Below are 143549 nucleotides of genomic sequence, written 5' to 3'. Positions count from 1 at the left end.
ACTTCCCTTCCCTGTCTCTCTTTATTCCTTCTCTTGGTGAAAATGCAATCTGATGCCAGGCTCCAGCTTCCTGTAACCTCAGGTTAAAGTCATGTTTCCTTCTCGTAATCAAATCTGTCAGGCGTAAACACTCGGTTCACACAGGCTCTTTGACTCCTTCATGAGTCCCCTGGGGGTTTCATTCACATAGGGGAGGGTTCCCCATGTTCTCTCTTTGTGGTTTCCTTGTCAAGTCACGTTAACATCGTCTCTCCTGCCAGGGACCCTGTCCTGCCAATGGCAGCCAGCTGCCACTGCCCCCTGTGGCCCCTGCCACTGCCACCACCTTGGCCCCTCTCAGTCCTCACCATGCTGTTACCTCCACCTGCTGTGCCCCTGCTGCTCCAGCTCAGGACAGCATTGCGTATTGCCCAGGACAACTAAGATTAGGCTGGAATTTCTTTCTATACCTGTGGTTTCTCCTGCCACCTGCTTTTCATTTTATTAATTTATTCAGACTGTTTCTTACAATAGTTTTAGGTTCATAGTAAAATTGAGCAGAAACTAGAGTTCCCATAGACCCCCTTACCCTCCCCCTCACAGCATCCCCTCCCCCAGTTACCAACATCCACCACCAGGGTGGTCCATGTGTTACAGTCAATGGTCCTACAATGACACACCACCGTCACCATCATCATCACCTGTGTTATATACTCTGCGGGTTTGATAAAGGTACAGATATGTATCCATCATTATCACAGAGAATAGTTTCACTGCCCTAAAAATCCTCCATGCTATGCCTCTATTTATCCCTCCCTCCTCTCAACACCTGACAACCAGTGATCTTTTTACTGTCTCCACAGTTTTGCCTTTTTCAAAATGTCATTAGAGCTGAAATTATACAGTATGTAGCCTTCTACGATTGGCTTCTTTCACTAAGTCATTTTCCTTTCAGCCTCCTCCAGGCCTTTCCATGTTTTGATAGCTCATTTCTCTTTAATACTGAATAACACTCCATTGTCTGGATGTACCAACAGTTTATTCATCCACTCACCTACTGAGGGACATTTTGGTTGCTTCCAGGTTTTAGTAATTATGAATAAAGCTGCTATAAACATCTTTGTGCAGGTTTTGGTGCAGACATAAGTTTTCAACTTGTTTGAATAAACACCGAGGAGCATGACTGCTGAATCATAGTATGCAGGTGTATTTAGTTTTGTAGAGTTCCAGTCGCTCCACATCCTCAGCAGGTTTGGTGTTGTCCGTGTTTTGGATTGAGCACCAATGCAAAACACATAACTACTTTTAAAAGGCCTTTCCTCTCCTTGAACCCTTACAGAACGCACACATAGAGAGTACAAAAATCTTTCTGTTCATTGGGTGTGGAGGTATAGGTTATTCCAAGGCTGTGGGACTGCAGCGGATAGTGGCACACTTCCTAAGGATCGACCGTGATGCAGAAAGAAAACTCTGCAAGGAGTTTTACGCATCCAAAGCCCCCAAGTAGAAGACAAAGGCAATGATTTAGTGCTTCCCAACCCCAAGTGGCTGAGCCTACGGCTGCTTGCTAAGAGAGCTGATGGAGTGACCTCGGGGCAGCCGTCAGCTGAGGGCCTGGGCTGTTTCACCAAACCTCCTGCAGACCCACAAGTTCACTCTCGAGCACCTGGGTGGTTCGTCACCATCTATAGTAAGGTATCAGAGGGAAAGATAAGCTTTCCTCTTGCTTCTGGCTTCTGTCTTTATGAGTCAAGCTCCTGGATGTTGGCCACATCTAACGTGAGACACTAGTTCGCCTTTCTGTCACTGCCTATTCTTAAAGGGACTCAAAATTAAGATACAGAGTATATTCACTGAGGCCACCCGTCATAGGATTTTGATGAACTGAGTCACGTTGCACAAAGCGTCTTCTGTTTCCTTTAAGCCTAGTTTTGAATCACCCCGCCCCCACCTGCCCTGAGTTTTCCTGCCATTTCAGATCCCACCCCACCCCCGCCCCCCTCGCCCCCAGAGGCTGCCTGGCCTCCTGTCTGTTAGCGCTTCCACCCAGTTGGGCACAGCTCGGCCAGGCTGGTCCAGGCAGCAGAGGAAGGCGGCGTGGTGGGGGCGTGGCCTGGGTGGGAGGCGGGGAGTGGGGCGTGGCCAGGGCTGGGAGGGGGCTCAACCAAGGTGGCAGCTGTGGGAGTGGGGGCGTGGTCATCCTGCTCCTACGGGTCCTCTCACACAGCACGGCTGGATGGGCACCATCCCCCTATTTCAGGTCCTATAAGGGGACACACACACACACACACACACACACACACACACACACACACACACACACACACACACACACACACACACACACGAGTGTTGGTGTGCTTCAGCCGCCATCACAAAGTACCACAGCCGGGGGCGGGGGGGGGACTTAAATAGAACACATTTATTTCCTTACAATTCTGGGGGCCAGAGTCCAAGATCAAGGTGGGGGCAGGGGTGGCTTTTCCCGAGGTCTTTGTTCTTGACTTGTAGGTGGTCTTTTCATTCTGTCTCCACGTGCTCCTCCCTCTGTACACATCCGTGTTCCGATCTCTTCTTATAAGGACCCCAGTCATACTGGACCACCCACCCTAACGATCTCATTTTTTTAAAACATTTTTTATTGATTTATAATCATTTTACAATGTTGTGTCAAATTCCAGTGTTCAGCACAATTTTTCAGTCATACATGGACATATACACACTCATTGTCACATTTTTTTCTCTGTAAGCTACCATAACGTTTTGTGTATATTTCCCTGTGCTATACAGTATAATCTTGTTTATCTATTCTACAGTTTTGAAATCCCAGTCTATCCCTTCCCACTCTCCACCCCCCTGGCAACCACAAGTCTGTATTCTCTGTCTATGAGTCTATTTCTGTCCTGTATTTATGCTTTGTGTTTGTTTGTTTGTTTGTTTGTTTGTTTGTTTTTTAGATTCCACATATGAGTGATCTCATATGGTATTTTTCTTTCTCTTTCTGGCTTACTTCGCTTAGAATGACATTCTCCAGGAGCATCCATGTTGCTGCAAATGGCATTATGTTGTCGGTTTTTATGGCTGAGTAGTATTCCATTGTATAAATATACCACATCTTCTTTATCCAGTCACCTGTTGATGGACATTTAGGCTGTTTCCATGTTTTGGCTGTTGTAAATAGTGCTAACGATCTCATTTTAACTTTACTACCTCTTTAAGGACCCTGTTTCCAAATACAGTCACATTCTGAGACACCAGGGGATAAGACTTCAGCATATGAATTCATTGGGGGACATAATTCAGTCCATACCACACTCGTGGACACATAGACACACACACACACACACACACACACACACACGTTTCTTTCCTCAAGGATTTTGGTATTGCTGACTCCATGAGGGGAGAGCTAATTTTTGAACTCTTATCGGTCTGTGCCACCTCTTCAGATGCTATACCCTGGGGGTCACAAAAGTGTTCCTGGCCTCAGGCACCCAGCTCTGGGTTTTAAGGGACTTTTTTTTTTTTTTTTTCTGCAGTTGTGATTCTAAGAGTGTGAGGAACAGGGGAGGGTGGCTATGTAGCTGTGTTGACTGGATCTGGGAAAGTATTTCTCAAAATGAGGTCAGGGACTGCCTGCTTTGGGATCACCAAGGATGCTTGCTAAAAATGCACTCTTTTTCCGGCCATAAAAGTGCACAAAATCTTGCCACACTTAACAATGGATGAATCTCACCAGCATAACATTAAGGAAAGAAACCAGTCACATAAGAATACATTCTGGTATGATTCCACTTTTAATTTATAATTTTAAACAAGGCAAAATTAATCTATGATATTAAGGATATGGGTGGGGCTGCAGGGAGGTCAAGGGGCTCCCTGGGGGGTATTTGGGTGATGGTTACACAAACATTTCTCGAGATGTATACTTCTGATTTTGGCACTTTACTGTATGCGTATCATTCTTGAGTTTTTAAAAGTTTATATAAGAAAATATCAGAATAGTCATCATTAAAAAGTCCACAGATGATAAATGCTGGAGAGGAGTGGAGAAAAGGGAACCCTCCTACACTGTTGGTGGGAACATAATTTGATGCAGCCATTATGGAAAACAATACAGAGATTCTTTTAAAAACTAAAAATAGATGTACTATTGATCCAGCAATCCCACTCCTGGGCATATATCTGGAGGGGACTCTAATTCTAAAAGATACATACACCCTAGTGCTCATAGCAGCACTATTTACAATGGCCAAGATATGGAAGCAACCTAAGTGTCCATCAGCAGTTGACTGGATAAAGACGTTGGGGTATATTTATACAATGGAATACTACTCAGCCATAAAAAGAATGAAATAGTGCCATTTGCAGCAATACGGATGGACCTAGAGATTACCATACTAAGTAAAGTAAGTCAGAGAAAGAGAAATATATGATATCACCTATATGTGGAATCTAAAAAAATGATATAAATGAACTTATGTACAAAACAAATACACTCATAGACACAGAAAACAAACTTATGGTTACCAAAGGGAAAAAGGGTGTGAGGGAGGGTTAAATCAGGAGTTTGGGATTAACAGATACACATTACTATATATAAAATACATAAACAACAAGGACTTGCTGTACAGCACAGGGTACTATATTCAATAACTTGGAATAACCTATAATGAAAAAGAATATGAAAAAGAATATATATATATGTGTGTGTGTATACATGTATAACTGAATCACTATGCTGTGCACCAGAAATTAACATGATACTGTAAATCAACTATACTTCAATTAAATAAATAAATAAAATTTCCAACATTTTCCCTTTGACTTTTCAAGCCACTGTTTCTCTTACTTTGAATCCAATTATCACCAAGCCATGGGGCAATCACTTCTCTTTTCCTTTAGTGAGTTGAAACCTGAAATTTCAGAAAGAACTTTACCAAGGACTCTGATGCACCAAACAAATGTCAGCCCCCCAAAAATTTTTTTTAAGGAAATAACAGGCTTATTTAGAACGATACTGTTTTTAGCACAGTTTGAGGGTCTCCTTCCCCATTCATGTCTGTGGGGAGGTACCGAAGGCGTCGGGGAAAGGATGAGACTCACTTTGGCTTCCATAGTGTGAAACCAGAGCTTCCTACTGAGGGACCCACAGTGAGGGATTCCCTCTGAGACAAGGGGCTTTGGATGCTGGGCACCTAAAAAAAATGACAACTCTCTTCATCGTGTGGTCAAATCTCTATCTTCATATATATGGCATTTTCCCCTAAACTTTGGCAACATACTATTTTTTTTTTCTTTTTGAGGGAAGGATTTATTCCTTGCAGCAAGGAAGGGGAACACCAGGGACCTTTCCTAAAACAGTGTCTTTTTTTTAATGGAAGTACCGGGGATGGAACCCAGGACCTCATGCATGCTAAGCATACGCTCTACCACTGAGCTGTACCCTCCCCTCAGTGACATACTTAGCTGTTCCTCATCTTAAATTTTCTGTAATTCACCTAAATGAGTTGTTATATAATTTTTACAAAGCACTGCTCTCCCAGGTTTGTTTTTATTAAATGATGGAAAAAGCAGTTATCTTTACTCATCCCCTGACAATCCCTTCCCCCTGGCCCCGCAAGCATTGTCAGATGAGATGAGGCTGGAAGTGGGGTAAGCATCAAGGTTGTCTGTTGCAATTATTAGTAAAAAACTTTAATGCATTCCACATGGATCTCTGAGCCTTAGTTTCTGCCTGTTAAAAAAAAGAGAGAGAGACAGATTTGGATGACGTAATGTTTAAGGTGCTTTGAGCTTTAAAATTCCATGAATTATATTCAGATTCTAGTTTTTAAAAATGTAAAAATTGTTGCGGACACACAACTTTAATTCACATACACACTATATATGCCTTAGAATGAGTTGGAAATCTTACTAACAACAACAACAAAAATGTGTTTCTATTGTGCTGGGGCCATTTAGTCAAAGTGGTTGCATGAAAATATGCCCATCCTGCTTCTAAACAGCTGTTCCAAGCAAAGGACGGCCAGCCAGGCTGGATGCTGCCTAGAGGGTGCCCGGGCCCTGCCCCTCGGAGCAGGTACAGTGGCTGGGCTGTGGCTTCATGCTGGAAACACTCTGTCATCTCCTCTCTGCCAACTTTCTCCAGGATTTCTCCTTATCCTCCCCCCCGCAAAAACTCTACACTCCCAGTGTACTAATATTTTCTTTCATTTTCTCTTTCCTGATGCGTTGGGACCTTGCTGACTCTGAGGAGACTGTCCCTCCCAGGGTTCACCAGTTCCTAGAGACAGTAAATGACTGGCCTGTGAACACGCCTTACATGTGCAAACCAACCCACCCAGAGCCCACACCCCACCGCCTCCTATATTGAGCTCTCCCTCTGGCCACTGTCCCGCTGCCCTCATCACCCAGGGCCAGGTATCAGACAGCTAGGGACAGCCCTACACCCCAGAGCCCTGAAATGACTCAGACCAGCCAGTCCTGAGCCTGCTGACACTGCCTTGCCTGTTTCTTCCCCCAGAAATCACAGTAATGGCTCTCCCCTCGTTTACCCATCCCTCTGCCTCCTGGCCACCTTGGAGCTTCCCTGTGTAGCCCTTCCCCCATGTCAGTGGGAACCTGGAGCAACAAATGATCGTTTCCACGGCGATCATCTCCTTCCTCTGTTGGCCTTACTCTACCTAAATAATAATAAAACTTATATTAAAACACCCATGGTGCATTTATTCCCAGAACACTCCCCCCAACTCTGGCCTCAGCCCTTCAGACCAGGCACAGCATTGTCAATTATCTTTGCACTCCGCTTCCTTCCTGTTCCCTGACTTGCTTACACGAGATTGATGTCAAAGGCTTGCTCTGTCCCTCCATCCCTAAAGAGCCTCTGACACTGACTTCTACACTTATCATCCCGCTGGCGGGGTCTGCTACAGCAGTGAACTCAGATTGGCTACAACTTTGCAACCACCATGTTTACTGGCAGTCATCATCCAACACCTCATGTCAGTCTCGTCCTGGAACTGGATTCTGTCATTTCTGCTTCCGCAGGGAAGCCAAAGCCCCTTTTCAAGCCTTGGGTGGAATTTTGCCTCCCTATTGTCTTTTAATTGGAGTGATGAAAAGGCCCCCTCATAAGGCACTGAATGCTCTTCCAGTTGGGACCATCTCAACCTCAGAAGTTTTTAAGCATTTTCAGAAAAGTTGCTATCTCAGACCAATCCCTCTGCACTTGGCCTCTTACGTTTGCAGGTCTGAACCCTCCATTTCAGCAGCAAATCCCTCCCCAGCCCCTCTGCTGGGCCCACATTGTACTTCCTCAAAGGTCTTGCCATCTGCTCCAGGGCCCGGCACCCAGCACCCAGCATGGTAAAGTAGGGACACCCTGCAGGTGGGATGAGCTCCTGCACACATCTCAAGGCCTTTGAGTTGCCAGCAGGACGGAGGACTCAACTTGTTAGGCCATCAGTGTGTCCATGTCCCTCGTAGAAACTGAAAGCACCAAGCACAGATCCTAGAGATGCGGATTTCTTAGCACCTAAGAATCAGAGGACTTGGTCTCCATTTCTACGGCCAAAAGAATTCACACTCACCTTGAGTCTTAAGTCAGCCCCTGCCCAGACTTGGGTAATGCCACACGCAGCTGAAGAGGCTGTCTCCCCAACATCTGGGTATCAATATACTCCTGAGCCTCTAAAATTCCACTTAATGCGTACAGCCCTTTAGATTCTGCAGACTTCTCCCATATACTGTCTCATTTCATGGATGGGAAACAACTGCATAGCAACACAAAGCAGTGATAGGTGACACTACTACCAAAGGTAAGCATTCTGGATGAGCTGGGCCAAAAAATGAGAAAAGGGTTGCAATTAGTCTTGTAAAAATTAATAAAGTAGAGTTAATTCATAATATGAAGGTGATTTTCTTCCTATGCACCCTAGGTTTTTTTTTTTTTCTGCAAAATCAAAAAGAGTAGTAAGTTCTTTACACAGGAATTATTATCTATGTTTGTGTAATGATTTATAGTTTACAAAGTAGTTCCAAGTATATTTTCTTATTGACTTCTCACCACAAAACTAATGCAAGATTGGTGCTTTAGCCTCTTTTTGTGAATAAGGAAACTGCTACCAAGACTTTTACCCCCAGGATCATACCCCTGCTCCTCCTTTATTAGGTTTCAGGAGGAAGCTGCAAAGAGAAAAAAACCAAGAACTGGTTAGAACCAATTAGGCCCAAGATGGCAGAGGATTTGACTCGCAGTAGACCTTGAGCCTCGCCACCTGTTCACTGTGATGCATTAGCTGCTAAATGACACACCCACAGACACGATCACAGTTGACAATCGCCATGACAGCAACTGGAAAAGCCCATTCAAGGACTGAAAAACAGAGCTGGCATTAGTTCTGGGTCCAAACCACACTCCTGTTCTTGGATAACTCATGAATATTCCTCTCACTCTTTCCAATTCCCTCCCTTTTCCCTCGACCCTCCTGTATACCTGATGTTTCCACCTGAATTGGGTTGAGAAGTTGACTTGCAAATTAGGTTCCCGCTTCTCCATTCTTTGGCCATTGAGTAAAGCCTACGCTTTTCCAGCCTCAGCATTGGTTTTGTTATTGGCCACACGAGTCCAATTGGAGAAAGATCCTCCCTGGCTGGGACAAGATGTCTTGGCTGGGCTCGGGCCAAACAAATTTGGTGTAAAACTGAGGCTCAGAGAATTAAAGTAGTTAGCGTTCTCAGTGGAGCATTCATTATCAGATTAATTAAAGTAGCCATTCCATTATAAATTGCTGAAACAAGAAACAAGCTCATTTATGGCTTCATTGCAAAGTTCCACCCTGGCTTTCTTTGTTTCATTACTCCCCTGACTCTGGTAAGTTCTGTCCCTAGACCCTGTAAACACACGGTGTTGCAGCCATCAAGTCACTACAGCCGCCCTGACAGTGAGCCCTGAGGGAACTCCGGGTGGGAAGCACGGGACACTGGCCCTGGACAGCAAAGATGCACATCAAAGGAATGATTTCAATGAGCCCAGACTCTTGCATCTTCCCATACAGAGTAAAGTGCTAAATTTCCTAACTTGAGATGTCTGGTTTTCTTAATTAATAGCAATCTTTTCATGTTCCAACTACTTGGTCTTTGTTGCAAAATTCCTATATATCCTGACTCCTCCCTTACCTCTTCAGAGCAGTCCCTCAGAGTCCTCTTCAGAGAGAGGCTTCCTCCTGGGCTTGAAGTCCTCAGAAAGTCCACCAAATAAAACATAATTCTTAACTTTTAGGTTGTGCGTTTTTTTCAGTTGACACTCCCTCCCCCACCTCAGTGAACCATGCACAAACTTAGACATAGCTCTAGATGGGAAGGGAGAACAGGGGGACAGAGAAATACCTCTTGGGAGCCAGGGGATGGGGGTGTGGCTCAGGCAGCATGGGTATCATTTAGAGTGTCCACCCCTAACACATGAAACTTAGCAGAAAACAATACGGTAATACACGAAACAAGATCAAGCTTAGCAATGAAGTTGGGTGAGAACATGAGTCTAGTCTTATCCCATGCGCCATCCTTTGGGGCCAGACTGTCAGCCTGGATCAGGGCTGTGTACAGAGGGACTCCATCATGTGTTCAATCATCCGTTCATCCACTTGAGACAGGAAGGAAGAGGGCAGGACACAACCATTAAAATAATGACACAGCAATTAGCACCAAGATGGCAGAAGATTCTACTTCCAGTAGACCTTGAGGCCCAAGATGGCAAGAGATTTGGCCTCCCCTAGACCATGAGCTGCTTTATACCCTCACTGTAATATGTTAGCATGGTAAATGACACACCCACAGGCGCCATGATTGTTCCGAGCTTAATAACCATGAAGAGTCAAAAAGTGTGTGATGGCCCAGTTCCTGGGAATTCCAGCCCCTTCTCCAAAGTAGTTGGAATAATCTTCCCACTTAACTTATGAAGTTGCTGAGCCCATAAAAACTAACCACCCCGACACTTTGTGGCCTCTCTCACTTTCCCAGACAACCCCATGCTCTGAGGCTTGAGGCTGCCACCCCTCCTCTCTCAAGGCCTGTACTCAATCTCCTAAAGTCGCTGGGTTGCTCTCTCTTGCCTTCTGAGTCAGCCACACTCACACTCTCTCTGAATAAATCTACCTGCACTCTACTGTGGCTCTCTCTTGAATTCTTTCCTGTGTGAAGCCAAGACTCCTCACTTGGTGGGGCGCATCCCAAGGCCTTGCCTGAGACCGGGGACACAGCCATCCTCTTGTGCCCCATTTTTCCTGCCCGACACTGACCACTGCTGCCAGCATGATGATGAGGATGCACACGGACACCCCACAGCCCTGCCCCGCCAGGTCATAGTGAGTGGGGGAGGGTAAACACGCACAGTGACCCCCCGGGAGGAAATGCACCAGCAGGCAGACCTTGTCTCCTGACCCCTGCAGGGAAGAGGCCACCAGGATGGGAGCCAAGGGGAAGGGTCAGCGCTACAGTCGTTTCCCACAGGCCCACTTTCCCTCCACAGAATCACTCCGATGTTATTTTTGGAAAGATTTTGTGTTTTGGCTTATTTTAGTGAACAGTTCCATTTTACGTTGAGATAATTTTGATAGGTAGGTGGGCTTTAAGACATGTTGGCATCAATCCTGTGCTCTCCCCATCATCGGAGCCAAGTCCATCCCCCTCTGCACCTGTGACCACTCAGGCACCTGGGTGCTTAGAGGAACTAAGGCCAGACTGAAGAGAAGGAAAACAAAATCAATGTAAAACTCACATCCCCCCTGGGAGGAGGGGACCTATAACTAGGGGTGTTTTAACAAGGCTGATCTGATGCATCACACACAGCCTGAAGCCAGGGGGAAGGTGACTGGAAGAGGGAGAAAATGCTGCAGTTTGGGCTGGGTGCATTTCCTCCCCATCCCTCCCTCCTCTCCCCGTCCTCCTCCTTCTCCCCCTCCCCCTCCCCTCCCCTCTCCCCTCTCCTTCCCTCCCCCTCCCTTCGCATTCCACTCCTCCCTCCGCACTCCCTCTCCTCCCTCTCCCCTTCCCCTCTCCTCTCCCCTTGCGCTCCCTCTCCCACCTCCCCCTTCCTCTCCCTCCCCCTCCCTTCCCCTCCCCCTTCCCCCTCCTCCCTCCCCCCTCCCCGCCAGCTCGGGGAGAGCAGCTGAGCCTTTGGAAGCAGCAACACCCTAAATAGAGAGAAAATTTCACACATATGCTCTGCAGATTTTCGAAAGAAGAAATAATACAGCCCTTGTGATAGCAAGTAGCCTTCCCGGTATTATTTTTCAAAGCCCGCTAGATTTAACCCCCGTGGCTTCCAGGATGCTCGAATGGACTAATAAACAATAATGTGATTCTAAAGCCTGAAGAGGCATCGACCATCCTTCGCAGTGAGGTCGCGAAAAATGCTCTTCACCGAAGCTGAGGGCTTTGGCGATTCCTGGTTCAATTTGAATTTCAACAATGAAAACCACTCTACCATATTAGCTGTACTGACTTACGAGGGCTGCCCTAGCAGCTGCAACTCTCACATTTTATCGTCTCACCGTTCTGAAGGTTGGAAGATCAAGATCGTGGTGTTAGTTCCTTCCGAGGCCTCTGGAGATGGTCATCTCCCTCTGTCCTCACATGGTCTCTCTCTGTGTCTCTTCTTAATAAGGCATATTGGATAAGCATCCACCCTAAAGACGCCATTTAACTTCGTCACCTCTTTAAAAGACCTTGTCCCCAAATACAGTCACATTCTGAGCTACCGGAGGCTAGAACTTCAATATACGTATTTTGGGAGACACAAGTCAGCCCACATCACTGTTGCCAGTGACTGGGTTCTTGCCTCCTTGCAGAAAGAATTCAGAGACGGGATGCAGAGGTTGAGACAGTAAGGTGAGGATTTATTAAGGGGTGGATGGTACATTCTCAAGGGCAGAGAGGGTTCCCTTTTCTCTACCCGCTCTCCAGCATTTATCGTTTGTGGACTTTTTAATGCTAAATGCATTATTTTATTCCTTCCAAATATATACAGGATCCTACGCCATTCTGGGCCTCAGTTTTTCCAACCATAAAATGACAGGATTGGATTCTCTGGTCTTTTGGGACCAGCTCTCCTGGAAGCAAAGAGGGAGGGGACGCTGAGGCACATCCCTCGCCCCCCCCCACCCCACCCCGGGCAGGTGAGCTACCTGGTATCAGAATCTACGGTCCTTAGGACCTTGCCCCGTCCTGCCTGCTCCTCCTGGGTTTCCCTGGTAGAGCTGACCCCCAGACGACCCAGGAGAGTGGAAGCCTTTGATGTTTAAAGCACTGAGAAAAATACATTTTCCTTTATTACATAGGTGACATATAAAATGCATACTAGCATAGCATATTTCATTTTTGATTTGAACATTGTATTTTATCAGTTTGCGTCATACTGTCAAACACAAGATTCTGAAATGCCATTCTGGCTTGCTTTTTTTCTGAGAAAGAAATCCCAGAAAGTTGTCTGGGCATGTTTTCCCTCTGAAGTAACACCGCCTGCAGATGCTTACTGTCTACATCACTGAAATGACAAGGACAAAACTCCACCAGGAGTTGTCACATCCGGGCGGGTTCCTCCCAGAGCAGGTTGGGAGGAGGGAGGGGTCAAGCACTTTGACTTGTCCAGCTTCCCCTCCCCACCTCCCCCCACTCAGGGATGTTCAGCACCCTCCCACCCCACGTCAGATATTACTCATAAAAGGAGACAGACAAATACGTGTTGGATGACGCAGCAGCATCTCCCACCTCTGGTGGCCTGCCTTCCTGTTCCTCTGCTCCCCGTCTCCTTCTCCCCTGAGGCTTCTCCAGAACAGCCTCAGTCCGCTCTCCGGGGTCTCTGGATGCAAACGCAGGCAATCACTTCCAGGACCTGGACCAACCATGTGAAGCAGTGAGGACATGTGTTTATTCCCCCCACAGCATCCCTCACCCAATCTCACTGCTTCCTTCACTCGCTGGCCACTTCTGTTTGCACGAGATAACACGTTGAACATCCTTCTGGCTCCATCCCAACACAATCACCATAATTCCTCCGGCTCGCAATTTGGAGCAGCGTTGCTGGATTAAACACATCCATTTAAAGTAAAAGCCTCCTTAATATCCAGGGTTGTAAGCCCATTTCACTTGGCTAACTGCTTGCCTTATTATTTTATTTGATTTATTCCTCTGCCCAGCTCCCATCGTGAGGTCTCCACTCCGCTTAATTTAGCATCCAGACTGAACATGTCTGTCTCGTTGGACCCCTACAGTCTAGAAGAGCACCATGCCTGGAGGGACCCCCATCCTTCAAACTTTCCCCGCTTCCCTCCTGGGAGGAGGGTACCCAGGATATTTTAACCCTGGAAAGAGGAGGAAAGTAAAACGAAAGAACAAATTAAGGTTTGTTTTCTTCCTGGACCTTGAGGGAAATTGTCCGACATACTTTAAACTCAAATTCAATTCTCCTCTGAGTCGGGTCTTTTTCAAGGAACTTCACTGACATTCCAGGGGGATTGCTGGGACAATCTGACCTCCCCCTGGAGGTCAGGCGGTCTTAAACTTCTTTGCAGAACAGTCCTGCCCTGGGCACTACTCTGGGTATTTCCCATAACATCCTGGGTTTCAGTTTTCTGGATAAGAACACAGTAAAAAAAAAAAAAAAATTTTATTTAATAAAGTCACTCTCGTGCTGCCCCTCTGCTGATCCCCTGAGCTGCTGAAATTAGCTCTTTTGCCCCCTTTCCTGATTGCCCATGTCTGCCCCCCTCTAGCCTTAGAAGACCCTACTTTATAGGAATGAGGTAACTAAGCAATTGAAACTAACTCCTGACTTTTGCTTCCCTGAGTGCACACCCTGCCTTGTGTAAACTGTTGATTCTTTTCCTGGGTGACAAGAAGAATGAAGAATGAAACAGTCAAGGACCGATGGGCTTGCTACGCCCGACAGCCCCCTGAGCAATCCTGCAGGCAGGTCGCCAGGTGAGTTAACCTCTGAAGAGAGAGTCAGCAGGTCTGCACTCAATGGAAAATGATGCTGCAACCAACCTCCCACCTCGATGATTCACTGAGATCCTGCCCCCCACTTTTCCGTTTAAAAATTGTCAGAGCTGAGTAGAATCTTTGAAGTTGGTCTCTGGACAGGAGTCCACCTTCTCCTCAAATTACCAGCTTTTCCAATTAAAGCACCTTTCCTTTCTACTGACACTTGCCTCGTGGGTTATTGGCTTTTGAGCAGTGAGCAGCTGAACCTGAGTCCCATAACACTGACACTCTCAGAATTATGGGGTGGACAGGACAGAGGGCTGTCTCTAACTAAATGAAGTACCACACCCACCTTCCTGCTAGAAGGCTCTGGTTCTCCTTCCCGGGGCACCCCCCACCCCATCTCCTTAGGAAATGATTGCTAGGGGCCAGTGTTCCAGGGAGAACCGGCACATCCTTCAGAGTGGCGGGAATGTGGGAGGACTCTGTAGGTGGTGAGGGATGCATGGGGTAGGGGCTGGCCTTTGCCCTCACCTTTTGACTTGTGGGTGCCTTGGGGAAAATGTGTAGGCAGTCAAGGTCCACAGGTCTCGTTTCTTCTGATGCAGACATTGAGATGGGCACCCAAAATCACCTTTCTATAGGGAGGGGCAGGGCAAAAGACTAAACCTTTTTCTCCCTGCAAATCAATGTCTCGCAGGTCTAGATAAACGGGTGCCACTTCTCCATATCTTTGAACTGTGATAAAGCTTCCATGGCCTGGAACCCAGGACAGAGCCACAAACTAAGGTGGGTCAAAAGGATGGCAGGGATGACAAGTGGGTATCGGTGGGTGGTAGGAGCTGCTGGGGTTCAGTGACTTTCAGTTCCCAGTGAGGCCTATGGATGATTGAATGTTGCAGAAGGAATTAGAGTTGATTTCAGATTATTATGCAAGATAAATTCACACTCACTTCCTGGAGGATGTTGAGGGTGGGAGGGACAGGGTGGCGTGGCAGAGCGTCCCCCTGCGGCTCCCGCCCGGTGTCAGGTGACTGTCCTCCCCTGCAGTGCCCGGGACGGTGCTCTTCACTGTGCATCACTGCAGGGCACTTTTCCTCAATTTTCTTGCCATTCTGTCAAAATCTAAGGGCATTCGTTGAATCCGGTCAAGCGTGTGGACTTCATCCATCGTGTGTGACGTGGCAGGGAAAAAGGGGTGAGACTTGCTGGTCTGGATAATTCTGAAGGCTCCCTTCTGACCTGCAGCGGGGACGGCAGGGCTGGCCTGGGAGCAGGGCAGAGAGAGAGACGGCGGTTTGCCGCCCACTCCCACTTGCACAAACACGTTGAAAGCCAGAACAAAGGGAAACCTCCTTCATCTCGTCACCGGACGGCCCCTGGGAAACACTGACAAGCTGCCTAAAATTGCTTCCCAGCAATTGGGATTGAAATGGGTCAGGGATGCTAAGACATAGCCCTGCTCTGCCAGAAATGGTCCTGTGTACTTTCGGAGAAGAGGGTGGAGGAGGGATGTTCAACTGTGTCTTACTAGCACTTTGCAGGAGATTTAGGTCAATCTCCCGTGGTTCTAGGGAGATGGGGCAGTGATGGAGATCAGGGCAAGTGGGAGCCCCGGCTGCGCGGTCCCAGAGCTGGGGGCAATCCGCGGTTCTTCTCTTACTGCCTCCATGACATGCCTTTCATCTGACAGATACAAACTTTCAGTTCACTGAGCCCAAGAAACCATGTGAAACTTTAGCCTCATGCTGAGGAGGGTGCAGGATTTTGCCCAGTAGTAATCATGGGCTGGCAGGTTGCCTGTGCTCCTGTCAGAAGACCCTCAGCCCACAACTTCCCCACCCTGTGCCCTGGCACTACCAGTGTGCCCCATCTGTTCCAACACCTGCCTGCACTCCTGGCCCAGGCCTCCTGGACCGGCCTCCATCCCACAACCAGCAAGAGTCCTCCGTAAATGACCCAGCGCTGTCCAGCATTGCTGTTGCTATGGGGACAGTCACCCATGAGTGCATTAAGAGAAAAACAGCCATATTTTAGCCAGCCTACAGTCCTAGCATGACATACCGGGACTGGCTTACAAAGCTTTCTAGTTTCCCCAAGACTTTTCTTTCCCACCAGACTTTTAAAATTAGGAACCAATATAGAATTGCTAAGAACACCATTTCCCTAGCAACCAGAGAAATGCTATTGCCTCCCGCTGAGGGGTTAAAAATAACATTTCATGTGCCACTGCAACCAACTGAGATCTCCCATTTATCTTCTGTAACATCCGCCTGGTCATTGCAGATGCCTGACTCTATAAATCTCATTTATCATCAAGGTAACCTGTCTGAGGCACAAGTGGAATTCACCTGCATAGCATCATTCAGGCTTTCTCTGCCTACAGGGGAAAAATCACAGTCAGCTTGGTCCTTATGAGCAGGGACAGGACTCCCCTGACTGGACCACGTGCCTGCCTGCCTCCCTCGCTCCCTCCCTTCCTTCCTTATGATATTGTAATTAGCATACAATAGAAGAAAAAGATCTTCAGTGATCGGTTCAATAAACTTTAGCCCTCATGGAGCTGAGTTTGGAAGGGAGACCAACACCAATTTTAAAGATACAACTAAATATAAAATTGGAACTCTTTCTGAGCAAAAGTGCTCATGGTTCTATGAGAGTCCATAATGGTGAGATTTGAACTGATTAGAGATATCAGAAAAAGCTTCCTTGAGCAAGAGATCTTTGAAGAAAGGTGAGTCATAATTAACTAGATAAAAAGAAGAAAATTGTGCCAAATAGGAAATATAACACGTGCAAAGTCCCTGCGACAGATGAGAGCTTGGCAAATACAAGGGTCTGATAGAAGGTCTGGTTGCTGGGGCTAAAGGGTGAGGGCCCCCAGCTGGGTAGGGAAGCTGGAGAAGGCGGTGGGGCCAGACCAAGGTCACCAACCACATCAAGGAACTTGTCTTTATCTTCTGAGCAGTGGAAAGGCAATGAGGGGCTTTCAGAGGAGAGAGACAGACACAATCAGATACTCCTTTTTGGAAAGTCATTCAGGCATCAGTTTGCAGCCAATCAGTGGTGCCCAGAGTGGATGGTGAACCTAGTGAGAAGACAGGGCCACAGTACAGTTGAGAGATCCCTGGGCTGGCAGTGATGGGGTGGAGAGAAGCAGGGCGATAGTACATATCAGCTGAAATTATTACCAATTCTTAGACACTGATACAGGACATAGGGCAGATCCATTCAATATGGTTGATTCCTAGATGGCAAGAAAATCTATCTGGAATAATTTTTATGCTCATGGGAGGGGCTTATGGATCATAAGCTGCACAAGGCTTACAATGAGACAAAATCTCAGAACAAATTGAGGGCCAACTCCACTCCTCCCACCTCTTCGGATGCTGTCCCACCACTTGACAACAGGAAGGATTCAGGCTTATAAATGTCTAGGTCCAAATGTGTCCCTTTGACCTAGATGGTGATGGCCTTGTCCATGCTGATATGCAAACTCTTGATGTTCATCAATGAACTTTGGAGCCTGGACCTGCCAGTAGGCCCTGTGTCACCACCATGTCTTCCTGCCCATCACTGGGACATTCTTGACCAACCACAGGCTCCATACCTTCCTGCCAGGAGGAGGGAGAGCATGTGCTCTGCCATCTGTTTGTCCGTCACTCACAAGAGACCAGGCCAAGGAACACTCCAAGTCCACCGAGGTCCACACCTCCCACAGCCCCCCAGCCTTCCCTGGGCACCCTTATTCTGAGACAGGGCCATGGCTGACCTTCGGGGCGAAGCCCAGCTCCACGCTCTCTCAAAGATCAGCTTTGGTGCATCAGCCTGTGTTCTCAGTTTTCCGTCAAGGGTAGCTCACCCCCAATCCTCAAAATTGTACCCAGGGACAAAAGCTATCACTGTGAACCAAGCCAGTGCCTCTCACTTAGCAAACACCCTGTAAGTGTTAGTTCCTTCTTTTCCTACAGGGAGACCCTCACACCTTGTCACACGATGCCTGGGTACCATTTCTGGAAACAATCTTATGACCCCTTCAGACACTTGGAATCAAAACATATATCACATCTCATTCTCAAAAAGGTATTCCAATGAATGCTGGGAAAAAATTAAGTGTCAGTAATTGGGGGAGGGCTCATCTGTTTATGCAGATTTCCTTAGCTTTTACCTAATGTCCTTTGCTCTTCAAGGGGCCCTTCCAGGACACCGCATCACACTGAGCTGTTACCCTGTCTCCTTAGGCTCCTCTTGGCTGTAACAGTTTCTCGGACTTCTTGTTTCTGATGACCTGGACGGTTTTGAGGTCTGGTCAGGGACACTGCAGGATGTCCATTTGTGGGAATTTGTCTGATGTTTTTCTCCTTATTAGGCTGGGGGTTATAGGTTCTTGGGAGGAAGACCACAGAGGTGAAGTGGCATCATGTCATGTCAAGGATCCATGCTAGCAACATAGCATCACACTCAATGCTGGTTAGTCACCTGGTTTGCATAGCATTTGTCAAATTTTCCACCATGAAGTTACTTCTCTTTTCCCCACTTCTCTGCTGTCCTCTTTGGAAGGACATTGCTGTGCGCATTCCTCACTTACGTGCAGGGCAAGGGGAGGTTTTGCTATCCTTCCTTTCGCACAAAGTAGCTTCATGGTTTACTTGGCATTATTTTGTCTGGGAGATTTGTCCCTTCTCTCCCAAGTATTGATTTATTCATCCTTTACTGATAGTGTATTGTGGTTCTGAGCACTTTCTTACTTTCTAGCCCTACACAGAGCTCCAGGCTCATCTTATATATTTCCTTCCCCAGTCTTAGAATCAGCCATTTCTCAAAGGCATCCTTTTCTTTTTATAGGAACCCAAGAACTAGCTGCATTCATTGATACTGAGGTACCTAGGCTCTCGCAGCAGGCAAAGCAAAGAAAGAAAATACATGTGTGTGCACACACCCACATATACACACACCCACACGTATATAGACACACATAAGTCCAAAGCAGTGGGAGTGTGTACGTGTATTTATTCCTTGAATTATTTTGTTTTTCTGCAGCATTTGGCTCTCCTGACCTCTCCATTCTTACAGAAATCCTCTCCTCCTTCCCTCCTACCTTTCTGACTGTCCCTTCTTGGTTTCCTTCATAGCCTTCCTCTTTCTTCACCTGCCTCTTAATATATAGAATATATAGATTTCCATATGTGACCCTCTGTATATATACACAAAGGTAAACATGAGTTCTTACTCATGTTTCTAAATCTAATCCATTATCACGTGGCTCACTCTAGCTTCCACCCCCTGCTGGTCTGCAACTTTCCACTCTGACGATGAGAAACCTAGTCCCACCGACTGCCATCCGCTTACTTAATTGTTCAGTTCTAGCGCACATGGATGGTGGGATCGGAACTGTTACCCTGTGCCTGCATGGGAAACAATGTTTTCAACTAGGACAGTGTTTGTGTGCAGTTCTTTCTCCTGTAGTTTATAGCTTCCATTCATCTCCAGAGTGACTTTGGTCAGCATCCTTTATCCATCCCTCTTTAGTGCCCTTGTTTCATACAGTTAGAGTCTCTTGTCATGGCCTGCTTTCTTTCCTGAGATTCTCCCAACCTCCTAAGTGTTTTTTTTTTTTTAATTGCATGCAATAAAGTTCATGGTGCTATAAAGTTCTAAGAGTTTTGACAAATGTATGGCATGTTACGTATCCACCATTACAGAACTCTACAGAGTAGTTTCACTGCCCTAAAAAATCTCCTGTGTTCCACCTACGTATGCCTCCCTACCCTAAGCCCCTGATGACCACTGATCTTTTCACTGTCTCCACAGTTTTGCCTTTTCCAGAATGTCATCTAGTTGGAATCGCAGTATGTAGCCTTTTCAGTCTGGCTTCTCTCACTTTGTAATATGAATTTAAGTTTCCTCCATGTATCATCATGGCTTGATAGCTCATTTCTTTTTATCTTTGAATAATATTCCATTGTAGAATGTCACCCAGTTAGTTTGGACATTTGTCTTGAAAGACATCTTGGTTGCTTCCAGTTTTTAATAATTATGAATAAAGATACTATAAACACGCATGTACAGGTTTTTGTGTAACATGAATTTTTAATTCACTTGGGTAAATTGGGAGTGAGATTGCTGAATTTTATAATAAAATTATGTTTAGGTTTATAGGAAACTACCAAACTGTCTTCCAAAGTGGCTGCACCATTTTGCATTCCCACCAGCCACGAATGAGCGTTCCTGTCGCTCCACATTCACGACCGTGTCGTCAGTTCTCCGGATTTTCGGTCGTTCCAACAGGTATGACGTAGTATCTCGCTGTTTTATCACGCAGCGCCCTAATGACGAATGATGCGGAGTGTCGTGTCCCATGCTTGTTTGCCACCTGTATGTATTCTTTGATGAGGTGTCTGTTTTTCTTTCCTTTCACAGTCAAGATTTTATATTGGTTGTTTTGGGGGTCAGTACACAGACATTATGGACAATTTGGCTACAATCCTTAATGCACTCATCAAAAAACAAAAAACAAACAAACAAAACAAAACAAGAAGCCATGTAGATTTTAATTCCTTTCTAAACAGTCATTTTAGTGACTTTCCAGCTTAAGATTTGCAGACAAGTTTTCCTGATGAAGATATCAAATAACAATTACATTGAAGGACTGATAAAGCTGTTACTTTGTCTCAGTCATTCACATTTTAAGGTCATACATCCTGCATACTCAGATTTTCAACTTTTCACAGCACAATAACAACCAGATGAGGGAAACTGGACCACTGTGACAAAAGGTGTTAAAAAATGCACATGATCTGAGAGGCCAAGGGAGAGCCAAGACCAGGGAGCAGTTTTCTTGAAGAAACAATTCTACTAAAAATAACAGTGGAGTAGAAGTGATTTCAAAAGTTCAAAACTGAGGCAGCAGTCCAGACTGGGCCACCTCAGGCTTCCACCATGCCTTCTTCTCAAGAAAGGAAGCTGTGAATCACTTGCTCTGCAGCCCTGTTTCTACTGCTGCCGCTGCTGCCTGTAACTGAGCTCATCTTGTGTCTGTCTCCTGTTCAGAAGCCCTGAAACAGGCTGTGATTGGTTAGTTAGTCCCCATCATCCAAGGTGCATCGAGTTGTCCAAGATACCTGCCCTCATAGGTTACAGCCAGCCTATAAATCAGCTGGCTTTGGGAAAGGCAGTCACCACGGTCCACTTACCTGTGACCAGGCGCTGGAGTCACACGTATCAGACCATGGTGTAAGGGCTCCCCGGTGCTGAGAAGGGGGCACAGTGCTTAAACAGGTTCACTTGGGATTTCTAGGGCAAAGTTGGTCATCAGGTTTTCACCAGTGGCAACCGCTCCCCATCCCCGTCCCTGATAACAAATCCTCCCCACCAAACACCAGCATGTGAATAGAGGAACCCCTCAAGGAGAGGGCCATCTGCATCTGCATGAGCTTCCGGTTTGAGGAGCTGTTCCCTCCTTTAAAAGCCATCCCAGGATCCATTACTCCAACAGAGCAAAGACATTAAAGCTGTCACCCTCCCACTCATTGTCATGATAGTGCGCGGACATGGTAACTTGAAAAGGTGTTGTCAGCAGGATCCAGAGTAAAAGACGTACAACACAGGGCACTATATTCAATATCTTGCAGTGAATGAAAAGAATATGAAAAGGAATATATGTATGTAAATATATGACTAAAACATGATGCTGTGCACCAGAAACTGACACAACATTGTAAATTTATTTGACTTCAATTAAAAATTAATAAATAGGAGGTGAGGGTGTAGCTCAGTGGTAGAGTGCATGCCTAGCATGCCTGAAGTCCTGGGTTCAATTCCCAGTCCCTCCACTGAAAAAATGAATGACCTAATTACCTCCCCCCACAAAAAGATGAAAAATAATAAATAAAAAATAAATTTAAAAAACAAGCAAAAAAGTTGGACGAAACAATTTTTTAAAAAAGAGAATTGTTTAAAAAAATTAATAAATAAAATAAAAGAGACATGTCAAGTCTTCTCATAAAAAATAAAGTAAAAGTGGGAGAAGAGGAGAATTCTCTATGTTTATTCATTCTCGGCAAAGGATTCCTGCCACTCTGCATTCTGCCTGCCATTTCTTTTCTTTTTTTCTTTTCTCACTCTTTTTTTTTTTTTTTTTTTTTTTTGCATTGGGGAGGTAATTAGGTTTATTTATTTAGTTAGTTTTTTGATGGAAGTACTGGGGATTGAACCCAGGACCTCGTGCATGCTAAGCACACTCTCTACCACTGAGCTGCACCCTCCCCCCATTTCTAGAATTCACTTAGCCATGAATCTGTATACATATATGCTTTAGCTCAGTCAGCATTTGTATAGACTTTATTGTCACATGCATTCGGCCTCACAACCTCATGTGATGTAGGTACCATTATGCAGAGGAATGAAGTGGTGTGAGAAAAATTAGTCCAGGGTGTTAACAAAATTTAAACCACTATGCTCTGGAAGGTCTCAGGTGAAATGGGGCTGTCATGGCGTTTTCAAGGTATTTCTAACAGTTGGTGTGCTTTTTATTTTGCTTTTTGTTTTTGTTGGCGGTGGCGGTGGTGGCGGTGGTGGTGGTGGCTTTCTCGGATGTGCATGGATCAGAATTAATCTCCAACAAGCATGCAACACAAGCCTCCGTCTGTACGTGGCTGTACTGAGGCTGAGATGAGCTGCAGTCGCATCTTTGGTGTCTCACTTAAGTAGATCATGTTCCTGAAAAAGGAGATGTGGCCTTGTCACTAAAGCAAATGACATTTCCCATGAATTGAAGCTAGTTTTGTGCCTCTAAGTAGCCTTTAGAAATGTTCCACAGCTTCCTCTAGTCTCTTGAAGGAGACACTGTCCACGGAATAATTAACTGTCCCCCCCTCTCCAGTACCTGCATCCCATCATGGGGCCTGAAGCAAGATACTCATAAAGGGGAGGAGGAAACCTGATGTCAGCCAAGTTTGTTCTGGGCATGGCATGTTTCCCCCTTTCCTTTGTGTGTGTTTTAAAATTCACTTCAGTCTTAGGCCAAAATTTTTCATTGCTGTTTGTAGCCCACATCTTTCTAATCTCCATTTGCGGGCTTGTGCTTCACCATAAAAATCACAGGGGCGATGATAATTAAACTGCATTTCAGATGAGCTTCATTCATTTTGATTCTCCAAATATTGGAGGATGAATAAATCATGGTCTTCAAGACGTGAATGTCTGCAACACTGAGTCTCAGGAGAGATGGTAACTGTAAGATTCAAGATGCTCTGATAGAGGAGGGTGTAGCTCACGTGGTAGAGCGCATGCTTAGCGTGCATGAGGTCTTGGGTTCAATCCCCAGTACCTATAATTTTTTTAAAAAAATAAATGAATAAACCTAATTACCTTCCCCCCACCCGCCAGCAAAATGCTCTGAGCTATTCTTGGCAGCTAAGGTGTTGCTTTAAGGACTCATTATAAACCTGGAAATCATTCTCTTTGGAAAATCTGGAAATGGTCCTGAGACATTCATCTTCGAGCTGGAGGGGTTTTATTAGATTTCCTTAAGCGTCACATGAGAGCAAGCCACTCTTTCCTCAAAAAAAAAACACTTGGGAAAATGCATCCTTCATCTGTGACCAGCAACATGCCTCCGTTAGTAATTAATTATAAATTGGTAGTTCATTGTCCTGCCTTTCATCTAAGGGTGCTGTCATGAAGGGGCACTGGAGTGAGTAGTTTTCTATGGGCCCTTATAGGATTATTTGTGTTTAGTCTCCTAGTCACCAAAGAGTTTTTGCCGAACCCCTAAGCAAACTTCTGTTTCTGGCAGCCAGGCAGTTTGAGCACCTTGTCCAACCCTTCTGTTGGAAGTGACTATGCTGTTGAATAAATATTACATTTTTTCCTTTTAAATGCATTGATGGATGGCACTGAAGTAAGAAATCCACAGAGACTCAAAACAAAGCAAAATCACACACCTTAGGAAAAAAGGAAGTACAAAGCTAGCTTTCCTTTTGAAGGTTTCTGTTGAGAACTCAAGTACTTGGGCTCCTGCTTTGATGAACACATAGGTGTGATGCCCACCCTAGTGAGGACTCTGATGCAAAAGACCTGCCGAAGACTGGGACCCCAAAGGGCTGTGTCTGTAAGTGTTAAAGTGAACCGGAAATAAACCCTCGTGTGCAGAAGGTAACGCAAGGAGACTTACTTGTGCAGACTCAGGGATGGGAAAAGAAAGACACTCCCCTTGGGAATATGTAATTCTAAGTGAGATATTATACAAGGTTTTAGACTAAATTTAAATAAGCTCTGTAGGTCCCCTCAAACCACAAGTAGATAATTTTATTTAAGGGGGTCTCAGGTTGGTAGCACCTTCAGGCTACTGTGAAAACTAAATACAGGAGGGGAAGGTATAGCACAAGAGGTAGATCACACGCCTAGCATGCGCAGGGTCCTGGGTTCAATCCCCAATACCTCCTCTAAAAATAAGGAAATAAATAAATCTAGCTACCTCCGCCTCCACCCCAAATCTAATATTAAAAAAAAAAAACCAAAATGTAAATCCCTTTTGAATGAGTTTAACATCAGCCCAGAACTCAAAGAATTTTCAGAGACAGTGGTCGAAGGAAATAAGCTGCTCATAGCACAAACCACAAAATCTACAAGGAAATAAGGTAGCATGTTTGAGAACCAGTAGAATAAAAAGATAAAAGAAACAAATAAAGAGAACTTGAAAATATGAGCTAGGAACACACAAAATGACTATGAAGATTTTTTTTAGAGAAAGAATAATTAAAACTAAAAGGCAATAAGTGAAATGAAAATTCAGTGGATGGATTTACCAGAAGATTAGATGTGGCTAAAGAGAAATTTAGTGAACTTGAAGGCAGGGCAGATACTTTCCAGAATGCAGCTTAGAGTGGCAAAGGAAACAAAATATGAAAGAGGAGATGGGAAACAGAGAGGCTAAAATGATAAGATGTGACATGTCTTAACAGAGAATCAGCGTGAGATAGGGAGAATCGGGCCATATTTGAAAAGACTGTGGATAAAAATTTTCCTAGCATTGTGGAAGGACACCAGTTTTCAGATCCAAGGAACCTGGTGAATTCCAAATGGAATGGAAGCAGATGGAAGGCCTGTTATGCAAGAAAAAATGGTAAACAAAGAAAATGATGACTACTTAAGTAAGTTTAATGTACACTTATAATACAAAATACTATTAATAGTATTTGATATATAGGTCAAAAACAGAGCTGCATTAAAATTCTGAACAACATGAACTGTAAGCTGGAAGAGTGTTGGCTATTAAAGCTTTTGAAAGTCCTTGTATTATTCAAGAGGAGGTTAAAGGTGCCATTTAATTTTAGTCTCTATAACTACACACACGTGTTTGAAGATCTAGGGTCGTTATCATAAGACTAGAAATCACTCTAAAAAGTAGAAATGATAAAGGCTATTTATTACTGTGCTGTGTATAAAAGCAAAAGACTGGAAACAATCCACATGTTCATCAGCAGGTGACTGGTTGAATAAACTATGATACATCCATGTGGTGGAGTTCTATTAAAAAATACATAATTCCCAAACTAAGTAGACAGAAAAAATGGAATGAGGGGGTAGAAAACTCACCATGATTCCAAAAGAAGGCAAAAAAAGGGGAGGAAAACGTAAATAAGAAAAGCTGGACAAATAAAAGCACATAAAATATTACAGTAATGACTCTAAATTTAGTACATCAGTAACTGTAAGCAATGTAAAATGACTGATCTCTACTGTTAGAAGCAGAGGATATGAGACTGAGTTAAAAGAATTCTATGTGCATGCTGATTACAAGAGATATACCTAAAACACAAGGATCTTCAATGATTGGAAGTCAACGACTAAAGAAACATGTGCCCGGTGAATATTAACCCCACAAAAGCTGACAAACAGACTTTAAAAAAGTTAAATTTCGCTACAGATTTACTAGAGTTAAAGGCAATGACGAAAGTTTCAAAGCATAAGAATGAATTTGTAGGAAATTCATATTTCACTTCAAAATACAGAAATCAAAAGTTGAGTTATCTGAAAGAAGAAATATAAAAATTCATCTTAACTGTGGGAGAGTTTAACATATCTCTCTACAGAGAATTGTAGTTGACACACTGTAATTGATAAATCAAGCAACCCAAATATGAATACGTGCATAGATGATACATAACGTTGTATCTCAAAATTATAGAAAACATATCCTTTTCAAGCACACATGGGATGCCTGCAAAAATGGACCATTTTCTAGGTTATAAAGCTAACACCATCAATTTAGAAGAGTCGGCATGGTACATGACCACAGTGCAACTATGCTAGGGACCATTCACAATAATAAAAACCTTTAGAAAATGTTACATTTAGAGATTAAAAATGGAATAGATAAACAAGATTATACTGTATAGCACAGGGAAATATATACAAGATCTTGTAGTAGCTCACAGTGAAAAAAAATGTGACAATGAATATATGTATGTTCATGTATAACTGAAAAATTGTACTCTATACTGGAATTCGACACAACATTGTAAAATGACTATAACTCAATAAAAAAAATGTTTAAAAAAATGACTTCTAATGACTCATTGGTCCATGAAGAATTATACTGGAAATGAGAAAATATTTAGACAAAAAAAACTAATGAACATCAAGAGATGACTTGATAAAGGGGATATGGTATATACATACAATGGAATACTACTCAGTCATAAAAAAGAATGAAATAATGCCTTTTGCAGCAACATGGATGGACATGAAGATCATCATTTTAAGTGAAGTAAGCCAGGAAGAGAAAGAAAAATGCCATATGATATCATTTATATGTGGAATCTTAAAAAAGAGGACACAAATGAACTGCTTATTATTTATACCTTAGATGACTGATTTCTTGAATATGTGTGAGCACATCTGACTGTCCTTTATGATTGGATTACTGCATTCTGTTGATTCTTACTTGGTGGTTGGCTTTATTCTTTTGATAACTATGTAAGTTTAAGAAGCTGAAGCTCTAAACTGTTCTTAGAAAAAATGAACAGTGCGTATATGTAAACCAAAAAAATGTGCAGTATATTGTATGCATGTATTTACATGCCATATATTGTATATGTGCAGTCAAGTTGTAACAATTCTACCTAATAAAACTGAAAAATGAAAGAAAATGATGAAATATTCTATTTGTGGGACAGCCAAAATAGTACTCTATTAGCTTAGGTAGTAATAACAAGAAACAAAAAAAAGGGAAGTCTCTATAATAATGAGGTAAACATCCAATTTAACTTCAAGAACACAGGCGAATTCATCCAGAGAAAGGAGGAGGGGATAACAGAGTAGATGGTGATGATGATGAGTAAATACACACTTGCCTTAGAAAGGATCAACAAAAACAAAGTTTAGTTCTTTGAAAGGTTAAATGCGTAGAAAATCTTTGTTGAGATTAATTAAGAAAAAGAGAACAAAGGCCCCAGGGATTTGCATGGGAAAAGTAAAGGAGAACACGCAGCTGAAGTAAAATAGATAAGAAAAGATGATTAACACCTTTATGCCAACACATTTTAAAAATGAATGGATTGGAAAAATTCCTTTAAAATGCAGTTTATCAAGAAGAAATAGACCAGATGAACAGTCTTAACAAGATTAAGGTGATTGAATCAGTGGTTGAAGAATTTTCTCTCACAGAAAACACCAGCCTCACTTGACTTCACCACCAGTTTTACCAAACACTCAGGAAGAAATAATTACTAAGCTGCCAGATAGTATAAAAAGAGGAAAAAATCTACAATTCACTTTGTGAAGTTGGCATGACGTTAGTACCAAAAACCTGATTGAAAGCAATAAAAGAAAGTAAAATTATAGGTCAATCTCACTTGTGAATGTAAATGCAGAAAACCTCAGCAGAAGAAGTGAAACTCAGCAATGTATAAAAAGATGGATGCGTATCTTTGTAACTTCTATATAGTGTCATGATTGTTAGGTTGTCTTTTTGTCACGGACAAATAGATAAAAAGAAAGAAATTTCACATGCTGCAATTTATATATATATTATATATATATATATATATGTAATTTCGGAGTTAACTTTTAAATAATACATTAATAATGGTGCTGAAAAATGATGGGCCCACAGATTCTGGGGCCAGGATAGGAGATTCAGCCTGCACAACATTTTTGTCTTTTGTTTATTTCAAGCAAGGTTTGTTTTCATGAAAACTGTACTCCATACCTCGTATCATAAGTAGATTTCAGTAATCAACTGGGTAATGATTTGTTTAATATCAGCTGCTCAACCATAAGCTTCACAAGAGCTGATAGTACAGATGTATGTTTTCTTCTTTTGTATCCGCAGAGCCTAGCATGGTGAATGCACGTGATGACTGTTTGTTCAATGAATAAACAAGCGTTAATTAAAAAAAAATGAATGAATCATGACCAAGAAGGTCTAATCCTGGGAGTAAAAGGTTAGTTTTATATTAAGAAAGTGATTTATGAAATTCACAATGATAAATTAAAGGATTAAAAGTCATATGATTACCCCAATAGTGCAGAAAAACAGTCAATAAAAATTTCATTTCTAATCACGATAAAAAATCTCTTAGCAAAATATAATAAGGAAGGAACTTCCATAACCTAATGATGAACATTTAAAACTTGTATAATGAACATCATATCTAATGGTAAAATGTTGAAAGCATTTCATCTAAGATGAAAACAAAAGTGGTTAGCTTTCAACACTTCCATTCAGCATTTTACTGGATGTGCTAGAAGGAGCAATAAGGAAAGACAAAGAAAAGATATTAGTATGTAAAAGGAGAAGTAAAAATGACATTATTTGCTGATGATATAATTGCACAAATAGAAAATGTGAAAGAAGCCACCAATAAGTTATTGTAATTAATGAGAGAATTTAACAAGATTGCCAGAAAAAAATCAATATATAAAATCCCGCAATGAAGGGAAACAAAATTATGTATGCACTCACCCTTTGATAAAGCAATCTTGTTCCTATTAATATGCCTCAAAGACAGTAAAATGAAAAGAAGTATGCACAAGAGCATTCACTGCCACACTATTAGCCATACCAAACAAATGGAAATCATCCAGTTGTCCATCAACAGGAAACTGGCTAAATAAAGTAGCTGAGTTAAAAAAGGAATGAGGTGTGCCTTTATACTCTGCTGTGACATATGTCCCCACACCCTGCTAAGAGCAAGGTGAAGAAAACTGCATATATTATGCTACTATTGGGTAGATATGAATATATAAATATGTCAGTTGATATTAAAATAAAACATGAAAGGCTAAATTAAAAAATGAAAATAAAATGGTTATTTCTATGGGATAGAAAGAACAGGATGCCAAGAAAGAGATAAAAGCCAGACCTCTCTGAATACATCTTGTTCTGCAGACTCAATTTTGAAATTATGTAAATGTTTTACTTAATTATGAAACAAAATTACATATTAATCCCTAAAAATCTAAAGCAACACATGAAACAAATTTAACTGTATATTGAGTTGTTGGCATAAAAACATAGAGAAAGTTATTCTAATTGACTTTAAATCACAGTAATTTGATGATGCATTTCTAAAGAAAGAGATCGTAAGAACACTAAAGTATGTAATCACATTGTGAGTAATAATACTGCTTTCAGTATTCTGAATCTAAGATAGATGAGAGGTAGAGAATGCAAGCAAATACTTGTATCAATGTGATTGGGAGGTAAGATTTCAGTACCAAATGTAAAATCAAAGAAGTTCACAAATTCATAATGTACTTAACATTTTATATTTTTAAAATACACTTTTCTTGCTGGAGAGGGTGTGGAGAAAAGGGAACCCTCCTATACTGTGGTGGGAATGTAGTTTGGTTTAGCCATTATGGAAAACAGTATGGAGATTTCTCAAAAAACTAAAAATAGACTTACCCTATGATCCAGCAATCCCACTCCTGGGCATATATCCAGAGGGAACTCTAATTCGAAAAGATACATGCACCCCAATGTTCATAGCAGCACTATTTACAACAGCCGACACATGGAAACAACCAAAATGTCCACCAATGGATGACTGAATAAAGAAGTTGTGGTATATTTATACAATGGAATACTACTCAGCCATAAAAAAGAATAAAATAATGTCATTTGCTGCAACATGGATGGACCTAGAGATTGTCATACTAAGTGAAGTAAGCCAGAAAAAGAAAGAAAAATACCTAATGATATCAAAAGAACTTATTTAAAAAACAGAAACAGACGCCCAGACATAGTAAGCAATCTGATAGTTACGTGGATGGGGAGTGGGAAGGAGGTGGGAAGGGATAAACTGGGAGTTTGAGATGTGCAAATATTAACTACTATATATGAAATAGATAACCAACAAATTTCTTCTGTCTAGCACAGGAAACTATATTCAATATCTTGTAGTAACCTATAATGAAAAAGAATATGAAAAGGAATATATATATGCATATGCATTACTGGGACATGCTGTGCACCAGAGACTGACACATTGTAACTGACTATATACTTCAAAAAAAATGAAAATTAAATTACCAAATATTTGAAACCCCTGATGAATTATCAGTGGTTGCTAACATCACAGAAAGACAGAGAACTGAACCAAATGCAACATGTCTCACGGTGCGTACAGTATTATACCACTGTCTGTGAAGTTCCTTCTCCCACCCTCCCAAAGACTCAAACATATACCAGAGCGGGCCTTGAGAGCCATCAATTTACACGGAACAGGGAGAGAAGAACCTATATTGACAGCGTAGAGATGCTATTAGTAACATCCAAACTGTGGCAGATCATAAAGGCCAAATGACCCAGTTTCTTTAACAAATAAAACTGCAAGGAAAAAGGGGGAGGAGAGAAAGAGATGGGGAGGGAGCGGCAGCCCCGCGGTTTGATCAGCGCCACAGATTTCTTCCATCCGTTCCACTCCCCCCAGTGTGAGGCCTGCCTAGCCATGGTGCAGAGTTGGCATCAAAACCTCCAGATATTGTATCCACAACCAGGAAGGAAGAAGCGAAAAAGGGCCAAATTCTTGAAAGCCCTTCTTTGGCATGGAAAGGCAGCCCTGATCGGTGATGATCAACCAGGACTCAAGCAGAACTGGGTCTCCTGGAACCCAGGGAGATGACTGTTTAAAACTGCGTGCGTTACCGCGAGCACAACCGGGATTACGTGAGAGGAAGGAGGGGATGGTGGATCCTGAACAGGAGGCAGCCCCTTGTCTCTGGCGCAGGTGGCTTTGTACGCATTGTCCTAGAGACACTGCTGAAGCTGATGAGACAGAGATGGCTGGGGTCCAGGTCACAGCAGGCCCGCTTGCAGCAGAGGGACAGTTCTGACTTGTAAGGAAATCTGAGGCCGTGTCCCCATTAGCACAGTATTCCAGCCAGCCAGTGGACTACATGATAGTGAACCCAAACACGAACTGTATTTCTCTATTCCCCCAGTCCTGACTTTGTTGCCCTAATGCCACTGAATATGACATCATCTTTCAAACTGCACAAGTTTAATTGGCTGCTTTCGAGACATTGATATCCATTAAAGCCTGTATTTGGAAGTACTTTTTAATTTTTAGGTACATTATATTTTAAAAAAGGATGGAATTCTTTTTCTTTTGACTTACATATTTTCCCTCTACTTCTATAGAATACTGAGGATGATGTAAAATCATATTATTAACACCATGAGGTCTTAGAATTTATAGCCATTACTAGGCAAATATCAGGAAATTAACGTGGGAAAGTTATTTCTTTATGTGTCTACTTTTGTGTGTGTGTGTGAAGATGGTTGATTTACAATGTTGTAATAGTTTCAGGTGTACAGCAACACGAATCAGGTCTACATATTTTTTTCAGATTCTTTTTCCATTATAGGTTATTACAAGATACTGAATATAGTTCCCTGTGCTCTACAGTAAATCCTTGTTGTTTATCTATATAGTGAAGTGTATCTGTTAATCCCGCAACCCTAATGTATCCCTCCGCCCCACTTCCCCCTTTGGTAACCATAAGTTTATTTCCTATGTCTATGAGTCTGTTTCTATTTTGTAAATAAATTCATTTGTATTATTTTTAGATTCCACATTCCCTATCTTCCTTCTATCCATGGAAAGAAAGGATTTTTCTTAATTAACACACTTTATCTTTTAGAGCATGTTATGATTTGAATTGTGTCCCTTAAAAGATATGTGGAAGTCTCCAGTCCCTGTGAATGTGACCTTATTTGGAAATAGAATTTTTGTAGATAATCATGTTAAGATAAAGTCATTTTATATACATATATAATATATATATTTATTTATATAATGTATATATATCTGTATCACTATGTTGTATGCCAGAAATTAACACAACATTATAAACTGGCTATACTTAAATGAAAAGAATAAAAACAAATAAACTGGAAAACTAAATAAAGGTAGAGCAACTATTTAAAAAGAGAAAATTTTATGCATTTTGATAATACAAAAATAATAAGTAATATAATCAAGAGATTGAAGGAGAAGGTGGGAGGAATCTGAATGTACTATTTATTTAAATTTTCATATCTAGGAGCCAAGAGACACTGTCTAAAATTAATAAATCAATGAGCATTTAAAAAAAAAAAAGATGAGGGCATTAGGATGGGCCCTAATCCAATGTGACTGGTGGTGTTATAAAAGAGGGAGATTCAGAGCCAGGCACAGACATTCAAAGAGGGAAGATGATGGGGAAGTGGTCACGTGATGATGGAGCCTGAAACTGGATGGTACAGATGTAAGAGCACAAGGACAGCCAGGCATCACCAGACGCTGGAAGAGGCAAGAAAGGGTCCTACCCGGAGTCTCAGAGGGAGCACGGCCCTGCCAGCACCTTCACTTCAGACTTCCGGACGTCTGAACCACGATACTTGGTTACCACAGCCCTCTCAAACTAATACAGAGCAATGTTAAGTTTACAGGAAAATTGCTCAGAAAGCAGAGAGTTCCTGTATGTTCCCTCATCCCACCACACACAGGTTCCTCCACCATTAACATCTTGTGTAAATGTGGCACATCTACTACAACTGATGAACTGATATTGATACATTATTAATAACTAAAGTCCATAGGTTATATTTGGGTCAACTTCTTGTGTAGTACGTTCTATAGCTTTTGTGTGGACATGAATTTTCAGTTTAAGTGGGTAAATACCAAGGAGCAAAATTGCTGTATCATACGATAAGAGTATGTTTAGTTTTGTTAAGAAAGTGCCAAACTATCTTTGAAGGTGGCTGTACCATTTTGAATTCCTACCAGCAGGGAATGAGCGAATGTGCTGATCCAAATCCTCTCCAGGATTGTTTGTTTTCTTATTGTTGAGTTTGTATATTTCAGATACCATTCCTTTTCAGATACGCGTTTTGCAAATATTTTCTCCCACTTTGTAGCTTGTCTTTCATTTGCTTTAGAGTGTCTTTCACAGAGCAGGGGTTTTAATTTTAATGAAGTACAACTTTTTCTTTCACTGCGCTTTTTGATCTAAAAAGCCATTCCAAGGCCATGGTCAACTAGATTTTCTTGTATGTTATCTTCTGTGTGTTTTATAGTTTTGTGTTTTACATTTAGGTCTAGGATCCATTCTGAGTTAGTTTTTGTGAAAGATGTGAGATCTGTGTCTAAAGTCATTCATCAGCATGCACATGTCCAGTTGTTCCAGCACCACTGGTTGAAGAGACGATCATTTCTCTGTTGAATTGTCTTTGTTCCTTTGTCAAAGATCAGTTGACTATCCCAGTGTGGATCTATTTCTGTGCTCTCTATTCTGTTCCACTGATCTATTTGTCTATTCTCTTGCCAATACCACACTGTCTTGACTACTGTAGTTCACTATAAGTTTTGAGGTCAAATTGTGTCAGTCCTCCAACTTTGTTCTTCCCCTTCAATATGTTAGCTATTCTGGGTTTTTGCTTTTCTCTATAAACTTTAAACTTTGGAAGCAGTTTGTTGACATCCACAAAATAACTTGCTGGGATTCTGAGTGGGATTGCATTGAGTCTATAGGTGAATTTGGGAAGAACTGACAACTCGATACTATCATGTCTTCTGATCCATGTATATTTAGTTCTTCTTTGATTTCTTTTATCAGAGCTTTGTAGCTTTTCTCATATAGATCTTGTACATATTTTGTTAGATTTATACCTAATTTCTTTTTGGTGCTAAGGAAAGAGAATTCTTTAAAAAATATTTTCAAAAGAAAATAAAATTATGGAGGGGAGTGGTAAAGTGCATGCTTAGCATGCACAAGGTCCTGGGTTCAATCCCCAGTACCTCCACTGAATGAATGGATAAACAAACAGACAAACAAACAAACAAAACTAATTCCCTCCCTGCCCCCCAAAAAATTGAAACATTTTTTAAAGAGAAAAAAATAGTCTTTAAAAAAGAAAATAAAATTAGAAAGCTTGGCAATTACAGGGAAGTAAAAGGAGAACAACCAAGCTGAGTTTGAGGCATAATTCCAAACACAAAATACCAAAAGAACAGAATACAGTTTGCTAAAAGGTATTAAAAAAAAAAAACCCAAAGGTTTCCTTTGAAGCAAACATGCAGGGAAAGCAGTGAGATTTACAAGGAGAGTCCGAGAGCACAGTCCAGGGCTGAAGCAGCTTCCTGCAGAGCAGAGGGCGGAGCCGGCAGCACCCTTACCACCTGCCCTGGACCCTTCCGTCAGGATGGCCCCCGGCCAGGCAAGGAGGAGAGGGAGGGGAGAAGAGGCACCAGCGTGGCCCCACAAACCCCAAATTTCTCTTCCACTGGTCAGAAAGTCAAGTCGAGGACCTGAGACATCCCCTCTTCTGGAAAAGTACAGTCTCTCAGACAGACTAGGGGGAGACGCCAAGCTCTGTCCAAAATTAGACATCTCATCTCACACGTGAGGGTAACTAGCACGAAGGAGGGACCACGAGAGACCATGTTGTTTAACACGCACAACCACTGTGATGCTTTCTCTGGGACGAGAGAAAGTCAGTGTCGAAAAGCCACGTGGTGGCAGAGACTGGACCCTGAGAACAGGGATTTCAAGAGAACAAGAAAAGAAACGAGACAATGAAGCTTCTCTGGGGAGACATGAACAGGGATTTGGGGCTGGGGGGAATGCTAAGAGCAGAGGGGAGAAGAGAAATGAAGAGAAAACAACAGAGGATGACCAGCCACGTGGCATGTGTCAGGGGACTGGACTCTAGAGCGGAGTATCTGATTCCATGGGGTTTGGGGCCATTTCAAGGCTTTTAGGTGCTTTCCCATGAATTAACCCCTTTTTCATTTCCCATTCCATCAGTTATGTCTGCTGTACCTAATTGCTTTGTGTGAAATCAAGATTTGTTAGGGGTGGGGGTGGGAATCCAGAAAACAGGGCTGAATTCCACATCTGGGTCAGCACAGAGAAGAGAAAGAAAGATGCTGTGGGAGGTTACACAGGGTGATCTCAAAGGATCTTAAAGAAGCCGCTATTCAAAGCCAGATGTGACCATGAGAATATAAATTTCAGGGAAGATGCAGACATTTTGGAGGAAATGGAGGACCTCACGATCAAAGGCTCAATTGGTCACAGAAGAAAAAACAAACAAACAAAAAGAAGCCTCCTTTTTAAAATGATGACAACCAAAGTTAACTGAGTGATTATCATGCCTCAATCTTCGTGTCAAGCAGTTTACAAGCATTGTCTCCTTTGACCTTCTAATCCTATGAGGATAGGACTCTTACCATTATCTCTATTTGCAAACAGGAAAATTGAGACTTAGAGAAAGTAATGAGTTGCCCGAGGGTGTTCAGTAAGGGACAGTAAGGGAGCCCAGGCGGCCTGACTCTGGACCCTGAAGCTTATCTCGGATGGTTGATAACCCTTTTTTCTGCACCCACTGGCAGGAGTGACTCACAGCCAACTAAGAAGTCTTATGATGCACGGAAGCTCTTCTCATCGGGGTCGCTAAGCCATCTCCCTGCTGCAAAATCCGAAGAGCTGACTTCTCAGTCACAAAAGAAGCAGAACCCAGTTTCTTTAAAAAAAAAAATGCAACAGTTAATATTGTGTGCAAGCCAGACGCTTCCCCCTCACCTCCTCCCTGCCTGGGACTTCATTTTTCTCAACAGCGTTCATCACCATTTGATGTTTTATGCTTAAAATATTTATTGGTTTATTGTGTCTTCCCCACCTAGCTGTTCCTAACAGCAGAGATTTTTGTTCTCTTTTATTAGCCCTCAATAAAAATTTGTTGAATGAGCCTTAATATTGATCCAAGAATATAACAATTTGGAGATGTGTTGGTAGTTTTTTAAAAAGTTAAATAAGCTTCTACCCTATGACCCACCAATTCTACTCCTAGGAATTTGGTTAAAAGAAGTGAAAATATATGCCTCTCCGACCCCATTCCCACCCCCCCAAAAAAAGTCTTATACAAGACTATTAATATCAACCTATTCCTAACATTCAAAAACTGGAAAAAACCCAAATGTCCATCAACAGGAAAATGAATGAATAATTATGGTATATCCTTTAAATGGAATAGTATTTGACAATGAAAAAGAACAAACCACAAATACAAAAAGCAGTATGCATGAATGTCAGAGGCTCACATTGTGTGAAAGAAGCCAGACACAAAATGATAATGGAATCTATTATTTCATTTTACATGACTTTAAAGAACAGGCAAAGCTAGTGTCTGGAAATAAGTACCAGAGCAGGGCTTACCTGGGTGCACAGGAAGGGCTGGATGGAGATGTTTATTCTCAATCTGGTTTGGGGTAGTGGTTACAGGAATGGAAACAACTGTGAAAATTTATGAAAGGTACCACTTAAGATGCCGATGTGCATCTTATGGTATACAGATTACACTTCAGTATTTTTTAACATTTATTTTTAAAATATTAGCCAAAAAGAGCAGAAGAATTTTTTTTTTAAGAATCAACAGAATGTGGTAACCAAATCATAAAGGACAGTCAAATGAGCTTACACATATTCAATAAATCAAAATGATCATTAGTTCATTTCTGTCCTTATTATTATTATTGTTTAGATTCCACATATAAGTGATGTCACATGGCATTTTTCTTTCTTTTTCTGGCCCACTTCACTTAGAATGAAAATCTTCAGGTCCATCCATATTGCTGCAAATAGGATTATTTTATTCTTTTTCATGGCTGAATAGTGTTCCATTGTGTATATGTACCACATCTTCTTTATCCGGTCATCTGTTGATGGACATTTGGGTTGTTTCCATGTCTTGGCTATCGTAAACAGTGTTGCTATGAATATTGGGATGCATGTGTCTTTTGAATTTTATTTTTCTCTGTATATATGCCCAGGAGTGGGATTCCTGGATCACGTGGTAAGTCTATTGTCAGTTTTTTAAGGAACCTCCATACTGTCCTCTATAGTGGCTGCACCAGTCTACACTCCCACCATCAGTGTAAGAGGGTTCCCTCAAAAGAGTGGAAGAATTGTTCTTTTCCCTCCAGAAGCAATTGGACCCAGTGAAACCCAATCCCATTTACTAGCCGGGAGAAACCCCCCAGCCACTGTTTACTCACATGTCAAATGCAAGAATATCATGCCTGCCTGATAACATTTCTGTCAGGATTAAGTAAGAGAAGGTATATAATATTCTCAGCATCTTAGAATCTGGCAAAAAATAAGTGTTCCAAAATGTTAATTCTTTATCTTGCTATGAGAAATGAAAGATTCTTCATTCTGATTGCTTTGTTCCAACTAATTCAAGCTTTTAACTCTTTTTTAAGCCTGCTGGCAATTTTGCGAACTTGCCTCTGTTCTTTAGCGATGGAAAAATTCAGGCCCTAAGACCACAAGTGCTTTTGACCTTGACGCAAAGCAAAACTGGGTCAAACTGAATCGATTTCGATAATGGCAAGGTTAAAAGTCATTTCTGAAGTCTATGCCCTAAACTTCAGATCTTTCTTTTAAAAGAAAAAAAAGCAGCGAGTAAGAACAACTGCTCATTGACAAAAACTTTTAAAAGCTGTCATTTGGATTCTCAAAGCAAATGTGCGTCATTTTACTATTGTAGAAAATGAAAGTGATTTGTGGTTGATTTTGCATTATTTACCTGTATAATGATTTCTGTCACTCTGAAGTGGGAACTGAGTTTGCTGCAGGCATCCTGTGGGATTGCTATGTCTTTGATGTGGCTCCCTTCACTCATTTCCCCAGGCGGGATACAGCCAGGTTAGCAGGATGTCAGCTCTCTGTCAGGCTGTGAGAACAAGCTTCTCTCTCCTGCCGGACCACAGTGCCAGTCCTGGGGCTCGGGGAGGCTGTGGGTGGCAGGCAGAGCTGAGGACTCCAAGTCCACCTCCGAGAAACTGGAGATGATAAAGCTGGAAGTATCTGTGATGAATCAGAATCTGGTCCCCACCCCGGGCTGATCAGAGATGTCCTGATAACCCTGCTTCTGAGGGTGTGTGGTGACTGTGATGGACAGACACAGCTGCTCCCTCCAAAATCAGACCCTCCGTGCAGCCCTGCCCGGCGTCCTGAGGGTGACTTTCCACCTGGGGGTGTCCCATCCTCTGCTTTCTGTTCCGTCCGCAATTAGACTTGATCAGAGGGTGCCAGGTTGGAGACAGTCCATGCTTCTGGAACTAGCGAGAAGCAGCTGATGCTAAGCTCCACCCTTCCCCAGTTTGACAGCTGGTGTTCCTCCCACTGCATCCGCAGTACCAGGATACTCAGCCGACCAATCCCCAGACCTGCCTTCTGCCTTTGGGCTTTCCTAGTGGTCTGGCACCATGGGATCTTATTGGAACGACAGAACAGAGATGCTGGAGCCTAATTCCTCTCCATCCCATTGGTGTCACATGGGGTATGTATGAATTTAGGTGAATGTTATGAAGCCTCTGTGGCCTCGGAAAAGTTTTTCTTTCTAAGCCATCCGATGGGGATGATAACAGGTTGTCCTGAGGACTGAATGAAGACGTGAATGTAGCTCCTGACAGAGTAAGTGCCCAACAAATGGCACATGTTATTGTTGTGTGTCATCATTTCTACAGTAATTTTATACCAACTTGCCGTCTCCTACTGAGCAACCCGTTAGCTCGCCCGGCTTCACCATCATGTTGGATGTCTCCGCCAGGTTGTCCTTCCAGGGAGCTCTGCCCAGACGCTCCTGAGTGCACTATAGCAGGGAATCTCACCTTTTTTAGGGCTCATCTCCCTTCAAAAGTGATGGAAGCAGGGGTCCAGTAGGATAGGATGCTTGGGGAATTCTTCTGAAGTCCTGAAAACTCCTCGTTCCTCAGATGACTCAGTGTCCTCATATAAACGGTACACTCAGAACCCCTTATGACTATCAGGTGGGCAGAGATGCAGGAACCCGTAGGTCAACATAAGTAAAACCTTTGACGTCATCTGGCCAAAACATTCCAAGATGGTACCTGCAAGGTGCTTCATGGTTTTCTGTTGTTGCGTGTTGATTTCTTTCTTATTCCTTCAGCAGGAGGATAGACACAGAATGATGGCCTCAAGCCTGGGAGGGCCCACAGAGATCATCTGCTCCGTGGAGCTCTGACCAAGGGCCAAGGAAGGCCTTCAAGCAGGGGGTGGGACCCTCTGAAGCTGTACCTGGTGTTTGTGTGGGTGCACGTGTTTGGAGAGAGGGCCACAGCTTTCATAGGTTCTCAAGGATTTAGTGCCCCAACCCTCTGATTTTACACATGAAGCTGTGGCCTGGGGGAAACAAGTGGGGATTTTTCAAACTAATTTAACGTGGTTCTATTTAAAGGAGGCTTCCTGTTAAGAGGAGTTGGGGGACAACTGCCTAATTGTTTCCCATGTCTTTTCAGTCCATCTTTCAGGAAGGCTCTCTCAGCATCTAGCGAGTTTACCAAGAATCTCCGAAGCCTCCTGCTACCCATATGCTAGTCTCTGCTACAGAGAACAGGGTCGCCAGATTTAGCAAACAATAAACCCACCAGCAACCAAACAACAACAACAACAATAACAAAAGGAGGCCTAGTTAAATTTGAATTTTACATAAATAATGATTAAGAGTATAAGCGTGTCCCATTTCAGAAATCCACGTTTAAGCAGGCAACTCTCTATGCAGATACCAAAGCCAAACAGACCATAGCCCTGACCGGGAGAACATTTAGGAATGTTCTTGGGTAATTGCTAACTAAGAATAGGGTCATCTGGAAACAGAACCAGGGCCCCCAACCTGGCCTACAGCTCTTGGAGAACCCTAAGGGGAGTGCATAAATCCATGACCCACGGGTTAAGCAGTAATTTTCTAGGCTAAAGGGAGAGAGGGAAAGCTCTCTAAGCTGAGGAAAACTGAAATTAAGGGGTCAAAAATACAGTCCCCTCCTGGCCTAAAGGCGGTAAGAGAAGCAGTGGATCCCCCTCTCTCCTGCAAAGGTCACAATACCCAGAGCTGGCGGGGGTCACCCAGGACACAAGGCTGCTGTGAGCTCCATGACACCTCTTAGGAAGTTAGAAGTGGGCCTCTTTCATAGGTAAAATCCCACCATTCCTGAATTAGCTGTTTCTCAGTAATAATAACCACCGAAATAACACGTCAATACACATTTTGTAAATTCACTGAATGAGTATAAAATTATTGAAAATGGAAAATCTAATCACAGTTGGTAAGAAACTCAAGGTCACCAGACCATAAAACAATGACGTGCAACATCTTGCTTTCATGGTGACACTGATTTGTCCCAATACCTGGTTTCCTGGAGAAATTGTGGCTGGATTTGCCTGCTCATCTTGTAACGGTTTAGGCTTTGAGTCTTTTAAAATTAGCTTTGAGAAACTATACTGGCAAAGTTAAATATACCCTGAAAGGTACAGAAGTATGCAGAAAGACATCTGATAAGCTACTGCCACAAATACACAAAAATGCACTAACAGATGATGCACTAGATTTCAGAAAGTAACCTGAGGCTTTTGGCTCCTCTTTTGTTGATATTCATCAATATCACGTTGCTTGTATATGTCCAGTCTATTTCTTTTATAAATTACATAGAACAGTACTACATGGTCATTATAATTCTCAAATACAGGGCATCTAAATCACTGAGAAGGTCATGATACTCAGTATTATAAACCTGTCTTTGAAAGACGGTAGTAAGAAATATAGAAAAAAATTTTACTTTCAAATTAATTTTGGATTATAGTTGGGATGATCATGGGATTTGCAGATTAAATGGATTTTCACTATAGTTTTAAAAAATATTTCCTATACTGGGGACGTTGACCTCAGTGTAGGACATCTACAAATTGTTTAGCGTCACTAATAGATATTTCATAAATACTGCCTCTTTGTTTTTCATCAAAACATTTCTGAATCCCTGCAGTGCTTTCCAGGATCATTAGGTTCATGGAATTTTAGTCCCTATAACTCTTTGCTAATTACATTAATTTTTCTTAAAACACCACGGCAAATTAGTCCTGAGCAAATAAATTTCAAAGTAGAATTTTTAAAAGCACACTTTTGGCTGAAATTTAGAATTTATATTGTTATCAAACATTGAGAATTTCTAAAACAAAATTATGTATAGCCTCTTACTTTTCACGGCATGGAAGCATCAGTTAAACTTTCCCACCATGTACCCAGTAATATTTCAAATTTATGCTTGGTCAATGTGTTTTCAATACACTCCAATATTTCATTAAAATTGAAGATGGTTATATAGTTCTAGGGTGGTATAAAATATGCCAGAGGTACCAAAAGATTTTTTTTTCTGCATCGTTTCTAAGTTTTAAATAATGTGCAGAATGTAACATGAGATGTCCCAGCTCAAGCAGAATGAGGAATGTTTCTCTGTCAGGGCAGCCTGGCATGGGGCCTCTGACCTACACCAGGTGGGGTCAGGGCAGTAGCCCAGAGTACAGGGAAAAGAGGGTGTCCCCACAGGGGGAGGTCTGGCCACGTGTCAGAGTCTGGCAGGCTGAGGAGGGTGCCCACATGAGTAGGGGCGGTCCAGCCCAGAGAACCTAAGCCCGTGTGAGGTAAGGAGGACATCGGGCAGGGGAGATGCAAGATTGGTTACAAAAGGGGAACTGATTGAACTATGTTAATATATTAAGGATTATGGGACCCAGGTTTCTCACGTTTGGAGAATGTAGTTACAAATATGGAAAGGGGGAAAGAAAACTAGAACTAAACCTGTATATTGAGCTGGGATTAAAAAAACTGTATAAACTCAAGTTCAAAATATGTAGATATAGAAGTAAATATATGTCTGTATGCTTGCAAACACATGTATACACACACATTTGCATGCATATATATGTAGCACTGTTCACTAAATTGCTTGGAAACTATGACATCTCAGTAGCAATGAGCACAACTAGGACACAGATCTTGGCTTCTAAATTGCTTTCTCTACTCTAAGTCACCAAGAGAAGTTAACGATTCTAAGGCTGGAAAAGGAAAGTACAGACTTGGAACATCTTGTTGTGCTGAAGTGTTCAAAGAACGGTGGGAACCTGTCGAAAGGACTCAGAAGTCAGCTTGAAAGACTCCCCCACTGGTCAGATTGGGGGATAACATGACCATCAAAATAAATAATGGTGTGGATTACAATCCATTAAAAATAGAAAAATACACCCATACAAATATAAAAAAATAAGTAATAAAGTTTGATGAGGAATGGGATATTTACATAATGTTCAAATACCACCGCATAAAACACTTGTGAATTTCAAAAGGGAAAAACGTGACTTCACGTGAAGGCTGACGCACTCCACCTTAATCAATCAGCATCACCAGTAACAGGCAAATCAAAACCCTGAGCTGCCTCCTGGGATGCAGAGAGAAGAGCACAGCCATCACTTCTGTGTCATTCCTGCCAAAGACACATAAGCTGGATTCAGTTGGAAAGAAACATCAGACAAACCCAAGCTGATGAACGTTCTAGAACATGACTAGCCTGTAATCTTCAAAAGTGCCAGATCCTGAAAGTGAAGGAATGACTGAGGACTGTCCAGACTGAAGGAGACGGAGACTGACAGCTAGGGACATCCCAGCACGGGTTATGGGGACAACTGGTGGGCGGGCCTGGAACAGGGACTGGGGATGAGATGGTAATCATGCATCCATGCGAACGTCCTGATTTTGATGCTTGTGTGGTGGGCGTGTGGGAGAATGCTCTCCTTTGTGGGAAATGCACGAAGTATTCAGGAGTAATGAGGCACCCAGGTTATCAGTGAACCCGCAAATGATGTAAGAAGGACATTCCTCATTATCTGAGTTTTTGTACTGTTTCAAATAAAAATTGATAACGGACAGAAGAAGACATATGCAATGGCCCAGAACACGTTTAAAGTATCTTCCTTTAGTCAACTGTCTTCCATTCACATGTGCAGCATAGTTGTACTCCTGGCTCAAATTATTTTTTACTAGATTCAGTCTTTGTAAGTGTTTTGTAATATTTTACCTTAGAATTTGTAAAATTTTAAAGTGACATGTAATAAAAATTTAAAGTGAGAAGAAATACAGTTTAAAGTAATAGAATATGTAACAAGTAGGTAATTTATATACCCACAAAATTTTTCATATCATTGAAAGTAAATGCTATAATAAATTAGTGGGCCATTTTGTGGTAATTTCTAACATTTCCATGTGATACTTTGTGGCTTATTAATGATAAATGAATATTAGCCATTAAAAATTATTTGTGTCACAATGAAAATACTTATAGATTTAAACTGGGATCTCAAAATACCATGCTGTTTCTTGCCAACAAATCTCAGAAGACATGAACAACAAATCAACTTCAAAAGATCAGAGTTAACTGGTGTCTAATATCAATGATGTGTTATTTTAAATTTTAAGATACAGTCAGTACGGGAGTCAGAAAAGCAGCTCTTTGCCTAGAGCAGTTTATCTGAGAAATTTGGGGGGCAAAAAGGTCTTTCCTTTATCCAACTTGTTTTTATTTCATAATCAAAGCAGAATAACACACAAGCATCTCCCACTTGACAACAGTCAATCTATTCTTTAAACACAAATAAACAGCAAGAAAAAGAAAAACTAGTTTTTCCCCATTAGTTTCAATGGAGAAATTTAATACACAGTATATGTCGATAGAAAATCCCTAACCAACTTTCTAAGACACAACTACAATACAGTGAAACGCCTTCGTGTAAGTGACAAACACACAAAGGGATATAAAATGCTTAAAACACTGCTTCCTGATCACCCCACAATGAATATGTTGTTGACCAACGCTTGCCCTGTAGTCAACAGCATGCAGGGTTAGTGTGCAATTTTACATTGCTCATACAGCACAGCAAGTAACAAAAAGCAATAAATGGATCTCCTAGAGAAAACGCAGTCAGACACTTACAATAAATTAAGGCAATTTCCTGTAATGCAACTCACTAAGTGAGGTAGACGCTTGGAGCTGACAAAAGCTTGAGAAGTCGCTGCTGCAGATGCTCCTGGATCCTGAGAAATCTTCAGAGGGGGTGGGTGACACTATAGGGTGAAAAAATTGCCAACGGAGCTCTGCTTATACTCTCAGTGTTAATGGCCATAAATTTCTTTGTAGGGTGTTAAAGAGGAATGAGGCCATTTTTAAATCAGGGCTTTCCATCCTATGGTCTCATGTGAAGAACAAGGATAGTGCAGCTTATGTAATTTTTTAAACTGAAGTACAGTTGATTTATAATGTTAGTTTCATGTGCACAGTTATATTCAGTTATTATATACATATAATACATATAATTAAGTTAAACATATAATAGATGTATATATATTTACATGTATTTTCAGATTTTTGTCCACTATTGCTTATTACAAGATATTGAATACAGTTCCCTGTGCTATACAGTAGGACCTTGTTGTTTATCTATTTTATATATAGTAATGTGTCTTTTAATCCCCAAATCCTAATGTATCCCTCCCCACCCTTTACCCCTTGGCAACCACAGTTTGTTTTCCATGTCTGTGAATCTATTTTTGGTTTGTAAGTAAAATTGCTATCTTTTTTTGGATCCCACATATAGGTGATATCATATGATATTTGTCTTTCTCTGCCTGACTTACTTCACTTAGTATGATTATCTCTAGGTCTATCCGTATTGCAGCAAATGGCATTATTTTATTCTTTTTTATGGCTGAGTAATATTCCATTGTATAAATACACCACAACTTCTTTACCCAGTCATCTGTTGATGGACATTTAGGTTGTTTCCATGCCTTGACTATTGTAAATAGTGCTGCTGTGAATACTGGGGCACATGTGTCTTTTTGAATTAGAGTTCCCTCTGGATATATGTCCAGGAGTGGGATTGTTGGATCATAGAGTAAGTTTATTTTCAGTTTTTTGAAGAACCTGCACACTGTTTTCCACAGTGGCTGCACCAAAGTGCATTCCCACCAGCATGTAGGAGCGCTTCCCTTTCCCCACCCCCTCTCCAGCGTTACAGCTTGGTCAGTTTTGATCCCTACCTCTCTTTGGTGTTCTCTGTACAGTAAGCCCTCTGGGGGATGATCAGCTCTCTAAAATGGATCCCATTGTCATGTGCTATGATTCTGCTACCTCTTCCCAACAAAGTAATTTGTTTTCCCTGAAGGTTGGTTTATCAGTTTTGTTTCATTAACCCAGAAGGAGTCCACAAACATTTACTTTGATTTTGGGAGCACTAATTGCCAAAAGAATTTTGTGATGATACTGATTTTAAGTGAAATATGTTTTTAAAGTTTTCAGTTGGCAAGTCAGGGATGAGAAGTCTGGTCCTTATAGTTGCAGCTTCAAGTATCTGATTGATGCTGCATCAGGGATCAGAGGACCAAGAACTGACTGGCTTCCCTCTGTGCTGTCGTCATAGGGTATTTTTAAAAAAACCATCTCTGTTTCACTTTAAAATGACTCCTGGGATTTAATATTAAAGATCAAAGTGCCCTATCTCTCTTTTAAAAAGTGTTCTCCAAAGCGAGGTTTGAAAGTTAGTCTAGTAAGGAGCAGGAAGAAAACATTAGAAGTTTTATTTGTATTGAATTTTCATGTCGTCCTTTTATTCTTTATTTTTATTGCAGTATAGTCAGTTTACAATACTGTGTTAATTTCTGGTGTACAGCATAGTGGTTCAGTTATACATATATATATTCATTTTCATATTCTTTTTCATTATAGGCTATTACAAGGTATTGAATGTAGTTCTCTGTGCTCTACCATGTTTTGCTTTTAAATGTTTATCTCTTGTATATCATTTGTAATGCACATAGTAATTTACTGTGTGGTAATTTAAGTACTGGTAAGTCTGTTATTTATAAATAAATATGCGTACACAAATAAATATGCTTACATTGGTGGTATATTCTCAAAACTTTTTTTTTTTTTTATGAGAAAGGCGCACAAGCACAAATGTTTGGAGATCACTGCTCTATAGACCCGGGTGTTTCCCCCAGGCCCGGCTCCCTCTGTCCATCCTGTGAGTCGTTCGAGCTCCTTTACCGCCACAGCTGCTCCCTGAAATATGCCCTGAACGGCCCCCAGATCTCACCGCTAACTCAAGCAGTGGCTGCAAGGGTGCTGGCCCCACGGGCTTGCCGTCTCCCCTCTGCCCCCCATCAGCAGCCCCACGCACTGGACAGCTGGTGCAGCCCATGTTTGCAAACACAGACTCTGGAATCAAAGTGGGTGCAGATCCCAGCTGTCCGCTGGGTAGTGATGTAACTTTGGGAGAGTTGCGTGACTTCTCACAGAACCGCACGCTCATCTGTGATCTGGAAATGAGACAGTGCAACCCTCAGCCGGCTGCTGCAAGGAACGAGAGACAGAACCCCGCACACAGCAGCCCTCATTAACAAACTTGTTCTATTGACACTACAGTTATTATTACTCATGCTTGCAAAATGTAACTTGAGATGACTCTAAAGCAAAGTCTCTTTGCCCAGATAGCCACGATTAACCTGTTTGAGAATGAACTCTGCTCTCCTGTGAAGAACCATTCAGCCAGCTGTCAGTGGGTCTCTTCTGAATCCTTTCTGAACTTTTTAGGATCCTCCCTGGGAAAAAAGTTCTCAAGGAAGACAAAGTGGATAAATGCTCTCTCTTCAAAAGACGTAGGGGAATGGTTCATTCTGCCCATTGCTAGCGCCTTGGATATAGAAGATGCTCGATGAATCCTGCTGTAGACTGCATGTTTGTGTCTCCCTAGAACTCCTATGTTGAAATGCCCAAGGTGGTGTTAGGAGACGGGGCCTCTGGGAGGTGCTTGGGTCATGAGGGTGGAGCCCTGGTGCACAGGATTAGTGCCTTCATAAAAGGAACCCCAGAGAGAGCCCGCTCCTTCCACCACACAAAGTTACCACTACAAGATGACTCTATGAACCAGGAAGCAGGGCCTCAGACAGACATGGAATCTGCTGGTGCCTTGATCTTGGACTCCCCAGCCTCCAGAACTGCAAGAAATAGATGTGTGTTGTTTAACCCACCCAGTTTACAGTATATTTGTTACAGTAACCAGAGCTGACTAAGATAAAACTTGTCACTTGTATCTAAAAATAACACAAATAGTAACAATAGTTTGGTTTTTTTTAAGGAATATTGTAGCCAGTCACATATAATTAACATCATCCTTCCTCCATGAAGCCAAGAGCTTAATTAGGTTTGGACGACTGAATGGAGTATGATTAAAAACAAACACCAGCACGATGTCTAAGAGCTCAGCTCCTCTTCCTGTTGATTTTCTGTGAGAACAAAAGAAAAGCCCCAGGTTTCTGTTGCCATTGAACAGAAGCGGCTAAATCTCAAATTAGGAAACCTTGGGGTTGGTTTTGCTTGTGCATGCGTGGAATTATACAGATCTATTTGTTCATTCTAAAGGCTGTTTCACTGTAAGGTTGCCAATATAGCTCAGTCTATCAACTAAGAAGCGCAAAAAATATGACTTCCGTTCTTTTTTGTTGTTGTTGTTGTTGTTTTTAACATTTTTTATTGATTTATAATCATTTTACAATGTGTCAAATTCCAGTGTTCAGCACAATTTTTCAGTCATTCATGGACATATACACACTCATTGTCACATTTTTTTCTCTGTGAGTTATCATAACATTTTGTGTATATTTCCCTGTGCTATACGGTGTAATCTTGTTTATCTATTCTACAATTTTGAAACCCCAGTCTATCCCTTCCCACCCTCCAACCCCCTGGCAACCACAAGTCTGTATTCTCTGTCTATGAGTCTATTTCTGTCCTGTATTTATGCTTTGTTTTTGTTTGTTTGTTTGTTTTTGTTTTTGTTTTTGTTTTTTAGGTTCCACATATGAGCGATCTCATCCGTTCTTTTTAAATGTGTGTACACACCTGTTTTGAATCCAGTTTTGCTGGCTGTCACGGTCTCAGTTGTGCCTCCCAATTTCATATGTTGAAGTCCTAACTCCCAGGACCTCAGAACTTCACTGTATTTGGAGATAAGGCCTTTAAAGAGATAATTAACATAAAATGGAGTCATTCGGGTGGGTCCTAATCCAATATGGCTATTGTGCTCATAAGAAGAGGGGATAAGGACACAAGCCATACAGACCAAAGGAGAGCGAGGTGGAGACGTGGGGAGAGGACGGCCACGGGCCAGCTCGGGAGAGCACCTCAGAAGAAATCAGTCCTACTGACAACTTGACCTTGGACTTCCAGCCCCAGAACTGTGCGGAGCAAATGTCTAAGCACCCAGTCTGTGGTACTCTGTTGTGGCAGCTCGAGCAAATGGATATACCTGTGTTTCAGAAATGGTCTCCTTCAATTTGAGGATGCCCGCTTTTTACCCTAAAGTTCTGTTTCAGTTTGGGGGAGCTTGGGTGATGCTACTGTGCCAGGGCAGGGGGCTCATGATACCTACCCCACTGGGCCACGGAGACAGGGCGCAGCTGTTCCCAGGGCTGGCTTCGTAATTTGCAGGCCCAGGGTAACATGAAAATATCAGGCGGTTTGTTCAAAAGCATGAACAAAGCATTGTTAAAGCTACTAAAGTAGAACGCTCCTGTCCCCCATGGTCTCCCCTCAGCTTGTCGTGGATGGTGCTTCTTATGTGCTATTATTTAATGTCATTCCAAGTAAATAAAAATGTAGTTATTAGCATGAATTTGACTGTGCATCTTTATACTGTCTGATGCCAGTTTTAAATAATCTGGGATATGGGCTCACCAAAATCACGCAGGTCACATTTCACAGCCAGCAGTTGAGTATGTATTTTCTTCTTACCAGCAGTGGAAATCTGCACAAGATTAGCTCCACTGTTTTTATTCCAGTTGGCACACAGGTCTTCTGCCAGCCTGCCAACCTTCAGCTTACTGATGCACAAGGAACAGCTGAACAGAGGACCCCTGGGTTGCCTTTCTTTCTCTTTCCTTCTTTTTCCTTTTTCTAATTTTTTTTAGGGGGGTAGGTAATTAGGTTTATTTATTTATTTAACAGAGAGATACTGGGGATTGAACCCAGGACCTCGTGCACGCAAAGCGTGCACTCCACCAGTGAGCTATGCCCTCCCATTCTTCTGTTTCCTTGCCACGATTTTCAGCATCCTTGGTTGGTTAACAGGGAAGTAACATGAGTGAGAAAGGGGCTTGGTGGCTTGCAAAAGGCCATTGCCTCCTTTTTGTGTTTACAGCTCTGGTTGCAGGGAAAGAGCGCGCGGTCAGATACGGGACGCGCTGACCGGTCCTCACGTCGAGTGTCTCCGAGCACGGCACGTCCACGTCACCGCTGCGCTCGCAGGCTCGCGGGGAGGTGAGTCCCGGGGAGGTGCACGCGCGGCTAGCTCCTCTGCCACGCCCGTGCGCCTTGGTCCCGGCCACTTCTCTCACAAAACACAAGTTTAAAAATGAAATTACCAAGAATTTCAAGGCAGTGACAGCAGAACATTAAATTAACATGGGGTCCCTTCTGAGGTGGGGCCTTCAGAGGATGGGGCCTTCTGAGTGGGGGTCCATCTGAGTGAGGGGCCTTCTGAGGGGGGCCTTCTGAGGTGGGGGCATTCTGAGGGGGGAGCCTTCTGAGGGGGGAGCCTTCTGAGGGGGGGCCTTTCTGGGGTCTGCATTCTGGAAGCCAGGCGCTGTGCAACAGCAAAGGTTGCCCACCGTGAAGACCACCCTGTCTGTCTCTGCACTCCATCTCCCCAGAGGACGTTCAGGGTTTGGAGACTGAAGTCAGAACTAAGGAGGTAAGTCCAGCAGCTTTACTGCCACGGTGGGATGGCTTTTTTCATTACTAACTGACTCTCTTTACTCAGTGTTTTTTAACCCCCTTTCCCCTAGAAAGTGGCGCAAGGCTGGCCCTTCTATCAGGTGGGACTGTTGCGTGAGTCGCCGCGAAAACCCACCCTCCTCCATTGCTCAGGAGGGTAGCGGCCCGAGCTATACATAAACAAGTATTTTTTTATTAATTTACATATAGACACATTTCTATATTTACATATGGAAACATAAGATATAAGTATTATTTAAAATACCGATTTGCCCTCTATTTTGGTAAGATGGAACACATTGCGTTGAAGAGATTTTCCTCAACTCCATGATAACAACTCAGCATGGTCTTAATTAACCCTCGTACGTCCCCACCTTTCGGATGTTACAGTCAAGGTTCAGTGAAGTCCAGGCACTGCCTGCTGTTATGCACCTGGTATGTGGCGTCTTGCCTCAGTCTCGAAGCGCAAAAGGGTGGTTGGGCCAAGTCTCTTTGGCCGGGGAGACAAAGCCGGAAGATGTGGGGAGCGGAAGTCTTGACTGATCTTTCTTCTGGGGCCAAACCCAGGGCCCTCAGAAAGAGTCCTGTGGCCCAGAGAAGGAGGCGCCTTGTTGGTCCTGGCTGGGCAGGAGTCTGAGAGCGCAAGTCTCATCTGTGGAGGGTTCAGGCGCTCCCGGGAAGTGCTCCGTCAGCAGGGAGCACTGGCTCCTCCCTCCCCCCTGACACCGTCACCTGTCACGTGTCTGCCCACTTGTCACTGTCCCCCTTATAGCAGCATGTTCAGGACAGGGCCTGGGAAATACATTCAAACTGCCAAATCACAGCACGTGGGGTAACATGTTGCCCCATCCTGGGAGCTTTTGATTATTATGAGGGGCCAGATCATCTTAGGGCAAATTAATGTATTTCAAGAACCAACAAAATGACTCCAAGAATAGCATAAGGGCTGGTGATCATGATTGGTCCAGAAATATTTTTAGGAGTCCGTCTTCACATTCCCCCTGCCACCTCACCATCATTCCTCCTTGTCTCCAAATGAGTGCTATTTAGGTTTTCTGAAAGAAATACAGATGATGTGGTGCACTGTGTGTGACTCCTGCAGGTTAAACACCAACCTCTCACTGGACAATTAATACTGATGTTTTAAAGGATGGATACTTTCCTGGGCAGGTTTGGGGGGGGCGCTGAGCAGAATATATGAGGCAGCCCTTCTACCCTGGATGTAAATAAGGGAAGCCAGCAGTCACCCGCTATGCATGGCCACTGGAGTTTCAGTACTGCTGATTGTCCCTAAATGGAAGTGGGGTCAGGAGCAGGTGACAGTCAAAAAATACAGCTCAGCATGGAATTGGATGGCCAAAGTTCTAATTGTGACTCCATCATAGAATACTCATATGACCTTGGAAATTCCCCTCTCTAAGCATCAGTTTTGTCATCCAGAAAATGGGAATCATGAGAATACTGACCTCCCAGAGTTTGCCCTGAGGATTAAATTAGATACTCCAGGTAAACCACTTCACACAATTCCTGGCATACAGAAGGCATAGATGAGAACTGATGATCATTTTTACGTATCTCCATTGTTCAGTCTTCTATAAAGAACCAAATGGTTGCTCTGAAAAATGTCAGTTAATTGGGATGTTCCAGGAAAGTGGTATCTGTGTTGAATTCGAATGAGGTGGAAAATCCTTTTTGAGTTTAAACTTGTTGAAAATCTTCTAAATTCTGTTAGCCAGCCCTTCTGCGTTAGTAATTAGAACAAATGTTAGGGACCAAAGTTTTTCTGATAATTGAGTTGCTCATTGTAACCAGGGGCATTACTAATCCTGACATTGATGCTTACAAAAAATTACTGCAAGTGAAGATGGAGAAGTGGTGGGAGGTTGCGGTAGATCTGATGATAGCCCTGGCATGAGTGTTTCTTCTTGTGATTCTCTTGTCTTTCTACAATTAGAATAAAACTTCCATTCTACTTAGGTGATGGTTCAGGTCTGCTCTGTGGTTCTGTAGGTCCCCGGCCTTTTACAGACACCCTCGTAAGACCCTTTGGTCATTCTCACTGTAACAAGCCTGAGGGACAGAGGTGCTTTAGCACCAAGTGTATAACAACATATCAGTCCAATAATCCATTTGACCCTAAAATGCCAATTTATACTTTGAGTTGTCTCAGTGCCAGCTACGGGTTTGTGAATTTAGGAATGTTGAGAAGGTCCCCTTCTCTTTCAGGGAGCATGTCTCCCTGTTTCTTAGAAATCTGAGTCTTTACCACCAAGCAATCCATTATTTTGAGTTAAACACCAACCTCTCGCTGCAATTTCTCCTTTAAAGACAAATGGGTTTTAGGGACGGTGCTCATATCAGATCTCTTTCTTGGGTCAGAGAGCAAGTGGAATGAGGGCTGGGCATGCTTAAGGAGGGAAAATGCTGCCAAGGAAGAAGGGAAAGGATTCTAGACATAAACACAACATTGTGGGAAGGGCTTTGGACTCAGCCCTGACTTCGTTAACTATGCCATTTTCTAAGAACGTGAAAGCTAACTTCCAATATGTATTTTTATTTCACTCTAAATGCCTCACATGTTCACTTGTTGGAAAAAAGTTGATTTCAAACCCTAGGAATGAAAGGTAGGTTGAAACATTGATCAGAGTTGTTTTCTCTGTTTTGCAGGGGTCTAGCTGCCTTAAATTATCTCATGGAAATATTAATTATCTTAATTGCTCAGAAGTGAAAAAAATTCTTTTCATAAAAATCATTTAGGGGAAGGGTATAGCTCAAGTGGGAGGTCGCATGCTTAGCAAACACAAGGTCTTGGGTTCAATCCCCAGTACCTCCTCTAACAATAAATAAATAAGTAAATCTAACTTACCCCTCCCAATTTTTTTTAAAAGGTCTTTTACCCAATCCCTTTTTAGTGTTCCTTAATCTATCCCCCAAATTCTCACTTGCCTTCTTGGCATAGATTCCAGATCTGTCATTAAAATCGCTCTCTTGTACTGTCACCTTCCATCATACACTCCTGGCAAAATCTCTCCTTGGTTAAAACCCAACTGTCTGTCCAGCCGGGTCTATCCCTGGCAGCTGAACGTAGCTGGAGAGACGTACAACCATGCTGGCAGGTTTCACGTTAAATTCTTGACCACAAATTCAAGTGTGTTTCTCTAATCGACTGAGTCTCCACTCTAACAGAGAATTATTTCATACCTTCTTTCCACAAGCCCCTAACCCAGGGACCCTCAATTCTGGCCACAACTTTGAATCACCTGAGAGCCTTTAAAACATACCAGTGCCTGGGTCCCACCTCCAGAGAGTCTGTTTTAACTGTGTGGAACAGCACCTGGATAGGAGTGTGCTTTTAAAATTCTCCAGGTGACTCTAATGTACAGCCAGGATTGAGGGTTGAACACCTTCCTCAGGCACAGCTGGTGGCCCTTCCATGACGTCACTGAGAAAAGAGAATCAGTAAGGAAAGAACACTCTCAGGACCCCCACCAAATCTACCTGCGTGGGGCCGTTCCACCACTCCCTTCTGGGCGAAGACCAACCCCTTCGCTTGCGCCTTCCAGTCCATCACCAATCAGGCAACCGAGGGCCCTGTTTTAGTGCTTGTTCCCTCTCTCCAGCTCCTCTCTTGTATCCTTTCTGCAGAATCATGCCCAGAACCGTTTGAACATCTCTTGACGTTAAGAAATCTCTACTCCAATCCCAAACCCACCTCTGTCATCACCTGTTTCTTTCCTCCCTTTGCAACAAAATTCCTCAAAATTCATCTTTACTCAATACCCTCCTCTCTTCTCCCATTTCCTGAAATCCACTCCAATCATAGTTCCATCCTCACTACAAAACCCAGGGATTAATTCTCAGCCCTGTCTTACTAGATCTCTCAGCAGCATACTCCTTCCTTGAAGTACATTTAGCCTCTAAAACTTCACTTTGTCTCAGTTTTCTGAACTTCTTGGTCTCCTTTTGTGGTTTCTTCTCATTTCCATCATGTCTGAGTATGCGTGTGCTCCAGGACTCACGCTGTCTGCTCTCAGTCTGTGGGCCGCCCCATCTGCTGTGTACCATCTACTTGCTGCTGATCCTACCTCCAGCCCAGACCTAGTCCTTGACCTCCAGATTCCTCTCTTTAACTGCCTGCTTTCCAGATCCACTTAGATGTGTTAAATCTGACATGTTCAAAACCAAGTTCTTGTTCCTCCCCTCCAATCCTGCAGCTGTTACAGTAGCTCAAACAAAAAACTATGGAACCCTTCTTGAGACATGTTTTTTACTGCCCACGCTTAACTCTTCCATAAACACAGTGGGTTTGACCTTCAAAATATATTCTCAATCTGACCAGTTCTCCTAACCTCCATCACTACCAATCTGGTCCAAAACACCCTTTTCTATGCCTTGGACTATGGCAGTAGGATCCTAACTGGCAGTCTGGATTCCATCTTTGCTCTCTGCCCCTGTTTATTTTCCACTTGGCAGCTAGAGCAATCTATTTAAAATACAAGTCAGATCCTGTTACTTCTCTGCTGTAAGCTCTCTAGTGGCTCCCCATTTCACTCAAAATAAAATCCGGGCTTACAAGATTTAACACCCAACTTCCTCTCCGATTTTGTCTCGGACACCGCTCCCAGCTCTCTCTGCCTCAGCTGCCCCAGCATCCTTGGTGTTTACTGAGTACAGCTAGGATGCACCGGCCTCGGGGGCTTCGTACGTGTGTCCTCTTCCTGAATGCACTGAGCTTGCTCTCTTAACCCATTCGAGGATCTGCCCCAATGTCTTCGTCCCTCGACCACACACACACACATACGCCGCTACCACCACTGCCATCACCATCACCGTCATCTCCGTTCCTCTACTTTTTACCCCTTATCAACAACTGACATATTATATTCTTATTTGTCTATTTGTGTCTCTTCTCCTCCTCTACTTGAATGGAAGTGCTGTAAAAACTTGGTGTTTGGTTTTTGTTTTTGTTTTTGTTTTCTGATTTATTCTCAGTGCCTAGTAGAGGTCTTAGCACCTAGTAGGTACTCAATACATATTTGTTGAATTACTGAATGAATGAATGAATGGAAATGTTAGAGCATCTCAGTCCCAGAAAGAGAGACTTCTTTTTCCCAGTAATTCCCTGTAGTATTGCCCTATATCATTCTCTCCCTGCCTTTTTCTGTTGGTTCCTAGATAAATTCTTCATATAAAATCATTTTGAGCAAGGTTGGATCCCGAGGTCCCTATGTCAGATGTGACTCCATGTGTCACACCTTGCCTTGCACAGGTGCCTCCAACCTCCTCCCCTACAGGTTGGCCATGGTTCAGCAGCTGTGGCTCTCTTCTCCGCACCGCCCTCTCTATTTCAGGACCTTCTTTTTGGCTCTAACCCCCTCCTTTTGGGTGATGAAGGCAATGTTGGGAGAAGCAGCAGCTGCCCTGACTCCATCTCTGTCTTCTCTGTCCATAGTGACCCAGCACTGTGGATTTCACAAGCCTGACCTGTGGTCTTCAGGGGCTGGCCAGGCGGGTCTCTGGCACCTTAGGATCTTTGGGTTTGGGTTTTAAAAATTTTTTTAATTTTATTTACTTATTTTTTTAGGGGGGAGTAATTAGGTTAATTAGATGGTTAGTTAGTTGGTTTATTTACTTAAAGAAGAGGTACTGGGGATTGAACCCAGAACCTCATGTATGCTAAGCATGTGCTTTAGTGCCTGAGCTGTATCCTTCCCCACCAGATTTTTGTTTATTTCTATCCCTTGCAGCAGCTTGGCCATTCGCAAAAAGTAAAAAATTGTAAAAGTACCAACGGGAAGAAATATATCGTATTTCATTATCCTAAGATACCCACTTTTCTTCCTCTCACATTTTACACCTGCAGCATCAAGAATCGTCTTATAGTTGGTGCCGTGCAAGCGGAAGTTACTGTTACCTACGAAGTTACCGTTACCTACGAAGTTACTGCAGCCTGGGTTTTTGTCAGCCTGGTTACATTTCCAGGGCTTGCGTGGGTGTCTATTCCCCTCTGCACTTCAGGCTGCAGGCCTTTTGATGATCATTTAAAGGAGGAAACTAAAGCTGATTGTTGTATGAAAACCTTGGATAAGGTAAACGAACAAACACATACCAGTATCAACCGTGCAGAACAGAGGGCAACAGTTGATGACTTCAGGGCACTCCTATAAGAAATGTGGCATGACAGAGGCTCTGGGTGGCTCAGAGGAGCATACTGGGGGAAAATCTGGGCACTGAAAACAATCAGTTAGGAAGTAAATAAGACTAGTGAGATGAAGTTTTAGGAAAATGTTAACTAATTATTTTAACTTATATTTTTATGTATTCGTTAGAGTGATACATGATAAAAGTCTATATCTATTATCAAATCTAAATAATTGTCAAAGATTTTTAAAAATATGTTTAAATTCAAATTACTAGTGAAAAGAAAATATTGTATCCTATTTAAATGGTAGCATTTTTTTTTCTTAGTGATACATACAAAAAATTGTAGTATACCATGAAAGGAGGCCTAGACTCAACGTAATACGGCTATTAGCCCCAGGTACATAATAGCACGAACCCCTGGTTTAACAAAACCTAAGGCATTTACTACATAAACTGTCATGGGACAAGGCAGGCTGGGGTCACAGGCAGTAAAAGAATTTACCAAAGACAAAGGATGAAAATAGAAAAGGAATTTAACAGGTACTCTGTCATAGACAATAGCTGGCCACACAGACGAAAAGGTGCCTGTGCGCGCCCTGAGAATCAGTTACTGAGGCCTTTTATTGGGGGGGTTACGTCAGGTACCACCCAAGTTTTTGATTGGTGGTAGGTGAGGTAAGAAGTTTAAGGTCTGTGAAGGGGCGGTGGGATTTATGACTCTGTGAAGGTGGAGAGGTGGGCGGAAAGGAGCCAGCCTGAGCTACTGTGAGATCAGGCATGACCTAGGGTATTAGTTTCTTAGGACAAACACCCCCAGTAGAGAGTGTACTTTATTTGTTGAGCGATCACAGGCAGACATCTGAGAGCCCAGGAATGGGGTCTGTGGACTCTGAAGGATGCCAGTTGGCCCCACATAAAAGGTATTACTTTTGCTACCTGGGGCTCTATGAGAAGATTATATTAATCTAAAATGATTTAATTATATTACAAAGTTATATTATTTGGAATGTTTTCAAATTACTTAAAATTAAAAGATCTTAGTATAGTATTGGTTCTGTAAATATCCTCACAAATATGTTACTTATAAAAGTTAATGCTATAACATGAAAAAATGCTCAGCATTGCTAATTGTCAGAGAAATGCAGGTCAAAACTACAATGAGATATCACCTCACACCAGCCAGAATGACCATCATTGAAAAGTCTACAAATGATAGATGCTGGAGAGGGTGTGGAGAAAAGGGAACCCTCCTACACTGTTGGTGGGAGTGTAGATTGGGGCAGCCATTATAGAGGACAGTATGGAGGTTTCTTAAAAAAACTGAAAATTGAGTTAACATGTGATCCAGCAATCCCACTGCTGGGTGTATATCCAGAGAAAAATAAAACTCAAAAAGACACATGCACCCCAATGTTCATAGCACTATTTACAATAGCCAAGACATGGAAGCAACCCAAATGTCCATCAACAGATGACTGGATAAAGAAGATGTGGTACATATATACAATGGAACACTACTCAGCCATGAAAAAGAATAAAATAATGACATTTGCTGCAATATGGATGGACCTGAAGATCATCATTCTAAGTGAAGTGGGGGCAAAGAGAAAGAGAAAAAATAATATCACTTATATGGGGAATATAATAATAATAATAATGACACAAATGAACTGATTATTTACAACTTAGATGATTGATTTCTTGAATATGTGTAAGCACATTTGATTGTCCTTTATGATTGGATTACCTCATTCTGTTAATTCTTATTTCGTGCTTGGCTTTATTCCTTTGATAATTATGTAAGTTTAAAAAGCTAAAGCTCTAATCTGTTCTTAGAAACAATGATCAGTACATGTATGTAAACTAAAAAAAGTGCAGTATACCGTTTATATGTATTTACATACAATATAATATATATGTGCAAACTGTAATAATTCTATCTAATAAAACTGAAAAAGGAAAAAAAAAGTTAATGCTATAGAATCATAATGGCAGCATCAAGTAGGAAGTTGCCAGGCAGGTGGGAGAGTGTTTTTTGTTTTTTGTTTTCTAGTTTGTTTGTTTTGTTTTTTTTTCCTGTTTCTTCTCCTCACTCTGCAATGAGAAGTGACCACCTGTCTTTAAAGGTTGGACTATTTTTACTTTTCTTGGTTTTTACTCTTCTGGGTTAAACAAAGTAACATGCTAAATATTGATTCTGAACTGGAACAATCATCTAATTTTTATTTAACAAGTTTTGGGGTAACAATCTGATTTCCCTGTCTTTTGTGACAATGTAATCCTCTTCCCATTGTGCATGCCTCGTGAGCTACAAGCACTTTGAGCCTAGGAAGCACAAAGGCCTCACATTTCCTTGGGATTAGCACCATACAAATGCAAATTAAGGACAATAGAAGACTGTGTCCATCCTTGTATCTGTCATTGCTCTGTTCTGTGCTTCCTGTGGGTAGCAAAGCAATCCATTGTTTTTAAAACACAAACTTGACTTAGCTGCTGATTTTTTCATTGGCTACCCGAGGGAGAAAAAAAGGAATTTTTTTTCCCTAGAGAATCTACCTCCCTGGATCCCATTCAATTATTTTTATTAGAGAGCATGAAATCTTACAGGAGCTGTACACAACTTTCTAAGTGTAGAATTTGTACTTGAGCTATGCGGTTTTATGTTGCTCCTTGCTTCTTCAGTCAATGCTTCACGTGATCCTTTGTGGTAAGTCTGAAGACCTGTATATGCCCTCTTCAAGCTCTTTGGCTCTTTAGGCCAGTATATAGATATGCTGGAAATCAGTTCTTTCCTGTGGCATAATTCTTCCGAGGGAGTTGAAATGCTTTGCAAACATTTCTCATTTATCAGTCAATCCATCAGCAAGCAATGCTATGTGAATCCCTTCCTTCTTATGTATTGTCTTTTGGTGATTATCATGAATTATGCCTGTACAGTGGCTCTGGTTGGAGAGGAGAGGAAACATAGGGGCTGGGAAGAGGTGGTCAAGAGGGGAAGCTGCCTGCCTGAAGGACAGAATTGACCTCAGGTGGTGGCAGAATGTTTCCCACATCTTCATCGTTTATGCATGCTTAGAAATAGCAACATGCCTTTCCACTTTGTGTAATTATTATTTAGTTAATATTCAGTAGGATTTGTAAGCCCTTCACATCGCCATGGATTTATTTTATTTCAGAGTGATAGTGACTTTATGGCCCAATTACCATCAGTGTGACTTATGGCACTATTTATGGGAGGGAGTGGGGAGCAGGAAGACAAGACAGATTGATCATATGTATTACCATCAGCAGGATGACCGCCACACACTCCTGCCCAAGGAATAGGGGCAGATAGAATTTTTCCGTTCTGTTTCTCAGATCACTGAAGCCCGGTGATTGTGCTGTATTTTAATAGACAAACGTGTCAAATGTCTGAATGAAAGAGATAATGAAATAGTGGTGGTAGAGTAGTCAATATTTTGGAGGTAATGAATATTTTCAATTTAAAAGATGTCAAACCTCAAAGTCGCTGACGAATGGCTACCTAACTCCAGATGCTGCCACCCTCGAATTACAGGAGTGTTGAAGGGAGACTGAGTATCTGACCCCAGAAATGGACCTGAGAGGCCGGCTTCTGTTAGAGCCAGGTTCCTGGAAGCCAGACAACTCTTATATTTATAGGCGCATGCGGCGCAGCCAGCCGTGACCCACGGGAAGCAGCAGCGCAGCACAGCCAGGGGAACACTGACCCTCGGGCCCGCCGCCTACCTGGAGCGTTTCCGCAGCGCCTGGTTCAGAACCACCGGGGCGGACAGCTCCCCGGCGCCGGGCTCAGGGCGCGGACTGCGGAAGGGGACGTAAGCGCGGAGGGTCCGCGCACCGCCAGCGGGCTCCGGAGGCAGGAAGAGCACACTGCGTCCCCCTCACACCCGGTTGGTTCCTCCCTTTCCCCCGTGGGACAGCGAGGAGCCTGCGGTGGCTGTCGCTGGCGGCACGCCCTCCCCCGGCCCGCCGCACCGGGAGAACTCGCCTCGTCCCGCCCCGGTGGGGAGGGAGGGGGGCGTCGCCGGCGCAGGGCCCGCCCCGCCCGGGTCTGGCTCCCCATTGGCCGGCGGGCTGGAGGTGCGAGGAGGCGGGGCCCGCCTTTGGCGGCTCGCGCCCGGGAAGGTCGGCGGGGGAGCGCTGAGTGCCGCGGGGAGGGCGCGCGGGGACGCGGCGGGCGCCGAGAAGACGCAGCGGCGGCTGGAGCGGCGGCGCCTGGTCCCGGCCACAACCTCTGCCTCCCACCGCGGCCCTCAGCCCGCGGCGCCCGAGCTCCGAGGCGCTTCCCCGGGCGCTGGGCCCGAGGCGGCCAAGACGGCGGGCCGGCCGGGCGCGGGGCGGCGGGCGCTGTGCTGCGGGCTGCGCTGGTGGGGGACGCCGGGCCGCGGCGCGGGCCCGGGGCCCGGCGCGTGCGGCTGGGAGGCGCTGTGGGGGGCGGGCGCGCGGGCGGCGGCCGGGGCCATGGCCGAGGGCGGCGGGGGCGCGCGGAGGAGGGCGCCGGCGCTGCTCGAGGCGGCCCGCGCGCGCTACGAGAGCCTGCACATCTCGGACGACGTGTTTGGCGAGTCGGGCCCGGACAGCGGCGGGAACCCCTTCTACAGCACGTCGGCCGCCTCGCACTCCTCCTCGGCCGCCTCCTCGGACGACGAACCCGAGCGCCCGGGCCCTTCGCCGGGCCTCGCCGCCCCGCCGCCCGGCGCACAGGAGCCGGAGGAGGATGAGGCTGGCGCGGGCTGGAGCACCACGCTGCGGGACCGCCCGCCCCCGCGCTTCGAGGACACCGGCGGTAAGGCGCGGCCCGGGGGAGGTGCGGGTGCTGGGGCGCGAGAATTCCAGATGCTCCGTGGGCGGGCTTGCCTGTGGCAGCTGTGCGGTTCAGGAAACAAACGAGGCTGTGGGAGCGGGGATTTAAAGTGCGAAAATCAAAGTGACTGCATGGGGTGGCGGGTGCTTCTACTTCCTCGTGTGTGGAGGGGATGTGGCGGAGGCCACAGCAGCACTTTTCTACTGGCGAGGACGTGCCGGGGTGGGGGTGGGGGCTTCCTTCACTTGCTGGGGGTGTGCCCCTGCGTCCTACATCTGAAGTCAGTCACACCTGTGGTGTCGCATCTTTGCAGTGGATTAGAATTGGGCTTTCCTAGTTGAGAGGATTCAGAAAACCAGACGCGTCTTGGGGAGGGGGAGTGAATCATTTTGTATTGATGGCCCCAGAACAAGCCTTACCAGGTGCCAGGGGTGGGGCAGGTAGCGGTTTGGAGCGAGGCCCAGGGAGAGCTGAGGGAGAGCCTACCCATTGCGTCTTCACTGGGCTTTCAGTTGTCTCCAGTAATCCGAGAAACTTTACCTCTCCCTGCCATTTAGGATCTCTTGTTAAAAACCTGGCAAGAGTGAAAGGACCAATTACTTTCAGGTGTGTTCTGCTTCCCTCTGTGGTCATAGACGAGCCCCTGATGTCTGGAGAAGGTCGGAGGACGGCTGGCAGCTCTAGCGGCTCGAGGTCCTCCTTACTGCCTCCTTTTTGGGGGAATTTGTTTTAAAATATCTCCACTTAGCCTGCGGAGGCTCAGCAGCCTCTGCCCGCTCTGGGAAGTGGAGACCAGCCGTTTCCACCTGTCCCCTGATGCTTTTGTTCCTTGCTCCGCGGCCTTCTGTGGCAGCCCCTTGTTTCTGCACACCATTTCCATGGGTCGAATTGCGTGCAACCGGTGATGTTGACGACCAGGGAGTGGCCGCACCGGGCGTGATGCGGCCTTTCCCGGGGCTCTCCCTGGTAATAGTTGGGCCAGTCCGGAGCACAGCACATAGGCGCCCAGGCCCAAGGGACCCCCTGGCTGGTGTCTGGACTTGGATCAAGGCATCACGCTGCAGCCTGCTGGCCAGGCAGGCTGGACTCTCAGCAGGGAGTGGTCTGCGAACCTCTAGCAGGCAGGCTGCAGTGTGGATGTGCCGGGCCACAGCTGGGCTTCCGATGTGCAAGTTAGCTGTGCAGCGTTTGGGGCTGGGTAAATTCAAAAGTGCGTTCTCATTTGGGCTTTGGTTATGAGTTTGGGAATTTTTGGTCACATCACTCAGTATAATCCTTTTACACCCCCTACATTTTCCAAAATGTCACAAGGTCTAACAGCCCCAGACAGCTCTTTTTCATATTGGCTCTTAAGAATTGGACCTGCCGAGAGCCCTGGTTTGGCAGCTGAGTGTCTGTGATCATTTTTGATCTGAGAATACTTGGGATACATGTCTGCTGGGGAGACACGCAGACGTTTCCCTGTGTCTCAGGGGAAAGTAGGAAAATTGTGTTAGCTTAAGCCTGGTTATGAGTAAGATTCACGAGCGTGCTGGTGCGAGAAGGATGAACAGACTGAAATAACATTTAAAGCAATATTACTTTTCTTGGTAACCCACACGTGGAAGAAGTTCTGCAGTGGAGCAATTTAATCTCACCACTGCAGCACTTAAACGGTCATGAAGAGCGATATCGTGTGTCATTTGGTCTTAGATTCAAATTCTGCTTCCTTCAGATGTCCGCTGAGTTCACACCTGGACCTGAGAATCACGGTGAAGCATTTTCACCAACGACATTAGCAGTTCCTTGATGGTATTTATGCCCAGTTTTGTTTTCCAGTTTTGTGTAGAGGCTGGATTTGAAACTCCAGCCCTAATGAAGAATTTCCTTCCTCCTTGCAACACTTTCTCCCTAAGGGAAATTTGGGAGCTGGGGAGGCAGTGGAGGGATAAAGTTGATAGCTTATCGAGCAAGAATTCAGATTCCCTAAAACAATGGAGTATGATCCGTGGGCGCTGAAAACAGATGCAGAAATATGTCGCTGGTCAGAGGAAATCCTTGTGCCTGGTGGCGTGGAGAGGGATCGGTGTGTTGAGAGGCTCGGCTGCGCCACGGCCGCTCTGAGCGCAGAGAGGTCAGCTGCTAAGTTTACTGAAGTGCAGTAGCTAAGATAAGACACTCCAACAAGAGTGTGCGCCCCACTTTGAGGGAGTGCAACCTGGCTCTCCCTCCATCTTTGTTCCCCAGTTTATTTGGGTGTGATGGGATAGGGACCCAAGCAGAAGGGTGACATTTTGATCTGTAATCAGCCCTGAGCAAAGAAAACCTCTAATAGAAATTGCCTTTGCTGCTAGAATCAGATGAGGAAAACAGAGGATTCTAGACTCTTGGAACAGGCTTCCTGCCTGCCTTCTGCTGTAAAAAAAAAAACATGTGTACACGTATGGATGTAAATAGTCGTGTTATGTGTGTAACTGTCTTATGTGTAAATGATATTGCTTGTGCGGAGTGTGGTTTCTTTTATTAGAAAGAGATCATAACCTCTGTCTCGGAGCCCTCTGAGGACCTGGAACCCATTTCAGAGTTCCTGCCTTTGAGGGAGGTGTAGACACAGGGCACCGCCGTGCCTTTGATCTGCAGTCAGAGCCTGTGGGGAGAATGCACACAGTAGAGAGATACTTAGTGCCCAGCTGCGAGGAGGAAGGGAGGGAGGGAGAAGCATTTCTGGGGTTAAGATTGAGACTCCTAACTGCTTTCCAGGCTGTTCTAGGCTCCTCAGCCTCTTCCTTCTTCTTTTTTTTCTCCCCCCAGCGTATTTAACTTCCTGGATCAGGCTCTCCAGAAGTGCAACCAGCACTTGTGGATGGAGAGGTCCTCTCTCCCCCTCCCCTCAACCCCCCCTCCTCTCAATTCTGGGTTCTGGTCATGCCTTGAGGTGTGGGTCCCCTTGGGATGATGTAAATATATAGACTGTGTTTTGGGGGGCTGGTTGATAAACTCCTAACACTTGTGTGGATGGAAGGTCAGCCTGGGAGCTCAGGGACCCAGGACCCTCTCCTAACCAGACTGGCAGCATCAAAACCCCTGAAGTGGCCCCCATCAAGCTGCCAAACTCGGCTGCCCACCGTGCAGACAACCAGCGCAGCATGCAAGCTCCCTCTTTGGAAACAGCATGAAATTCAGCTGCTTTTTGGGCTCCTGCCCTTTTGGTTTCTTATTCTGAGCAGTCCTGTGATTCGTTCTCTCCGAGGAGGCAAAAGAACAGGCAGATGCACAGATGCTCGGGGGCTTCCCGTCTGTTCGGCTTTGTCGGTCCTTTGTCGCAGCAGGCTGCAATCTGAGCTGTTCGCTCTTTCTATGGGAGAATGGACTCCTTAGGAGTTTTCCTTCCATGTTGACCATGTCAGCCACCCTCTCATCATTTAGCCTGGAGCTATGACCTTGACAAGCTGGGAGGAACGTATGACATTGGAAATTAACATTGTGAAGTATTTTATCTTTAGAGTTTGGTGTTGGTTTCTTCGGTGTAGTCTTTTTGACTAACAAGGAAGAAGGGAAGCATCTTCCTCTTAAAAGCAGAGTTAAACCGAGGCCCTCTTCTGCCATGAGATTTGTGAGCTAAGATACCTGGACCCCTCTCTGCGGGGTCGGGTAAGGAGCTGCTCTGTAGGCGTCCTGCGGCTCCAGGAGGACCTCAAATCGCGGTGAGCTACGAGAGAAGTCGCGCGCACTGCTGAGTGAGAGTCATGCTGTGGGCGCACAGAATTCAGAGGGGGGAGCTTCCTGGGAGAGGCGTCTTGCTCTGTTTCTGGGAGTCACTTCCAGGGGCAGGGGAACTCGAGCTCACGAGAGGGCTAATAACCCACAGTTCACACGTGTTACTTGCTTTTTCACGCAGCATCACACTGAATCTTCACAGGTGCTCTGTGTGGGAGGAGTTCTCATCTCCAGTTTACAGAGAAAGACAGATGGGTCTTTTCTGCCAGAGTCTGGGTGGTGGGGGGTCGGGGGGAGTAATGAGATGACTTTGGATTAGGATATGAAACAGAAGATTTGGGATTTTATCTGGCTTCTAATTTAATCCCTGCTTCCCTGAGCCATTGTGATGGGAGGTTAGAGCTTGTCCTCAGGGAGCAGGGCTCTGAATACACCAGCACCCTGGGAGTTTATGTGTGGTTTAGAGCTCAGTTTTACAGATGAAAACTCACCTTTATTTTTAAGAGCTGTGGTTGTATGTTTTTTTTTCTTATTCGCAAGTAATATGTGTTCATTTTAGGAAAAAACAAAAAGAAACATGATACAGTTTAAAGAAACCCCATGATCTCCTGTTATCCAGAAATAACCCATTGAGTGTGCCCTTCACACAGCTCAGGTTACTCATTGTTGAGTGACCTGCTTTTTAATTCTAATTAATATATTGTAAACAGATTCCATTTAAATTTTAAGACGTCATTTTAATGAATCTATAATATTACACAGTTCCCTTTGGGTGGGCATTGGGTTCATTGCCCCCTCTGCCCTGGTATTTATAGATATTTATTTCTACTTATGATGCTATGATAAATATTCTTGAAGCTTAAGTTTGTGTGCACATCCTTAATATGTTCCTTAGCATAAAATGATCAAAACAGAGTTGAATTAGGGATTTTGTACATGTTAAGGGTTTTGATGTCTCTTGCGAAATAGCCTACTAGAAATGCACCTGCTTACACACCAGCCAGCAGTGTACCAGAGTCCTTTAGAAAATCTGGTTTCCAAGGCAGCAAACCCATGTGCAATTCCTGCTGGTAACACGGCCCTTAGGGAGTGTCCCATGGACTAAAGCTTATTGAGATGTGACACACACAGTGCATGAGCCACAGTGCACACCTTCCCAGGTCAAGAGAAGAGACTTTCCCAGCACCGCAGAGAGTCCCTCCGGCCCCTCCCCAGTCAGTGCCTCCCTGCCCCCAGGGGTAACCACTGTTCTGATTTCCATCATCATCGATTAATTTTGCCTGTTACTTTGACCTGGTTCTGTAGCTCATCGTTGCATCTGTGAGATGCATGTAGCAGTCTTCATTTTTATTTTGCTGCAGAGTATGCCATTGTATAAATACTCCAGTTTGTTGTCCATTATCCTATCAGTGGACTTTGAGATTGATTCCCAGTTTGGGGCTTTTATGAATAAAGCTGCTACAAACATTCTTGTGCTTGTTTTTATATGGACAGATACATAATTTCCCTGGGGCGTATATACCTCGGAGGAGGATTGCCGGGTTGTAGATTAAATGTGTGTTTCCGCCTCGGCACTGTGGACACCATGGGCTGGGAGTCCTTTGTTGCGGAGGCTGTCTTGTGCACTGAAGGATGCTCAGCGTTCCTGGCCTCTGCCCGCTGAACGCCAGTAGCATCCCTTCCTCTCGTTGTGGCAACCAGAAGTCTCTCCAGGCATTGCCAGATGTCCCGTGGGGACCAAAATCATCTGCAGTTGAGAACCACTGCTTTAGCAGATATAGCCAAATGGCTTTCCAGTTTACACCCACCAGCAGTGTATGAGATGTGCCCTGTGTTAATTCAGCAAGCATATTGAGCCCTGCTGGGATAAAATGATAAATAAGGCATGTCTCCTGGGGTCCAGTAGGAGAGACAAAGTGAAGAAAAAGAGATAAGAGTCCGTGATCAAGGTAAACATGGATTTAGGTGGGATTCTAGAGACGCATCACCTCATCCAGCTGGGTTGGGGAAGAGGAGGTGCTTCTGGCACAGGTGGCCCCTGAGCTGCATCTTGAAGAATAAAAATGAGTCTGGTAAAAAGGACAGGAAGGGGCATCTCCAGCAGGGGAGCAGAGTGGGCAAAGGCTGGGGTCGGGGAGAGAAGGCATGCCACCTTTGCCTTCGGGCAGCCCCCCTCTCCCTTGAGCTGAGTATCCATCCTTACTTGAGGCCTCAGTGCAAATGTGTTGAAATTTGATGTTTGTCATTGTTACCATGGCAAGTTGCTGTAGCTGGAATCTGAACTCCAGGTTCAGACATGGGTGTGGATTTACTTAGCAAATGCTGGATCCCATGGAGATGGGATTTGGCAGATTTGGTGAGAAATCAGTGCTTAGATTAAATCAGTGGTGGAATCCATGGAGCTGCACTGAGGTCTTTCCTTTAATGAAGGAAGAGGGAAGATGACAACCAAAGTTAATGTGGTAAAACCTTCACTGGCGAAGGGGAGTGTAGTACTAGCTCAGGGTCGGGACAGGAGGATGTCCTGGTGAAAGAATAAATGAATACCTCAGATATCCTATCATGTAAAGGGATGCTCTGCCCAGACTGGCACACGGTACAAAGAATTTTCTTCCCCTGGTTTGTGAATTCCAGGAAGAATTATTACAAAAGTGTGACTATCTGACCATATCTAGGTGTGTATTTAATAAATCACTTTATTAAAATGTTTAGAACTGCAAATCCTTCTGCTTCTTATATCATTGCCATTGCTACCAACTTTAACCAAGACACTCTCACTCATTGACTAGGATATTGGAGCCTTTGTCTGCTTGGATTCCCAGAGTCCAGTCTTGCTGGTGCCCACAGGCCCCTGCCTCTCTCTCTCTGTCAGTGATCTTTCCAAACATAAGCTCATCCACTCACTTCTCTGCTTAAAACCTTTCAACGGCTTCAACTTTGGGCCAAAGGGAATTCCAGAGTCCTTCGCAGGGCCTCCACATTAGCCTTCCTTTCCCGTGTCACCTTTGGGCCCTGTCCTACTTTCAACATTCTCTAGTCATATGGCCTGTCCATCTCAGAGCCTTTGGGCCCGCCAGGCCCTCATCTGGAATGTTCTTCCTCTTGATACCTGAATGGCAGCCCTGGCTCGTTGGTCTCTTCTTGGTTCAGATGTCACTGTCTCCAAGAATCTAAAATCCCCACCTTCCCTCTGGCCCCTTTTCACACCCATCTAAGTGAATTCAGTCCCATGTGGCCTGAGATCTTGGATGTCCTGGTCATGGTTCGCATGTGGTGGTTCCTCAAGTTTTGTTGGGTGAGTGAATGAACAAGAGAATAGATGGATGTGGAAGTCGGTTTTTTGAATGGGGGTGGGAATTGGCATCATGAGGAAATGTTTACAAGGACCTGAGCATTTTTAAGGACCCAGGTTGTGGAAGAGTGGTTGGGGTGGCTCACAGGGCATGAATTCCTTCCCGGGAGGGAAGACACTGAAGCAAGTCTGGGACATGTTTTACAGGGATTTCCATCCTGGATGGGAGACTGAATTCGCTGGCCTCTGGGAAACTCACCAACCCTTGGGCTTCTACAACCCGCCCACTTCCTAACAGCCAGAAACCTCCAAGACAGGACTCTGTTAGTGATTTGCAGGAGGGCCAGCTCCTCGTACCCTTGAAATTATTTCACAAATCCTTGTACATCACTGAGTACCAGGTAGTGTTCTAAGCACTTTCTAATCTACGTGATCATAACAGTCCTGTGAGGTCAGTACTGTTATTATTGTTATTTTTAACCTGAGGAAATCGAGTCCCAGAGAGGTTAAGTGACACAGGGTAGACATATCCTTTTGATTAGGGGACAGGGAAGCATCACACTGAAGCCTGAGTGTGGAACATACTGTCTGCTGGGCAGATCAGCTGATGCAGAAGTCCCTCGCAGGTGGCTCTGAATTGAAGACCATTGGCATTCTCCAAATCCATCTCACCTGTTGACTCTTATCCCAGGCGGTGGCTGCACCTAACTTCCCAGCCCCCTTGGCAGTGAGGGGGGCCGCTGCCTGGATTCTGGGCAATGGAAGAGGAGCCAAAGTGTGGACCCCACTCTCAGGCCTGGCCAAGAGGGAGGTTCCTCTGGGCCACACGTCAGAGATGCTGGGGCCACCACATGAAAGGACTTTGGGTCTGAATCACGGTTTGGAGCAAAGCCACCCGTGAATCAGACCTGTATGTTCTGGACTAAATTTATGTGGGCAAGAAATGAACTCTCCTCCTGTTGGCTTTGTCAACATTTGGTAGCAGTGGGGCAGGGTCAGAGTGGTCATCATAGTCCTGTATGCACAGACACTGAAGAACAGAGATGGCTGGGGACAGGCAAACTCACATCAGTAGGGCCACTTGCTAATCAGGGTGCAAGGATTCACGAAGGACAATGAGAAAAAATGAATAAAGAATAAAAATGAATCATTTGTATGCTCTCAGTGAAGTTCCCACTGTACCTTGGAAGTAGGCAGGTGAGAAGGTGCAGGTGAGCAATGTGCAGTGGATCCTCTAAACACAGTTATTAACTGCACATCGATGTTTTGAAGCAGTAGAGGGTGTGAAAGGTTCTTGGCAGTCAGTTTCTGGTGGGGAGTGAGCAGCCCAGGGTGAAGGGCCCAGAGTCTGCTGAGTGCCCACCCTGTGATCTCGGGCAGGTGGCCCAGTAGAACCCGGCATTGAGAGAATCACTGAAGACACTGTGAGGGGCCTCAGGACCTCACTCCCATCAGCTGGGACCCAGGTTGGATGGGGAGAGAGACCCCATGAGCAGGTGACAGACATCAATGACAGATGGTCACTGCCCTTGCCCCTGCTGGGCCTCATCCTCTCTGAGAGGATGTTGCAGAAAAAATGTGTAATAGCTCAGTGCTACAGCTCAGTTGTGACAGCAACCTGGATCTGGGCGAGAGACCAAGCAGCACTCAGAGAGTTGGAGAACTCAGGTTTATTACGCCAGCTGGCCCGGTGGACTTAACACTCCAAGCTCTGGAACCCCGTCTGTAGGTTTACACAGGGTTTTATAGGCTGCCAGTTTACACTTTGCAACATCAATGCAAATAAGGTATAACAAAAGTTGACTAAATAGTAACAAGCTTTGTAGAAATGGACCAATCAGGAGGGAGAGAAGTAACCAACCAGGAGTGAGGGAAATGGACCAATCAGGAGTGAGAGAAATAACCAATCAGGAGTGAGCGCCATGCAAATAAAGTACTACAAATGGACCAATCAGAAGTTACGGAAATGGACCAATCAGGAGTGAGAGAAATAACCAATCAGGAATGAGATCCATGCAAATGAAGTACTACAAATGGACTAATCAGAAGTTAGGAAAATGGACCAATCAGGAGTGAGAGAAATAACCAATCAGGAGTGAAGGAAATAACCAATCAGAAGTGAGCTCAGGGAACCAATAGAATTTTAGGGGTAAGTAAGCCGTTTCAGAGCCAAAAAGTGAGATAGAGACTCTGGGCCAGGGAACCTAAATGTGCTGGCAGGAGAGTGGTGGCCCTGCCTGGGGGTCCTGCTGGTCTTTTTATGGGGCTTCCCGCCTCAAGGGCAGAGAGGAAACCAGTGGGTGAATGCAATACTGACATTTCAGAATCTCCAAGAAGCTTCCATGGTGAAGGCAATTAAAAATTGAGTTACTTCAGAAGAACCAGAGTGGGAGGAGACCTGTTTTCTCAAGTTTGGGAAACAGAGTTACAAACAGAATATAAGGTATCAGGATAAAGATGATTTTCTGGGAAGAAAAAATGTAAACAAGTGGAATCATTTAGAGAGCGTTTAGGGAAAGCCTTGCTTATTTGAGCTCCTTCTACGTTGAGGGGAAAGTGGAGAATCAATAGCATCTTAAATAAGTTTCCCTGGGAGTCTGCAGCCGAGTTAGTGGGGTGTACCCCATAAAGATTTTGAATTTCTGTGAATGAGCAGACCTTCTCTCAGAATTCACATTTTTACCTAGTGTTTCAGCCAGATATCCAATCTGGTTTTCCTGTCTAGCTGGGAAACTGAGCCATAATTTAAAGCACCTACGGGGACATGCATTCAGAATTCCTGTAAAATCTGGAAAAGCATCTCACTGGAAATTGGAGATAACTGCACTAAGAAGGCTTTTCTTTACGGTTGAAAGAGGCGAATTTTAGGTAAATATCAGCAAGTGTAAATTCACACTGCGTATCATACATGTGTACACGCGTTGTCTAAGAGAAGTTTGGCAGAGAAGAAATAGATTTTGAAAAGATGTAGGTAAATTCTGGGAGGTGGCAAATTCCATCAAGGAAGCTGGAGTGGCTGACAGAGTAGAGCCCAGACTTCTGAGGATGGTGTGTGAGATACTTTGTTGGGAGGGAGTGAGGACCTGCAGCTGTCTTTGAGTCTGCCTCTCGGAAAGGCATTGTGATGCAGTGTGCAGGGTTTGGGAGACAGACACACACTGGATGCCTGTCCCAGCTCTGTCTCCAGAGCGCCACCTCCCACAGAACAGCACCAGGCACTGGATGAGATCATATCCAGTCTTAACACCGGAGGCACTGGGCAAAGTACCCTTCCCACTGTCTTGCTGGGCTCCTGAGAGCAATTCCCAATGTCCCTGCTGCCAAAGGACCAACCGAAGCCATGTGCCCCTTGGGTTCTGCCAACATTCTTTCATCCCAGCAGGTTATTGGCAGCAAGGTTGGAAAATGTTTTCATAAAACTGCCTGGGAAATGAAAGCTAAACAGCCCCAAAAAGAAAAGTTCTTGAATTTAGGCTTCATCTCTTCTTTTGAATATATTTCATTTATTTGGCAAATACTGATAGATTGCCTGTGATGGGCCAGGCACTGTGTTAGAACCTGGGGCTTGAGAAATGAATAAGAAAAGCATAGAGCCTGGTGGTGGAGACAGGAGGTGCTCAAATGCTTGTGACCCACAGAATAGATACTTTCATAAGAAAGACGTCCTAAGGCTGAGGGAACACCCGAGACCAGCATGTCTATAGGAAATGTGACCAAGGGGATGGCACCAAGGGAGACCAAAGGGTGGTTTGCTCAGATTCCTGCTCTTGAAAGCGTCTCCCCCAGAGATGGAATCAGGAGCTTGGCAAGCCAGAGTCGCTCTAGATGGAAGCGTGGCTGGCTCGGCCTAAACTTTGACCTGCGGCCGATGAGCACCCATTAAGGAGTATAATGCGAGGTGATACTGACATGCGTCTCTTACCCTCAGCGTGTTACTGGGAAAAGCCAGTGATGATTGCAGCGTTAAACACAAAAGGAGTGCTTTTTTTCTTGGTCTTTTTAAAACTATGCAGTCTTTTAAAAATTACACACAAAATACCATTTTATTTCTACGTGTTAGTATCATACCTGGTTTTTAACCGCAATCCTGTTTGACGCTTTTTTGTTAGAATTCCCCTCACTGCCTGCCTCCATGTAGTTCGTGTTGACAACTTGTAGCTCCTGCACAAACATATTTGTGCGTATACATGTAAAGATAGGAGTTTGGGGGGAGTCGTTGTTGAACAAAATACAGGCGCATTTTATATACCTCTCTGTTACGCTCTCCTCACTCAATATTTCATGAATAATCTCCTTCTATATCCATCCTACTTAATTTTTATAAGGAGTGGCTGCTAAACTTTTATCAAATGCCTTTATTTTGATCAAAATTCATTTATCACTATGGTCCTATTAATGAAGTAAATTTGATTGATTTGCTGGTTTTAAGATTCCCTTACATTTCTGGAATAGATCCAAGTTGGCCTCAGCGTGTATCTCTGATAGATGGCTGAATTCTGTTGTTACTAGTATTCGCTCAGAGTTTCTGTAACTAATTCATCATAAGCCCGACTTGTTCATTGTTCCCCCCTCATCTCCTCTCTCTCAGGTCTGGGTATTAAAATTATGCTCGGCTTCATAAAATAAACTGGCTTATTATTTTTTTAATTGCCTGCTGCCATTAAACAGTAGAATTATGAGCTGGGTACCACTCAGCTGCCAAAACCTGTCTGGTGTTGGTGCTTTTTAGAAATTTTCCACTTCCCGAATCATTTTGATGATTTATGTTTTCCTAGGAAATCATCCATTTCTTATAGGTTTGCAAATTTGTTAACGTAAAATTCCTCACAGTTTGGAAAAATGATTCTTTGGTTTGATTTTATAGTCTGCCCTTGCTTTCTTTTGTCTTTGTTCTCAACCTTCGTCTTCTGTCTTCGTGTATCTTCTTTCCCTGAACCCCTCCTCCCCTCCCCTTCCTTCCTTCACTCTTTTCCACCTTTCTTCTCCCCCCATCACCCACCTTCTCCCCCTTACCCTTCATTAGGCATGTAACGTGTTTTTCTATATGCTTTGTCTTTTCAGAGAATCAGCTTTGCATTTATTTGGCCCTCTTATATATTGTTTAATTTAAAATTTTATCTTTGTTATAGCTTCTTCCTTTTGATTTATTGAGCTGTCTTTTTCTAATTGGTTAAGCTGAGTACAAAATTTCTTTCTTAAAAAAATCTTTAAGGTTGAAGGCATTTGACACAAAAATCTCCTGAGAGTATAACTTCCTGTGTATTCTATAAGTTTTGATATAAAGTGTTGTCCTTTTCATTGTTTTCAAGATTTCTTTTTTTTTTTTTTTTGGTCTTCCTTTTCTTTTTTGGTTTAAAAGTATATTTCTTAATTTCTGGGTAGTTAAGGGTTTTTTTTTTTTTTAACCTGATTATTTAATTCTCCACTTGATTTTAGCCAAAAGGCCAAGAAGCAATTATTTAATTCTAATTTTATTGGATTGTGATCAAAGAACTGCCCTTTAAATCTTTCATTTGAAAGGCTTGTAAAGGTTTTCTTTGTTGCCAAGTATGGAGTTAATCTTTACAAATGTGGGATACATAGGTAAAAAAAAAAATGTATTTTTTTTTATTTGAGGGAAGTAAGGATATCTGTTTTTCTCTTTGTCTTCTGTGTCTCTCTTTCTGCTAATAGATATTCTCACCTGATGGGCTAAATTTTTACCACCTTCTTGCATTTTTAAGAGTCTTTAGTTGCCATATTGTTCAGTGCATATGTATTTAAACACCTTTTATATCTTCCCGCCAAACTGTGCCTTTTATAATGTTCCTCTTCATCTTGCTTATACCCTTAACTTTAAATCCAGCTTGTCTGCTGTTCATTTTGCTCTTCCTGTTTTCTGCTCCCCTGCATTTGCCTGGTATCTCCTTGTCTGGTGCACTGTTTGCATGTATTTTGTGAACAGCATGTAGATGGATATGTATTTTTGACACAACGTGATAGACTCTTTAGTTGGAAAAATCAGTATGTACCCACTTCAAATAATGACAGACATGATTTTATTCCTTCCATCTTATTTAGTTCACTTTTTTTCTCCTTTTCCCATTTTTGGTGTTCTGATCAAGTCATTTATTCTTTTTCTACGTAATAAGAATGGAAGTTCTTTCCATTTTGGGGGGCAAGAGATTTATTGAGATATATTTCACATGCCATACAATTTGCCCATTTTATGTGTACAATTTAGTGACTTTTAGTGTATTCACAGTTTGTGCAGCCATCAGCACAGCCAGTTTTAGAACACTTTCGTCATCCCAAAAGAAACCTTTAGCCATCACCCAAGGACAGCTCAGTAAATCAAAACAAAGAAGCTATAATAAAGATAAAATTTTAAATTAAAAATGTAAGAAAGACAAATAGACTCAAAGCTGATTCTTTGCAAAGCCCAACAATATAGTAAAACACCTCACGTGCCCAATTAAATTAATTAAAGTAAATTAGGGATCCACTTACTAATTTACTTCTTGTCTCTATTAGACTTGCCTATTCGAGGAATTTCATGTAAATGAAATCACAAAATATGTGGTCTTTGTGACTGGTTTCTTTCAACTACATAATGTTTCCAAGGTTTATCCATGTTTGTTGCATGTGTCAAAATTTCACTCCTTTAAAGGCTGAATAACATTCCACTGAGTTGATATATACATTTTATTTATTCATCAGTTGATGGATCTTTGGGTTGTTTTCACTTTTTTGCTGTTATAGATAAAGCCAAAACCTTCGTGCACAAATTTTAGTGTGGACATAGTTGTCACTTCTCTTGGGTGTGTACCTAGGAGTGGAATTTCTGGGTCATAATGTAGCTCTCTGAGGAACTGACAAAGTACTTTACAAAGCGGGTGTCCCATTTTATGTTCCCAACAGCAATGTAGAGAGTACTGATTTTTCCACATCTTCATTAACACCTGTGGTTTTCCAGGGCTTTTGATAGCAGCCTTGCTAATGAGTGGGAGGTGGTATCTCATTGTAGTTTTGATCTGCATTTTCCTAATGATTATGATATTGAGCATCTTCTCGTGTGCTTGTTGGACATTCATACATTTGTATGTTGGAGAAATATTCAGGTTTTTTGCCCATTTTGCGCAAGTGGCTAAATGTTTGCCTAAGGCAGGACTGAAGCCAATTGTAGAATGAACTTCTAGGGTAAAGATACAGTCTGACATAGAAACAAACTTATGATTCCTAGGGTAAAGGCCAGGTGGAAGGATAAATTGAAAGTTCAGAATTTGCAGATACTAATGACTATGTATAAAATAGGTAAACAGTAAGGTCGTGCTGTAGAGCACAGGGAACTGCATTCAATACCTTATAATGGCTTATAATGAAAAAAGAACATGAACTATGCTGTATACCAGAAACTAACAAAACATTGTAAATTGACTATACTTCAACTAAAAAAAAAGATAGCCAGAAGTTTTGCTTTCTTAAAAAAGCCTTTATATTGTATTAAAGAATATGAAAAGGAATATCTGTATGTATATGCATGACTGGGGCATTGTGCTGTGCACCAGAAATCAACACATTGTAACTAATGGTACTTCAATTAAAAAGAAAAGAAAAAGCATTAAGATAATAATAATAATAATAATAATAATAATAATAATAATGATGATGATGATGATGATGATGATGATGATGATGATGTATTGGAAAAAAAAGTTAGGTGTCACAATTCAAAAGGTTGACCATATGGTACAGAAATAATCATTTCTCATGCTGTCAGTGGCTTTAAGGTACGGTAATCACTCTACTGCACACTTGTGAAGTGAAGAGGTGTTCACTATCTGTTGGGGTGAGGGGAGGGGCAAGGGGTTTTGGGCCGTGTCTGCCAACACGAGGACTTGTGCCCAGTGATGGCTCCACCTTCCCCCCTAATCGTAGCTCCTAAAGGTGATGACTTAGCTTCTCTTGGTCTCCCAGACTTGAGGACTTGGCCAGTCTGAGAGGATGCGTTTGCGTTGACAGAATCCCGTGCACTAAACCTTGGTGTATCACTTCACGCTGTGCTTTGAGGTGTATTTTTTAGGCGCAGACTTCAGAAGTTGCCCTCACAGATTTGACTTCTAATATTTCTGACTGCAGTAGCTACTTCGTGCCGTCACTTAAGGAAGAACTAGGGGTGTGGCAGTGGGGTGGTATGTTTTTCTTTCAAGATAACAAAATCATGTGTTTTAAGAAGGGGGAGGGATTAGGTTTTTTTATGTCTTTATTTTAATGGAGGGACTGGGGACTGAACCCAGGACCTCGTGCATGCTAAGCGCGTGCTCCACCACTGAGCTGTACCCTCTTCCCAAAATCGTGTCTTAATTTCTGTGCGCACCTCAGATTTTGGTGGATGAGCATGGATTCTGGCATCTTCCCTGAGGAGATGATTCTTGTCACTTAAGGAACCCTTGTGCTCTCATGACACGTCAGTTTGGTTACCCGGAACCCTGCAGGCCAGCCAGGGAGGCAGAACTGTGGGTGACTCCTGAGAACTCCGGGCTGTCAGTGCTCAAAGGCCTGTGGGTGTGTTTGCAGCATCCAGATGTCTGCTGCACACGATGTCGAAGGAGCTCGTTAATTCAGGGGAAGAAAATCTTCAGTTTCAACGCTTCCCAGGAGGAACTGCGTAGCCAGGATTCGTAGTTTGGGTGACTCTTGGCAATTCTTCACCTTCTTACTCCTGAACATGCTAATCAGCCCACGGTAATCATTTCAACATGCACTTTGAGTTTAGCGTTAGTTTCCATAGACTTAAAACTACAACAGGGGAGGCTGTCGCTCAGTGGTAGAGCGCATGCTTAGCATGCACGAGGTCCTGGGTTCAATCCCCAGTACCTCCATGAAAAAAAAAAGAAAAAAGAAAGAAAAGAAACTGTAAGAAGTTGTCTTCTTAAAGGGCATTCCTGTGAGGACTGTTATTTTAAAACCTGACTAATGAAGGCAAAATTTTTCTGGAACTTTCCTTCATTCCCTGTGCGTTATTTTTAATGTCTGTATTGAAAGTGATTTGTTGTATCATCATATATGATTGTGGAATTTTTTTTTCTTCCATGTTTAAGCTGCTAGAGTTAACCTTCTGGATTTAATTCATCTTCACTGGGTGAAGAATTCACAAATAAGACTTTTTCTTGAAATACTCAGCCTGAATGAGATTGAACGATTCTAAAACTACATTCAGTTCTTAAGGGCTAGTTGGTTTGGTCTTGTTTCATCTTATGAAAGTTGATACCTGAAATAATTCTAGAGATTATAATTATGACATAATCTAAATTGTATCATTACTTTAATTTTATGACCATCAGTTCTAAAAGTATAAATATTTTTTCTAAAGTCATCTCGGCTACATACGCCAACTGTGTTAATTATCATTCTATTTCTGGATTTAAGTATTTGAAAGCTGTTAATCTTACTACTTTTTATAGTTTGTAGTCTTTTTGTTTATAAAATTGTCAGCTCTTCCAGTGTTTCATTGTTGCAACATTTTACTCTTATACTAATTATTATACATGTATCCTTTAACTTACAGAATTTCCCCATAGAAAGCGCATATGTTTATATTAGCCTGAGTTACAAGCAGAACGCTTAGTTGGATGGAGAAGTGAATTCTCAGATATTAATAGCAAAGCTGAATTGAATGTCTTGTGCATGTGGCTGAGAGAGTTCTACTGCTGAGGCATGATAGGAATCTACATGGTCACGTGACACTGATCACCTGTCACTTCAAGGGGGTCAGAAATGACCCTGAAGCAGGCATCAGTCAGCTGTTCAGCCTTGCCAAGGCCAAGACGGTTTGGCTCATTAGTCATCAGTTTTCTCTCCTTTTCGCTCCGCAGAGTCTTGGTCCCAGTCCGTTTGCTGTTAGCGCTCTTCCTTTCTTCTTTTGTCCCCACGGTGACGCACAGGGCTCTGTGGCGGTGTGGACTCTGAATTCTTGTCTTCAGAGATCCTCGTCTTGACGGCCGGAAGTTACTTCGTCGTCCAGGCTGCTCTGATGTTGTCCTCAGCTGGTCTGTGTCCCTTTCTATTTTCTGTTTCCTTTTTTAGGTACGAGTTCATTCTGCCCACAGGATTGTCTCCCCCCCCCCCCCATCCTTAGATTCAGAAGCTTCAGTAGCACACGGCTCTTGTCTTAGCCCTTATGTCCAGAGCTGGGTTTCTCTCTCCCTGTTTCTCTCTCCGTCTCAGGATGCAGCCTTAAGTCTCACAGCTTGTCCTTTGTGCTTTTCATTCTGGACTTGTGCTCTCTGCTTTGTTATTTCTTGGACCTGATCTTCTAAGCCAGTGGTTCGAGAGTCATATGCGACCACTTCACCTTCTCCTGTTCAGTGGGGAAATCATGTTTTCCCCCCAGTGTGTGTTGCAGGTGAATCTCTTGGTGTGCTGTTATTACTATTTTAATCAAAATTCAAGTTGTCATCTATATCTTCCAGTAGCTGTCTCTCCCTGGACGAGTGTTCTGTTTCTTCTGAGCCACCTTACTTCCTCTGAGACCCTTGGAAGAGGGGTAATCTTTCTTCGTAGGCTCATGGGACCTGGGACCCAAGGGGTGGGCCGGCCTGTGTGATGGAGAGAAGGCAGCCCCCGGCTGTGTCCACAGCCGACACCTGCAGGACCTTCCTGCAGTCCCACTGCTTGTTCTCAGGCTCAGGGGCAGGAAGCCCTGCCTCCTTCCCAGCTGTTTCGCTGCCTCTGGAGCCTGGGGATCTAGACGGAGCACACAAGCCCACGCTGACCTTTCTCCCAGGTCCGCAGGTGTGTTCACACCTCCTGGCACTGGGGCACCTCCTGGCACTCCCCTCCAGCAGGAGCCTGCGGTTCTCAGCGCTGGAGAGGCAGGCTGGGGGCGGGGGGAGGGTTTGGGGGTGACAAGGTGAGATTTGAGCAAAGGTGAGGGAGTTGGCCAAGCTGGATACTGGGAAGTGGGTATCCTTCCCATCCAGGCGGGAGAACCACCAGTGTCAGGCCCAAGGCGGGAGTGTGCCTGGAGCAGGGTGGCAGGAGGAGCAAGGAGGCCAAGTTGCTGAGAGCCAGTCTGGAGGAGGGGAGGAGGACGGAGGTCACACGGGGAGGGGGTGGAGGTGGATCTTGGAGGGTCCTCCTGGCCATCGCTGGGACACGGCTTTAACTCTGAGTGACATGGGGAGCCTTTGGAGTGTTTCTAGCAGAGGGTAACATGGCCCCACATAGCTTTTAAATAAGATGCTCTGGGGCCAACGTAGGATCCAGCCCTGCTGTAGTCTGACGAGGCGTGGCGGAAGAATGGAGGCCACGAGGTGCTCAGATTCTGGGCGTGTTCTGAAACTAGAAGCAGCCATGTGCCCTGATGGGTTGAATGATTCGACCTTGGGACCTGAGTGCGGGAGGCATCTCCAGCGATGCTGGCAGGAGGAACAGGCTTCATTTTGCCAGAGCTTGACGTCGTGCCGAGTGAGGATCTTCCTCCATCCTTCAGTCATCCTGCCCTCCGCCCACCACGTGTCAGTGTTAATGTTACAGCTGCTGGTGATGGTGGAGGCAGTACTGATGGCCACTGTCTGAGAACCAGACTACAAAGCCTGGTGTCTGTTGGCACCTGAGTTCCTAGGTGTCAAGGAGGTGGGCTTCACCAGTTTCCTCTATAAGACCAATGGGAGGGGCTCTGGAAGAGGGGCCGAGGTGAGGGGTGAGCTCTGCTGATGGACCCCTCCTGAGAGGACCAGCTTCCCCAGGCGGCCCCGGGCAGGTCCTCCTGCTCTCTGAGGAGTTGGCTCCTGAGAAAATGCCATGTGGGCATCGGCAAAGCTTAGGGGGCTGTTCTTTTGGAGGAGGGTTCCTGGAAAGAACGCGGGATGCCAGTTCAGTGTGAATTTCAGATAAACAACACATAATTTTTTTAGTGTATGTTTGCCCCCAATATTGCATGGAGCATACTCGTATGAAAAAATTACTGTTATTTATCTGAAACTCAAAGTGAACTAGGTGTTCTGTATGTTAATTTGCTAAATCTGGCTGCCCTCTCCTGGTGTGACCTCGCTGATTGATGAGCTGCATCTGACACTTGGCCTGCCACCTTCATAACCTGTCAGGGTTGCCAAGTCACGCACTCGACTTTGGGAGAGCCATTTAATTTCGTGGGGAAAGGGTTCTGATGCGTTTTTGGATCTTGGGTCTTTATTTTCCCCGGTCTTTCCCCATCGTCTGAGCAGAGAGGCCTCACCCTGAGCTCTGCACTCTGCATTCTGCCCTTCCTCTCCTGTTTCTCCCAGATGAGTTGCGCCAGGGAACTGAGTGCTGGCCCGTTGCTGGGTGTTAAGTCCTGCTGGAGGAGGCAGTGCTGAGGACAGAGGCTCAAGGTCGTCAGCCCTGGGACACCCAGGGCCTGGGGCCATGGGCGTTGATTCTGGTGCCAGGAGGACGGAGGCCTGGGGCTCGCTCTGTCCTCCAAGAGCTTACGGTCTGTTCTGCTGGGGAGACCTCTGCTTCCAGTCCTGTTCTGAGCACCTCCCCGCCAGGTACTACCTCCCATCTGTTGTGGGCTGATTCTGTCCCCTCTCAAAACTCCTGTGTTGAAATCCTAGTAGCTCAGAATATGGTCCATTCAGAGATGGAGTCTTTAAGGTGATTTAGTTAAAGTAAGGCCATTAGGGTGGCCCTAATCCAGCGTGACTCATGCTTATAAGAAGAGATCAGGACACAGACATGCACCAGAGGGGCGACTTTGTGAGGACACAGGGCAAAGACGGCCATCACCAGTCAAGGAGAGGGGCCTCGGGGGAAACCACCCCTGCAGGCCCCTTGATCTCGGATTCTAGCTCCTGAAACTAAGAGACAGTACGTTCCTGTTGCTGACGGCGCCCAGGCTGGGGAGCTTTGTTTCAGCAGTTCTAGCAGACAACGAGACCACCCACAAGGAGGTGTGGAGGCAGGCGAGGCTGGGCTCCAAGGGCTGAGGTGAGGCGTCTCCACTGAGTGTGCCACCCAGCCCTTTGCCAGCTGGGGCCATGCCCGGGGCCTGGGGGAGTCTCCGGGACCAGATGTGCCCTTTCAGGCGTGAAGGTGACCACGGGAGCTGAGGGACTCCCTCCCCTGTGCGGCCCCTGGCCTGGGGAGGGCTTTTGCGCAGCGATGGCTCCTGACCAGAGGAGCCCGCTGCCCGTGCCGGGGCTGCTGCCCCGGGAGCCAGCTGTGCCTTTTCACATGCTCACAGCTTTAGAGCTGGATTCTTCCCGGCAGCATCTTGTGGGGTTAGCTCTGCAGAAGGCAAGTCACGTAAGGAGAGGGTCGTCCAGCTCAGAAGCCGTGAAACTCGCTCTTCCTGGAGGCGGTTGCATTTATTCACGTGCTTCCGCTGTAACTTACTCTGCAACATATCACAGGAGGGGGCATGATCTTAAGTCGCAGCTCCGCGGAGTTCTGCACATGCACATACACGTGTGTTCTGGGGGAGGTTTTGAGAGAATATTATCCGAGAGCTATTTTTATGGCCGTGACATCTCTGGGCAATTAAGATTATTTTTATATCATCGTTCTTAGGAATGCATTTGATATTCTTTAATCCCCTCTGTTGCTTGGATTCGCTTGCCATTTAAAGGTTCGTCTTCTTTTATAAAAAATGTCACCTCTGATGTCAAAAACTAGGACTCTGAAGCCTGGGTTAATCTGAGGGAGGACGAGCAGAACCTGATTCTAGATTATTGATGTGGGGGTGCTTTAGAACTGTGTGTTTTACAGTTTTTTGCCTTTTCCTGTGTAAATGCAATTGGGGAGTTTTGGGCTTTTGATCCTGCCATTAGGGAAACAGTGTCCTGGACTTAAATGTGACAAGTTAGCTGGTGACATTAGCAAAGCACCTGGCAAATCAGTGCAGCTTGGAAGCTGGGCTTCCCCTCCCGTGCGGACCCCTGAGCTGGGGCGGTGGGAGGGGTTTCAGCTGCAGCGGCTGGGTGGGTGGAAGGTTCCGTGTGAGTGTACCGGTGTCTGTGGACCTCAGGAGAGTGTTGAGTCCCTGCTCCTGGAACTGGGCCACAGAGAGCTGAAGACGTGACGTAAACCAGACTGGAACTCCCGCTCCTGGGCACCCGTATGCCTCTCAGCTATCTTCTTAGAAAAGACCCCAAGGTGTGACTTCAGACCCCTAGGAGTGGCCCAGAGGTGCGTGAAGTTTCAAGGCACCCTTCTGATTTTAAAACTTGAGTGACCGTTTTATATAGTGCCTTATAAACAGGCTGCTTGCATGGAGCCTGTGGTCCTCCCGGGCAAGAGGGTGAAGGGGTGGAACTGACTCAAAGTGAGGTCTAAAGGCGGCTGCCAGAGGGTCAGTGCCCGTGGCCCTGCCCTCCAGGGCTTCTGTGAATGAGCAGATGCCAAAGCTCTGGGTGCTTCTTGGCTGACTTTGGAGGGTGAAGAGCTGTGTGCAATTAAATAACACTTGAAGCTTTAAGTTAGCACAGGCTCAGATCAGACGCCGTCAGAGCCTCCCACCTCGTCAGCCGGGCTGCTCCCACCTAGCGGGATGGGCCGTGGGGTCACCCTAGCCAGAGGCCCCACATAGGCAGAGGCGGCCACAGGCATCCTGACAGCCCGCTGGGCTTCCTCCTCGGGGCTGATCCCCAATGGCAGCTGGCGACCCACACCCCCTCAGTGCGGCCCGTGTGGAACAGGGGCCAGGAGGCGCTGAGGCCACCTGGAGCAGGTGGCCAAGGTCAAGTCCAAGGTTCCTCTTCTTTCCTGAGTCCGCCCCTCTTTACATCTTGCTGCAGTCAGCAGCCACCACAGGCGTGGACTTCTCTAGTGACGCCTTGTGCCCTCGATTGGAAGGTCCTGGTAGAAATATAAACGGCAACTGCCTTCTCGCTGCTCGAGCTTTCGGGCCCCAGGGTGTGGAGGGGAGGCAGGATGCAGATGTGGGTCCTCTGTGCCGGAAAGAGCCGTCCGGTGATCGACCCCCCTGGGGCCCCACCACGCACGCCCGGGGTGAGGAGCATGTGGGGTGCGCCCAACTTGGGTACGACCGAGGGGCAGAGGGGCTGTTCCTTGTGTGTAGGGCCTGGCATCAAGTGTTCAGCTTTCATTGGAGTAGAGAGAAGTGGAAATCCCTCATTTCACAGATCAGAGTGCGGAGGCTCAGAGAGGTTAAGCTTTGGGTGCGGAGCTGGGGCTGACTGTCCAGCCCCGTGCCAGGGCAGTGTGTGGGTGAGCCTGAACCGTCCAGAAGGCCACTCAGGGTTGCAGGAAGCAGGGTCTGCGGCTTACACTGGGGACCCCCAAGTGCCAGCTTATAGACCACTGCTGGTCTGCGGTGAAGTGAAAAGAAGATGAATGAGGACCCTGGGGTGATGGTTTCACAAAGATAATGTGTCCTCGATTGAGGTTCCATCCTTTCTGCTTTTTTTTTTTTAACATTAAAATGACTAAATCATGGTTGTGAGTTTTTTTATTTGGAGGGGGCAGGGGGCTTATGGCAAAATAAACTTTGGGACCGCATAAGTACCCTCCTGTTTTTCACATTGTTACTGACGTGTAAAACTGAAAAGCCCCCTCCCTCCCGCTGGTCAGAGTCAGGACAGATCCCGCTCACCTGCTCCAGGTGGCCTGGCTTCCTGCGCAGGGGCTGCCCGGACCCCTGGGGAGGGGAGGGCCAGCCACGGGTTAGGGCTCGGCGCAGTGGGAGCTCACCCAGGTGCTGAGGAAGAAAAAACTCAAAGCAGGTACGGTTTTCATTTGGGTTTGAGACCTGGGTGTGAAGCCTCACCGTCCTGGTGAGCATTAGTCCTGCCTCTTCCTGCAAAATGTTCACTTCATCTTCTGCTGCTTTGTCACTGTGTCATTAAGTGCCCTGCAGGACACCAGTGTCTGGCTCCCTGCGGCCCCCTTTCCTGGGCAGGCTCGGGCTGCCACGCACAGCTTCGCTCTTCTCCAACGGTGTAATGAAGGTCAGCGCCAGGCATTGGGGGCTGCTTACTAATTGTGAAGCCCTTTCTGTTTACTCGCTATTAGAAGTGGTGAAGATCAGGTTTATTTCTCCTGGAAATAGCACATTCTCTTAATTGCACCAAGAAATCCTGCAGAAGCTGTATTTTATGGATGGCCAGATACTGTCCTTTGTCCTCACGGCGTCGCCGGTTTGGTCCTGGACGTGGTTCAGGTGCAAGGAGAAAGCATGCCAGGGCTGGGCCCTTAGGTGTGGACGGAGAAGAGGAGTCGACGTCACACGCACAGAGCGCGTTGCGCTTTTCTCTGATGTCGGGCATACGTGAGTTACCCCGTAACATATCCCGCTTTATAATGGTGCCATCTGAGAAGTTCTCTATCTGTAAGGCCTCTTTGGCATCCCTGGAGGGAAGGAGACAGCAAACACATTTTTTCCCGGGGAAAAAATTACAGGGCAGAATCGGAAAATTGCTAAACTGTAGTACCAAGAGCAGCCTCTGAGTCCTTCCCAAATGTTTCGCTGGCTAAATAAAAGAGTGAGTCGGGGCCCCGTCATGGACCCTCATTATGAGCTGTGGTAATGAGCCCCCTTCTGCTTTGTACCAGATGTCTCCTGTCGGTGACTTTGACGGGCCAGCAGCACGCCCCCGCCACCACCAGTCACACGCACACGCAGGCAAACCCAGGCCTTGGCGGTGTGCTCCGTGCTCTCCTGACGGACTGAGCCCGTCCCTGGCCAGTCAGGATGAGATGGGGGTGCAGGAACGGGCACGGAGCCCTGCTCACTGGCGCCGGTGCCTGGGCCCCTTGCTGCCTCTGAGCTGCAGAAGCAAGCCTGGCTCAGCGGCAGGGGTGAGGGAGGCGTGGTGTTCAGCGTGGGGACACTCCAGCGATCCTGACGCTAAGCTCCTCTTAGGGTGGGGCACCCAGCCTTAGGCTAGATTTGCCCTCCCCTTGTCGAAGGCCACTGGGATACGGACAGCCAGGAACACAGCTCTCGTCAAGTAGACGTGGGTCGGTTTAGTTTGCTGCCATGAGAGAGAAGGCGTCCAGGTGAGAGGTAACAGGGCACCGGGAGGGCTGAGCACGGGGTCTGAGCTTCTGCCATGTGATTCGAGGGCAGATTTGAGGACACCGGGCGGTGGCCAGTTCTGGACTGGGAGACGTCCAGGCTCTGAGTGACAGAGCATCTCGGTCACCTTTTTGTAGAAGCTGGATTATGGTGGAGCAGGACTGGCAGCATAAAGCAGCAGTGGCCGCCCGTGGCGGTTGGAGTGAGGGACGTTCAGTTATTTTGTGGTGCAGACTGCCCCCTCTGCGGGTCCCACCCTGTCTGTTCTGGGGCCTCGTTCATGTTCATTTGGGAATATCCCATCCCGGTGGTCAGCTGCGAACTGCAGGGCTGTGCTGTTTTCAGCCCTTCCCCTCTCCTCTGGACCCCAGTGCCCCATCTTTATAAAAGGGGTGGAGTGACGCCTTCCTGCCCCTGGCACGCTCACTGTGGGACGGGGTGGCGTCAGGTCCCGTCCCACGTGACTGCAGACTTTTCCCATTCCCCGCATCGCGTGGCACCTGGGAATTCTAAGCAAAGTGTGAGTAGAGTTGCTGTTGACCAGTTGATATAAGGCCACAGTTCATATGTTTTCTACCATATATATAAATATATATATATATTTTTTAATGGAGGTACTGGGGGTTGAACCCAGGACCTTGAGCATGCTAAGCATGTGCTCTACCACTGAGCTATGCCCCACCTACTTTATATTTTTGACCAAACATTTATTAACTGGATTTTTCAGCCCTCCTGCATTACAGAGTCAGTAAAGCCTTTCCCAGGGCTTTTTCCCACCGCCCTTTGGAAGCTTTAGCTCCTGGACGCTGTCCTGCAGAGCTCCAGGAAGACAAAGGTCCTGGTCCCTGCCAGCAGAGGTGCCGAACACTGTGAGCTCACAGGGCCACAGACGGGGTTGGTGGGTCCTTGGAACACTTAGCATTTTATGGATGTACATATTTCTGAGGATAAATTTCATCACTTTCACAGACCGTCCGAGAGATGTGCACTGCGGCAGAAAGCTTGCCTGAAGCCCTGGGGAATGTGGAGCTCTCGGTACTGATGTGTGTGGGGAGGATGCCTGGCTGGAGGGTCAAGCCCCCCGGGCCTCCCTCCCCGCAGCCCTGGGGTTGGTGTCCTTCCGATGTCACCGGGGTGGCGGGGCCAAGCAGGAGCCCTGTTCTGAGGTTCCCCAGCTCCGTCTGTTCCAGTCTCTGGCCGGGGCCCCTCCTTTCCCTGCTGGGGACCTGATTCACCCAGGCGCAGGGTGGTGGCAGCTTCTCGGTGCCATTCCCTTGGTGGGGAGCGGAGGGCCGCCACTCAGGGTGGGGTTAAATCCAAGTCAGCAGGTCTGGGTATTCTAAGTGACTTCGATGTTCTCGGTTTTGGAGGACCTGTTCTCGACTGGGTGTCAGACTGCTAAGGCTCTGGCTGAGAGGTCCAGTGGGGACACTTTGTCATTTGACTTCCGCCTGTGGCCTTTCTTCTCCCATCTCACAGAGGTCCCCGGGAAGCATCTGCCACCCAGGAGAACACAGTGCAAACTGTGTCCCCTGAACTCGAGTAACAGCATCTCAGTCACCCGAATCCCCCAACTGGAGCCACTGTTTTGAATAAAATTGGGGAACACTTTTGGTCACTTGCCGTTGTCTTTAAGCTTCAGAACAGAAGTGACAGGAGGAATTGGGGGAAATAGGCCCTGTCCGTCTTAAATTTCTCTTGGCGCCACTTCGAGATAAGAGAGCATATAAACTAAATGGCCGTTCCGCTTCCAGCTGGTGGTGAGTAAAATTGTAACATTGTGAGATTTGTGCTGGGGGCCTGGGTCCCACATGACCTCAGCCTCTTACAGGAGTTGCTTTCCCCGCCTCCTTTCTCTCTCCCTATTAAAAGACATTTAAGGTGGGGGAGGGCACAGCTCCGTGGTAGAGCGTGTGCTTAGCATGCTCAAGGTCCTGGGTTCAATCCCTGGTCCGTCCAATAAATAGATGAATAAATAAATAAACAAACCTAATTACTTCCCCCTGCCCCCCCCTCAAAAAATACCCTAAAATAATTTAAAGAAAAAGACACTGAAGGAAGATCTGGCAGACTCTCTGTGCCTGGGTGTTCATGCTAAGGGTGTGTTTCTCTTCCTGAGCATTTTGAAGCGTTTTGATTTTTAACTGGACACAAGGGTCTTGACTCAAAGTCATGAGGTCCTCGTGATGGAATTTCAAGATTTTCCACAAGTGGGGAATCTCTCCTACTAACGATGTAAAGAGAAGAGCTGTTGAGTGCCAGGCCCAGAGTTTAGCTGTGGGAGCACTTGAACTGGACCGAGCAGGCCAGGCTGATGGTGGCCGGGGGAAGCCCTGGCTGTGTTCACCTAGGCACCCCTGATCTCACGGAGTTGGTTCGTTCATTTTCGGCCTTGAGGGTCGTCGGATGATCAGCCGCCCAGGTTTGCATGAGACTGACAGGTTTCCTGGCACGTAGGACTTTGAGCACTTAAACTAGGGCAAGTCTGGGCAAACCAAGACGGTCGGCCACCCGAGGAGATGAGTCTGTCGTGAAAGCACGTGCAAGGTGTCCGAGGCTCCTTACATAGCAGATGCTCTTTCTGCCTCACCGCGAGGATACTGTCCCCCTGTTTAAACTTTCTCCGACTGGAGTTTGGTGGGGAGCTGTCTCATTGTTGATTCTGTGCCACTGTCTCTTGAGAGACCTGTGTGCCTGAGTTTGAGGGCCATGCCGAGACAGTGTCCAGGACCGGTCGGCCCTCGAGGGGGCTGAGCTCTGTGTGTGTGAGAGTTCCACGGTGCGGAGCCTGGCAGCATGCACGCACCCGGCCACCAGCTGGCTTTACCTGCCTTTTGCATCCGTTTGTCCTTCCCAGGCAAAACACATCGCGGTGGGAGGCAGTGTGCGCGCTTGTGCCTCGGGGGCAAAAGACCCCGTGGGCTGGCAGGGTGAGGAGTGACGGGTGCGGAAACCCAGGCTCAGCGAGGTGACGGTGGCAGATCAGGCTCAGTCCCCGTGATCTCAGGAACAGGCAGTAGTGGTGACGGGCTTGGGGAAATGGCAGCCTCCTTGTCACACACCCCAGGCACAGCCTCCTTCAGGTCCAGTCAAGCCGCTGAAAAGCTACTTAACTTAAGACTAACCAGTTTGCAGTGTGGACAGGGAGATTTCTGATTTCTCTGAGTAATACTTTTTGGAGAGATGATGTGGGAAATGGAAATGACAGCTGGAGAAATCCTGGATCATGTATGTCCGCCACTGAGGTTCAGTTCGAGATGATTCTTGAATATCATGGTGATAGAAACAGGAGACCCAGGTGGTCAGAGGGAACGTAGGTCAGTACTTTTGATTCTGTCATTGGACAGTTTGGTGGGACGTAGGTTTCACAAATGGTGACGGAGAAGGGGACATGGAGGGGTTCTGGACGATGTATGTTTTGAGAACGAGGCCCCGTGCGGTGAGATGTTGTGTGGGGCCTCTGGGGAGAGGCCACCCAGGTTCAGGTCCCCCCTCTGGCTTACAGGGCTGGGGTCCTTGGGCAAAGTGTGAACCCTGCTCCGCGGGCTTCCCATCTGCTGAGCACCCGCCTCGCGCTGGGCACTCGACCAGAAAATTGCCGTATGTGCCCTCAATTCAGCTTCACCGGTGTGGGAGAGAGTTTTAGCATCCACATCTTACAGATAAAATGAAAACCGAGAGGCTAGGAGTGACTTGAGTGAGGTCACGCAGGACCCTGGGGCAGGCTCTCAGGCCCCTGGACCCTCCCAGGATGTCACGCTGCCGCTTCCACCTCAGTTTCCTCATCTGTCGAATGGGCCTTCTTGTGATTATAGGAAATAGTGTCTCACGTCCTTAACACAAGTCTCTGTGCCCAGAGGTGCTTGGTGGAGTATTAATTCCTTTCCCATCTTCCTTTCTTCTTTTAGTGTTTAACCGTTGCTCCAAAGGGCTGTTTCCAGACATCGCAGTGCTGGTCCCAAGCCTGCTGACTTCCTAGGGGTCGTGGCTTACACACTCTCCCGTGCGTGGACGAGGACTCTGGTTTAGGGACTATTGTTGAGTAAATATGTTTTTAGTCCCTGAGCTCACCTTTGCTCCTTGCAAAGGTGGCAGTTAAAATTCTGCCTTTTATTTTGCCTGTCAGCCTAGCTAGCATGCCACATGAAACGGACCTGCTTGCTTTCTTTTCTTTTTTTTTCTCATGTGATATGTTCACTCCTAGCTTTGGGTTTGAAATTTTGGTCTCTCGCGCATGGTCTTGTAGGATTTGGGTGCAGCTTCCCCCATAGTTCACTCCGTCTTCTTGTTTGCTGAATCACAGCGTCTTCTGGCCGAGGAGCCTTGACTTTGAATTGAGAGACAGATGTTTGGTAATTACAAGGTTTCCTTCCTACAGCAGGGGATTGGCAAGTAATCGCCTTGTTTTTTAAGGGAGACTTTCAGCAGTATTTTTAAAGTGCCAGACCCACAGCTTTTACATGGCAGAAAAAAATGTAATGAATCCTTGAAACACTTCCCCCACCCTTCCTGATGCAGAAAGGATTTTGGAAAAGAAAGGCTGACTGAGATTCCGTTGAGCTGATGGCAGGGTGAGAAAGGCTTGGGGAGGTGGTCCAGACTGTCTCTGATGGGGCTCCGTGTGTGCTGAGTCAGAGCTGGCTTCTGTCTCCATCCACCCTTTTAGACGGCAGAGGGGGAACTCATTTATTGTAGGGAAAGTTAGAAAATGCAAATGTGCAAAAAGAACAATGCCTGGCATTCCCACCACGCTGAGCCCAAACACTGTTTGCATTTCGGTAAATGGCTTTCCAGGTACCTGGATATGTGTGTGTGTGTGTGTGTGTGTGTGTGTGTGTGCGTGTGCGTGTGTGTGTGTGTATGTTTAATTTAAAGATGAGTTTTTAAATTTTTTATTTAAAATTTTTTAAAAATTTTTTATTGAAGTGTGGTTGATTTACAATGTTAGTTTCAGGTCTAGAGCAAAGTGATTCAGTTGTACATATACACACATACCTATTTTTTTTCTTTTCAGATTCTTTTCCTTTATATGTTATTACAAGAAATTGAGTGTAGTTCCCTGTGCTCTGCAGTAGGTCCCTGTTGTTTCTCTCTTTTATGTGTGATTGTGTGTCTCTGTTAATCCCCGAGTGTCTTGTGTGCGTATAACTTAAAGATGACCATATACTCTAGTTTTTACAGCCTGATCTTCCCCCTATTTAACGTCGTACGGGAAGTAAGTGTTTGTCGGTACATACTCATCTCCATCCTTTTACCACTGAAAGTGTGGTCCCTGGAACAGCAGCACCCACCTTGCCTGGAGGCTGGCTGGAGATGCAGGTTCTCACCAGCAGCAACATTTTCACAAGATCCTCCGTGATTTTTTTTATGCATTTAAATGAAGTTAAAGGAATATCTGACTTTAAATGGCTGGCTAATATTCCATTTCATTAATGTGTTATCATTTAAATTTAGATAATCTCTGAGTATCTGAACACGGAGATGTTTCCCTTTTATCATGAGTGCTGTGATGAGCTGTGATGAGCATCCATGTACCAAATGCTGATAACTCAGCTAGGATGCATTAGCAGAAGAGAAAACCCCTCTTAAGATCTTTGATGAAAAATGCCAAATTTCACTCCCCTCAGAAGTGCATTTTCCCAGGCTGATTCTGGCAGTTATTTAAGAAAGAAAATCTTTGATAGCTTTATAAAAATAAATGGTACCTGGTAATGGTGATTAATTTGTCCAGTGACTTGTGTGATTAAGCGTGAACTCATTTACTTATTAGCCTTTTGTTTTGATTGTGTGAATTGTTCAGTCCCTTGTGGCGTTTCCTTTGAGGTGGTTGTCATTTTTCCTCTGGACTTGGTAAGAACTCTTTATATATTTAGATATTATCTCTCTGAAATATGTTGCAAATAGTTGCATTTCACACCACGATGTTTTGTCTGTGCATTGGATTATGTTCCAAATTCAGGAAGGGATTTGGGAAAGGAAGCCTGAATTGGGAGAATATATTTAACATTAACTGTGGAACCTTCCCTTCTGAAACCGACATTAAAAACCATTGCTTTAGAAGAACTGATTTCAAGGTTATGACTGAACAACTGACTCTAAGCCAAGATGGTCTGTCCCTGCTGCCTTAGGGGCCCAGGAGAACCTCATCGAACTTTGGAAACATGTGTTTACCATTTTCTTCAATTATTTGATGCTGGATATTTTTTTTCAGAACATGGAGCTGGAAGAACTTTTAATTTTTAAATAAAACTGGTAGTCTAGCAGACAGGTATTGGCATGTATATGTGAGCATGTAGAATGGCCTTGATATAAAATTTTGAATTTTTTAAATAGAGAACAGATAGAGACATGGGCCCCAAATGGGCTTTTAAGACATTCATATTTTGAAATGACCTTGCTCGTAACCTCATTTCCAGGATTCATTATTTCTGAGCCAATAATAAATTAGACTTACTGAAAGTACCTTTCTCTCTTGACCCTGATTTGGTTACTTAGTAAGGAGCCGGGATGGTTTAGATTCAGAATTAGAATGAAGGCCAGAACAGGTGGAGTTCAGGATGGCCCAGGATGGCCCGTGGACCAGGGGAAGAACCCCACCCTCACGGAGCCTGCGGGGCCGTGTGCGGGGCCAGGTCAGGCTGCAGCGGGATGGCGGGAAGAGAGGGGCTCACCTTCCTCTCAGCAGAAAGGAGCCCCAGGCAGGGACTGCCTTCAGCCGTGTTCCCACCTGTTCAGGGGCACAGAGAGGCTGTGAACAGCAGGTGCTTCCAGCATGTTCTCAAACAACCGGAGATGATTCTGTGAGATGTACGGGACTGACTGAGCATTTCTGGTGACGCACTCAGGGTTCACAGGAAGCACTGGGTGGGACTGAAGCTGCCACTGTCAAAGTACACATAGTAGGCCACCGTGCAAAGCTGAAATGTGTACGAGAAAGATACAAAGGGCCTGAGAATCCAGAGGAAGGAGCGTTTTTTATTTTTAATGAATAAGAAAAATTTCCTGGAGATGCAACATTGTAAATTGACTGTAACTCAATAAAATAAGATTAAAAAAAGAAAAAAAGAAAGAAAAGTTTCCTGGAAAAGGTCACAGCTGAGCTAGATCTTGCAAGCTCGGTACAGAAGGGCAGTGAGGGATGGGGAAGGGCGGGAGAGGGCACAGCATGGGCAAGAGGGAGGAGGGGTGGCAGTTCCTCACTCTGGGGCCAGCAGGCATGAGAAGGGGGGGAGGTGAGACAGGTGAGGCGACCGGGGCGGCTGGCACTCTGTCTAGGGTGCCAGGCACTGTGGATGGGGAGGGCTCTGGGGTGCCCTGGGCTTGAAGGGTGCCTGGAGTTTGGGCTGGTACAGCCAGACATCACCCTGGGTACAGTCAGGATGCTGCTAGTGCAGAAGTGAGCAGTGGTTGAGGCCTTGTTGCGCTGTGCTAAGTGCTTTACTTACTGCAGGGTCCGTCCATCCATCCAGGCAGTGGGCTCGGGCAGGGGTGGGCAAGCCAGTGGCCAGAGGGTCCAGCCTCTGCTCGGGGCTGGGGGTGCACAGCCCCTCCACTGCTGCATGTGTCCCACACCCACCTCCCGGCAAAGGTGCTGAGACTGTGCATGCCTGCGTGGCCACGTGGGAAGGTGACTGTAACCTCCCAGTGCCGGAAGGCGGCAGGGGTTAGAGACACCACAGGATCCAGCCCGGAGCAGTGTGCACCCCTTCCCAAGGACACCCAGAGCCGAGTCTGGTGACATCTGCCTGGGGGCCCAGTGTGCTGGCCCTGATGTGTGCTGTGAGCACGTGTGAGTGGCAGCGTTCCGCTGTGGCTGAGTTCACAACCGAGCTGGGACAGATTAGGAGGATGGAAGCCCTCCTGGCTTGGGGATGGAAAGTTTGGGTTTAGTTCTGGCTCTGACTTCATAATTCAGGCAAATCACTCAACCTCATTCAGCCTCCAGTTTCCTTATCTATAATGTGGGCGAAGTAGGTATCTCAGAAGTTCACTGGAGACAGCTTGTGTGACAGCTATTTATAAACTGTAAAGCACTGTGCACACCGAAGACGTCTCCTCCTTGGGACTCGTCTCTCCGAGAACACCACGGGGCAGTTCTGGCCACAGATGCCCGGCCTCTCCTGAGCCGGCCGCCCGAAGCTCTGCCCCACCAGGAGGGGGGCCGCGTTTTCTGCCTGTTCCCTCGTAAGCTCCCTCTTCCCCTGCCAGCCCAGCCTTTGCACAGCGGCGGTTGTGCCCTGGCTCTTGGGTGCTGACCTGCATGGCCTCCCTCACTGCTGGGCGTCAGTTGCTTATGGGATGGTCTTTAGGACCCTAAAGCCATCACCTGTGCTCGGCGTGGACCACCCCGTCACCTCTGTCTCCTTTCTGCTGATGCGCAGGCTCCTGGCAGTACCAGCGAGAGGCCCGTGCCTGTGTTGACCTGAAAGCGGGGAGAGGAAGGGACCTGGGCGGAGTTCTGTCCAAGGAGGTGGGTGGTGGGCGTCGCTTTCCTCCACGATGGCCAGCCTCAGGGCAGGCCCCTGGAGGGCATGATGGGGTGCAGACCCAGCCTAGGTGTGCCCTGCCCTCAGCCGCAGCCCTGAGCCACAGATGATGATGCTGATTTGGTGTCTGAATTAGGAGCCCGCAGTGGGTGGGTTTCTCCATGGAACCCAGTGCGGAGAGGTGTGTGAAGGGATTGCTTGTCTCTGCTACGCAGCATCCCTGCCTGGGGCTTTGCTTCCCGTACTGAGGTTACAGGGGAGGGTCATTTGGTTTAATTCACTCGGGAGGCATCGAGGACACCCACCCCCCGGTGCTGGCCTCCTGTCTGCCCTGCGACAGATGCTCCTTGAGCGACGCTGGCTGGGCTCCGTCTGCAGCACGGTGGTCCTGCCCTGCAGGACTGCCCAGCCCAACCCACCAGCCGAACGTGTAATGGATAATTACAGTCAGTGGAAGCAAGGTGGTGACTGAGGACTGAGGTGCGGGTGCCAGACTTCAGCCCGCTGGACACATCACTGAATCTCGTGCTTTGTCTGGGAAATGGGGACCAGCACAGGGTCTTACAGGGCGGATGAAGATGGAGTGAGCTGGTACCAGCCCCTGGCTCTGCCTGCATGAGTGATGCCGTGTAGTGGCTGGTTCCTTGCATCGGATGAGAGGAGGGAGGAGCCAGCCTGTGGTGCTGAGTGTGGAAGATGTGAGAGGAGGCCCAAAACACGTGGCATGTTGGTGCGTGTGAGCTGTTAGCATGTGAGCCCTCGGAATAGCAGGTGCGTGAAGGGAAGGCGGGCGTGAGAGGCGGCGGGACAGCAGGCCTATGAGATGCAGGGTGGTGGTCACTCTGTGGGCAGTGCGGGGCCAGGGAGCATTTCACGTAGGGCTGGGACAGGAGGAGGGTCACGTTTTAAACAATCACGTGACAGTCAGGGTAGAGGCAGGAGACTGGTGAGTGGCTGTGGCCTCAGCCTGAGGAGATGCGTAGGGGCCTGGGGAGCCCGTGTTCAGGGTGTGGAGCTGCAGGACTTGCCCATGAGGGGCAAGGTCGATGGGGAGAGGCAGGGGCTGGACAGACAGCCCTGGGGTGGCCTGAACCTCTCAGTGGATCGGGGGGAGACAGGGTTGAGCAGGTTGGGTCTGAGGTGTCCCCACGGTGGACCTGGAGGTGTCAGCTTGGAGTGGTGGTTGGAACTGGGGTAGGAGTCAGAGGGTGTGGGATGTGGATGGTTGTTGGCAGTGATGCCCCCAAGCTCCTTCAGGGCCCCGCCAGTGCTTGGGGGGCCTTCCCATCTTGTGTGGATATCACTGCAGAACCTTGCACAGAGGCAGGCTCTTTGGGTTGACCGTCATCAGTGTCTTCATCCGTAAAGGAGGTTGACATCTCCCCTATCACAGGATTACTGGAAAGTGGGAGGAACATGGGCCTCGTCCTGCAGGGACATCGTGGGACTTGCCCATTCAGGACGCATTGGCCACGCGAGGTCTGGGAGCTGCGGGACAGCCTGTGTGCTCAGGCAGAACTTGACGGGCACGCTTGGCCCTTCGAGGTTGACGTCGAGCGGACGAGGAGCAGTCGGGTGTTCAGACAGAGATTGAGAGAGAAGTAGCACCTTCCTTCGGAGAACCACACAGTCAGGAGACATGCGCTCTCCTGACTCCGGGCCGGACACCCCCTGCCGTTTCTTCCCGGTCTCTGAGGCATGCCTGGGGGACGTAGGTGGGCAGACGTGGGTTAGCCGTGTGGCTCCAGGTGCTGGGGGAGGGTTTGAGTGCCAAGAGGAGATGGATGGCGGGTATGACCGTGGGGGGGCGGGGGGTGTGTGAAGTGACACTGTTTTACCTCCTTTGCACTCGGCACCAACTTGACAGCAAACCTCATTAATGAAAGACCCATCTGATGACCCTTTTATTACCAGCCTGCAAAGGAGATGATGTGACTCCTTAGTGCCACGGGCGCTCTGGAGAGGTGATGGCAGGTGGGAACGGAAGTCAGATACCATTTCCCTGTGGTGGTTTAAAATCGCAATCAGAAGTGAACGTTCTTGAACAACCTGTCCCGCAAATAACGTCTCACTCTCGATCCCCAAAGTGGAAGTGTTTGTCTGTTACCCTGCGGTGCGCTCTCCCGATGAGCCCCTGGCCTCGGAGGAGTCTCCATTTAAAAATTTTTAGTCTCTCTGCATGTAATTTCCTTCCTCCTCAGACTCCGATCAGTCTGGGGTACATCCTCATTTGGCCTCCCTGGTCCTCAGGAAAGAGCCTTGAGTCTCATCGCCGCCTCTGTGTCGAGAGGCACGTGCCGGGCGTCAGCACTTGGCCGGCGGCACTAACAGCAGTGGCCGGTGCCGTTCCCAGTCTCGGGCTGTACCAGCTGCTGCGCTGTGCTCTGTGCGCAGTGTTGAATTTTATCCTCACGGTGACTCTGCGGCAGGTACTCCAACCATCCCCGTTCTACAGAAGTGGGAAGCTAAGGCTCGGGAGGGTTACGCATGCTGCCCGAGGCTTGTTCGATGGGCAGATCCGCCTGCCCGCAGCCCCCGGGCTCTCTTTGTGCAGAGCATTCTCGGAGACTTCGCAGGCCTGGGAGCAGCCATGGGGCAGCTCCACGCTGAGCCGGGCTCTGCGATTCCCGGGCAGAGCTGCCCTGCGGGGCCCTTCCACTTCTGGGAACCGGGTCTCGTCCTGGTGTGGTTGGCATCACCACCATCGCAGCTGCTGCTTATCACATGCCTGGTGCCTCAGCGCCAGCATTTCACAGGGACTGCCATGGCTCCTCTGTGTCCCACCTGTGTGGCAGTCACGCCTCGCCCCTCTGACACTACAAGCTCTGGCGGCACCCGGCATCACGACTGAGTCGTCTGCGGGACGTTTGTCCTTCTCTGTCGTTGGAGAGATGCTTCCACCCCTTTTATCTCAAAGAATTTGCTTCAAAGGGATCCAAACCCAGCCCCGTGCACCCTGCATCTGGGCTCTCATCCCGCTGCGGGGAGCTGTGTGCACTGCCGTTGGGAGGGGGCTTTCCTGGCCCAGGAGGTCTGACCTCGCACCAGAGGCAGGGCAGCCACTCGCCTGACTTCTGAGATTTCCCTGGGATCAGGGCTCTTCTTGTGGGCCCAGGCCCTTCCTCACTGCTTGATTGTAATCGTAGCTGAATTGAGGATATAGTCTGTGCCGAGAGCTTTACAGGCACCACCTGACAGTCCTGTGAGTGAGAGGGCCTTGGCCGTTTCTTAGAGCAGGAGCAGGAGCAATGAATTTAGGACCTGCTTTTTTTTCTTTTTTCTGGGTGGTAGCAGCTTTATTGAAATATAATTTACCTACCATACAGTTAGCCCATTTAAGGTGTACAATTCAATGGTTTGGGGGATGGTCAGAGATATGTGCAACCATCACCACAGTCAGTTACAGAGCATTCTTATCATCTCAAGAAGTAAGTTATCACTCCCCTACCCTGCATCCTCCTCACCCCCACACCCCAAGTAGCAAGGAATCAACATTCTGCCTCTCTCAGCTGTGCCAACAGTTATGTTTTTTAAAGAGCCGGAAAGAACCTTAGACGGTCTTTGTCCAACCTCTTTATTCTGCAGACAAGGAAACAGTCATTTGCCCGGCGTCTGGCTGCTCTGCCCGGCAGCGGTGAAGCCTGTCCATCTCCATGCACTGTGAAGAGACCATTCGATGGGGACAGTGACAGTCCCAAGAGGCAGCTCTGCACAGCGCAGGGGAAACCAGGCCCGGGAGCTCAGTTTGCCTACTTGTTAATAGGTTGCTGGTTCAAATGACCGTTCCATTTTCTGTAGTCATACAGAACCTCAAAGTGTAAGAATCCTGCAGTGTGCATAAAGCCTGCAGGGCGGGTAGAGTCCAGGAAGGTGGGACTGCTCACAGACACTTCAGACAAGTGCCAGGATGGGAGAGAGGTGGGGAGCAGCCTCCTGGGTGCCTTGCAATCCTCGCCTTCTCGAAGCGTGCTAATAAAATGACACAAAGTTCCTCCTCTGTAACGTGTTCTTTTGGAACTAACTGTGTGTCCGTAGGAAGCACGTTGCAGCTTGGACAACCCATGGTGCTCTGTCCGCACTCTGCTCCCTGTCGATTCCATGTCAGATGCAGAGGCTGTGGGCTGACGATGAAAATCATGATAACAGCAACCCCAGTAGGAATGACCCGTGGTCCCTGAGTGCGTCCTGGTAGGTCCTGTCGTGCGGTCCTACGGTAGCTCTGCTAGGTAGGTAGCCCGCTGCATGCAGAGGAAGCAGCTCACTCAAGGTCACACAGCTGATAAGTGGCAGATCACACCCAGGCTGTCGGTGCCAGAATCTACACTCTCGACCACCAGTGGTCGTGGAAAGACGGTAGGATTGGAAAAAAAAAAAAAAAGTCCCATGGAGAAGCACCCATGACAGCTTCTGACACTTTTGCTTGTTCAGGGAGGGGAAGAGGTCTGCCCACATCCTCCTGGATATTTTGCTGTTTCATCGTGAGGCTCTCTGTCTATATAAATAAAAGACAAACAGGGAGGGAAAGCTCAGATACAAACCCAAAGCCTCACCTGACCCTCCATCTGTCTTACAGGTAAGGGAAAGGAAGGATGCGGATTCTCCTCAGTGCATCTAAAGTGGCCAGGCTTGCATTTTGCCAGCATCTGCTCAGACTGCTTTTCCTTCCCCAAATCTTAACAAACAGCCCCCTGGTTACAAAGAGGAGTATTTATAACCGGTGAAATGCACAAGCAAGTGTTTGACTTTTGCCGAAGTCTTTTTTTTTTTCCAGCCTCATTAAAATTTGACCCCCAAGATCCGCACTGCGTTCAGTCTCCATAAATTGGATGTTTTTGCTTGTTTGCTCTCCTGTTCCTTCTTAGCAACTTAGGTTGAAGGAGGTGGAATCTCAAAGAAGGGAAAGGGGCAGGAAGCCTTTGGAAATCTCTGAAGAGCTCTGGCCCCAGGGCCCTCTGCCCCTCGCTACCCAGGGTGGTGGTGGGGGGTAGGCTGTGAACTGGGGTGTGGGGGCTGCAGGCTCTAGGAGGAGGGCTTGGGACTCAGCCTCACCCCTACTTTCTCCTCCTGGGCTCTGTGGCCTCCTGTTTAAGGAGTAGAAGTTGATGCTTGAGGCGGATAGGCTGTGTTGCACAGAATATCTTTGCAAGGAAGGATTCTAGAAATCCCCTAACCCCACTCTGGTTTTGCAAATGCAACCAACCCTTTACCTTGAAAGGAAGGTTAGAAGGATATCAAGACCTCCAGTGCCCATTCTTTATTTTGTTTTTAATTTTTATCGAAGTATAGTCAGTTTACTATGTGTTAATTTCTAATGTACCACATAATGTTTCAGTTGTACGTAAATATATTCCTTTCCATGTTCTTTTTTATTATAGGTTACTGTAAGATATTGAATGTAATTCCCTGTGCTGCACAGTAGGTCCTTGCTGTTTACCTGTTTTTTGTATAGTAGTGTGTATTTGCAGGTTTGGAAAGTTTTCAATTGTTATCTCTTCAAATATTTCTCAGGTCCTTTCCCTCTCTCTTCTCTTTCTGGGGCCCCTATAACGTGAATATTAGAGCACTTCATGTTGTCCCAGAGTTCTCTTAAACTTTCCTCATTTCGTTTCATTCTTTTTTCTCTTTGGCAGTAGTGATTTCCACTAATCTGTCTTCCAGCTCACTAGTCCATTCTTCTGCCTTGTTTAGTCTATACTTGGTGCCTTCTAGTGTATTATTCATTTCAGTAATTGTATTCTTCAACTCCATTTGGATAGTCTTTATATTTTTCTATCTCTTTGCTGAAAACATCCCCCTATGCCTTTATACTCCTGAGTTCTCTGAACATCTTTACTATCATTACTCTAAACTCCCTCTGATAGATTGCCTTATTCACTCTGGTTTTTTGTCTTTATGCATGAAGATGAAGAAGAGTTATGCTTTGCAAATGACTTTTCTAGTGTGCAATCACCTTTAACAGGAAGGAATCTAGGGAAAAACCAGTACCCCTGAGAATGCTGTGTCAGGGTAGTCAGAGTGCCATCTATCCTGGGTGGTGTGATGTGTCGGAGGGTGAGCGCTGAGCTGGGAGCACCTGCTCTTCCCTGGGCTCACAGTGTTAGAAATGCAATCACCTGTGCACCGCGGGCCACTCTGCAGACTGGAAGACTCACTCCTCAGTTATGAGATGCTGAGATGCTAGACGTCACTCCCTTTGGCTGGGGAGGACTGCCTCATGGTGGGACCGTTTACTCCTCCTCCCTTCCTGCTCACCCTCAGTGCCCAGGGAGCTGGCGCACAGCCTTGACCGGCACTTAGAACACTGGGCTGGGTGGTGAGCTTCTATGGCCGGGCAGCAGCCTGGGGTGAGGAAGCCACTTGGGTGCATACTCGGGCTCTGACCTTGAGTGGTTGGTCCGAGATCTGAGCTGCTTCCTCGTCTGTAAGACTTCCCTTAGCAGTGTCGCTGGAGAATAGGTTCTTGCCTCACACAGGAAAGAATCCAAGAGCAAGGAGTCAAGTGAAAAGCAAGTTTATTTGGAGAGTCCCAGTCCACAGACAGAGTGGAGAGCAGCTTAGGACGTCCACACTCCATAGACACAGTGCAGACCGTCTCAGAGGGCGAGAGAGTGACCACAAGGTGCGGGGTTGCTAGTTTTATAAGCTCGGTAATTTCATATGCTGATGAGGAGGAGGAGTATTCCAACTGTTGCGGGGAGGAGTGGGAATTTCCAGGAATCCGCCTCCACCCACTTTTTGGCTTTTTATGGGCAGCCTAGGAACTGTCATGGCGCCTGTGGGTGTGCCGTGAGGCTCAAGGTGCACTGGAAGTCCAGTCTTCTGCCATCTTGGTTCTAGCCAGTTTGTCCCGTCCTCAACTGCTGTGTCGTTCCTTCAGTGACTGTGCCCTGCCCGCTTCCCTCCTGTCTCGGAAGTGTGGTGGTGACACGCATACATCCCTCGTGCAGCTTTGGGCACAGCATCGGCTCCAGACTAAGGTTAGTGTCCCCTCTGCACGCCGGACACCTCAAACTTAGAAGCCTTGTGGAATTAAAGGATGTACCTCAGAGGCTCCCTCCTGAAGGGATAGTCTGACTGTTGTCCACCTCGAACAGATGCGTTGGGCTCTGGGTTTCCGTCCTCAGGTTTTTTGAAGCAGGGCTTAGGTGGCAGTCACCTTCGTATCTTCTGATCCTCTGAGTAAGTATTTCTTAAACATCCCTGAATCACTTAGAATTCAGGTCCCAGCTGGTTGTCTTTCCACTGGCCAGAGGCTAAGTCGGTGGCCTGGCCATCCCACGTGAAAGCACCCCCTCCCCCATCCTGGAGAGGGTGTCACCCAGGGCACTTTGTCCTCTTGATGTCTGCATGGTCATAAGAACCTCCTCCTGCAACTGCATGATTGAAAACTTAGGAAAAAATAGCATTGCTGTGAGACAGGCAACGAGAATGGCTTTTGTGTTGGGAAACAGGCTGCAGGTGAAAACAGACACCTGTCTGAGCTTATGCTGCTGCGGACGGTGGGCTGTCGGGGTGCCCTGGGGTGGGTTTGCACGGAGGATGGTGGGTCTCCCTGCGGAGGGAGCAGGGCGCTGGCTCTGGTCGGGATCTATGGACAGCCGGCCCCACCAGCCCCTGAAGGGGAAAGGAAGTCCCGGTGACACAGCCAGCTGGCGTTCGCTGAGGGTCGCCCCTGTGCCTCGGGGGCGGCGTGCCAGCTACCGTGGACCTTTGCAGCGGATGGCTTTGGGGCCCATCCGATCGCAGGCTCTTGGTGCTCTCTGCCTCATGGATGCAAAGGCCTCCTCCGTTCTTACTCATAGAAACATCAGTGTGATAGACATCTTTGTAAAATAGAGGAAACGTGATTCATTTATATTTACTGTTAAATAAAATGGTCTCCTTGGCAGACATTGTGGAGCTGGGCTGCGGAGCGAGGACTGAGAGAGGGAAGGGAGAAGGGGAGCGCAGGAGCCGGAGGCGGGAATCACCCCGGCTCATCCACTTGACATTGACCTGCTCTGACCCTTGTTTTCTCTGGGGACAGTAGGCGGAGGTCCCACCTGTCCTCGAGGCCCCGGGGTGATGGGTGGGACAGCGTCAGCCTCTGCCCACAGTGCCCTCAGTGCGGGGCTTTCGTGTGCGGCCCTGGCGGCCCTGTCCCCCTCCACCCTCGTGCACTGGCACCTGCGCCGTCCTGTCCGCCACCTGCCCAGCTTCCCCGCTCAGGAGCGGCCGAGGCACCTTCTTGCCCAGGCTTTTGTCTTCTTCCCACCATCCTGGTGTCTGCCTCTCCACCCCAGCCCCCTTTTCCTCTCTCTTCCTTCTCTCGTCCCAGGATGTGGGCTGGTCTGCGGGGAATTAGAGGAGATTGTCATCCAGGGCTAAAGCAACTCCTTGTGCCTTCATTCTTCCTGAGCCAGCTGCGCTGAGACGGGCCCACACCATCTGTCTGTGCGGTGCCCTGGGATCCTGGGGTGGTGGAAACTACCGAATCTCCACCCTGTCCTCTTCCTGCCCCCTCCTGAGCCCAGCTCCATGGCAACACCCACCCTGCCTTGTCCCCAGCACACACAGACGCTCAGAGTAAATCCAGGGGGCTGATGATGGGCGAGAAGGAAGCCCAGCGTGGGGGTCCGCAGACCCGGGCTGTGTGACTGGCAGGTCTGTCTGTACAAGGAGGTCACGGGTTGCCCCGTGACTCTAAACCAGGAGTGTGTGTGCGTGTGTCGAGGGTGGGGCGAAGCCTGAGAGAATCAGCGGGGAGGGCTGTCACCCACGTCCTGACAGGTCCTTCCGGGGAGGGAGTCCAGTGCCCCCGCCTCCCCATCACTGCGCCCACGGTCAGGGCAGAGCCCACTGCCCGCACCGGGAGGGGAGCCCACATCTGCATTGTAGGAGCGAGCAGAAGACAGACCGCAGTCCCCACCTGCACCTGCCCCATGGGCCCGATTCCATGAAGTGTTCTTTGATGTCCTTTTCATCATTGACCTCACGACCTTCACGTCTACACAGACCTTTGCCATTGCTACAAGGGAGCTGCTTCTCAGGCCAGGCTCTGCCCTGGAGCGGAAGTCCAGGCCTGTCCTTTCGAGATCCACCATCTGGGGGCAGGTGGCCGTGGGACTTTGATTTCTTCCCATGAGCCTGTGCTTCCACAGCTGCCAAGGGGCCTCCCAGCACCTCTTTGATTAGCTGTTGTGGGAGGTAAATCTGGCCAATTAAACGCTCACTGGGGTGCTTGATGCCAAGACCCTCCACCAGGCACGTCCGAGTATCCTGTCAACGGCACACTTCTGAAAGCCTGGGAGGGTGACATCCTTTTCACTGCCTCTCTCCCGGAACCTGACAGCATGGTCCCTCTCTGTCGCCTCTCTTGGAGGATGGACTGGGGTGGTTCTGGGTGAGAGGGAGGTGTACCATGCTACCTGGAACTGGCCAGGGCTGGCAGCAAGTTGGGGACCATGGTGGTCTCAGCTGAGGCCCCCTGAACAGGAAGAGGGGGGCCTGGGGAAGGAGCCTGAGGAAGAAGCAGTGCCCCAGTGTCCCAGATCGGACCCGGGCCTGACCTGGGGGGCCGTGAAGCACTGCAGTGGGCATGGTTACATCAGTAAGCGGGGAGCAGGGGAAGGCTGTGAAGGAGGAAATTAACACAGCATCCGGGTGGCCCATCCAAACTGGCCACCAGGCGGGAAATGGGGCCAGAGGCGGGCGGGCCTTGGATGGCTCCTCACCACCAGGTCCCTTCCCCATCAGGTTCTACCCAAGTGGGAAAAACACTTCTGTCCTTTCTGTACACAAACAGAGCTTTAAAAATCCAACCTCAAGTGTAAAATAGACACAGTGCCTAAAAGAAATGTACACTGTGGTCGCCCAGGCTGCTGTTCGGTAACAGCCATCTGGTGGCTGAGCTCCGGGAAGGGGGCAGATGTCTGGGATGCGGGGCTCACGGATGCTGTCCCGTCCCGCATGTGATGAGGTGCTGTTACTGGGTGTCAGGGAGTGCGAGGCACCTCAGGCTCTTGCTGTGGACACCGTCCTGCTTCGCCCTCACCCCGGCTCTGACTTTCATTCTGTTATCTCCCCCTTACCAACCTGGAGACTGTGGCTCAGAGGACTCTAGGCTGAGTATTTGTGTCCCCCAAATCCATATGCTGAAGTCTGATCCCCAATGAGGTGGAGTTAGGAGGTGGGCCTCTGGGAGGAGCCCAGGTCATGGAAGTGGAGCCCTCAGGGTGGGATTCGTGTCTTATAAAAGAGACCCAGAGATCTCCCTGGACCCGTCCCTGTGTGGGAACACACCCAGGAGACAGCCCCCTGAGAACCAGGAAGCGGTCCTCACCAGACGTGGCATCTGCCTGCGCCCTGGTCTTGGATCTCTGGCCTCCAGAGCTGTGAGAGGGAAATTTCTGTTTAAGCCGCCCAGCCTGGGTGGCAGGCCGCACAGACTGAGACAGAGTGGGGTAGTTTGCCCGAAGCCCCCCACCTGGGGAGTCGTGGAGTGGAGCCCAGTCCAGGCCCTCAGCTTCGCTGGACGGCAGCTGTTTCAGAATCAGGAGAGTGGACTTCTATAGATTTATTTCCATTCCTCAAAATACATCATTGTCTTGTTGTTTCATTAGTCTTGGGGTGGAGATGAGGCAAGTTACCAGTGAAAAATGGAGACCTGGAGAAACTGCGACTTCCCAGAGGTTCAGTTAGACAGAGAACCAGGAGCTCCCCCCACCGCCGACTCCAGCTGCAGGCAACCCTGCCTCTCACCCTCAACAGATACCCCTCTCCTCAGAACTGAGGGAAAGTGAGATCTATGGTTTTGGTGGGAAAATGTCTTAGTGGATGAGCCTAGTCGAGAGTGGGGGAGGGGAGGGTGATGAGTCTGGTCGAGGGTGACGGAGGGGCCATAAGCCTGGTCCAGGGCTGGGGGTGGAGGGGAGTGGGGATGAGCCTGGTCCAGGGCTGGGGGGAAGGGGGGAGGGAGCAGTAAGCCTTTGAAAAGCCTAGTGAATTCCCTAACAGTCCAAAGAATAGTTTGTGCACATGAGCTGGACTGTAGAATACGCAGCTGCGGGTAGAGAGGATACTGGAGGGTCCCCGGGCCCAGGGTGCGGCGGTGAGGTCGCCCAGTGGGTCGGATGCTGCCGACCTCTTTCCCAGCTGCTCCCCATGGTTCAGTGCAAGCACTTAACGTCAGGGCCATCTGGGCCCAGCGGAGTGTTCCCAGGAGACGCTTTGGAGCAGGTCAGCTGCAGGTGGCAGGCACTGGAGTTGGTGAGACGGGCTATTTCTTACATGTGTGCACCTCATACTGCGAACATTTCTGAAGGTGCTGTATCGGGCTCAGGTGCGTGTCGCCCCTGCTCTGTACACCAGCTTTGTCACATGACACGGAGTCAAGGGGACGGATTTAATGTCTGCATTAAAGCTCACGAAATAGCCTCTTTCTGTAGGGACTACAAGCTCCTGTTCTGGGCTCTGTGTTTCCAATAAAAGCATCAACTCAGGTGCCTGATTCCAGAATTGTTTCCTTTGTGTGGTCAACTTCTTTGCCAGCCACTGTGTTGCCCTAGCTTGGAGAAGCCCACACGTGCACGCGCGCACACGCACGCACACGCGCAGCGTTTGCTGCTACGTATCCCTAACGAAGAAGCCCCGCAGCTGATCCGTATGCGACTGATGCTGCTGTTGGGGTTCTCCAGCCAGATGCTGCGCATTTTCTAACGGCTCTGCAGAATGGTTAGCACCTCACATTTGTCCCTCTGTCGGAAGGTACCATTTAGGGCACTAACACTAATCTGAACGAATTTTACTATGTTGGTAAGCATAGCAGATCAGATCTAAACAGAAAGGGGAAACTTGGTGCTGTTCACAGCTGCCTGGTGACATGGGTCTGGGTTTTCCCATCCGGCCACACATCCAGGGATGTTGGGAGTATGGCCGGGACTCACACCCATGACTGCTGCCCCTGCATGGAGATGCCTTGATCCGGCTGCGAATTGAATTTGTTACCGGTCAGTTAGCTCTGAACAAAGACGTTAAACAAGGGCAGAAGGCTTTAGAGCTCTTGAGTGGTAATCGAGACCGAGACCAGGACCTCAGGTATTTGTCACATAGATGGTTTGTCCTGCATATCGGCCACTGGAGGAGGGAAAAAAGAATGTGAGAGGGGGAGGGTGTTGCTAGGTGGTAGAACACATGCCCAGCGTGCACAAGGTCCTGGGTTCAATCCCCAGTCCCTCCATTAAAAATAAATAAGTAAATAAACCTAATTACCCCCCCCAAAAAAAGAAAAACAAAAACAAAAAAATTTTTAAATGCGTTAACAAGAAAAAAGAATTCAAGAAAAATGATGATTGCCTCAGCCAAAGAGGAAGACAGGCTGTGGCCGGCAGCGAGAAGAATGGCTATTTTCTGCGTTACCCGTTTATGGAATGCAGTGCCTTCGGTTTTTTCAATGTCCCACATGAGAGAAATATTTTTGGGAAGACGCAGGACATTCTGTTATATTTTGATACCTGTTTGATTTGGCCCGGAGATAAGTGATTTCATTATATTAAACCCTTAACTCGAAATACTGTGTTCCTCATACATGTCACAGAACGGCTGACCGCTTGTGCCCCCAAATACCCGTGTATGCAAAATGCCAATCTCCTTGCAAAATGAATGCTTCAGTCTCTAAAAGGTTGCGTTTTCAAATGCACACAAAGCCAGCCTTCTCTTCTAGACTGGGCGAAGGTGGGGGTCACTGCCACCCGTGGGATGTCCAGCTGCCGAGGTCGGGGTGAGGCAGTGTGTGGAGGAAAGTGAGCAGCAGAAGCAGCTCCCTTGGGACCCTCACCCCATTGGGCCTGGGGGGCGAACTGGCCAAGAGTGTTCAAGGTCATGTGACTTGCACTCATTCTGGGTGTTCTTACTCCCATTTGATTGATAAGGAAACTGGCACAGAGAGGTTATGTGGCCTGCCTGAGGTCACACAGCCAGTAGCTGTGGACAGGGAGGGGAAAAAAGGCATCAGAAGAAGCAGAAGGACCAGGAGAAGTTCTGCAGTGGCTTCCCTCAGTTCAGGAAGGGAGGGAGGAAATTAAACCCAACAAGATCCCGAGCCAGCTCACCCACGCTGGGCACCTGGCAGGTGTCTGTGACTCACCCTCCTACCCACACACACATCCTGCCCGTGACCAAGTGTTTCCCATCCCGGCTCACCTGGCCGCCCCAGCTTGGTGTCCTCAGGCAGGTGTGGCTGGGGGTGTGCTAGCCTGCCCACCCTGCCTGCCTGCCCACTCGGGCCTCCTTTTATACACAGAAGCTCCTGGCTGACCTAACCTAATCACCAGGTGTTAACTAGGGGGCTCAAAACAGGTGGTGCTCCTCCTGGGTGGGCGGGGCTCCCTCCTCCCCGCTGCTCACTCTCCACCCACCACCAGTGGGGGTGGGGGTGTTGAGCACCCTGAGATGGGATGGGAGGGGCGCTGTTCAGGGTTACAGCAGGCAGCAGGTGTGTTCCGACTGGCTCTGGGCCAGGTGGGACGAAGGTCACACGACTGTATGAAAGGCACTTAGAGGTGGGCCACCTGGGGTGGGGCGGTGTCCTTACACGTGTGAGCTCCTGGATGATGCTTTACAGGACATGGGGATCACGTGGGTTCATACCCAGAAAAAGCTCTCGATGAATGAACCTTGGCTGGGGATCTGCCCACTTCCTGTTATTAAATGACCGTACGATTAAGTCGATGGTAGGGATCGAGCCTTCTGAACAGCGTCTTCTGCCTCCCCCCTGCCTCCCCCATGTCCCAACGGCGGGCCTGTGCCAACACTTCACATGCTAGACATCACAGCAACTAGAAGAGGCCGTGAAGGATGCTTGTAAATCAAAACTATAAACAGTTACGAGGGAACCGGCTACTTCCCTGTTTCTTCATTAAGCAGTTGGCCAGGCCAGAGTTGGCTGTGTGAGTTCATTTTGAAATGGCCTGGGAGGCAGAATTACTTTAAACATACCTTTTGGAAGGGAAATTTTCCTTCTGCTTACTCAGCATGAGGTAGCAATTAAAATGCTGGGTTTCCTCCTTTTGGAGAGCTACCCCTGAATAATTTATGGCTTCACCCACCAGAGGCAGCAAGTTTCGCTGAAATAAAATGATTCCGGGAAAGGCTGGCCCTGCTGACCAGCCCCCCCTGTCTTCCCGGCATCGTGGTCGCATTGGCCAGGGTCGCCGCCTCCGAGGCCAGTTTGGTGCCTATGGCGCCAGGACCGCCTGGAGCTCTTCCAAAGAATGGTCGCTGAAAGGGAGGATGGTGGCCACTTCACTCCGCAGGCCTCGATTCCTTCTGTAAATTCTAAAGCCCTCAGCCCACCATCAGTGGATTTCTGTTACTGACGTCTCAGTAAAGCCGATCCCGTTTTAGGTACCTCCGTGGGGCCAGGCGCTGTGCACGGTGCCTTCCCCGTGTCCCCCCCACCAGTCATCCTACCCCCTACAACAACCTTGCAAAGCAGGGGTCACTGTGCCCATTTTACAAACAGGAGAGATGACGGAATCTGTCCAAGATGGTGAGTGCAGTTAGCCACAGGTAACTAAATTTAGGGTTTCAACTCCCTAATCTGTCTGTCTGAATTTAAAACCTAGGATGGCTTGTGTACTTTGCTCATCTTAATTTTGCTGTGGAAAACCTGTTTTTCAGAGACTGCCTAAATCAGTAGTAGAGGAAGGTTGCCAGGAGGTTGGGGGAGTGGTTTAATTTCTGAAGGATGTGCACAGCTTTTATTAGCAATCCCTCTACAGATGTGATCGAAGCAAAGTTTGTCTTCTACAAGTCTCTACGTACTGTTAGCCTGGCTTATCTGGAGTTGAAAATCCTACCTCTGAAGGATGTGGTGTGTGTTTCAGGATGTCCCTGCATTCATCAGAAATTGTCAGGCTTTTATTGCATTTGTGAAATTACCTAAACCAGCCTCGTCAGACTCATTTACTAACAAGTTTAGAGTCACCACGTAGCGAGTGTCCGATAAATTGCCGTCTCCTCTGAATGGAGCCTCTCAGGCCCTAAGGGGTGAAAGCATTCTTTCCAAAGGCACCTTAACTTTCAAGGAGACGACGGCCAGAAAGCTGTGGCCAAGCTCCTGTGTTAAGAATCTGGTGTGTCTTTGGGTTTCCCTTCCTCCTCCTCTGTGTGCCTTCCTCTTCAGATCAGTATTTCTGGCTTGGCCAGATCTGTGGGGCAGTGATGTGTGCAGAGTGTAGTGAGGACGCAGGGCACTGGGGACACGGGAAGGGTCGCGCCTGTCTGGGGTCGGGGGAGGAGGGGAGGACAGTTCCCAGGGTGGGTGTCTGGGTCTGGCTCCCTCCCGGGAGGATGTCGCGGAAGTGGCACTCGGGGCAGAGGCCCAGTGATGGGACGAGCATCCCGTGGTGGACGGGGAGGCGGGGTGTGGGGGCTGCAGCGGTAGCACTTGGCCTGCCTGTTTCAGGTCCCACCCGCCAGATGCCCCCCAGCGCCAGTGCCATGGACTTCTTCCAGCTCTTCGTCCCGGACAATGTCCTCAAGAACATGGTGGTGCAGACCAACATGTACGCCAAGAAGTTCCAGGAGCGGTTCGGGAGCGACGGGGCCTGGGCGGACGTGACACTGGCGGAGATGAAGGCCTTCCTGGGCTGCGTGATCTCCACCAGCACCTCGCACTGCGAGTCGGTCCTCAGCATCTGGAGCGGCGGCTTCTACAGCAACCCGAGCCTTGCCCTGGTCATGAGCCAGGCCCGCTTCGAGAAGATTCTCAAGTACTTCCACGTGGTGGCCTTCCGCTCCAGCCAGACCACGCACGGCCTCTACAAGGTCCAGCCCTTCCTGGACTCCCTGCAGAACGGCTTCGACTCCGCCTTCAGGCCTTCACAAACCCAGGTGAGGCCGCGTGCAGGGCAGGGGGCTTCGGGCTGGTGGCGGGGCCGGGGGCGTCCTCCCCTCCTGCCTGGACTCTGAGGTCCCCTCCAGGGTCTCCCTGTTCGTCTCCCAGGCCGCTCCCCCATCCAGGCCCCATTCAACAGGAGGGAGATGACAGATGAACAGCTCTAAACCACGTCCGCGTTTTGCTCTGAGATGCAATTACCCTCCCCTTTTCTCCTCATCCTCTCTCTCCTTTAATGAGACTTCTAAACTATGGTTTGCCCAGGGAAGTGTTCATTTTCTTGTATTCTCTGAGAATGTGCTCATCGGCTGGTGGTGAGGGGGTGAGGGGCCTTCCAGGTGGTGGCGGGACCGAGCCTGGAATTTCCAGCCCTCCTCGGGCAGTCGCGAGTGACAGACGTGGGGGCCCCCGGCACATGTGGCAGAGCCAGAGCCTTTGGATGGGAGCTGGCAGTGCTCCCCCCCCCCACCCCACCTGACTGCCCTGGTCCCTCGCACCTTCCCAGCTCCCCTCGCTTCCTCGGTATGGGGAGCTCTCAGCTCCGGAGCCCCTGCCTCCTGGTTGGCCTGGCAGTCGCATTTGGCTGTGCTGGGATGGCTTCAGAACCATCCTCAAACTTGCTCTCCTGGTCTGTTTCCCTGAGGAGGGGGCTCTTTCTCGAGATTTCTCTAACCAGAACATCAGGAAAATTCTTAGCTTCCGTGAGCCCAATTCCCTTCGACCTGTTCTAGATGGAGACGAAATCTTACTTCTCTTTTATTTATACATTTAAAGGCCCACCCATCCCCTCCTCCTTCCTGTGCTTTTCCTTTAAGGCCTGCGTAACAGGACTCCAGTTGTTTCTCGTGTCCTCTTGTGCGTCCTCTCCTCACTCCATCTTGCTTTCTCTGCACAGCTGAAACCACAGGGATTTTGAGAGGCCTTAAAACGGTCTCTCAACTGTTCCCCTGTCTCAGAACTGCCGTCCTGTGAATATGCCGGACTCACTAGGGTTTCCAGGTGTTCGTGATGTACCTTCTGCCTCCAGGAAGGCCTCCCCCCTTCTCTGCCTTGCCACATGTCCCCAGTGTCCAGGGCCCTGGGGGAGACCTGCATTCCCGTGTTGATTCCCAGCTTCCCAAATTCCCCCCGCTCTTTCCGGGGCAGTGAGCGCCGTGTTTTGTCTTGTCTCCCAGCTGTGTCCCTCACCTTCCTTCCTACCAAGACGTGGGGTCCTGGGGGGCACAAGCTCTGCCTTGTCACGGGCCCTGCAGGACCAAGTACGGGGCTGGGCGCATTGTTTTTCATTCGCTGAGTATTTGCTTGGTTGAAAATGAGCCAAACCAGAGGCATGTTGGCTGGGTGCAAGGGATGAAAACTGTATTCTGACCATCCTTAGTGTCAGACCTGCTGGAGAGGGCTGTCAGCTGCCTAAGCCTGAGTGTCTTTCAAGAGTCAACCGACCAGCTACTTGGGTGATTGCTACTAGCAGCCTAAAGATAAGATTGCGGGGGGTCCTTCCAGCCCCTCGACGAGGCGGGCCTTGTCCACGATTATGCTCCCGTTTGTTGTGTGCTCTGCGCCGTCTGAACCTCCTGGAGCTGCAGCATCAGACACCCGAGACCTGCATCCCGGGCTGTCACCACACCTCTGTGTGTGTGTCCCGGGGGTCTGGGTAGCTGGCGGGCACGCTGCAGCCCCCCCAGCAAGTTCTGAGCTGTCCCGGCCTCGGACGTGGGTGCCCGGAGCGGGGCAGGTGTCCAGGCAGGCAGCTCTGCCCTCCTGCATTGTGCAGCTCAGTTGTAGGGAGACCTTGCAGAGGCAGTCACTTTATTCTTGCCGCCCACACCTTTTCTTTGCGTCCAGTTCATGGGACTGAGAACAGAGGGACTGATGTGAGGTTCAGCTCGTGGAAGATTTCTCTGGTCATGTTGGATTTCCCCTCCCCCCGCCCCACTTTGCTTTTTTTCCTTTATTTTGCATGTAAGTTTTAATTTTACCTTTGTGTTTGCAAACATGTATGCTCTTTCTGTGACCATTTTCTATCCTGTGCTCTGTGTTGGTCAGGACCCCAGCAGGAAACAAATTCTAGGTTCTAGAAGGGCAGTTGAAGAGACTTGGATGTGGGGACTGTGGACGGTCAAGGTTTAGGGAAATTACCAGGCAGGGAGCGTGCCCTGGGCAGTGACGGCTGCAGCTGGGGGAGGCCGGGTGGTGCAGGAGGGCAGGCAGGGCCCTCCCATGTCTTGTTCACGCCTCCCGCTTGGCCAAGCAAGCCGGACACTGCAGGCAGGGGCCTGGGGGGTGCAGATTATAAGAAGTTGGCCTCTAGGCCACAGTGCAGAGTAGGAAGCGTGGGAAAGGGAGGCCTGGGGGCAAAAGATATCCAGTACAGTCCACCCAGCAGACAGGAGCCCAAGGCAGAGGGTGAGTCGGAGGTCCCCGGGATCGGTTTTTCCAGTGGGCTGATCATAGCAAGGTATTTCCTCCTCTTGCCTCCTCTCTACCTGACTCTGGGCGTTGTTGAGTCAGCTCTGTGTCCGGAGGCAGGAGCAGGGACCCCCAAAGGAGATGAAATCGGAAATCACAGCGTATGATTGATTTGGAACATGCTTAGGCCTTGCTGTTCGCTGGGGTCCTGCGAATCACTGGCCCCCTTGCCCTGCCGACCTGGCCCACGTGGACCAGGCTTTCCCGCTGGCCTCCAGCATCAGCCACGCTACTTCGGCTTCCTGCCTCCCTTGTCCTCTCCAGGGACCGTCTCCCTTGCAGGAAAGGAAGGGGCTTCCTCTTCTAGCTCTTGATCAGAAGAGTTGGAAGCCCTGACGGCTTCCTGGCTTTGCAGCTTCTCTCTCTCTCTGGAAATCCCTGGGGGCTCTGGAACATTCTATTCAAGGAGAAGGCGCGTTTGTGAGTTGCTGACTGTCACCCCCGGGCGTCAGGGCTCCGTGAAAGGTCTTCACTCTGCCTGTTGGGACCAGCGGGACGATTCTCACTCCACCCCCGCCAGACGGGAGCAACTTTGCTCCGGGCTCCACCTCGTCACACAGCACCCTTTGCCCTGCAGGCTCCCAGGCCGGTTTGTTCCAGCAAATGGGACCCGTAGGGGCGAGTTTAGAGCTTTTGGGGTCCTCAGAGGGCTCCCAGCATCTACCAGTAACTGGCAGCAGTTACTGCATCTCCTCAAGACGGGGGCGGATTAATTAGAGGAGGACTCGGGGGGAGGCATTATGAAAGTCAGCGCGCGGCTGCCCAGCCCACGCGGCTCGCCCTGCACAGAGGGACTGCGGGCCGGGAATAGCTCCCGCCTGGTGCTGCGCTCAGCAGTGACCTGTCCCAAATTCACGGAAGGATGCTAGAAAAGAGAGGGCGCCGTGCAGGCCCAGGAGTTCCTGCTGGCTCCTAGACTCTGGTGAGGCGGGTGATTAAATGTACGTTTGGACTGATTCTGTGGTAAGTGCCAATGGCATAAAGGCGTTGGCTTTTTGGAGAGGAGAGAGAGAGGGCTGTTTTCCTGGGCCCTGCTCCATTTCCCCCCAGTGTGGGACATGTCCATCCCGCTAGAGTGGTTCCAAATGGGCTTTGAATGTTTGATGAGCGATTCAGAATGAGCAATTGCGAGGAGCAGGCATGAGGTCAGCCTCTCCAGCCTCTCTTCATGAGCACAAAGTTGGGGGAGCCAGGCTTAATGCCCCCTGCTTCCAACAGCAGAGAACTGAAGGGGCCGGTGTGCACACCCAAGACCGAACACAGCAGGGTGGCTCTTTTTTAAGTGGACTTCAAGGTAATATTAATAGAAGAACGGAAGGCCCCTGTCCACGTCACGATTGGTGAGTGTCGTTCCCCGTTCTGCCCTTGTCGGGCCACGTTCTGACATCACCGGGGAGCTTGTTGGAGATAAAGGAACTCAGGCCCTGCCCCAGGCTCACTGAATCAGGATCCACATTTCTGTAAGATTCCCAGGTGACTAATTTGTTCATTAAAGTTGAAAAGCCCTGATGGAGAGGAGGCTGGCAGACTCTCTCTGTCAATGGCTGGGTATTTTAGACTCTGGGAGCCGTGTGGTCTGTGTCGGGACCTTGTAGTCCAAAAGCAGCCACTGACGATACATCAGGGAGGGCACAGGGCGCAGCGAGTTCGGGGACAGCTTTATTCAGGGGCGGTGGGCTGGGCTGTAGTTTGCCAGCCCCTGATCTAGAGCGTGGTGGAGGGTTCTTGGAATCATAGGATTTCCTGCGTTCTTCATCTCCATGAACTGCACACGTACCTACCAACTCCTAAGTAAGCTTGAAATTGGGTTGGGAGGGACGTGTCGTGGGTTCCTAAAGTTTACCCAAGTGTCTCTCCCAGAAAGCTCTAGCTTGAAGAAACAAAACTTGGACCACTCCTGGGACCTGGTTTTGTTGTGCCATTGCTTTGATTTTGTCATCTTGTCATTGAAGAAGTCCTATCACCATGTCATCACCAAGTGGAAATAGTGGGGGAAGGGATAGCTCAGTGGTACAGCATGTCCTTAGCATACAGGAGGTCCTGGGTTCAATCCCCAGTCCCTCCATTAAAAAAAAAAAAAGAGAGAGAGAGAGAGAAAGAAGTGGAAATAGGCGAAATAAGTTTAAAAATTACCTAGGGAATCCCGCATCCGAAAGGACATGACCACTTGGAAGGAAGCCAGAGGCTGCATCATGGCAACGAAGGAACTGGGTCATTTCAGGAACAGTTTTTAAAAAGAGAATGTTCAACCTGGGAAAAAGAAGGTCATGGGCCAGCATAAGAACTGTCTGGAAAACCTAAAGACATCATTTGTGTCTGTCTTTGTTTCTCACAGGTGCAGAAGTCAAGCCAGTAGGTTTACGTTAAATGCAGGTCAGTGTTGAGTCAGTGAGCAGTTAGAGTATCTCCCAGTGGAAAGATCTTCCTTGAAAGGAGGTAGGTGCCCCCACCGGGCGTGTCCAGCTGGAATTCAGGATCCCTGCTGGAGGTCCCTCTCCCAAGTGATATTTTGGACTGAGAACCTTAGGCTGCTAGTAATAATAATAATTAATAATACAAATTATGATGATGGCGATTTCCACTTATTAAATATCTGCTAAGGGCTTTGCATACAGTTCCTTACTTAATCCTCTTCAAAACTCTAGTAATCGATATCCATATTCTCCTTTTACAAATGAGGAGACTGAGGATCAGAGAGGTGAAGTAACTTAGCCAAGGTCACACAGCTGGTCAAAGGCAGAGACTAGATTTGAGCCCAGATCTGATGACCCCCTAGCACGCTGCCTTCCCTGAGATGCTCTGCTCTTTCTTTCCCGGCAGGTGCTACATGAACCCCTGATTGACGAGGACCCTGTGTTCATCGCCACGTGCACGGAGAGGGAACTGCGGAAGAGAAAGAAGCGGAAATTCAGCCTCTGGGTCAGGCAGTGCTCGTCCACCGGCTTCATCATCCAGGTGAGCCCAGGGCTGGCCCTGGAGGCCAAAGGGACAGTTTGGTAACCAAGGACCTTGCTCATGTACCCTTTTCACTGCGCCCCGCCCCCACATGCTGCAACTGAGGCTGGGGCTGCTGTTCCCTTCCCCACTGGTGCACCGGGGGAGCCGGCACTGTCCCCTGCACGGTCTTCCTGCCGCTCCAGCCCCTCTACTTAAATAACCATGGTAAATACTGCTCAGGGCTCCGGCCCTCGCAGGGTGAGCCAGAGGCTTCACCAGAACGGTGGGCACACACCGTGTGGCATCTTAGAAGGCACCCCCACAACCTCCCAGGTCTCTGTCCTGCCTTCCAGTTCTGAGCACGCCTTCTTCCCAGGCCATCAACAGCACCAGGAGCTCGGCCCTTGGAGCCAGCGTCGCCGCCTGCTCCCTGCCCTGCTCCCGGCAGATGTGGGCGCACGTTTTAGAAGAGGCGGCCGAGCTCTGCGACAGGAACAGGGTCAGACACTGAGCTGCCAGGGCCGGCAGGGTACAGAGCGCATGAAGGGAAGAGACATGGCTGGTGGAATGGACCAGGGACCCTGGCCGGGACCTGCTCCTCCTTCTGTGCTGCTTCCCCGTCAGTCAGGCCACACCGCGGACCCCACCTCGCTGCCCCTCCCAGCTGCAGCTCCAGGCCCAAGGCACAGGGTGTTTGCACGCCTCCTCCCTCTCCCCCGAGCCAGAGGACTCATAGGAAGATTCAGCTGACCACCTTCTCGCATCTGCTCAGAGACACAGCAAGGAACTGCATGTGCCTCGAAGCACCAGCCCACCCTGCCCCATGGGCCTGGGAGCTTCAGGTTGGGCTGGGGCTGGGGTCTCCAGCTGGGCCCGGGCCTGGGTCAGCTTGTGCACGGCTTCAGGCGCTTGCCAGGCAGACCCACCCCCCCAGAGTGGGAAACACACTGGACGTGCTGCCTGGACCCTCCATCCTCTGGTGGCCCTTGCCATCTCTCTAGTGTCCTTTGCAGTGACACTCCCATGAGGACAAGGGAGTCCATTTCACTTTGCATATACCATCGGTCATTCTTTGAATAAATGCTTCTTGAGTGCTGTTCCCTGAAGCATCGTGCCAGGCACCGGGGTGTGAAGGCGTGGTTCCGCCTGCTGGGGGTCCGCCCGTGGAGCTTTTGGATGGATGTTCGCACGTGGGTTCTGCGGGCATCTGGTACCATTTCCTTGTTCCTGTAAAGCTGATAAGTAGCTAGAAGTCAACGTCCACTACCTGGCAAGGTGACCCCTCTCTCGGGGCATGTTCTCATACCAGTTTCCATGAAATCTATAAAATCTCCGTCTATAAAATAGAAGGTTCACATTGGTTCCTTGAAGTGCCCTTTTATTTCTAAAGCTCTGTGGTTCTAGGAGGCTTTGCTGCAGTGTGAGGGTTTGAGTTTGGAAGCCAGAATTGAAGCTGGCAGCTCCCAGTCACGAGCAGCCCGGCCTCCACCACCGCCAGGATGGCCTGGCAGCCCCGTGTGCTCACCACTCCCTCGGTTGCAGGCTGTCCCGTGGCATGTGGAGCGAAGACTTTCTTGGCCTCCCCTCTTCATTCATTGGTCCAGATGAAGGTGCCTGTGGTACAGCAAAGCAGGGAGGGACCGCTGGCTGTGAAGGACCCGCGTGGCCTGGGGACAGCTGTCTGTTTTGCGTCCTGTCCTTTGTCTCAGTTCTCCGGATCCTAATGCTGATGTGATAGCTTTTGCACAGCAGTGGCCCAAGCAGATCCAGCTGTGGCGGGAGAGGTGGGGTCAGGGGGTGTCTTCCACCCCCTAGAGTACCCCCCACCTTCATCTCCTCTCTTCTCACCCAGCCATCAGGAACGGGGGGACAGTGGTATTCACCCCGTGTCCCAGGCGAGGTGACTCAGTGCTGCTTCTGTCCTGGGACCCCCTCCCCCATCCTGAGGGCCAGCCACAGGCTCAGCTCTGCTAGCTGACCTAAGCCAGCTCCCCAAATTGTCCTGGACCTTAGTGTCTTTCTCTGTAGAGTGAAGGGATGGGGTATCTTAACCAGCAAGGTCCCTTCCACTGCAGTGTTCTCTGATTCTCCTTCATTTTCTTCATTTTCGTTTGTTCAATAAATTCTTCTTTGAAATGACTCTTCATTGGAGAATCCCAGTGGCTGAGCCTCAAAGAGACTGTGGCCAGCCTGCTACGCCAGTTGCCCTTTGCCCCCTGCTGTCCGTCCTCTCACTGGTCGCAGGTTGGAGGCTGTGCTCCCCCTCCCAGTACTGAGGCTGGCTGATGGGATGCAGGCAGACAGATGGGTTGCAGGCAGACGGATGGGATGCAGGCAGACCGACGGGATGCAGGCAGACACAGTGCATGAAGAGGTTGGAAAGGGCGTGTGTGTGGCTCTGCTCTGGCTTCTCTGCCATGACCGTGGTGTCCGGCTCTTTCACTGAGTCCTGAAACCCACGAGCTAGTACAAGTGATCATGTGCCACTGAGCCTTTGCAGCTGTTCATTACGCAGTAACAGAACTGACCCGGGACCTGCCAGTTAGGGTCTGCAAAGCTGACCCGGTAACCTTCCTCCCGTTCCCCTGTCGTGGACTCGGCTGGGACCTGGAAGCGACAGTGGATTTACAGGTGCGTTTCCGGGAGAGACCAAGGCCTTGCTTCAGCTTGTAGTGTGGTGCTGTCAGGACTCTGGGGTTTACTGATTGGACTGCATCCTTCTGAGTTAGGGCCGGGGTGGAGGTTAGCTCCACTTGAAAGATTCTAGATCAAGGGATACATGAGAAAAACATTCCAAATTGCTTAGTGATTTCTCAGTGGTCCTAGAAAAGGTTAGTGAGAGAACTAACCAGGAGGTCTGCGCCTCAGATGTGCGGAGCGCACCATCCCCCACAGGGCGTCTGGTCGAAGAAGGAGAGTTGACAGTTAAGACAGAAACATCGCTGCTGACAGTGATGGTGCTCAGAATAGCCCCAGTGTTGTTCAATACTTTTACAGGCTTACTAGCCTTGAATTCATTTGAAGAATAACCTTAGACTCACATGAAATTGGTGAAAAGTCTTCTGTGATTTAACCCACAAACAGACTACAGGGAGGTGTGTGGGAGAATGGGAGGAGAAGGAAGAGATGAACTGAACTGTGTTGTCCTGAAAATTAAGGAGTTAATGTCTTTCCCTCCTGGGAGTGCAAGATGTAGGGGATGCAGAGTTTCCAGGAGAACGAAGCAGTCAGTGGAGGTGTGGTCACTGCAGAGAGAGAGTCAGACCTTGTGGAGAATGCCGTCCTCAGATCTCTCCTCCAACCCTCCTTCCAGAAGGAGAAATCTCGTGCAAGAGGCCTGACTTGGACGGGTGGGCCCGGCCTCCCACTTAGCATTTGTAGAGCTGCCCTGCAGGACTGCTCACCGTAAAAACCCTCAGATCCAAAATGTCTATCTTGGTGTCTTACCGTGCACCAAATGCTGGGAAATGAACCAGCACAGACGATGCCCGCCTGCAGGGCTCGAGGCCCGAGGAGCAAGCCCGTGAGGCCGTCCACACCGCCCTGTGAAGGCGACTGCCGCCTGGAGGGCCGGGGCCTGGGTCCTCGGTAACCTGGCAAGCTGTCCTGCGTGGAACGGTGTGGAATGAACTTTGTACTGTGTGTTGCGGGCATAAGGGGAAAGCACGGGCCTGTCTCTAAGGAGCATGTCTTTTTAAATTGTGGGAAAATACACAGAGCGTAAAATAACTATTTTTTTCATTGAAGTATGGTTGATTTACAATGTTGTGTTAGTTTCTGGTGTATAGCAGAGTGACTCGGCTTTGCATATGTGTATTCTTTTTCATAATAGGCTGTTACAAGGTATCGAGTGTAGTTTCCTGGGCTGTACAGTAGGACCTTGTTGTTTATCTATTTTATGTGTAATAATGTGTATCTGCTAATCCCAAACTCCCAATTTATCCCTCCCCCTATTCTTTCCCCTTTGATAACCATAAGTTTGTTTTCTATGTCTGTGAGTCTGTTCTGTTTTGTAAATAAGTTCATTTGTGTCATTTTTTTAGATTCCACATTTAAGTGATATCATATGATATTTGTCTTTCTCTGTCTGACTTGCTTCACTAAGCATGATAACCTCTAGGTCCATCCATGTTGCTGCAAATGGCAGTATTTCATTCTTTTTATGGGTGAGTAATGTTCCTCTGTGTGTGTGTGTGTGTGTGTGTGTGTGTGTGTGTACCACATCTTCTTTATCCAGTCATCTGTTAATGGACATTTACAAGTTGCTTCTGTGTCTTGGCTATTATGAACAGTGCTGCTATGAACATTGGGGTGCATGTATCTTTTCAAATAGGAGTTTTCCAGATGTATGCCCAGGAGTGGGATTGCTGGATCATTGAGTAAGTCTAGTTTTAGTTTTTTTTAAGGAATCTCCATACTATTTTCCATAGTGGCTGCACCAAATTCCATTCCCCATTTAACCATTTTTACGCATACAATTAAATGGCATTGGTATATTCACAGTGCTGTGCAGCCATCCCCACTATCCATTTCCAAAACTTTTTCATCATCCCAAACAGCTGGGAACATATCTCTTCACTGGGGGACGATCTACTATCATGTAAAAATAGTGATCTCTCTGCCAGCGAAGGCACCTTGCAGATACATCGTGGGTGCTGCTGGAGCTCAGAGGAGGGGTCACCTGGCCTCCTGGTCCGGTTGAATGGTCAGCACTGCTCACCTTTCCCCTGCTCAGGCTGCTCTATTCCTGGTTACAAGTAGGTGACTGGCCAGGGCAGTGTATGTGCTTCTCAGCCATTGGTTCCAAAGCCACCTGTCTGTCTATGTTCTATGCAAGAGTGGTGCTTTTGACCACATGTGATGTTTCCGGGCAGTCAGTTGTCAAACAGCTCTGAGAGGGTGCTGGGTGCCCATGAGTGCCCACTCTCTGTTACCTTGTTCCTGACCCAGCCTTTCTGGCTTTACCCTCTGATGTCAGCAGGATTTGGAGAGTGTGTTGGGTCCTTTTGTGTCAATTTTACTGGGCCACAGCACCCAGATATTTGGTCAGACACCATTCTGGATGTTCCAGTGGAGGTATTTTTAGATGACATTAATGTTTATATCAGTAGACTTCGAGTAAAACAGATTGCTCTCCATCATGTGGGTGGGCCTCGTCCAATCAGTTGATGGCCTAAATAGAAAAAGACAAACCTCCCTGGAAAGAGAGGAAATTCTGCAAGTAGGCAGCCTTTAGATGTGAACTGCAGCTCTTCCCTGGGTCTCCAGCCTGCCAGGCTGTCCTGCAGATTTTGGGCTTAAGGAACCTTCATAATCTCACACAATCAATTCCTTGAAATAAATACATCTCTGTCTGTTGATAGGTGGATAGATAGATAGATAGATAGATAGGTCTTTCTCTGTATCCCTGTCTACGTCCTATTGGTTCCACTGCAGAGGGATTTCTGTTAGCCACCTGGCTCACATGGCCTGCTTGTGTCAGGGGTTCCCTGTTGTTGACCTCCCTGGACTCTAAACTCTTAGGGGGCAGGGGCCATGGCTTCTTCAGCTTTGCCTCTCTAGATATTTTCCCTGGAGATTGGGCACCAAAGCCTGGGAATTTACCCTCAAGTTTTTTTTCTCTTATTTGACTTTTAATTTTTTTATGTACTAGTAAATTGCTCCTGACCCGTAACTAGCTGGATTCACTTGAAAAACGAGGCTCAGAATGGAACTCATTAACTTGAGTGAATTTTGCTCATGGAGTCAAAAACTGGGCAGGGCATTTTGCCATCTGTTTTTCTGTGCAGTGGCCAGGATGCCGCTTCCATCCTGTCCAGGTTGGGTGTGCTTATGTCACTGGTCGGAATTGGCTGGGGCACAGGACATCTGTCACTGACCTCTCTGAGTGTCCTTGAGCAGGTGACTGAGCACTGATCTCTTCCTCAGTCTGTCGAAGGGGTGAGGTGGCCCAGCCTGCCTTCCCAGGTAGGGAAGCAAAGACAACAGTAATTAGGTGCCTGTAAAGGTGAATCAGACAGCAACTGGAGTAGATTGAACCCTGGCCCTCTCCCCCAGGCACTGCACTGACGTGAGGGGTGCAGACAGCCCGCAGAACGCTAGCACCCGTCCCTCCTCCGATCCATCACTTTGAAAGACAGACTCGCCGGGACTTGAGCTTTGTAATGAAACAAAAGCCGGGGGTTTGTAAGGATCTGTAGCGCTGAGGGTGCAGACAGAGGACGGGGCAGAGAACAGACTAAGTGCGTGAGCCCTTCCTGGCTGGGGTCGTGCTGAGAGGCAACGTGGAAAAAAGCTGGTCGTGAAAACCATCAGTAAGGCGATGGCTTCGAGGCTTTGCTGGAACACTGAGCTGATGAACCGAGGGTGGCATGAGGCAGCGCCGTCCAGCAGAACTTTCCATGATGATGGAATGTCCTGGACCCGTGCCCTCCACCCGGGCAGCCACTCGCCCCACGTGACTGCCGAGTACTCAACCTGGTGCGACTGAGGAATTGAATTTTTCATTTTAGTTAATTTTAGTTCATTTAAATTAAAGCAGCCACATGTGTCTAGAGACAACAGCGCAGATGTGGAGCTTTGCTATAAAAAAAAGACTCTTCTGTGTACAAGCTTTCACGTAAAGACAGTGGCCTTGCGAGGGACAGAGAGCATCACTATCCTTGCAGGTGAGGAAGCCAAGGCTCAGAGCAATTAAGTAACTTGCCCCAAATCACACAGGCCAATAAACGGCAGACCCCATGCCCTTCGAATCCAGGGATTATGCCCTCACCATCTCCTTTCCAGATGCCATCAGTGGTGAGTGAACATCAGTTAAACTTTACGGCTCTCACGCGTGGCCGTCCCCCCCAATGCCAGTGACAGCTCCACGCACCTCCTGCCCTTGTTCGGCGTGGTTTCCATGAGAGCAGACCGTGCCCTCTTGCTGTCGCCCCGCTGCTGGGATTACAGCCTCCACCTGCCCCCTGCAGTGCTAACAAGCAAAAGACCCAGTACTGATGAGAGACTACCCCGTCCCCAGACATGCCCTGCGCCGGCAGTGCAGGAGCCCAGTTCTCTTCTGATTGCAAGAGAAGTAGGGTCGGTGGTCAAGACCAGCATAGCTGAGCCAGGTTCCCCGTGGAGACCAGGCACCAAAGCCCAGTGACTGTTAGGTGGAATCATCGGCTGGTACATCTTAGTGACCCTCGAGTCCATCAGTGACCAGCTGTCACCAGTGTCCTTTTGAGAAGGAAGGGGGAGCAATGAACTAGGTCCCACCTCTTGAGGTCTTTGGGCATTTCAGAAGTAGGGTGCGTGCATCAACCAAGGTGTTACTACTGGGGTCCAGATTCCCTGAGGCTTCCTGTTATGGTGTCAATAGAAAATATACATTATAATCACATCTTAGGGCAAGATGTAATTCCATAGATTAATCATCAATTTTATTAATATTTATTTATTAATTTACTTATTAATATTTATTTGATATTAATAAATTTTCTTCCCTCCCTTTCCTAATCGGTGTATGGAAAAGTTGATAAAGCATTGGAACAAGAAAAACTTTTTTTTAAGGAAAAGAGAAAAACTTGGCAACTGAAAGATACCTTTTTTTTTTCTGCCCTAAAGACACTGGTCAAACAAGCTATTAGCTCAGATAGTAAGAGTCTTTACCTCATCATTCGAAGTGAAGGAAGCCAGAAAGAGAAAGAAAAATACCCTGTGATGTCACTCATATGTGGAATCTAAAAAAAGAAAACAAGAAGACACTAATGAACTCATCTACAAAACAGACTCGCAGACACAGTAAACAATCTTACTACGGTAACCAGGGGGGAAGGGGGTGGGAAGGGATAAACTGGAAGTTCAAGATTTGGAGACACCAACTACTATCTATAAAATAGATAAACAACAAGGTCCTTCTGTATAGTGCAGGGAACTATATTCAGTATCTTGTAGTAACCTGTCATGAAAAAGAATAAGAAAACAAATGTATGTCTGTCTGGAGCATTATGCTGCACACCAGAAATTGACACATTGTAAATGACTACATTTCAATAAAAAAAATAAAATACAAATAAAATATCTCAAAATAAAGCAAAAGTCTCTACCTCAGATTCCATTTCCCTGGTAACAGAAGCTGACCCAGGCCTCTGCTTGCTGGAGGACCTGTTCTCGTGTTATGATGCTCTCGATGTGGGTGGATGAGGGGAGAGATGTTTTTGAAAAGCCGGTCAGGCAGCAATTACACATTGAAGTGAATGGCGTTTCCTTGGCGTCGTCTTTTGGGAGCACCTCACGTGGTGTATGAATGTTTGTGGGTGCTCAGTGATGCTGCCTTTCTCAAACTACTGATGGGATTCTTTAAGGCAGGCCTTCAAATCCGCACACGACCATCCGCCAGTCTTCACTGGTCATAGCAATGGTACGTGGTTAGGATGGGATTCCATCGAAGGTTATGGTTTTTCTCATAGAGTTATAGATTCCTTCATCCAGCTACGGGGTGCAGGTTGACCAGCTAAGCCCAGACCAGTGGGTGCTGGACCAGGCTGGCCCTGTGGCACTGGCCTGGCAGGTTGAGCCCTTTCGTGGCCTTTTGATGCCCAGGTACCAGTTCATTGGAAATTATGCCCCTTAACTGAGACTTCTGAGGTGACTGTTTTTTAATGTTACTCATTTAAATGTTGATCCAATTTTATATTCACTTTAAAAATTAATTCATTATTTTATAGTAATGAATGCCACAAATTGGGGACCCTCCTTGGACTCTCACTGATGCCTCTTCTTGGCTTCAGTCTGCTTCCAGACTAACAGAAACAGAAAGACATTCAGTCCTGTACCTCTCCCCTTCTGGCAGTGGAGCAGCTAAGTGTCTGCTCCTTGGGGAGAGACTGGTTGGAACCTGGGAAAATGTTCTGACTTGCGAGCGTGGGCCAATTAAGTGAAGTAATTCTGAGATGGTCCTGTAACCCCACCACGTGTCACGGGCTTTTGGAGAAATGCATTATTCCCAGGAGTACAAGAGGCTCTTATCATCTGTAATATGCTTAACACCCTACATGTGAACAACCACGAACTTAGCTCCGGGCTCTCTCGGGAGCAGGTGCAGGTTCTGCCTGGGCTGGCGTTTGGGTAATCCTGATTGGGAGGTTCTATAATTCTGTTTAATTTGTCTTGTGCTGATTACATTGGATTGTATGTTTAGCATCAAAAACATAAAAACCTCAAAATAGCTGTAATTCCAACACATAGAAATAGCCCCTTAAGGATATAGTCCTCATATCTATACATAAAGACACAACACGCAGAAAGATTGTACCACGGTAGCATTCCCAGCAGCAGTAAATGCTCCCAAACCCGCGCCAGTACGGGCGTTCGGGGAAGGAAGGTGTTACTGTTGGTCCACACACACTGGACATTGAAATCGCTTTATTTCCCAGAGAATAAAGTTGATGTCATCACCACTCTGCTGGTTTTAATAAGGTGGGGGAGCACCCCCTGTATCAGCCACGGTGTTTGGGTTCTTTGGGTCCATGGAAGTGAGACTGTTGCGGCAGTGTGTCCCCATGGGCGGCCGGCAGAACTCAGAGATGCCCCAGGGACTCCTGCCCCTGATGTGTGAATGCCTCCTCCCAGCCATTCACTCCAACACTGATCTGGAGGTTGCTGTGCAGAGACTGTGGTTTTGCTTGTATGATTGTCCTCTATCCATTGATTTTTAAAAAGGCAGGATCCTGGGTGGGCCTGACCAAAAGAGGTGAGCCTTTAAAAGTACCAGGGCTCTTTTGGGCAAAGAGATTTGGAGCCTGAGAGGGAGTCAACTCAAAGGAGGGTCTCCACTGCTGGCTTTGGGGATGGAGGGGCCGCGTCGGGAGGAGGCAGGTGGCCTCTGGGAACTGAGAGCCACCCCTCGCATCCCGGCAGGAACGGGGCTCAGTTCTGTGGCCACAGAGGAGCGCTGACAGAGCCTGGAGGGGGACCCCGAGCCCCAGATGAGCACACAGCCAGCGACACTTTGACTGCGGGCTGCAATTCCCTGAGCAGAGACCCCTCCAGGCCCTGCAGAACCGTGAGGGAAACGTGGGTCCTGTGAAAACCGCCAGGGTTCTGGTGATACGTAACGCAGTATAAAGCAAAAAGCAGCAACTCACAGTGTGTCTAAATTTGAATGTGGATGTCAGACGAGCTGTGAAAGGAGAGGACGGCTGCGTGCGTGAAGGTAGAAATCGTCGTTAGCCTGTACTTGCAATCATGTGTCGTTAGAATCTGCCCCAGTTTGGCCTTGAGTTTCATGACCTTGAGGGCATCACCAGGGTCCGTCCACTCACTACTCTTCACGAGTTTCCAGCCGGCTTATTGCACCTTCTTGATCACTTCCTCCTCCTGCCCCCTGGAGGCTGGTGACCCCAGGTGTCTGGCTTAGCCCCTCAAGATCTCACACACCCACATGCCATGAGCCTTCCCCTCCCCGATAGCCTGATCCCTGACCGTCTCCGATGTACGCCTTCCTCGGTCTGTGGCTTCTGCTTGGGTGTCCCTCAGGCACCCCACACTCGGCATGGGGTCCTGGGTCCTGCCCACACTACCTCCGACCACCGCCCCCACGTCATTGCCTTCATGCTCCTCACTCCCCTTCCTACCCGGGCCTGATTCTCCATCAAGCAATGCAGGAACAGGGCTGAGGGTCACAATACTTTAAGGGGCCTACGAAAATGTTTCTGTTTCTTTTAAAATCTGGCGGGGAGGACATAGCTCAGTGGTAGAGCGCATGCTTAGCATACACGAGGTCCTGGGTTCAATCCCCAGTACTTCCATTAAAAAAAAACAAATAAATAAACCTAATTTATAAATTAATAAACCCCCCAACAAAATAAAATGATTTAAATAAATAAATAAACCTAATTACCTCCCCCTCCAAAAAATATTCTTTTAAAAATCAGAAGGAGGAAAAAAACTTGTAAGTTGAAGAAAGTGCTTTGATATGTTACATTAATTTATCTGTATGCTCGTGCAGTTATAAAATATGTTAAATATTTTTTCGTGGAGGAAGAGGCCCATGGAAGCAAAAGGGCCCACAAAAGTCACAGTGCAGTCCTGACCCGCCTTTGTTTCTAGGGAAGCGGTGTCTGTGCTGATGGGGCGTGCAGTGCCTTCCCTGTGCCCGGGAGGTGGGAGGGGGCCTCTGTGACATGATCTCACTGGATGTCTTGCTGCTCCGGTGACTGGGAAGGGTTGCAAATCGCTGGTAATTTGCAGCCACTGCCTTGGGCCTCCTCCACCCTGACGGGGGTGAGTTCGAGTCAGGAAGCGCCCCGTTGCCTTCTGTTACCTGCTTACGTACTTTGACACGTGTCTTGTGATGAGAGGTGGCCGGTCCCTGAGGGACGTGGAAACGATTCGCTGTTCCCCGGAGGTGCTCCAGTTCCGTTCCCAGTATTGTCCCAACAGGGACTGTGGCAGGTCCACGCGGCCCCCGCCTGTCACCCCTTCCCACTCCCCCAACCCCGAGGGCACCCACGCTTCCAAAGAGAGCAGAGAGGGCGGGGGAGAACCTGTGCAACCGAGTCTGGTCTGGAAATCAGAGGGGTGACGTTTTGAAGGCATACCATGCTTTAAGGCCCAAGTTACCCGAGGGCCTGGATAACGCGCCTTCCCAAACACTGACTTTACTGCTAAAAATGAGTTAGCAAAGCTCTGGCTCACCCAGTGCCTCAGCTGGTAAAGCTCTTGACAAGAAACCACTAGAAATAAGTAATGCTCTCTGGGTTATTAGCTCTAGGAGAGAAGCAGTGTTCTCTGAATTCAGACACTGGCCCCTTTCACTGTTAGGACTGAAGCAGGGCCGGGTGATTCTGCTGCTGCAGGTCGCCCTGAGGTGGCCACGTGTGGCGCTGCTCACGCCAGGTCGACCTCCCCTCGTGAATCGAGGGGTGCTGCTTCCCCGGGAGGGGCGCTGTCTTGTGTGCTGCTTTTGCTGGGGCATCCGAGGTTGGCACGTGTGTTTCTGGGCCATCCTCTGACACTGACATACACACCTGCTGCATCCGAAGCTCAGAGCCAGGTAAACACTGACGGTGTGCAGGAAACCTCAGAGTCTTGGCGTGGGGAGTTCAGACCTCCTGGGGGACCGCTGGGCTTGTCAGTGTCCGGGGAGTTCTGAGTGTAAGTCAGGGCTTTGATGCTAGCAGATCCGTTTTCTAGCCTTTGTAGACCTTCGTCTTGGTTCTGCCTTGGAAAGCTCTTAACCATTCCACAGCACAGCTCTCTAGCCAGAGAAGAGCTCTTGGGCTCTTCCGTGGTCCTCTGTGGGGTGCTTTGTCAGGGCAGCCCCACACACGGATCCGCCAAACCACCCCATTTCGCTTTATGCCTTGGAGAATGTGGCCTCCAGGAGAACCGATCATGTGACCAAGAGGAATGAGACAGTCACCACCCTTGTTTTTAAGGCGGTCACGATCCCTGTTAACTTCTTGGTCGTGGTGTCCGATGCCTGAAGCCATCCATCTCTAAGATTTGAGTGTTTTTGTTTGTTTTCTAAAACTTTTCTTGCTAAGTCTCACTTCTTGCCTGCTGTACTAGAGGCAGTTAAGGTTTTAAACTTGGATGCAGGATTTGACCTTTCATCCTGTTAAACGCTGCCTGCCTGGGGCTGAGCGGACCAGGGACTGCCTGCTTCTCAGGGAGGACCCTGGAGACCACGCAAGGGTATCGTCAGGGTTGGGCCGAGAGGTTCCAACAACACACCTTCTGTTCCTGGGGGAGAATCGTGGGTTTGGATGGGGAATTTCCTTTCAGAAGGCACGTGGGACAGAACTAACTGACCCTAAGGTATGTTTGGGGACACACAGTGCCCAGCGAGGTTGTGACGAGAGTCCAGGCAGGATGTCTGGGAGAGGGTGTGAGTCGAAGCTGGCCTTGGGTGTGGAAACCCACGGCTGTGAGCTCTTACTGAGGGAGCGAAGGCCGGTCCTGAGACGTCCTTGCTCAGGCAGAACCACACGGGGCAGGTGGCAGAAACTATGGGCTTCTCTATCTCGGTGTTTTACCCTCTTCCCGAGGGACTCCTTCTGGGGGTTGAGGTGGTAAAGGCATAAAGACCTCAGGATGAAATGTTGGGGTCCTGCCGAGGAATCTACAAAAATTGTTCGGAGCTGTCCAGCCGCTGCCTCCCAGGTGGCGGGGGTGTCAGGTCCGCCCTGGGGACGTCTCGGGTGAGTTCTCGGGACAGAATTAGCCCTCAAAGAGGAGCTGCTTTTAGAGTTAGACCTGCACTCTCCTGCTCTTCATCTGCCTCAAGAACATCAGATGCTGTATTTTGCGAGTGATCGTCCAAGGTCACTTGACCAAGTGCCCAGTCCTCACTGGGGTCCGTCTCGGTTTCTCTCAGTCTGCGTGGGCAGTCCTGACCTCAGCATGTCTGTGCCTCAAAGGACGGTCAGGGTGAGCCTCATTACCCATCAGCCATTGGTCCTGGTCCCTGACAGGCACAGAGGGCGCCGCTGGCTTGTGAAACGCCGATCACAGAGGCACCTGGAACGCTCCATGAGAAAAACTCCTCTCCTTCAGGGAGGGCAATAATTCCTAACCATACGATAACTCTTCGTGGCTCCCTCAGCCGTAGGGAGGACCACACACTTCTCGGTTCCACTGCCATTTCCTGCGTCTACCCCTCAGGTGATGTCCGTGGGTGACGTTCACGGGACAGAGAGCTTGAAAATTTCATCCTAATTCCAGCACATCCTCTTTGCCGGTCCTGGGACCTCAGATGAGTTTTAAATCCCGTATCCCATCTCCCCTCTGCAGTATGAAGTGAATACTGTCTCTTCTCCCTGCAAGGCAGTTTCTGTAAACAGTAAGGGAAACCATCACTGTGGACGTACTTTGTGAATTAAAAAGCTGTGTTCAAGCGGAAAGTGCACAGATAAGTTTATCCCTTACAGGTGAGGTAGCCTTTCCTTCCGTTTGTTGTGAACGTAAGTGGCTCCTGTGTTTCAGAACCAGGGATGTGTTTGTACTTGACCTCATCTGCCAAGTTCATGACTTGTAACTGTTTGACCTTTTCCTTCTCTACCTTGATGTTTCCAAGCTGAAGGGTCCTGGGCTAAGCCACCAGCTCTCCAGGCTGCAGGGTCGCCTTGGGAGTGACACGAGGCCTCTGGGCTGCGGAGGTGATGGGGTCGTGATGGTAGGGGGGGACAGAACCAGTGGCCCAAGGCGGGGTGGCTTTCCCACACGTGCCCAGCCCGTGACAGAAGCCAGTGCTTCCTGGAGGGTTGGGCCCCAGCCTGATAACACCGCGAGCTCCCTGACCCCAGTATGTTTCTCTTGAAGATTTACGTCCACCTGAAGGAAGGCGGGGGCCCCGACGGGCTGGACGCGCTGAAGAATAAGCCGCAGCTGCACGGCATGGTGGCCAGGAGCCTGTGCCGGAACGCGGCCGGGAGGAACTACATCATCTTCACCGGGCCCAGCATCACCAGCCTGACCCTGTTCGAGGAGTTTGAGAAGCAAGGTTTGTCCAGGAGTGAGCGGGGCTGAGCTCGGCCCCTCCCCCACCGGGAGCCATGCTGGGCGAGGCCGGGGGGCCAGGGATGTGGAGGGCGGCCCAGACCGCGGGGTGCTGGGGAGGAGGCCCTGCTGCGGGCCTGCACCCTACTGGGCACCAGAGATCGAGAGGGATCCAGGCTCAGGCTCGGGGTCTGGGGGAGAGGTCAGTGCAGAGTTCTGCCCAGTCTTCCGCGTGCGTCTCTGTGTCCTTTGTTGTAAGGCCAGGGCCACCCAAGGAGACTTCCTAGTGTTTTAGTCCCTTCAGGCTGCTGAAGCAAAGTACCCCTGTGGGGGCGGCTTACAGACAACAGTAGTTTATTGCTCACAGTCCTGGCGGCTGGGAGTCCAAGACCGGGGTGCCAGCGTGGTCGGGTGAGGCCCTCTTCCAGGTCGCAGACTTCTCATTGCATCCTCACATGAGCAGGGCAGGCGAGCTCTGTGGGGCCTCTCTTATAAGGGCACTAATCCCCTTGTGAGGGCACCACCCTCAGGGCCCCAGCACCTCCCCGAGGCCCACCTCCGGGTACCGTCCCCTCAGGCATTAGGTTTTCAACATAGGGATTTTGTGGGGTCACAGATACTCAATCTGTAACACCAAGGCATGGCTCCTCCTAAGGCTCTCAGGAAGGCTGAGCTCCCCTCCCATCCTCACCTGTCTGTGAGGCTGCCCTTCCAGTGGGCAGACGGGGATCGTGTAGACGCGGCAGAGAATGGTGCGGGTTATCAGCACAGCAGCGATGCAGCGGGCCTCGGGGAGGTGTGTGTTCCCCTCAGGGCTGAGACGCCTGGCTGGTTTGTTGCAAAGATCAGGCAAGCCTTCTGTGGCCCTGGCAGAAACGGGGCCGTAGAACCAGACCCCAGCCGAGCCCGGCAGCCCGGCAGCAGACTGCACCTCCTTCACCTCATCCTGCGTTTGGGATTTACATCCGTTCCTCTCAAGAGAAACACAGGAAGCCCCCACTCAGCTCCTCCAGCCGCAGGGATTGCAGACCTGTTGCTTAGCAACGGATCTGATGTCTGGCCTTAAAAGCCAGCCCTCTCGCATAATGGGGAGCCAGCAGCTTTGACCTGTGGCCTCAGCAGCAGCGATGAGGAAGCAGCCCCTGGACCCGGGGCTCCTACTGGCCTGGGCTGCGTCTCACCCATCGGCAAGTCTGACCCCAGCAGGGCTCAGGGTTTAAGTGTTGAGAGAACTCAGTGTGGAGAGATCAGACTATGTGAAGAGGGGCCGTGGAAGTCAAGCTGGAGAAAACCAGCCCTAATGCACGTTAACCCAGCACGGGGGTTCCCGTGTTAGAGCGTCTGGTGAGAGCCAGGGCCACCCTGCCCCCTCGCCTGCTCACGCAGGCCCCAGTGGGAGTGTCGCATGCCTGGAGTGAAGCCAGGGGTTCCCAGAACTTCCCTGAGAGCACTCGTGTGCCCTGTGGGCCCGCTGCCTGCCTCGCACTGCGTGTGCTCCGTCACCTGGACCGAGAGGCGGGCGGCGTGGTCAGGAGTGGCTTACAGCAGGTGTGTGGGGTGGGGCTGGCAGGGTGCAGAGGAAGGATGCCGGCGGCCATCACTGCTGTTCCCGAGAGCTGGGGCGTGCTGGCCTGTGTTCTGGGAAGAGGGAGACCCTTCCCTGCCCAGGGAATTAGGGGAGGGTGGAGGAGAATCTTCTAGTAGAAGAGAAAAATTAGACATGGAGTTTGAGTTTTTCCAAGAGCAGACGAAGATTTCATTGCCTGTTTGTTAAAAGCATGTAAGGCGAGGGATCCCTCCCACAGGGCTCCCGGGCTTCCCCTGCGATGACAAGCACGCGGGGAGGGGCTCCTGCTCATCCCCCACGCAGAGGGCCGCGCCCACCCCCAGGGACTCCGCGGGCCTTGTCTGGGCTGGTGCCCCGGGGGGTGCTAATGAGCAGCTAGGGTGGAAGACGGGGTCATGTGAGGGTCTGGCTGTCCCTCCTGCTTTGTAAAATGACAGCCAGGAAAGGCATTCACGTCCGCATCGCTGTTCTCAGAAGTTAGGAAAATGCAGCTGCTCTTTGGCAGGCTGTGTTCCCCGAGCCTGATGGGTGATTTAAAACATCTTACCCTCTTTCGTCTAATCCTCTTCCTTGTTTTAAAGATAGGTGGTTCCTTTTAAATCTCAAAGCCAGCGGAGTTTGGGTGGTTGGATCTGCGGAGATGCGAGCCCTCTTCTTCTGGGCGACAAGGCTGGGTGTGCCCCCAGTGGGTCTTACCCCGCACCCGCTGCTGCTCCCCCGGCCAGGAGGAGGACAGGGCTGCATCAGATGGTCCTTCCAGCATGTGGGTGGGGATGCAGTGATGAGGAAAGCGCAGGTGTGGAATGTGGAATGTTTCCAGTCACTGCCGATCGTATCAGTGAGCCCGGGGGCTGCCGTCAAAGTGCCACCTCACATCCCCTCCAGGCGTGGGGAGAAGTGGGGGGCCCCACGAGCAGGGAGGGCTGAGGAAGTCCTTGACTCCAGGCAGAATTTAGAGAACCTTCCTTGTTCCTACTGGTCCTGCCCCTGTAGGACACTCTGGGCCCCAGAGGCCCCGCTCAGGGTCCTCCCTCAGGAAGCTCCACCACCCACTGGCGCTGCCCAGGCAGGACCCGTGCGCAGTGCGCGGCATGTGATGGTTCACCCGCCCGCATCTCCCCAGCTCCACGCGGTGGGGCTGCCCCGGGTGCCTGAAGACAGCGAGTCTTGGTGAGAGCATCGGGGTGAATGACTGCGGTGAGGTTTAGACAGCAGACAGACCTGTGCTTATAACACCTGTCTCTGCCCGCCCGGCTGGGAGTCTGCAGTCCCTGTGCATGACGTGAGCAGATGGAATGCTGGGTGCACAGGCTCAGCGCTGCTGCTGGTCATTACCGTCCACTCCCTGCTTGTGTTATGACTTCCAGAGGCTGGGGGAGACCGCACATCTGGGGTGCAAGCCCCCCGACTTCAGCATCTCTCCCAGGGGAGCTCGCAGAGGGCCGGTCCCCGCAGCGCGGGGCGTGCGCGGGGCCGGGCAGCCGCTCTGAGGGCGCGTGCTGTGCTGTGTCCCCGCAGGGATCTACTGCTGCGGCCTGCTCAGTCCCCGGAAGAGCGACTGCACTGGCCTGCCGCCGTCCATGCTGAGCGACCCGGCCTCGCCGCCCGCCCGCGGCCAGCACCAGATCCGGACCAAAGGGAGCATGTCTCTGATCTGCTGGTACAACAAGGGGCCCTTCCGCTTCCTCACCAACGCCTACTCACCCGTGCAGCAAGGTGGGTGCATCGTGGGAGTGGGGCCAAGGGAGGTGGGTGACCCCGGGCCGGGGGGCAGAGGGAGGTTGTGCCGCTCTGGGGACAGGCTGTGCTCACCCCTGCTGCCCTGCAGCTTCTGGGCCACATAGTAACGGCTGCTGCGTCTCCCAGGGAGGTGAGAGCATCCCGGGCTGGCGGGCCGGCAGCTCCCCGTTCCCCGCCAGCTGTCAAGAGAAGCCACGAAGCAGGCATTATGGGTCGCTGACGCAGCCTCCCGCAGGTCCCCCAGGTCACCCGTGGGGGTGACCGTGGGCGTGACACTGGGCTGTGTTTGAGCAGCATCACTTTAGCTTCTGGGATTCTGCGAAAACTCTATTCTGATGGGCAGGAAAAACAATCGCCTTTGTCATTTTGACAGTATCTTCCTTAGAAGTTCATCACTTGCTTGGGGTTTTTTGGGTGTCGTGTTTCTATCATCATTAATTTCCCCTGGGATTTAAAGTCCATTCATAACAGGGATTTGTTTAGCTAGGAGGCTGTATGTAAGTTAACCTGCAGCTAAAACATCATGAAACTGCAGAAAAGGAAATTGCAATGACAAAAGGACACTTTACCAAAATATTTACAGTTGTGGCGTTATTTGAAAAGTCCCCTGTGTTCCTTCACAGTAAGACATCTTTCCTCTTTGCTACTGAGGGAACATTGCCGGGGAGCTAAGGTGTCTGTGTGTGTGTCTGCATGTGTGCGGTGGGTGTATATGTGATGTGTGTTTGATACGTACGCGCGTGTGTCTTTAGGGTCTGTTGTTCATTCATTCCCGCCCCTGAGTCCCCCCCACACCTAAGTCACGTTACGTCTCAGTGACAGTTACAATCCAGGGACTCAAGTACTTGGGTGTCATTATCCCACTGAGGTGTGGAGGGTGTAGGAAGCCCCCCTCTTCCAGTGTTGTGTCCAGGCGCTTAGAGGAGAGGTTTGGAATTGACCTTGTCAGCTGAGGGCAAGTTTGAGCTGGACTTTGCTCCCTGACGGGCGGGGCCGGAGCAAGTCCAGGCTCCTGTGCCGGTGCCGGTGCCGGTGCCGGAGCTGCTACCCACCAGGCTAGCTGAGGTGACGGGCTCTGGACGGACGTCCTGAAGCAGGACATCTGCGCTGGTCTGAGCGGGGTGAAACGAGGGAGTGACGAGAAAGAGACTGCATGTGGGGAGGTGAGGGGAAAGCCTGCGGTGAGATCCGAGATGACAGACCTGAAAGCTCCAGTCTCAGGGGTGGGGGCCCGTGGATCAGACACCAGTGGGATGAGGCAGCAGGCTACCCAGGGGGCAGGAGAGAAAACTGGGCGGGTTGATTTTTTGTTTTGGTGGTTTATTTAATTTTTTTTTTGGAGGAGGGTGGTAATTAGGTTTATTTAGGTATTTTTTTAGTTAATTTTTTTTTAGTGGAGGTACTGGGGATTGAACCCAGGACTTTGTGCACTGGACAGGTTGATTTTTAAATATGCTGAAACTGGTGTTTGTGTTCTGCTCAGTTCCAGTTCCCATTTCTAAAGGACGTACTCAGTTATACATCGTAAATTCCCAAACCCTAGATGCCCTTAAAAGTCCGAAGGAGTGTGCCCACAGCGTCCCTGTAGACCGACCCCCACCCCCAGGCCCCTGGTCCCTCCCGGGGCCTGTGGGCAGAGCTCCCAGCAAGGGGCGTGTGAGCCCCTGTGAGCCAGGCTGGGTGGAGACCCTGGGCGTGGCCGGCTGGGGCTTGCAGAGCTCAGGCTGTGTGGCCAGCATGCTCCCCACGGGGAACCCTTTTCCTGGTCCATATCCTAGAATCAACTTTTTTAATTTTGCTTTTTAAAAAATTGTTTTAGTTGCTTTTGTTGGGGGAGGGGGTGCTTAGTTTTTTTTGATTAGTTGATTGATTGACTGATTGATGGAGGTACTGGGGACTGAACCCAGGACCTCGTACATGGAAAGCATGTGCTCTGCCGCTGAGCTCTGCCTTCCCCCCAATTTATTTTTAATGAAAGGAGATGCTTTTCTTTCCAGTGTACTTCAAAGACATGATTTTTAAAAACCACCTCTTAGGATGTAGCATAATTTCTTTATCTCACCTCTATTAATGCTCGTTTTATTCACAGTGTGAATTATGGTGCAGTGAAGATCTTCATACGTAAATCTTTGGGTACATCTTTGATCATTTCCTCAAGATAAACCTAAAAGTAGAAAGACTGGGTCAAAGAATCTGAATGTGTTTTAAAGGCTTTTGATGTGGCGTTTTGCCAGAGGCTGTATTACAACCCCTGCAGTGAGTCATGGAGGGACTGGCGTCTTTCCTACTTCACCAGCACTATTTTTTTTCTTTTCTAAATTTGTCAGTCTGATGGCTGAAAAGGCTACAAAATTTTAAACATAAATTGCCGTGACTATTGGTGAAGGTTGACCACCTTGCCATGTGTTTATCAGCTAATTTTCAGTAATTTCTTTGTATTCTTCTCAATTTTTCTGTTGAGGTATTTGTCTTCTGAATTTGACAGCACTTGTCATGCCTATAGCAACTATTTTTCTGCATTCATATTCCTTCTGGTTCTATTTAAGCTTAGTGTTTGTAACACACAAAGGGTGTTCATGTCTGTGTACCATGTGGGCTTGTCACATTCTGTGCTCTCATGCTTTAAAAGCCCCCGCTCTGTCCCAAAGCCGGTGAGTCTAGGTTCGCCTGGTTGTTTCGTGGTGTGATTTTGTTCTCTTGGTGGTGACCCCCTAGGAATTTATTTTGATACATGGCAACAGTGGGGCTACTACTGTTTTTTCGGTTTGCTTTTGTTTTTTAATTAAGTGCCAAGGTTTGATTGACCAAGCAGCCCCTACCTCTGTACCTGAACCATTCATCAAAGAACCCTTCCATTCCTTCCCTGTTTGAACTGTCACCCAGATGACAAAGTCTCCATAAAGACTCTTCTCAACTTCACACTCTCTTCTACTGTGACCATATCTACTCTTCGAAAAGTTGAGCAGAATTTCCAATTTTAGAAAATGTGTAACGAGTTATGAACATTGGGGAACTGGTCTCGTCTCCTTTACTGCAGCTCCTAAGGGGAAATGAGCCCTCTTTCAGAGAGGCTGAGCGCATGCACCGGCTTTTTAAAAGCCACACACTGTCACTTGCTGAGGGATGTCCCCACAGAGAACCAAATCCATTGGCTTTTCTTCCAGAATCCATTAGGAGTCTGTCATCTCTTCATCTCCGTCCAGCTCCCTCTTTACCCAATTAAGGATTCAGATTCCATGAGACGAACGTAAATCCGGAAGGTCCACACGAGACCGTGAGTCGGGGCCCGACTCACGCACTCCGACTGACAAAATGGCAGAAGGAATGTCAACCCAGCCACGAGAAGCCCGGGGGAGGCGGGAGGCCGGGCCCCCTGCAGGGTGGAGACACATGGCTCTCTCACAGGCCCGTGTAGGCCTACACAGTGTCCCAGGGGTAGACACGTAGGGTCTGTGCACAGGTTCACATACGGCTGTGAGTGTCCAGCACGAGCCAGGGAGCCCTGCACACAGCATTCCTGGTTACAGCATCGGCAGAGGCAGCACGTATCAGATAACCTCTTGTCAACGTTTCCACTGGCTACAGCTTTTCAGTCCCCAGAAAAGGATCTTACAGGACAGCAGTCGTATCCCTGGCAGATGGAATAGTGTCCAAAATCCAACATAGCCCCAGGGAGGAGGGTGGCCTGGTTTATAAAATCCTCAGAGACTGATGCAGACCTGGCTTTTGAAGCCACTCTCCTGAGATTTCAAGCTCATGTTATGTTAAGAAGGGTGAAGGGATGGCGAGGACACGGGGAGAGAAAGCAGGCCCCCCGCGGCTGAGTGTCTGGGGCAGAGGCAGCCCTGGAGCTGCGGCCCTGGTGGTGCTGAAACCAGGCAGGGAGCTCCGGGACCTCGGCCAGCACCGCGTCCCTAGAGAGAGGGCCTGCCCCGCTGGGCGCCCTGGTGACTCAGAGCGAGTCGTCCTCCGCTTCTGGGAAAAGAATAGAGGGGATTTTGTCTCTTTCTGGGATGGTCTGGCCTGCTCACATCCGCATGGACTCCATGGAGCCCTAAAAGGGGCCTCGTTAGCCCCAGAGGAGGCTGGAGGTGAAAGTCAGACGAATTAAAATAGAGCTGGAGCTGGGAGACCCGCCACGGCCGTGTGCCTGGGCCGGAGTGGGGATCTGGGGCCTTCGCCCACTAGGACTTGAGGTCGGGCACGGGGACGGGTCCCCCCAGGAATGGTGTTGCAGAGAGACAGCCCTCCTTGGAGGAAAAGAGCCCCAGAATTGGAGAACGCTCAAGCGGCTGCACCTCCCGACAGGAGAGCCTCTGTGAAGGGACAGAGCATCCCTAAGCAGACACGTCCAGAATCCTCTCTCCAGGAGAAGCCCCGTCCTGGGCACCAAGGTCCTCTGACCTCCGGAAGCTTTAGGAGTGTGTTGCCTGGTCCCACCCCAGGCCTCCCCAGACCGCACCTCTAGGAGTAGACGTCTCAATCTCTCACAGGATGTCCAGGTTTTTTTTTTTAGTACGAAAAATTGGTATTTGGGGAGCAGGGGCAGGAGACAAAAAAGACAGATCTTAGCTTAGGGCTCAGCCTCTGCAAATGGATGTGTGTGGTTCTTGTCCACGGCCTGTCCCTCGGTGAGATGCTGTGTTTACTTCTTCTGTGTCCGTTTACATCGTACTGAAACTTCACAGTCCTTGAACGAACCCCCTTTTTAAAACTGGCGCCGTTCTGATCACGTCATGCTGCAGGGGAGGCCGTCAGAGGAAACGGTGTGTGACCCCAACCACACCTGAATGCACATGGCTCCCTGGAAGAGGGCGTCCTTCCCTGTCCCCTGAATCCCCTCCGGGGCACATGGACACCCGCACAGGGCTGGGCTCGGCAGCAGTGGGGTGCGGAGGGCTGGTCAGTCTCATTTGGCTTCTCACGCCTGCTCGTTGGGACGTTTGAATCTTGCCGAGACTTTGGCAGGGGCCCTGGGGCGCGTTCCTGTTGGTATTTAGTAGGAAGAGGCATTTGAAGGCATGTCAGAGAGCGAGCTTCAGGGGCGGCTGGATATAAAGGGTTCCTTCCACTCAGTCCCCCAGTCCTGGGAGGCCTGAAACTGCAGGGCCTGGGGTCAGGGCAGCTCCTGGTTCCTCTGAGCCTCTGGTTCCTCCCTCTGCCTGATGGAGGCCGGCAGAGCAGGCAGAGACGGCTGATCCCCGGTCTCCCCAACCTCCGCGGCCTCCTCCTCCCAGCCCCGCTCAGGCCCCTGGAAAGAGTTGGAGCCCGAGGGAGTGAGATGGGGGAAACTGAGTCCTGATCTCCTCCTGTGCTCTCAAGGCCCCATCGGGGGCAGGAGCGCCTCCCCAGCTAAGGCCACCTTCCTGCCGTCACGCCCCCGCCATCCTCAGCTGGGCGTTGATGATGGTTCTCCTCCATCTCCTCCCCTGCGCTCCGTTCTGTGAGTCGGGGTCTGTGGGAGGAGGGTCAGAAGGGAACTGCCCTCTCTGTTGCCCGCAGGAGCGATCATCAGGAGGCGGGCTGGGCAGATCCCCTGCCCCCTGGCCGTCGAGGCGTTCGCCGCCCACCTCAGCTACATCTGCAAGTACGACGACAAGTACAGCAAGTGAGTGGGCGCGCTCGTCCGCGGGGACCGGCGCCGCGGGCGGGGGCTGGGCGAGCAGGCTCCCCGCTCTCAGAGCCAAGACATGAGGGCCCTGTGAGGTAAACCCCTGAGGCCTCAGTCCGGCAGCCACCCCAGCCCACCCCGGCCCACGCAGCCCCCACCTCTGGACACCCCGCCCCCTCCCTCGCCCTTCCCTCCACTTCTGCAAACCTTGGACCCCTCCCCCTCTGGGTCCCTCCGGCCCAGGCCAGCCTCCTGCCCTCCCCGCCCGCAGACCACTCGCTTGGGCCCCAGGCGTCGTCACGCTGAGCCGCGGGTTTTCCATCACTGGTTACTTAATTATCTCACGTCCGGATGGACACCGGCATCAGCTGTGGTGTCACAGTCAGTGCACGGTGTGGACCACACGCACAGCGCCACCTCCGGGTGAGCTCTCCTGTCCACAGCTGGAGCTGAAGAAGTGATCACTGCCGAACCTCAGTCTGACTATTAAATTACTGGGATGGAGCCTCCCCACCTAAAACAGGGTTGGGCTAACCCAGAGGCAGCCGGGCACTTCCTCAGCCCGCTCCGAGGGTAATCGGCATCTCCCGGGCTGCCGGTTGGTGGAGAGGGAAACACCGGGACCTGGTGTCCTGGAAACCCCAGGTGTGCAGGGGAGCCCTGCTCCTGGGGAAGTCACGGGACGGAGGCTGTGCAGCACCTCCCGTGTGCCGAGCGCCTTGCTGGCACGTGAGGTGGTTACAAAGACATCTGCACGGATTGAGGAGACACCTGCCGGACAGCTCTTGCTGGGCGCTTCGGTGGCACTGAGGCTGCAAAGCCGCAACCTCTTGGCATTCAGGGTACGAAGCCACGTGTGCAGATGGAGGACACAGCACAGGATGGGTCCTGAGTTGCGGGGCCCCAGGGAGCACTGTCCTCAGTCTTGGGCGGAAAAGGCTTTCCCTGAGGCGACATCTGTCCTCGGTCTCACGGAAGGTGGGGGCAATGAGGAGGCGTGTGTTCAGGGAGGAGGGAGCACCGTGGAGATGGTTCAGGGTGCACAGAGCACAGTGGCTGAGCAGGGCCCCTAACAAGCAGGGAAGCCCCACGGGCCCGGCCCCTCCGGAGCTCTGGGCCACCCTGCAGGAGGCCTGGCTCCTGGTTTCAGCATCCCCTGCAGTGACCCGCCTCCTCCCACCTGATCCTTTGATGGGCTTGTTTTCATCCTGGTCTGAAGTTCCCGTACCAGAGCCTCAGCGAGAGCTGACCCCTCCAGCCTGATTCCCGCCCCCACAGCCCCTGCAGCATCTCGCCAGCCCCAGGAGGCCTTCCGGGAATCTCTCCCCGGGACGGGGTGCCCAGGAGCCTTCCCAGCTCTCCTTTCTTATCCCCTCTGTCCTCGCAGGTATTTCATTTCTCATAAACCAAACAAGACCTGGCAGCAGGTGTTCTGGTTTGCCGTCAGCATCGCCGTCAACAATGCCTACATCCTGTACAAGATGTCGGATGCCTACCACGTGAAGAGGTACAGCCGGGCACAGTTTGGTGACAGACTCGTGCGGGAGCTGCTGGGCCTGGAGGACACATCGCCAGCCCACTGAGGCCACGGGCGGGTGCGGCCCCAGTTAGGTAAGGACCAGGTCAAGGGAGGGGAGGGGGAGCCTGCCATCCGACCTGCCCAGCCAGAGACCCGGAGATGCCCTGCGTGTGTCTGCAGCCCGGGAGGGGCGCTTGGGGCCTCTGGAGGGACCAGGATGGACCTGGTCAGAGGATGGTGCTGTCCTGGCTTCCATGCAAAGAAGAGCACGTCCTCCCTCCGGAGAGCGGCCACCCCCAGACCTTCCGTGATGCCAGAGCAGGGCGCTCCACCCTCACGACTCCCGCGGAGGCTTCAGGAGAGCGGGCTCAGTACAGGGACCTGGGAGGCCGCTGCCACCGGGGCCGCCAGGGATAGGCTGAGCCGAAGCACGTTCTGCCCTGTAAAGATGGGAGGACGCTGGTGATGTGGCACAGTGTCACGCTGTGTCTGGAGGTGATGGGAAGTGAGCCAGGACTGGCTCCACGTGGCCAAGATCGTTCAGGTGTGTGTCAGAGCCCAGAGGGTTTTCCAGCGTTTGCCTCGTGCGGGCAGCTACAAATGGGGCTCGTAGAAGAAGAAACACAAACTGGGGCAATTCAAAGGCAGCGGTGGCCCGTTCTGGGACACAGACGCCTTCCTGCCCGTTTCCCCTGAGGCTGGTGGATGGGGGAGGTGGGGAAAACACCAACAGAATGGCAGTGAAGTGGGATGCTGTTTTTTATTTTTAAATATATCTTCAGGTTATTTTCTTACTGTGGCTTCAGATCTTCTGTAAAAGGATACGTCCCTCTTGTTTTCTGTCCTCCCTCTTTTGCCCCAGCCCAGTCACGGCTCCTTGCATGATCACTGTCTGGGGCCCGGGCCTCGGCCCAGAAACGGCGGCCTGTGTCCAGAGCAGACATGGTTTCCCCTGTCGGGTCCACGGGGGCTGCGGGCTTCGAGCTTTTCACGGATGTCATCTCTGGGAGAGAGTCATTTGTTTTGCAAAATACGTAGCATGGCTGAGACAGACATCCAAATGTCTGTCTCTCTGGTTGACCGCTTGCTAATTCTCGCTCCCTCGGGTGGGGTCAGCGGGCAGTGTCTACCAGGCTCGCTGCACCCCTGAGAACCGTGTGGTGGCATCCACAAAGTCCCCTCTCCCAGCTTGGTTGGGTGTGATACCCGTGGGGCCGGGGGCCTGCGCATCACGGGCCTGAAAGGCCGACATGACAAGCAGCTGACAGCAAGATCTCTGTGTACTCCCCGGGACACTGGGGCCTTTCTGGACCAAGGGGCCCAGGTCTCCCTCGGAGACCTGGACCAAAACCTCGGCCAGGGTGGTCGGCCAGTGTGGCTGTCCCCACAGACAAGAAGCAAGTCATTTCTGGAGTTGACATGATCCCCCCTCAACCCAGTTCCTGTGCCCCCACCTCATTTTTACAGATGCAAAAACTCAGGCTTCGGGACTTTCTTCCTTGTTCTCACCCAGTGAATTAAGTGTCGCCGGCAGCATGCTCCTCACCCACTTCCTTTCTGTACCCAGGCTCACGATGGTCACCTCGCCCTGTGGTTTTAATTCGATGCCACGGATTGTAGGCCAAATTTTAAATTGCGTTTCAGAACACCTTTGCCGTGTCCTTGAATTGGATCGAAAGCACTTTTACCACATGGAGAAATATATTTTTAATTTGTGATGCTTTTCTACAAGGTCCACTATTTCTGAGTTTAATGCGTTTCCAACACTTAGGGAGACTCTGATGAAAGCTGATGGGTTTTCTTTTCTGTCCAAATAAGTCAAAGAAAAAAAAAATAAAAGTCTATTTAGATGTTGGCTTTTTGTTAATATGTGAGTTTTTTTTGGAAAGGTCTGGCACAAAAACCACAGCTCCTCTTTTAAGACTTGATTTCCTGTTGAATAATCCAGCGTGTGTGGTCTTAGCTGTTCCTAGTATCCTGAGCCAATGAGCGGTTGAAATAGAAATTCAGCTAAGTGTTGCCTAGTGGAAACGAGAACTGCTGCCCAGTCCTGGGAGTGTTTCAGTCATGTTTTGGGGCCCTGCCTTCCAACCCATCGATTCTTCCTTAGAATCTTAGGCTGTGCGTGTCACTCTCATCTAACACAAGAAGCGCTACTGTGACGGGTAATGAGTGACTTCACATTATCGAGTAATTAGGGGGTGATTACACCGATTTACTGCTTTGGTTTTAAGACGGTGGCCACCTGTTTTCTGGTAAATGATTGAAAGAGACAGCAGGTCAGTGGGGTTTCCAGTGGAGGCGCGGTGACCACACCAGCCTTCTCGAGGCTGAGAACACTTTCATGTTTCCTCCCAAAGTGACAGGCGGGACTGACTAGGAGAACCTGCGGGGACCCGGCCGTCACCTTATGGACATGGTCTGGAGTGACTTTAGCAACCGCTCTGGTTGAAGTTCACCAGGCTCCGTTCCTCCCCGGCTTTGAAGGCCGGCACGTCCGCACTGGAGGGGCCCGTTTAGAAGCTGGCCGTTACTGGTGGCCGGGAAAGGGGGCGCCAGCACAGCCTTGGCCCCTCCGCATCCCACAGCTGCTGGGACCCCTCTCCCTGCAGGCCCTGCCACTGTGGCAAGCCTCTCCCCCGCCGGAGGTCTTTGCTCCAGGGTCTGGGAAGGATGGGTGGAACCGTGAGCTCCCCGGCCCTGCGTGAAACCAGACACCAGTAGAGCTTCTAAGCTTCTCCAGAGAAGGTCTGTTAGGCTGAATGCAAGTTCCCCTGACGTGGCTTCACACGGTCAGTGACGCAGTCCCATGACTGCCCCTGTCTTTGGAAGTGGACCTGAGGTTTTTCTTAGGAGGACGGAACTTGAATGCATTTGTTTGCATTGGGTGCCTTTGTCATCAGGGTCTGTATTTCACGCATGTTCCCTCTTTTATCCAGGCTCTGTTTCCCGGATGTCTCAGTTTTGATCAGTATTTTACTGTGGTCACTGGAACAGTCCATTAGGGCCATACTTCAAAACCCAGGCGAGTGACATAGGAGACTCTTGATGTCTGGATCATTCTGGGCAAAGAAGTCCAGTGTACTGACTACATTAGACAAGGCCTGGCCACCAGAACCCAGTTAACTCTGCAGTGGTGCCAGAGGCAAGGAGATTGCAGACCCCAAGACAGGGGCTGGGAGGTTCCGGGTTACAGCATATGGCCATGCCCCACTGTCCCCTCCAGGGACCCCGCCCAGCATCCAGCATCGCAGGGTCTCCCAGCCGCAGAGGCACTGACCAGCAGAGGGGTGAGGCAGACACACCGTCATCAGTGAGTGAAGTTCAGGATCGCAGACCTCATTCCTCCCACCCCAGCTTGCATTTAAGGGGAAAGGCACCCCCTCTGCAACAGGCCCTGGAGGGCTGGTAGGAACAGCTGGTGACAGGCTGATGGGAGGGGAAGGGGCGTGCCGTCCACCCTGTGGCTCACAGCACTGTCCCGCAGGTGACCACGGGCGGACACACAGGGCCCAGGCTCATGGACAGCATGGTCTGTGCCTCCAGAGCCCTGGGGTACAGGTATGTGGGGGCTCAACATAGCTGAGGTCACCGAAGGAAAGTTTCCCCGAGGGGCAAGCCCCCCGTGTGGCAGAGCTGGCAGGCAGCGCTGCTGCCGGGTCCGAGGCGCACCCCGCTCGGACACGTGGGGTGCTTCGCCTCTGCAGACGCCAGGCACCTGCTACATTATCCCCTAGCAGGCGGAATCTCAGCTGCCTCAGA

General features: G+C 48.3%; 1 protein-coding gene across 2 annotated transcripts; it reads left to right on the top strand.

The window, feature by feature from the left end:
* Window positions 1–60761: 60761 nt before the first annotated feature.
* On the top strand, window positions 60762–142151 carry PGBD5 (piggyBac transposable element derived 5). 2 transcript variants are annotated; one of them, XM_031460855.2, is made up of 8 exons: window positions 60762–61086; window positions 109026–109453; window positions 114747–114881; window positions 129174–129354; window positions 132436–132633; window positions 138160–138265; window positions 139656–139879; window positions 139968–142151. In XM_031460855.2, exons 1-7 carry the CDS (start codon window positions 60762–60764, stop codon window positions 139849–139851), a joined length of 1569 nt encoding a protein of 522 aa, XP_031316715.2. In that variant the 3' UTR covers window positions 139852–139879; window positions 139968–142151. The 2 variants fall into 2 exon arrangements, with proteins under 2 accessions (XP_031316715.2, XP_031316714.2); XM_031460854.2 differs by having other exon boundaries at window positions 139656–142151.
* Window positions 142152–143549: the final 1398 nt, after the last annotated feature.

This window comes from Camelus dromedarius, chromosome 8, assembly GCF_036321535.1.
Source record: "Camelus dromedarius isolate mCamDro1 chromosome 8, mCamDro1.pat, whole genome shotgun sequence".
In the NCBI taxonomy this organism is placed as follows: Eukaryota; Metazoa; Chordata; class Mammalia; order Artiodactyla; family Camelidae; genus Camelus; species Camelus dromedarius.
This window is presented reverse-complemented; position numbering and strand designations above follow the sequence as displayed.

Excerpts from the sequence above, each read along its gene's own strand:
- PGBD5 (XM_031460855.2), top strand. The coding sequence starts at position 60,762 with ATGGCCGAGGGCGGCGGGGGCGCGCGGAGGAGGGCGCCGGCGCTGCTC. Across the intron at positions 61,087-109,025 it reads GCGCTTCGAGGACACCGGCG|GTCCCACCCGCCAGATGCCC; the intron begins GTAAGGCGCGGC and ends TGCCTGTTTCAG. Across the intron at positions 114,882-129,173 it reads CCACCGGCTTCATCATCCAG|ATTTACGTCCACCTGAAGGA; the intron begins GTGAGCCCAGGG and ends TTTCTCTTGAAG.